Source organism: Chiroxiphia lanceolata, chromosome 1 (genome assembly GCF_009829145.1).
Source record: "Chiroxiphia lanceolata isolate bChiLan1 chromosome 1, bChiLan1.pri, whole genome shotgun sequence".
In the NCBI taxonomy this organism is placed as follows: domain Eukaryota; kingdom Metazoa; phylum Chordata; class Aves; order Passeriformes; family Pipridae; genus Chiroxiphia; species Chiroxiphia lanceolata.
The window spans coordinates 36,130,691-36,274,869 of record NC_045637.1 but is presented as its reverse complement, the minus strand read 5'-3'; the positions used below and the strand labels follow the sequence as shown (position 1 = coordinate 36,274,869).

Genomic DNA, 144,179 nt, shown 5'->3' with positions numbered 1-144,179 from the left:
ACACCATTTCTTAACCAAGTGCAGTCTACATTCCTCTATTCTCTGCAGGCAGGGCTGCAATGGGTCATCACTGCATTAGACCACAGCTTTTTCTGCTAGTCTTCCCAGCTAGCCTAAACAGCAGTCAGTGGTACTTATTAGCTTTTTATATATATATATATATATATATATCAGTCAGTCACACTCATCATTACAAATATGTTCTAGTTTATTTACTGTACAATGTATGTATACATATTTGTGTTTATTCAATCCCTTTTTTCTTATCTTAAGCACTCCAACAGTTAAGGGCAGGCTGGGAAAAAATTCAGTATACATAAAAGGGTTATACATTTCAAGTCTGTAGTGATTCTAGTTTAATAGCAAGAGGGGAACATCGTGCTCACACTGTGCACATGGTTGGCAAAAATAAAGGCAAAAAAAGTGGCAGACTGTATTTTTCTCTGGAGTCAAAATCTAGAAAATTAAACAAAATAATGTTAATCCAAAGGGATGCAGAAACGAAGAGGGCATTTTATTTAATGTACAACTAGAGCTATTAAGAATTTTCTTTCACAGAGGCCCTGAGACTTGAGTTGAATGGATTCTCCCTACCATGTGTTTCATGTGAAGTCAAACTTAAAGCTCTATACGTATAGCATAAACATTTGGTATATAACAGTGGACCCATTTTTAAAAAGTGATGCAATAAAATCTACATGAAAAACAAATGGAAGAACAACTTGATTGGAGGCCTCTGTCCTTTGACCCCTGCCCTATCAGGCTAAACGTCCAATAAAATGTAAAATGCAGCATACATTTACTTAATCTAAAATTTTCGTGATGATTTATTGCAAATTGCACTTGGCAGTTCACCACACCAATGGAAAACTGGCCCCCCTGTTGTTCATTCACACAGTCTTTTAACACCAAATACAAGTCACCAGTAGAAAGATCTTGATAGAAAGTTTGCTGCTGTGCTGAGCCAGCTTGCTGCACCTTCTGGGTGTGACCCAACACGAGACACTGCTTTGTCCTGTTCCTTAGTAGGGCTTTCATCTTCTGGTAAATATTCAGGTAGATCTGTGTTCTGCTCTACTTCCACTGGAGTATCTTGGAACGGAACCAGCATCTGATAAAACACAACACAGATTAAAATTATGTCAGATGTTGTAACTTAAAAGAATGAATCGAAGTTATAACAGATACATGCTCAGGATGACAGACATGCACATTGTGACACTCCTCCCCATTGCCCTATACATCAAGAATATAAACAGAACCTAATATGCTTAGAAGATACACAAGAAAAGCTTTGGCTTAATAGGGAGGAAAAAGTATCAAATAAATAAAGACATAGCCCTTTTACTGTAGCTGTGAATCACATCAGCAACTCCAACCAAAAAAACCCAGGTTCATTGTGACCCTTTTCATACCATTAAGGAAAGGAACAATTACAGTATTTTTGTCCTTCTTCTGAACAATACGTTCCGTAAAACTGTTCTACTGATTCACGCCCTGACATAGGATACCCTTTATTCTCTTTGGACTGTATGTGTTGCACTACCACTAGATGTTACAGGCACAGAGGTGCTGACACTAAAGACACAGCCAAGCTATAACAGTTGGTATTTAGAAAGATACATGGCCTACCTCCTCACCACTTTCACTTTTCACAACTTGCTGTGCCTTCATAACTTTGGTTGATGCTATGGCCGTTGCCAATGCCTACAAGTATACAGAAAAAAACCAAGAGCTCAGTGCGACAGAATGCAATAATGTGAGGATCTGGAGGATTACCAAGCACTCACCTCTGCTTTTAAGTCTGAGCGAATTCGGACCACGCACCTTTGAACAGCCATTTGAAAGGTAAAACTAATAACACCTTTAATTTTCAACAAGGCTTCTTCACAAAGATTCCGTCGAGACTGAAAAACAAATAACAATCCCACAACTAAAGTCCTTTTGTAATACACCAAGTGAAAATGCTCCCAATTATTTGTTAAGGTATTCCTGTATGTCTCAAGGCACATGGTTACAGAACCACATTTTTGTAACAGAAAAACTAAGACTTACATTTTAGTGCACAAATATTAGACTCTCCTGCCACCCAAAAAAAAAAATTGCTTACACTTTAGAAGTCAAAGAAGGATGGAATCAACTGTAAATAATCAGAGAAAAGTGCTGAAAAGCAAAGAATGTTTTTCTCTGTATGATCAGCTAAACAGTCCCCTCTGGTTAAGTTCTGACTGACTGAAGTGCTCATTGATGAGTAGTTAGTGTTTAAGTTGTTATTTATCAGGCACCTTGGCTCCATACTGACTGAATGCATCAAAGCAGCTGTTGTATTTTTCAGCTGCTTCATCTGTGGCAGCTCACAGACATCATGGCACAGCATTAGCTTAATTCTTATTTCAAAGGGAAAATATTTGGTTGATAACTCACAGAATGTTATGTTTAAAGCAAGTAACATTGCCTGCGCTGTAACATTACACTGACCTGTACTAGTTGCAACTGTTACAATACCTTAGAACGTTCTATTTTTTCCTTTTAATATTTGCACAAGATGGTTGTAACAAAAATAATTAAAATACTGGAGAGACTGCTAGTACATAAGGGGATAAAAAAGATACACTGTACCAGAAATAAACTGACAACCTTTACACAGGTTTAAAATAATCATGCATTTAACTTTCACTGCAAGTTTCTGTAAAGTTTTATATAATTTTTTATTTCAAAGTATATTTGCATTAATTATGAAATAATCACTGGTCAGCATTTAGGAAGGCTCCATGAATAAGAAGCAAATTAAATTCTTTTAATCTCTGGGAGAACCTACTGAAGCGGTTTGGGTTTTTTTAGCAGTTTAGCATGCATATTGAAATAATTCATTTGTGAAAGTTTATGTAGTGAAATAATTAACATTTTTCTGTTTTACAAAAACTCACTTTGTCAGGTAGGCTACCTTTTCTATACAAAGAAAATATTAGATGCAAAGATGTCAGGCTGCCTTACACGAGTGAAAGTTGAAACTACTTCTGGACACAAGAAGACAAACATTCATAGCTTCCTTAGCCTAAACAAATAATTTATGCTTACTTGAGTGTATAGCAATTCTGTGACAGAATCTGGCTTTTTACTTTAAGATCCCAGGTAAGTCATAGGCACCTCAGTTTAATTTCAAATGAGGCTTTCAGTGACCAGATAACTGGTGAACCACTTTGTGATAACCAAACAGAGTGATTCATTAATTAAAAAGAAAACAGTGTAAGGTCAGTATAACCTAGAGAAAGAAAAACAAATCGTAAAAATTAACTGGGCCCCTATAAAGACATAAAACAAGTTACCTCCCTTTTACCTTGTATGAAATTTATAGTGAGGAGACTCTGTTTAGTTAACTAGATGATAACACCTTTCTTAAGAATTTATAACTTTGTCTAAGAAAAACATCTGTTGAATGTCTGACTTAACAATATATAATATTTATGCCTGTGTGTAGATAACAACCTTGCCTAAGAAAAACATCTGTTGAATTCCTGACATAACAATGTATAATGTTTATGTCTATGTATAATGAATATGCATGAATTAGCTGAGAATAAATACAGAATACTGTGCCTGCTTTGAGTGTGACAGGCCTCCTGAGTCACATAGACTCAGCTTGGACACCACAGCACTGTTTGCTCCCATCATATAATAAATTCTAAATTGGAAATTACTCGAATCTGAGATTTTATTTCTCACACACTTCTTAAAGACAAAGTTACTAAGCTTCATATGAACTCCTTAAAAAGATGGCAGCTGTCAAGCCTTGCTGCACAGACATACTTTGCAAAAGACATTTAACTATGGTAGGTACCTACAAACCCCAGCAATACACAGGTAGACATCTTTCTGCATGGTATTCCTGAAGCATGGGCACAAGGTAGGACAGGCAAAATGTAGGTTATTTTCTTGCACACCAAAGCCTGATTATCATACCCTAACAAACACTACTAAGATGCACAGACTAGAAAACTGACTGAAGGCCATGCCACAAACTGCTGAATTATTGCCTTGGTTTTTTTCCTTTTTTTAACATTTTTAGTAATTATCACCGAATTTGATAATTAGATCTTAAAATAAAAACATCTGACTCCACGCTAAATGACCTTTCCTCTATCTTCCTAAAACAATCAATATCTACTATTTGACGTTTTGAAATCCACAAGCACTTGTAGGATCTGCAATCACTCCTAACAGCAGTTTCTTGTTACAAATGTAAATGACTGAGAACACCATGTCTACAGCCCTGTGTTTGCTCACTATGCCTTTTAATGCTCATACATGCCACATAATATTCTTTGCTAGTTAAGTTAAGAACAACCTATTCAATGAAAGTAAGCTGCTTTTGTTGCTCATGTTGTTCACCATCCTCCTCGTCCTACCTTATTGTGACATTTAAAGTAGCATTAAAGGGAAGTTTAACTGCTGGGTGAGCACCTGGAGCATCACTAACATTTGTACACTAGCCGTCTCAGCCAGTGCACAGCCAGATTTTTCTTTAATAACAAGCTAGAAAACATGCTGGTCTACCTGCAGTGCTTTTCTCTGTAGATGAATATCTAAATACCCTATGCTTTTTCTCAATACCTTTGCATCAGTATTGAAGAGAGAAAACTCCACAAATCTCGCTAAGCTGCACTTGTCAAAGAACACAAAGAAACACTTTTAAGATATAATCAGACTACAGGCAAAATATCTAAACTCACAAAGTAGAAATGGTTGAAATTTCTTGCTTGGAGATACCTGTGAACAAACAAACCAACTACAAGCTTTAAAACAACAATTGATGGAACTGAATTAAAAAAACTTCACAGAGCACAAAAGCCAATGATGTTGACAAAGCACTGCCTTTCTAGATAGAGCAAGTGCTGGAAGGACAAAACTGTAAAAAATATTTACTTTGTATAAAGTGAGCTAGAGCAGCATGTTATTTCTAAAGGAATTAGCTGTGGTCTTATGAAAACAGTACAGTGGGGATGCTGTTGATAAACTGGGCCTGTGGACACGCTTACTTGGCAAAATGTAAAGCAACAAAGCAAAGGATCAGGTTTGATCATTTAAAATGGGTACAAAACTGAAAGATACAGAGTCCGGAGGGCACTTGTGGATAACATGCTTAAGCAGTCTACATGCTGTTTGGCAGCCGTAAAAAGGCAAACATGGCCCTGGGGTGTTATCTACAGGGGTATGGTAGATAAATCCGTAGAAGTTATTCTGACATTACATAAAGACTCAGTGAGACCTCATTAACTCAAATGCCATTCTGGTCACTACGGTAGAAAAGATCTCACGGACAATGAAAAGATGTATCAAAACCAACTCAAAAAAAATACAGCATTTCTAAATTAAGAGCAACAAAAAATCCCACACAGTGTCTGAAATCTCTGGTAACTAAAAGGAAACTTTTTTTAGATTAACTCACTGAAACAACCACAAGATACCTGTGTGTGAAAACGCTGAAGGCACCTTGTTTATTCCATTCTTTCTTGAAAAAGGAAAGAAAATTAGGAGATATAGAAACAGAATAGATTTTTTAGAGTAATTAAAAAAATCAAGAAAATTGCCTTATAACATCTTTAGATATTCTGAGTAAGCTCAATTTATGCAAGATTTTATATGTATCTCGTGATCCAAAATACGATCCACAGAAATTGCTGGCAACTGATGACGCCACACAAGCAGCCCAAGTACCTTATCTCTGTGGGCAAAACACATCTCAGGACAGCATGCCTTATTCACATGACCTCTGCAAGGTTTCCTTACCGAGTCATCAAGGCCGTCTATATGCAAAACCACTGTCTTGGCACGCTTATTTGTGCTGCCAAGGAAAAACTGTGCTTTCCGTCGACGATAATTCATCTCATTCACATTGTCCATGTCTGACATGTTGGAAGACTGAAGGATATCATAGACTTCAGAAGCTAAAAGTTTAGTCTCTCCTGGTGTAGTGGTCCTTAAAAAAAAAAAGGAAAAGGGTTAAGATTTGTAAGTATTTTTACATTAGAACTCCAGACAGCTGTTGATTACATCCTTGTAACTGGAATACACCCTATGCTACGGTCAAGATTGGCAAAAATGTTGAGAGAGGAGGGCAGAAATTAAGGTAAAACTATTTTCTTTCCCATACTCCAACTTTTATGTCGATCTGTTAATTCCAAGACCATTATAAACAACTCTGTTCTCAACATGAATACAGTTTACATCAGTTTGACAACTAGAAACCAAACGTGGCAGTAGATGGTCAGTGCATTGCGGTTACTTTGTGTTGAGCTTTATTTTATTTTTTTAAAACAAAAATTTTCCAATTGCTTTCTGACACGTTTTGTTTCCTACTTTCCTTGTTACATTATAAAAATAATTTCTCTGTAGAACTGTACTCTTTCCAAAAGTTTTCTTCTCCAAATTTACCAGGCATCAACACAGCAGAAACACAAATTTTCTTGAAGAATCCAAAGGTTATTTCTGATTAGATTAAAATTTATGGTATGAACTATAGGATAGCATTTTTTTAGGTAGAAAAAAATGTAGATAATAGGCTGAACATATATTAAATTCTTATGATTAATTAAAACTAATTTTAATAAGGTACTAATATAAATCTGTTGTCCAAATTCAGCCCTGTTTTAATTATGCCAGTGATTTAAAGCTTTGGGCAGAAACGAAATTATTACCACATCAAGTTGCAATTAATCTTAAAATGATGAATGACAGCTTTGCTGCTTTGTTTAGCAAACACTAAGTAAGTAACAAGTACCTTTAGATTTATTTTTTTCCATTTGACTTCCTTAATTACCAGACATTAAACACATTTTCCATCCTACCATATGGACAAGAGAGAACACTGAAGTAATCATGTTAGGAGTTCTTGGCTTGTGGGGGTCTCAGCTAGCCTTTTTTTTTTTTTTTCCCTCTGCACCTTGTTTTGAACAGCACCCATTTGGAGAGGAAAATATAAGTTCTTGTGATAATTCAGTGCATTACTAGCATTCCAAGGGAAAAAAAAAAGAAAAAAGAAAGAAAAAAGTGGTAATAAGTAAAACAACCAAGACCTAAAAAAAGGAAAGAATTTCAGCATATGTTCAAATTTAAAGACGTGCTTATGTTCTGCTTTCCTACACAGAAAAAAATGCTTATGTTACTTCACAGAAACAAGTGTTGAGAACTCACAAATATTTCAACTTCATCCTTCCATAATTCATTAGACAAAGTAATAGAACAGATGATAAAGCCATGCAAGCTGATGTCTTGAAGTAGTAATAAATTAGCTTCTGCAAAAAATGACATCTTATCAAGATACTAAGAAATTAACCCACCTGCTAGTTTTGGCAAATTCTTTCAACAACAATCCTGTCCATATCAAGTGATTTACAATAGAGTACTTTTATTTTTTGGTAAGTTTAAATTCAGCTCACTAAGCACACTGTTGAAAAAGTCATTACCCCATCTATTGCACCCACTATGCTGTTGCTAAGGGGTTTTTGCCTGAATACAATTGCACTGTTGCATCACAGAGTTTAAAAAAAAGCAGAAAGACAAATGAGAAATAAAGTATACTTGATATTTGCCATTGTATATATATAAACACACATATATACACATACCTACACAAAAGAGAGTTTAAAGCTGCCAATATGTCAGCAAATATAAGATATTTAAATGCCTAAAAGTAAAAAATCAACAGTGATTTTCATACATGTTTTGTTCTCCTGACATTACTTGGCACAGTTCTTGGAAAACTAATGACCTTACATTAATTGTACTGTTGAAACAACCCGTTCATTTGCAAACTCAAATGTAAATTTGTTCTTATTTGATACAGTTATTCTAAAATCTTCCTAAAACAAGTCTATACAGGTCAATGTTCTGTGTACACACACTCCCTCTTAAACAAGCTACTCACTTCCTGTAGTTTTCCAAACACAGGATTACTGTTACCTCCCACTAAGTTACAGATGATAACTCTAGTTACCACTATACATTAAAAACAAAGCCCAAATGCAAGGTTTTAATCTTTTTATATAAAGAGAATCTGTAATAAGGAACTGACTGTGTAATAAAATGCAGCAAGAAACTCAGACACTACACTACAAGGGTAAGAACAATGGATGTCCTGTAAGAATATCAGATTGTAAAACAATCCCCAATAAAGGTATACACCAGTTTTATTCCGCAGAAATAAAATACTACACTTTCGGCAACTCACTTGAAAACAAAGACCCTCAAAATTCCTGACAAAGCCTTCAACAATTTTTAGTGCACTGGTGAAATGAGTGAATACAAGTTTTGCATCAACCTCTTATTCTTTTCATTAAAGCAATTTGTACGATAGGTATAAAAAGAATAGAAAGTTTAACATCAGACTAGACAAAAGGAATTTTTTTATGATGGCAGTGAAACACTGGAACAGGTTGCCCATAGAGGTGGTTGTTGCTTCATCCCTGGAAATGTTCAAGGACATTGGACAGAGCTCTGATTGACTTGAAGATATCCCTGCTCATTGCAGAGGGGCTGGACTAGACAACCCTTACAGGTCCTATAGACGTTCATACTCCATGATAACTCTATCACCTTTAAGGGAAAAAAAAAAAAATCTATCTGGAAGTAAGTATCTATTGCAAAACCACGGTGACATTCAATGCTGACTCTGCTTCTTTATACACTATATTGGTAATAAAAAGATAAACGCAGTGAAACTACATGTGAAATTAAACCACAGAACAGTGGAAGTTTTTTAAAAAAACACAAGGAGAACACATAGGCTGTGGCTTTGTTGCCCAAAATGAGAAAAAAAAGTAACTTTAAAAGAAGAGGGCACGGACTGGGCCATCCCAGCACCTGTTCATCAGGAGTTTCAGATACCACTGCCCAGAGCTGTCTGAGCCAGCCTCCTGCCATCATCAGAGCAGCACAAGGGAACTCTTGCACATCTTTCTCCCACTCTCTTTCTCGCTCCAGTATAGCACTTTATTCACCCCTGAAGGTGCAGGTATGTACTATAAAGTCAATATGCACTTAGAGATTGTTTGAGAAAAATCAGTCACTGGAATAAGCTCATCAGGGACATGGTAGAGTTTCCACCACTGGAGGTTTTCAGGATACAACTGGACAGGGCATGAGAGAGTCTCACCTAGGTTCCCCTTCCCAGGAAAGGTTGAAGTAGATGATCTTTTGAGGTCCTTTCCAACCTGGGCTGTTCTGTGATTCTGTGACTAGTGTTCTCCTGCCCTACTAGGGAAATGGCAGTATCTAGTTAGAGCAAAGTTGGCAAGAGTTGGTTACCATCTCTTTCAGAGGCGGTAACATCTTACATTACTTCAGCAACATTCAGAAGATGCCTGTCAGAGACCCAACCCTTTAGTTTTCACTGTCTTCTTGAATTCCTGTCATCCTAGATTGCTGCCTGTCCTTCCATCATGTTCACCCAAGGCTGGCTGCAAAAGTAATATGAACACAGAATCCAAGTGACATGTGCTGTATCTGTCAGAAGAGGATACAAGAAACAGTTCTCATTTGCTTCACAATTAAAAATAACTTTGTAAACATGGTCCAAGTGCTGCAGGGGTTTTATTAACATAACAAGACATTTTTTAAAGTTTTAGCTAAACTTAAAGGACCCAAAACCCTACTGATTACAACTCCAAACACGTATGTGATGTAGGTTGAATATGGATACTTGGAAAGAATGTGTAAGCAGCATGTAGCATTATAGCTGTACAACCAGTATGTGACTTAAGTATACACAGAGCATCATACATGATAATATTGAAGGGCCCAACAATCCTCCTAGCATTGCTGCATCCAATGCAAATGTAACACAGAAACTTAGTTTCTCCCTTTAGAAGAAGCACAAAGTCTGAGAAGGACTAATATAGTGGATTCTCCCCTTTTAGAGAAGGACAAGACAAATATATTTATAAATATACATATATGGGGGGGTGTAAAAGATTACCTTATCCTTTCTAAAGCAACTATGCATCCTTTTTAAAATAAACATATGCACATACATGTATATTACAGACACACGCCTGTATCAGAGGAAACAGATGCAACCATAACCCTGCTCAAAGTACAGCAGATCCTGTGCACAAGCACAGAAACTATTACAAATGCATTTCCTTAGTGGTACACATTGCACTCTAAAGACACATTAGCCAAACAGTAACAAACATACTGTAACAGCTTTCATTAGAGTGTTTCTACTGACTTTATAACCTTGAGACAGGAGGTTTTCAAATAAAAAAGGGAATTTTTCTTTACCCAAGACTCAATTACATCCCAGATTCTATCAAAAGAAGATTTGCATCATTTAATTCCAGAAGTCTCAGTTCCACAGTGATTCTGCTTTTGGATGTACTTGCTCAATTTGTCCAGTACCCACAATAAGATGACAAAGTAATTACCTATCCATGAAATTTCAAGGCTCTTGATAATCTTTGCACCTCTAGGAAGCTGATGAAACAAATCTGGAAACCATTTCTTCCAACTACATAAAGGACAAGAAGGCAAGCAGGAAGGGTGAGCCTGGATTCACAAAGAGGAAGTCATGTGTGACCACCCTGAGAGCCTTCACAATGAAGTGACTGGCTTCATGGGGATGGGACAGCAAATGGATATTGTCTTTTGACATAGTGTCCTACACAATCCTCACAGAACAGCTGATGAAGAATTGCAGATTGCAAAGTGGACTGAAAACTGCCTAGATAGCCAGACCCAGACGGTGGTAATCAAGGCCATGAAATCCAGCTGGAGGCCAATATCTAGCAATGTACATCATGGGTCAACACCAGGTCCAATTCTGTTCAATCTCTTCATTAACAATCTCAACGATAGGGCAGAATGGACCTTTAGCAAGTCTGCAGATGAAACAAAACAGGAAGGAGGGGCTGATATGCTAGATAGTTGTGCCAGAGGGACTGCAACAGGCTGGAAAAACGGCCTGACAGGAACCTCATAAAGTCCAGCAAGGGAAAGTGCAAAGTCCTGCATCTGAGAAGGAACAGCCCCAGGCACCAGCTCAAGTCAGGCACAATCTCAGGATGACCATGTGGAAAGCAGCTTTGCAAAGAACCTGGGGGCCCTGGTGGACATGAAGTCCACCATTAGCCAGCAATATGCCCTTGCAGCAAAGAAGGCTACTGGTATCCTGGGCTGCACTAGGAAGAGTGCTGCCAGCAGGTGGAGGGAGGTGATCCCGCCCCTTTTAGGACTGGTGAGGCCTCATCTGGAGTGCTGTGTCCAGGTCTGGGCTCCCCAGTACACAAGATATATGAATGTGCTGCGGAGTCCAACAAAGGGTCAAGAATATGATTAAGGGGCTGACAAGAGAGGGGTGAGAGCTGGGCTGGGATTGTTCAGCCTAGAGAAGACTCAGGGGGGATCTTATCAATGTATATAACTACCTGAAGAGAAGGTGAGAAGAGGAAAGAGCCAGGCTCTTTTCAGTGGTGCCCAGTGCCAGGATAAGAGGCAGTGGCACAAACTGAAAAATCAGAAAACGCTTTTTCCACTGAAAAGTGAAGGTGACTAAGCACTGACAGAAGCTGTCCAGACAGGTTGTAGAGTCTCCACTCTCGGAGATATTCAAAAGCTGCCTGGACATGGTTTTGGGCAATGGGGTTTAGGTGACTATCTGAGTAGAGGAGTTGGACCAGATGATCTGAAGAGGTCCTTTCCAACTTCAACACCTCTGTGAGTCTGTGAACACATAACAAGAAGTCATTCAGTAAATTCATAGAGCAAGGTACAGGGAGCACATCCATTTTTACCTACTGATGGATATCTGATTTTTCAGATTAAGAGTATTTTAGGAGATAGGCTTTTATGTAAAGCACAAATTTATTTAATTTTCCTGGCAACTATTTTCCTTATACATTGTCTTCCAAAGAGTTCTGCATGACAGCTTACATAACTCTTAACCCATCTGACAATTAGACAGACTGATTTCAGAAATTTCCTGCTCCCGTATTTAGACTTACAGTTCACTGATCAGTCCTAAATTGTTTTATCTTAAGGCAACATGAACTAAAGGCAAGACTAGATGCAAAAAGGGAGGCTTTGTTCTCAAAGTCATTAAAATTTGTCAATTGCATTCCAAATGTTTTCACCTTCACAGAATCATTACAGAATGGTTTGGGTTGAAAGGAGACCTTGAAGATCATCTCGTTACAACCCCACTGCTGTGGGCAGGGACCAGGTAGTTCAGAGCCCCATCCAACCTGGCCTTGAACACATTCAGGGATGGGGCAACCTGTTCCACCTCAGCTTATAGCATGAAGGAAAAGCTATTTGAGATTATTACACCTTATAATAACAATTTAGAAACTTTTAATACAAAACTCAAAACCCCAATAATTCACTAGTTCAAACATGACATTTGATTTTAGGAAAACACTGCTCCCACAGTTTTCTCTCTCAAAATATATGATTTCTTGGTTGTCCTACTTAGCACAATAATTGTATTGAGTAAATTTAGTATAAATTTAATATAAAGCCAAAAATGAGATCACACAGGCATACCAAAGAAATACTTTAATCTCAAGTAATTTCACAACATAGATCAAAATCTCAATGTATACAAGCTTACTCAGGAGTTTACATTTTTACTCTCAACCAAATCTGATGTAGTTCAAGAGTTTAATTTGTAATCTAGGGACCAATCTCAGCCTTGTGCCAAAGGATCTTTTCCCCAGGGTTGCTCAGGAATAAGAGATCCAAAGACAGACCATTCTCAACTTCTAGCTCCAGAATGGGGCATCGCTTACAACTCAATGTTGACCTGTCAGTCTGTCCTGTGCAGGGCCAAGAGCTGGACTCAATGATCTTTGTGGGTCCCTTCCAACTCAGGATATTCTGTGATTCTCAAAATACATGGAGAAGTGCTACAGCTTATCCCCTGCAAAAGGCTGAGAAATCTCTGTGAGAAGAGGGCAACCAGAGGTAGACTCTTTCTGTCACAAAACTCACTCCCAGAACTCTGTTAAGATCCAAGCAAGAAAAATTATATACAGGAATAGTACATTTACAGTACACCACTTATGTAATAGACACTTTCACATACAAAGAGTCTGTACTATATATATTTTCAGCAGGCATGGCCCTGTAAGTGAGGGGGCATGACACACAGCCTTATAATTCATGGAGAATGCCTGTGGTAGAGATCTCAACCTTTTAAAGTCAATTCAGGTAAAATTTCTTCTATTGATAGCTTCAGGATTTTACAAAGTAATGGAAAGTTAAAGTACAGGTCTTCAAAAAGATTCCACTACACAATACAGTCTAACAAATATGAAGAGTTTGAAGAAGAAAAATGTCTTCATTATCTAAGTTAAGGCTCCAATAATTGGCAAGACCTCAGCTGAACCCCATCCTAATTAACCTACTCATAAATTAAAAGTAAAAACAACACTCAGATTTAACTTAGTCTTTCACAGAAAAATCCTAAATCAATGAATGTAACAAAGGATCAAATGCATCATTTTTCCTTAAAATACTAGTTTGAGAGACTCCATTTATAGAATGATCTAAGTGCCTTTCCAAAAAGTTTGAGAAAACTTATGATCACATAGAAGCAGATATTTTCACTTGATCCCAATCCTTCTCATACATGTGAATACTGCCCTATATGGCAGAGCAGTCTGCAACTTTCTCCTGAGGGGAAGAGGAGGGACAGGCTCTTATTTGTTCTCGGTGGTGACCGGTTATAAGACCCAAGGGAATGGCCTGATGTTGTGTCAGAGGAGGTTTAGGTTGGATATTAAAACAAAAGTTCTTCCCCCAGAGGGTGGTTGGGTACTGGAACAGGTTCTCCAGGGAAGTGGTCACAGTACCAGGTCTGACAGAGTTTAAGAAGCATTTGGATGATACTCTCAGGCACATGGTGTGACCCTTGGGGATGGTCCTGTGCAGGGACAGGAGCTGCACTCGATGATCCTTGTGGGTTCCTTCCAACTCAGCATATTCTGTGATTCTGTAATATTTTTCCCTAGGATCCTAAGTAGTGATATTTTCAACCATCATTTTATTTCCGTAATGAACTTCATTCGCTGCAATAAATGTAGTATCCCATATGACACAAAAAGCATAAGTAAGAATTTCATGGATCGGCATCAATTCTATCTAAATAAATTGTTGGGCAAATGCATGTGAATTAGAATACTTGAAGCATATACATGGTAGAGAGTTATCATTTAATTATGGTTGTAAATGGCTAACAAACGGATATTAAATCTATCCAGATGTATTTGTTTCCAGGTGACTAATTTCTTCTGGAGCCCATTCTTCCTCTACTTAAAGACAGGAATTGTCTCCAGCAACAACTAAAGGGAGCAGTAAGCTGCAAAGAGTTGCTACATTCTGTAAGGGGTAGGAAACCACTGATCCTTCATTTTAGAAGTAAGACACAGTGATTGACATGGTTTTGATAAAAGTGTTGAGCATGAATGACAAGCCTAAAGAAAGAGCATGGTATTAGAGAAAAAGCAATCTGTTTCAAGACAGTTATCCGATCTAGCTGTTTTTCTGGCTGTTCTGCTCCAGTGCCAGGTCAAAATTCTTTCTTACCTCCAAGAATGCTGCTCTTTCTTGTGAGCTTTTAGTGCATCCCATCATACAGTGGGATCACTCACAAGCATGGCTGCTTCCCTGACTCATTCCAGGCAATGGGCACATCATTTGAAAACAACTTGAAGAGCCCCATTACTTCAGCGCACACCTTCTCAGAGTCCTGTTATGGTGCTATTACCATGCCACACTTCACAGTACACATCAGTTCCCCTCCAGCCCCAAAACACAAAGACCAGATAATATTATAGAGCAGCTGACAAAAATGATCATCACCTGCTTTCTTCAAAAAGAAAGAAGTCAAAATCCTAAAGCATACAGGCAGTAGGATTCTTCTGTTGGCCAACAACAACATATCAAGCATTATCAAAGCATAGTAGCAGGTTAATAACAGGAAAAACAATTCATACGTGTAAAACAGGAGAAACAAGAGAACCTGTAGGACTGGGTAAGTTTTAAGAGACAGAATAAGCAGCAGCATATGGAACTAAAAATCCCAAGACCAAGCAGGTGGACTGCTCAATGGACCTATGTGGTATCAACTATGTGCTCCAAGGCTGTCACACCACAGTAACAAGGCAAGGTCAGGCACATTTTCCTAGAATGCTCTCTAGAACTGCAAGATGCTTGCCCCTGGGCCAGTCTTCCAGACTCTACTCACACTATTGGTTGTGACAATTTGACCAGGAGACACTAAACTAAAAAGCTCGTAATGGCACAAAGAAACCTGATGTTGTAAGCTTGATTTTATACTAAACGAGATACACCTCACTGAAATTAGGAGTGAGGATTGGATTCCCAGTGCCACTTACGGCTCAATTCCCATCATATGGCTACTGACCCTGAAAATGTACAGAAACCCCATGTAAATGCTGGGATGTTCTGAAGACTGCTGAAAATGAAAAAAGCAAGCCTAAATATTAAATATGAATTCATCATCATGGCTGGGCTTCGCTAACGAAGATTTGGGAAGGCTCTATCCACATTTGTTACAGGCACGCTGGTGGCTTATGAGGCCAATACGAGACAGACATATCCGATTGCAAAAGGCACAGCAGAAAGACTCCTTAGATGGTATATTCTGCAAGAATATGAATTGTAAATATGAGTAAAATCACAGTACAGTCCCATTGACTGCTGTAAAATCAGTGACTGTGATACAATCAAACATTTGGCAAATGGAGTAATTATCATACTTAGAACATTTTCCTGATTCATTCTATTGTCCTCTGATCATGAGAAGAGAAGGAACTTTCAAGAACAGGATAACAAATTTGAACATATGCCATATGCTTAAGCCAGCTATTCATCCAATTTTGTTTAATTCTTGCTATTTATACACTAAATGGAAAATCAACTTTTAATCTTCCACAGCTTGGTATCTACCATATGGACATACTCTCCATCTACAAAAATTAAAAAAAAAAAAATAAAAATCAGGGCCTGTTACTCAACTAAACTCAAAAGGCTTCACAGTAGCATTTGCTAGACAAGAGTCTGCATAACAGACACAAACTCCATACTGCATTTCACAGTAGCTAATTCTAACATCTTGCCTGCTAATGAACAGTAATAATTTCATGGATTTATATGGCAGAAATCATGTTTATTATATGGCTTCAACAAATCGCATCAGGGTTAAAAAAATAAAAATTCTTAAGGGTAACAACTGCCTCTGGTCCTTTACAGTGAAAGACTCAAGATGCTGCCATTAAAAAGCCAATCCTTCCCAGGAATAATGCTGTAGCAACCAGGTAGAAGTATCAGTAGTGCTGACATTAGGTTTGGTACTGAAGGATTTTACAAACATCCTGAAGGAAGCTAAATATCACTTGCTTGTGTTATCAACATGCTAACAGCATTAAGTACATAATATAACAATACATGATTATACTATATAATTATCTGGAAAATCCATTTATATTTTAAAAAAATCCCCACCATTTATTTTAATTTTGAGAAGTATCGTACACCTGATTATTTCCCTGAAATTTACTGGAGAAAGTTAAAAAAACAAACAAACAAAAAGTTTCCAAACTTACAGAAAAGGGCTTCCCTAAACACAACCTGTATGAATAATAAGAATCAAGCTACAGCACCAACCTGTCCCAGAGAAAAAAAATGCAGGTTTAATCTATGTAGGCATATCTATAGGTAAGCTTTGTATTTGACTAATTTGCTAATATAGTTAATATCTACTCAGCAGAGACTTAAAGTAGGTAACTATTTCAACATCTTGTTTTCCTACTCTTCAGCTACTTATTTATTAGCAAAGGACTTGGTTATTTTATTTTTTAAGCAAGCCAGTATTAGTGGCTTCACTTCTAGCTAAAGGGACTGCCTCATGCAAAATAGTTCAAAGCATATACCAAGGTTTAAAACAAACATTGTGGGAACTTGATGATGTACTGTATAAATAGAGAATGTGCTAACAATTTTAACTTGTTCCAAGTTACTAGATAGGACTTTCTACATGTAAAATTCAATGGATATCTTGCTGAAAGATATTGTAGCAGGTACTGCAAAACAAAATATCAAAACACATTCCCGGATAAAAATACATGTATTCAGAATAACATATTCACTTTGCACTAGTTGTTCCAGAGTAAAAGTGAATTCAGTTGTGTTCTTCTGAAATAACAACTCCATTCAGAAACTGTTAATGAAGACTGTTTCATCATTAATTTTTTTAGGCATTTCCCTTTGTAGCATTTACTGCCTCTAATACCCATGTAAAACTACGTAGCTTCTAATCATACATCAGCACCTTACTATGTTTATCGATCGAGCAGCACTCAGAAAATAAAAAATAAAAATAGAAGGTTAATCCAGACACTTATGGTTTATTAGAAAAAGAATCTGCAATTTCGTTGGGATTCTTACCATGAAGGTCAAAAAAACAGGAACAAATATTATCTGCGGATAAACTCACTGTAAGCCAAATATAGACACAATGACACTGGCAAGGAAAAATGAGGAACTTCACAATGTTATTTATCAACTTCCCTTTCATAAATAAATGGCTCCAGCCTACAATACAGTCAATCCACATCTGCACTAATATTAAATATTCACAACAGAACTTGCTACTTTTACTTCAATGCTTCTTAATCCTTAATTTTTGTAAACTGTCAGCAAAAGTCAGCATATGGAAGAACCTACCTAAGCACTGTTCTTGCAAATTCAATAGTAACCAGTGAAGGTCACTGTATTCGTAAAATGTGTTTGACACCAGCTGATGATGAGGTTTATTGAGTGTTAAAGGCATCCTGCATTGCCATTACTAATCTTGACTCTTCGGCCAATCCACTTAAATCTCTCCCCTTCCACCTCAGTACAGAATCCCACCATAAAAAGAAAAGACAGTTGCTTTTTGGCACACCATGTCACGCGCATCTTGAATCACTAAGTTCAGCATTATAGGATTTTTTTCCTACCCTACAGTCAGCAGTTATTTAAATACTAATTTAGATTCCATTATTTTTAACATATCATAACATTGTGTCTCACTCTGTAAACCACTTCATTTTTTATAATCATTCCTCAGAGCTCCCTATGTGTTTTAATATAAGGTCTGCAGAAAAAATAGGAAGTAAAAACACCTTAAACTTATACTGCTTTCTAAAATACTTAACTCCCTACTCCAGTCAATTTCTAAATAAAGAAGAAAGTGGCTAAGACATTGAGCACAAAACACTTTCAAACAGATGTATTTTTATTGAATTTATTTTATATTTAACACACTTTTTTCAACGTTTCAAAGTTCGTCACTTTTTTTATTCTACAATACTCATCGCAATGTTTCTTGCCTACAATAAAAAGCAATTAGTTCATTTTTAACTTCTCAACTGATTATTTTTCCCCCATTTAAATAAAAAGTACTCTCTAAATCTTACACTGTATAAAAACATTGCATTAATGACTACTTACTTTGTTATCTCAGTATTTGTCAACTTTACCCGAAATTTTTGAAATGCCAAGAAAATGAAATATATACCAAATAAAGGGACCAGAGAAACTGTTGAAATGCAGGCATTGCAGTGTCAGAGAAAGCTCTGCATTAACTGCAAGGGCTGCACAGAAACCAGTAACAGAAGTTCTGCTGTTCCATGGAGCGTGCAAATGCATTGAAGTAGCATACTTAAGGCTGAACTAATTGAACTAGCATTGTACTGAACTGGTACATTAAAAGGTCTATGGATGCATAGTACCCAGATTAAATTGATACAGACGTCAGATGATGAAAAGCCACACAACCAACAGTCCTGATACAGATGCCAGACAAGTGGGAAGTTTTAAGGTAAAAGTAGTAGCTTGGAAAGCAAAAAGTAGAACTAAACTGCATTTCTGACTGCAGTGAAAAACATTGTAATAGGAATTACACACATGACATTAAGAGAAAAATAATAATATAAACACACAAAATCCAAAACTAGAGGTTAACAAACACCTAATTGTTGAGTACAGGAACAGTACTGATCATATAGAGCTCACTAAGCAAGTAAGTCGCATGCAAGTAGAAATGACGATTGTGGAATGTCTCTGACCACAGAGAGGTCCCGAGATAAACAAGCAAAAAAAACCCCAATAACTCCTTCCCACCCCTGCCCCTAAAACAAAAGTACATCTTGGAAGGTGTCTGTGCCCTACATTTTATCATGCTTTCTTATTTTTCTCAGTGACCAATTCTACACGCACAAACAAAACCAGTAAGCACATCCTAAATTGTACCTCTCGTAATAAATTTTTTAGAACAGTTATTTACAAGACTGCTAATTTCTATTAACACCTGCAAAATATAAACCCACGGCAGTATTTCAACATGTAAATTACTAGCTACATTTGAATTGCAGACAATCCAGTCTTGGACTACTCTTAAAAATGACATCCATCTTTCCAAGCCTTTAAGCCCTATTTACTTACCTCACAACAACCATAAGATTCTCCTAGAAAGCCTATTAGACCACGACTGAAGTCTAGGTTAACACCAATACTGTAACACTAGGATTTTACACCATTTCATTAGGTAAATGTTTTTTATGTTTTATTTATTGTTTCCATTTGTACCCGTGTCTGCACCTCTGTGTTGAGATCGTGACTTCCTATATTGTTCATAACACTAAAAAATACACTACAGGATATAGACAAAATACAACTAATACACAAAAAAAAAGTCTTGGAACACATTAAAACCAACTGCTGAACCATGATTAAGTCTGAACTCTTGTGAGATTGCCATGATGCACAAACAAAAAGAGCACGAAATTTTACATGCCTAACTGAGCAAAGTAGCCCACAACATTGAACCCTCTCTCCTGTCCCTCCACTCCTTCCTAGAGAGAACCTCTTCAAACACCAGGAAGCTGTCTGACAGACAAAAGAAGCTTTCAGTCACTTGGAACAAATAACATGGTATATTTAAAGAGGACATACTGATGTCTCCTACATTTCCTAATATTGCTTTGGGGTTTTTGTTTGTTTGTGTTTTTTCTTTTGGTGGGAGGAAAGAAGATGCTTTCTCAAAAATAACTTCAAGAAACAATCTACGTCCAAAACTTGTAAGATTTAGAAAATTACAGTAAAAATTTTCTTCAAAGAAACTAGGGGTATCAAAGGGACAGGGGGACATTAAGCTACTTTGCCTAACAATGCTGAATAAAACAGCCTGCAGGTGTCCTCCTGCCATGACCATCTATTATTAACAAGCACATTGCTACAACACAATACAAATAAATACAAGGGAGCCCCACAGCCTGAGGAGATGCACCAGCAACCAGCAGTGTCATTTTCTAGATGACTTACCTTATAACAGACAAAATGTAAAAAAGTGCATAAAACAAGGAGGCTTAGCAAAGTAACAGGAAAGGAAAGGTCTGCCAGGAAAGCTAACTTGAAATATACAGAGATGTGTGTATTACTATTGTTCCAGATGATACTGCAATTTGTAAATAATTTCTAAACCCAAAGTTCTTGGAACCTCTTGCTGACATGAGTACTTAAGACCTAGGATAACCATATTTTTCTCCAAAAACACAACTTCTCAGTGCAGAATCACAAGTATGGTAGAGTCCAAAAATAATCATGCAACCAAATCACACTTCCCATTACCCAATCTCAACTATTTCTCAATTTTGATGTGTTAAAATGAACCCACGTACCACGGACGACAAAACTAAGATGACTAAGTGATTCAGGTATAGAAAAATAAAATCTCTACAGTCTACAAAAAGCTATTTCCTTCTCTTTTGCAGATCAGAATTTAGGTATTCCAATTAATAGCATAAATGCATTAAATGTGAAAAGTTCACAGAATTTTTTTTAGTTGTAGTTTCTCATAAAATATTATCTTGAAGCTAGTTATATGGCAACATCCCTTTCATCATCAGATACCCCTTTAAATACATAGTTTGCCTACTTGCTAATTAATATATGGCCTTTGCCCTGTTTTTCCCCAACCATTCCTCCTTTCTCACAAAAGAGAAAAAGTAGTACGTCACACAATCAAAAAAATGCTAAAATTATTATGATGCTATATCCCTACTATTTAGATTTCAGCAAACACTACCTGAAACACTAGGCTTTTGTTTTGTTTTTTTTTGTTAGACATCATAAATTTAAACTTTGCTGGTTTCAACGAATAATTAAATTTTCAAAAAGTGCAGGTAATTAAGACTACCAAAATTAAAACTGAGTAAGAAGTCAGTAATTACAGACTGCATGTATTTTACCAGATCTGCAAGGGACTCTAATTAAACACATATTAATTGCCCTAATCTTCTTAGGCAAGTAATAAATTGGAAGAGCTGATTAATGCACTGGATTTAGTTCAGCTTGTTAAATCTGACACCCTGGCAAAGGAAGACTATCTTGAAAAGCTCTTTTAGCTAAGTAATTGGAATTTTACTCTCAGTAATTTGCCGTTCCATAATAAGAGCTATTTAGTATATTGACTCTTCATCAGTGTTTCTTTTAAATACATACCAGTTATATTTAAACAGTACCATTATGTTGCTCATAAAGATTATGAAAAATTATGAACTTTGACCTTTACTGTCCATCAAAAGTCACTTTCACTCTGAACACAAATGAGTATATTTCCTTGTATGCTATAAATCCTAATTAATTTTAATTCTAGAAGCTGCTAATAACATTTTAGAAAGTCCATACGGACACATTAAGTCCTCTATACAATTCATAAAGCCAGCAACTAAACCAGTTTTCAATATTAAATAACTGCTGATGACTGCTGGAATGCAATGAATGGAATTGGATAATGGAGGTCATTATCCAATGAGCTTCAATTTTTCCTCTCCTTTTTACCTATTTACATAAACATTTCTGCACATACACTTACTGGTACTCAGTCACCTGACAAGGCAGCAAAACATTTTTGAAATAGTCATAAAGCAGTATCAGCCAGTAAAAAAACCAAATAAAAAAGTTTGGAATTTTAAAGGTCTGATTTCTCTCCAACATCGTTGCTTACTTCTAGATTGTAACATGGAAAGATGTATGAAGTTTTACTTAAAAATAAGCAGATGTAGACTAACAGAAGAAAAAATCTCTCATGTTAAGGAAAAAAGCAGCAAGTATAGAACAGGACATCAGAAACCTTCACTTTCGAAAAATGTTTTGAAATATTCCACGAAACTTGAACAGCTTTTCATACGTCCTAGATAAATGTGGAAGTATATGAAGCCTTTTGTATGAAGTATCTCAGAAAGTCATATGTGTTCTAAATCAAGTTTCAGTTTGAAAAAAAAAGTCCTAAACATAAAAATATCTCGCTGCCTTCAAATTTTTATTTTGTACTCCTCAGAGCTGACATTTCATATTTCTCCTCTAGAACCTATAACCTCCAGTATCTGCATTTAAGATCTGTTACTCTTCTGTAAGCAAAAAATAATGTTCATACATCTCAAAAATCAGTCACAGTGAACCTAAAACCTGTCCTTTGTTCCTTAAGGAGTCAGCCAGACATGCATTTTAAGCAGCAACAAGATTTTCACAACTGAGCTATAATACTTATTATAAGTAAATACAAAAAAAGTTGATCAGACAATGCTAGAGGATGGGTAAGTCATGAAAGAAGATATTAAGGTACCTCAAAGAACTACTGTTAAACTTGGATTTCTCAGGTACTTCCTACCCATTCTTCATGATGCAGTATGATTTACTGCTTATCACTGAGGTTCCCAGTACAGGAAGGACATTGATCTGTTAGAGCAGGTTGAGAGGAAAGCACCAAGATAATTAGAGGGATGGAGCACCTCTCCTACAGGGAAAGATTGAGAGAATTGGGTTTGTTCAGCCTGGAGAAGAGGCGGCTTTGGGGTGACCTAATTGCATCCTTCCAGTACCTTAAAGGAAGCCTCCAAGGAAGATGGAGAGAGACTATTTACAAGAGCATGTAGTGACAGGACAAGGGGGAATGGTTTCAAATTGAAAGAGAGTAGATTTAGATTAGATATTAGGAAAAAATTCTTTACTGTGAGGGTGGTGAGGCATTGGAACAGGTTGCCCAGAGGAACTGTGGATCACCCATCCCTGGAAGTGTTCAAGGCAGGTTGGATGGGGCTCTCAGCAACTTGGTCTAGTGGAAGGTGCCCCTGCCCATGGCATGGAACTAGACTATCTTTAAGGTCCCTTCCAACCCAGGTCATTCCATGACTGGATAAACAGTTGGCACTCAATTTCAACTCTCATCCTCAGCAGTCTTACGAAGGAAACAGTACTTTACCTTCATGATTATGAGTTTAGTAAGTGCTATATTCTTTTTCCATTGGCTGTCTATTACTTACAACAAAAAGGTTTGGGCCTGTGCCTGAGGCTCCCATGTACTATTACAAGAAGTCATCAATAGCAAATCAATTCCAACTACTTTCCAGTTGATGGCATTGACTATTTAAAGATCTGTTAGACTCATTAGCTGTAGGTAGGTTATGACAAGAAATTCCACACCTGAACTTGAGGTCTCTAATACAAAGACCTTCAAGGCTTATGAAGAGATATATGATGAGAAAAGCCCTCAAATTTCAGGATTTGCATCACTGAAAGCAAAGGAGAACTGGAATTCTAGACAAACTCAACTTCCTAACACAGTGTCAGTTTAGCACTGCCAAGCATCAACTTAAGCCTGAACTATGACAAATACTCAGTTTGTGACTTGCCTTTTGGTCCAAAAGATGCTGAGTTCAGTCTCGCTTGAGAGAACCAAGCAATAACCAGAAAAGTAGGATTCTGTCAGAACTCTGTATCTTTTTTGTACAATTTGTTTGCATTTTTCTAACACATCACCAAAAAAAAAAAAAATCTAAATCCCAAATTAAACTCTGGAAATAATAAAAATATTTTAGATAGAGTGATGAGCTAAATACACAGATTCTAGAAGTAAAAGGGAACACACACCATGACCAGTCAGTCATTAAGACCATTAATTAAGACTTATTAATGTTTAGTTTCAGTTCATACAATATAATCTTCTGGTAAACTGAAATCATGTTAAATGCTAAAACCTACATTTTGTAAAACAAATTAAAGATTGTAGAAACCTTGTTTTCTCCCCTACAGACTTTCTAACAAAACAAACCATAACCCCAAACCATTGGTTTTTTGTGACAAAAATCATTTTACATCTATCTTCTAGGCACTTCTCAACCATCTTTCTTCATATTTATGCAGGCAATACAAAACTTAACTTCAGCATTTCCTGTCAACATTAAAACCTAGAATCCTGACAAGCACATGACAAAGTCTTATATTTGAAGATGCTATGTATTTAAATTTTCATGATATCACACTTTCCAAATGTTACAAGCATACAAATCAAACGAATGTTCTTACTCTTGCCAAAGAGCTTTCTAGAAAAAAAAAACCACCTACAAGATTTCCAGTTTTTATTGACTTATCTCTCCTTTCCGACACATTTCTGAACTTCACATTCTTTTGACCCTTGAAATTGAAACCTAGAAAAAAATGCTGAAGAGATTTTCATGAAATTCTTCAATGTTTCCCACGTAATATCTGTAAGCTGTAGAGACTGATAATGAACTACCATTCCCCTCTCAACAACTTCTTCAGGATGTCTCTGCACTCTAAATAGACATGTAATCTATACTAAAAGTTCTTCTGAAATACATGCTTCTGTTATTACCTAAACATTTCAGGTCTTATTGTTATTATAACAGTAGAAAGAAAAGACTTCTCTATATTTTACCTTAATTATGCTTGTTCTTAAAAGAAGGTGAAAATTGTAAGACTTAAATTTCATTTTTCCTCGCATATATCACATTCAAGACTCCTATCATTTTAAAAAGGTATAATTATTACATTATTCAAAAAAATTTGGCAAATCTTCTGAATTTTAGTCACTTCCGTCATTGTTCTTCTTAAGACATTCTTTTTAAGTCTTTGTGTTTCGGGTAACTGGTGAATAACAAGATGATACTTCGACATAACTCAGAATTCCATGCCAATACATAATCTTCTTAGTTTCAGCAGATTTAATGAAGTAAAGCAAGGTAAACAGTTGTAATATTTCCTAGATCACGTATCACACAAGACTTGTGTACAGACCAGAATCTTCCCTCCAGTTTTTCAGGTTCACACATACAGACAGGTAAGTAGTGTCAGACAGAGATACAACAATAATCCTGCAATACCTAATAACAAGAGTACTGAATCCTGGGCTGCATCAAAAGGAGTGTAGCCAGCAGGTCAAAGGAGATGATTCTCCCCCTCTATTCTGCTCTTGTGAGACCCCACCTGGAGTACAGCAAACAGGTCTGGCGTCCCCAACATAAGAAGCACACAGAACTGTTGGAGCAAGTCCAGAGGAGGGCCATGAAGTTGATAAGAGGACTGGAGCATCTCCCCTACAAAGACAGCTGAGAAAGTTGGGGCTGTTCAGTCTGGGGAAGAGAAGGTTGCGTGGAGACCTCTCAGCAACCTTCCAGTATCTGAAGGGGGCCTACAGGGAAGCAGGAGAGGGACTCTTCATCAGGAACTGTAGTGACAGCACAATAAGAAAGAGGTATAAATTGAAAAAGGGAAAATTTAGGTTAGATTAGGAAGAAATTCTTTATTGTGAGGGTGGTTAGACACTGGAACAGCTTGCCCAAGGAGGTTGTGGATGCTCACCCCCTACCCTGACAGTGTTCGAGCCCAGATGACACACTGTATAAAGACATCAGAGACTACAAACCATATTAGCTTCTACTCCACCTGCAAGATGTTTCCTCAACAGAGAGCTGCAGATACATTATCTTCAAAAATACATGGAAAAAAATTCCCTTCCCAAAGGTGGGATTCAAAGAATAAATGTGGCAGATACCAAACAATTTCAGTAAATGCACTACTGCAAGACACCCTTTTACAATGATGAGAAGGATTATAAGAGAAACTAAAGGGAAGGGACAAAATTAGTTATCAGTAACAAGGCAAAGAAAACTGTTCTTTGTCAAATGACTTGCAAATTAAGATTTCTTGTAGACTGTGGTCTGACTACTTTGAAATACTGTAAAATGAAAACAATTAATTGCTTGCAGCCACATAATTTGAACAGGGAAGAATGAAATACTAGAAACACAGTCTACAAATTCATAGTAAAACTTTCACTTTGCGTCAGAATGTTACATTTACACTGTTTGGACCCAACAACCCATTGTAAACTTACTTTTGTATTACATTCTGTAAGCTGAGCATCATACCCAATTCACTCTTCATCTTTTCTCTGTTGACACGGCACTCAGCCAAATAGCGGAGAGCCTAAAAAAAGAGGATCACAGCAAATCAGTAATACCTCCAGTACATTATAAGTCATTTCTACTAGTGCATAACTGCAAAACATTCACAATGGCAGTTCTAGTAAGAAGAGAAAAAATTTTATCTACTGTGAACATTAAAAAATTATTTTATTCTTATAAATACATAGAAAGCATAGAATATCTCTAATCTAAGAGAAAAGGCTGAGGGACTGGGTTTGCTTATACTGGTTGAGAGTCTAAGGGACAAACTAACAGCTATCTACAGCTACACAAGAAGCCTTTACGAAGATGATCAAGCCCAACTTTCCTCTACAGCAGCAGACAATGCAACAAGGGGGAGCAGCCACAAATTGTAGCTTGAGAAGTTTAAATCAGATATTACAAAAACCCTCTGAAGGTACTACAACACTGGAACACATGACCTAGTGGAACTGCAGAATCAACGAGACAAAGCTACAACTGACCTGACTGAGTGCTGGTGACAGTCCTGATTCAAGCAGGAAGTTGAAGTCAGTGACTTCCAGAAGTCCCTTCCAACAAACATTTTTGTGACCTGAGACCTAAAGTAATTTTTATACATGATGCTTCTAATATAATTTCCATCAATTCTATCGGCTTCCCCAGTACTAGAAAACTCAGCACCACCAAGTCTCTACTGTCCACAGAAAGAGGGCTACCACATGTGTAAGCTTTTGAAGATTAACTGCAATATTCATCATACCATGAATAATCCATCACTCCAGGAACAGAATGCAAACAGCAGCAAGCTGCTTATCTTACCATTACCTAAACTGGATATTTACACTTATTTGTTGCCCAAAATTTTGTTTATTTGACTTTGAAGGTAGATTCTTTGCACAGTTTCACATTGCTGACCCCAGCTGGCACCTGTATATCTGTATGATACTCCTAACATAACACTCCCTTCCAGTTACAGTGTCAGTCCTTCTTTGCATGAGATATCTCTCTATAGTTTGTGCTGAAAAAGTTTTCTTAGAAGGAACTTCCAAAGGTGTTTTATTGATGCAGGTACAAGAACCGCACTTGCAAAAGCCTGCAACACACAAATACAATGATTTATAAAAAGGGTTTTGTGATAGGTTTAGAAGTGCACCGATTCTTTAAATATAGTCATATAACAGCTATGCTGCTCAGTAACTGCTTTAAAAATAACATGCTCCTTAATCCCTTCAGAAATAGAGAACTAATCACTTGAGGTGTTTTTTTTATCAAGTCATCTTCAGCACATATTAGGTAAAATTCACAAGACTATTTTACTGCCTTTTGAGAAACTCTGGCTGCTGTCTGGCATGATAAAAACTTTAGAAGTAATTTTTGTTATTTCCTGATGTGGATCAGTATCAATAGTTGCAGTCTATAAATGTTGTATATGCATTTATTATCTTACTTTTCAACTATGGGAACATACCTAAATAATAGCTCTGAACTAACTTGCATGCTATGAAATGGTGGAATAAGTTTCTCATTTTTTAGTCTATGGCAATGTAGTAAGGGTACAATCTAGCTGGACAAAGAAAAACCTATTCCCTTAACAGCTGATTTTTTGAGTCAAAAACACAGGCAGCCTCTTTTCCATCTGTTACATACTCTTAGCTCACAAATGTAACTTCCATTAAAATAACACCAAATACAAAGTCATGACACCAACTTAAGTGACCCAACTTTTCAATGTAAGGAAGTTCCTATTCCCCCTGCCCCCCATGGGAGAAACAAAGGTCTGAACCTTCCAAGAAGTAAGATCATTTATACTTATTAAATTCAGTATACTGAAAGTACAGGGAAGGTTACTGAACTTTGGCTCAACCTTTGTTCAGCTAAACACATACCTATGTTACCTTTAAGGCTCACAAGTAAGTTCATCATAGTCAACAGGAATATCTCCATACTTCAATACAGAACATACTGTTCTCAATTTTAATAACAAAAGGCATCTTGATGGTTTTAAGTGAAATTTTAAGGCAGTTTCTTAACTTCAGAGTCCTATTTTTTAACATTTTAGTCCAAATTTAAGAGGAAAAGAAAGCAGTATTGCCCAGGTTACTTCTGATCTTTTTAAATTAAATCATTAAAAACTCTTAGCATTTGAAGTGTATCATAAAGAATTCCTGAAATCAAGATTAGAGAAAACTATAGAAAATATATATCACTTCTTGATCAGACAGAAGAAAAGACTGAGTTGTAACTGCACAGGGGGAGGAAAACACCTTCCCTGAAAGATTCTATAACATATCAAAAAAGTTAAATAGGCAATTATTATGATTCATAGAGACTATTATAATTTCACAGTTAGAGAAATCCCAGAACAGCATAATAAGAAACTGAAAATCAGTGCTGTATATCCTTTTATAAGATATAAACATGATGAAAGATCATTACATTTAATGATTCCCATCCAAATGGAAGCACCTTTTGACTAATGGGATGACTAGAAAAACAAAACCAAAAGACTTTTCAGAATAGAAAAATACAAAACATGAAATCTAAAAAGTTATCAGTGAAGATATTAAAAGCTACAGAACCTAAGCAGTTCAAGAACTCATGAACACAAGGAGTCTGGGTAGCAGACCAAAGCATGTTTTCACAGTAAAGTGATCCATTTCTCATTGCAGCCAGGGTCCTGGGATCTAGCATGGTCTCCTCTAAATCCCAATTTTTAATACACTCTAACCGTACGTTATTCCCAAATGGAGCAACCCAGCTGTCTCCCATTCTCACCCAACGAGATGTCCTTACAACACAACCTGAGTACTGTCTGGGGCTGTGGAACCACACTGCAAACTGCATTAGTCCTCATCACTCTGACAAAGCCAGTCTTTTTTGTGTAGAGTTAGTTTTTGTAACATGAGCACAGACTGACTTCTGAATCTCGTGCAGGCTGTGAGAATACACAGCCCAATGGAACAAAGGAAGGAAAAAGACATCCAAACAAGATTTTCTTTTAAGAACAGAACCTAAGGAAACCACACCGGGAAGAAAACCAATGCAACATATTCCCAAGTACAGCAAACTCAAAGTTCTCTTGCTGAAGAACGTTAAAATCTGACAAGTGCTACAACAAGGTTAATATAAAAAACACTTAGCAGGATATAGGTTTTCTGAATTATGGGACCTTATTCCCAAAACCCGGAAGAATATCAGAGCCACTAAGGTAATTCCAAGAAGTCTACTAATATCTACTATGACAGCAACCTAAAAGAAGAATAAAAAATCATGGTACAGAGATGTCTCAGTGACATAAAGAATAATGTTTACTTGCATGTAAAAGTCAGAGCTCTTTGTTCTTTCACATTATTTACAATTCAATAAGGACATAAAAATCAAAAAAAAAAAAGAGCACCACATAAATTTCAGTAACTTAAAATCTTAAAAGTCTAATTCAATTCTTCAAATAACTCAATTTTGACTTTCATTTGTCTCACTTCTAAGCAATAAATGCACTTTAAATTAGTATTCAGATTCAGGATAAGAAACTGAGACTTCAGTGTTCATGACTTAGAACGAGAAGAAACAGATGAAAGCTGGAACAAGTTTTATTAGATACCGATAGATTTTGGGTCGGCTGGTTCTTTGGGTTTTGAGAGGGTTTTCTTTGTTTTTAATAACATGAGGGTGGTCAAATGATAGAACAGGGTGCCAGAGAGGTTACTTAATCTCCATCCGTCAAGGTGTTCAAAATCAAACAGGCACAGCATTGAGCTGTGATTTTAGTGCACTTAATTTGGGCATGGGATTGTACAAACAATTGAAAGAACCTCTGGAGGTTGTTTCTAACTCAAATTACCCTATGATATGGGGGTTTCTTTGTTTTTTTTACATCATGAATGTCAAATCACTGTGTGTATTTACCAAGCTCCATGACTACATCTTTAGAAAGAGATTTAAGGGTCCTTACCTCCCTCCATACAAAAAGTGAAATAGCTGTATTAGGGAAAAAATGCAAAGTGAATTAACATATTGAAAAAGTCAACCCTGGAATAATGTGTCATTGCTAAAAATTTTCTGAAATACATGTTTTTTAAAAAAACACATACGACGAATATCAACATTAAAACCAGGTGGTTTTTTTGACTTGTTTAACCAAACTGTTAAAACAGTTTTGTTTATAAACTGTTTGCTTAAACAACTCGTTTAATGAAGTTTGAAAATGCCCTACCAACATACAAATTTATTCCCAGAGTACTTACTAGTAAAGCTGAATGAACAACTGGAGGGTTCGGATGGTCCAAAAACAGAATAAGACCTGGCAGGCATCCTTGATCCTGGACAATGGCCCGTCTGTTCAAGGGATCAGCTGCTAGATCTCGGAGTTGGTTAACTACAGAGAGTGCATCAGGCTCCTCACTCATAGCGGAATTCATTTTTTCTGCACCATGCATACAAAATATACCTGCTGGTAAAAAAAAAAAACAACTGTATTACCGCTACCACAATACTTACCCTCAACTAAAACACAGGTAAGAAAAAGAACAAAGGCATTGATTAGTTCGAAGCAAAAAAAGTATATAAGAAACAAGGACTAGAACTCATAAAACATGGATAGAATTGATCTTGGATGGATCTTGAAACTTGTAAACTAGAAATCTAAACTTCCTATGCAAAGAACAGGTATATTTGGTTAATAAGATTTTTATTTGTTTCTTATATGTTATTTCAGACCTGTCAGCCTCTATGAGAGCACATTTGTGTTTTTTACACTATTGACAAATGTTTCCGGGAAATCCATCGTTTTTTCACAAGGCACCCTAGAAGTCTGCAAACATACTTCTGTGTAAACACATGTAAATTCAGAATACGTATTTTCAGAGTAGCTTTGGCAATCCACAAATTTTACACTAAAATCAAACGGAAAAGTCAGCAAAATACTAACATTTCATCAAGAACAGTGAACGTAAAACGTTACTCTGCACTTACATATATATATATATATATAAAATAACTACTGTAATGCCATACTCAAAGGCAAAAAGGGTTTTAGAGGCTGGGTTTGGGGTGGTTTTTTCCCTTTTCACTGTCAATACAAGAAGAGCAAGCAGGTCACGCCTTGATGCAGCTGAAGTCCAGGCCACCAGATCAATTTCAAAGGAGACACGTGTTAGCTTGAGAGTATTGGATTTCGCAGTTGTTTAATAATAACTACTTAACAAGCAACAAAAGCATAAGCTTACTCAGAGAAAATACTGCATCTTTGTGCAAAAAACTAGTTTGTTTCCTCAGATTGATTATGTGTCTCTGAAACTACTAAACACTAACTGTGGTTCTGGTTGTTCCAAACTACCAGCTCATTCAAGTAACTTATTTTAAGGCATAAAAGTGCAAGTAAATAAATATGTCTTGGTAATTTGTTAAATATCTCGTTTTCCCCGAATAAAAATAAAACAAATTAAATTTGTAACATCATTTTAACATCTCTTAGCATCATCTGTCAACCAACTACTACTGTACAAACATTATATACAGTGTTTTCTCACCGAAGGTTGGCCTTTCAGCAACACAAATTAATCACACTCATCAAAAAAAAAAATGAGCCATAAACATGCATTTGGATTGTGATAATTTCTGACATTTTCACATAGAAAAAATACTGTTAATCTCCAAGTCACTGCTTCTTCCTTCAGGAAAGACAGTGCTAAAGTGAAAAGTACATGCCAGTGATTAGTTTCCAGGGTATTTTTCTTGACTATCACAAGTCCAAGAGAGATTAACTGGGAGATACAGCAGCACAATCAAAAAAAAAGTTTGTATTTCCAAAGAAAACAATTCTAAATTAAAAAAAACAAACAAAACCATCAAGAAAACAAAACCAAAGCAACTCTCTTTAATGTTATTACTTTACATTGTTCACAAAGGAGTTTATTCAAAACTTAAAAATCAAGTCAGTTGGGGAGACGATGCCAACCAAAGTCTCTGAGTTCAAATTCTGCATCCCAAGCACCAGATCATCCCCACAACTCCTTCTATCCTGATTATCTTTTACCTTTTGCTTTCTAATCTTCTAAGAAAAAAAACCACAAAGAAAACAAATTTTACCCCCTCCTATCCCATTAGGTCACACTCATCTGAAGGGAACCTACAAGACAGCTGGAGATGAACTTTTTACAAGAGCATATAGTGATATGACAAGAAGGAATGACTTCAAACTGAAAGAGAGTAGGTTTAGATCAGATATGGGAAAGAAATCCTTTGCTGTGAGGATGGTGAGGCACTGAAACAGGTTGCCTAGAAAAGTTGTGGATGCCCCATAAGTGTTCAAGGCCAGGCTGGATGAAGCTCTGAGTCTAGTGGAAGGTGTCCCTGCTCACAGCAGGGGGGTTGAAACCAGAGGACCTTTAAGGTCCCTTCCAATCCAAACCGTTCTGTGGTTTTATGTTCTCCCAGACCCTTCTCCATCCCCCCTCAGCCACAACTGCGGGGATATCTTAAGTTCTCACCATGACCTGCAACAACGAATTTTATGAAAACTCACCTCCTCCACCCCCGCCGGCGTTTTTTTAATAAAAACATTAAGCTGTTTTATAAGTTCTAAGAAGTTACTTAGAATTCAGGAGCCTGGCAGAGCAGTGAGCCAGGTGCTGGCTCATCTCCCCTCCTCGTAGCTCTGAGATCAAACCCCAGCACAAGCACCGCAGCTCTCTCTCTCTGCTGCTCTGTGCCCCCGTCCGAGCGGCCCCAGGGAGGCACCTTCGCAGCCCGCACCCGCTGCCAGCGCCCCCTGAGCGCCCGAGCCCACGGCCCGGCGGCGAACAGGCTCCACAGCTCAGCTCCCGGGCCCCGCGCCCGGTGGAGGCTCAGCCCCGCGGCCCCCGGGCACCGCGAGCTCTGGGAGCGCAGAGGGAGCCTCGGCTAGACCCGCCGCGCCCCGGCGGCCCTTGCCCGGCGCGGCCTGTTCCCCTCCCCGGCAGGGCCCTACCGTCGCAGAAGCAGTCCCCGGGCGGCAGAACAGCTCAGCCCCGCGCCCCCATGTCCCGCGGAGCGGCGTGGCCTGTGGAGAGCGGCGGTGAAGCCCGGGAAGAGCAGCGGAATCAGCAACGGGAAGAGCGGCGGGACCAGACTCACCGCACCGCCCGCCGGGCCCGCTCTGACCCGGCACCGCGCAACACCGCGCGGCGCGATTGGCCCAGAACCGGTAGCGGCTCTCTCCCAATCACTGCGCGCTTTGCTCCTGGCGGGGCGCGATGCACGACGGGACTTGTAGTCCCGAAGTAGCAGTCCTGACCACCCCATCCGACCGGCAGTAAGGGAACGGCGGCCCCGCAGCTCCGTTTGGGATTTTTTTCCATAGGCAGTCACCTCCAGAAGCTGATTTTACTGCTCAAGTAAAGCGTAGCGTGTACCGTAAAACAATATAGTATGCACCACACCCGATGCTGCATGGGAGACGCAGTGCCGACTCCCCGCTTGGAAATCCGAAGCGGGTAGTCCCTACTCTATGAGACCCCGACAATTAAATTTGTTTTAAGATAGAATCAAGGAATCGTTACGGCTGGAAAAACCCTCTAACAGCATCGGGTCCAACATCTGGATCCTTTATTGAAGGTTTCGGTCCCCGTGCCCTCCAAGTTTCAAAGGTTTTCCATTTCCGTATTCCTCCACTCCTCAGCTTTGCACCTTATTTTGAAATGGTTGAACAAAGTTCTCAGTAAAGTTTGTAAAGCTGGAAACACCACCAAAGTAATCCTTAATTCAATTCAGCACGAGGAAACACCCCGAGCTCCCCTCTGCCCCGCAACCCACCCAACCCCCTCCGACTCCCAGCGGTCCTGGCGGTGCTTCCCACCGGGGTTTACTGGGACACAGCCGACACCACCCACGGAGCCCCGGGCGATGCTGCAGCCCACACCCGTCAGGCAGCGCCCTCGGCCCCCGCTGGGGAGCCGGGAACAGCCCTCAAACACGCACCGCAGCGCCGGCTCGGTGGAGACACGGGAGGGCGGCTGCCCTTCCCCACCGCCTCAGAAACACAGAACGAATTAGCTTGGAAAAGGCCTCTGAGATCACCGAGTCCAACCTACGACCGAACACCACCGTGTCACTCGACCATGGCACTGAGTGCCACATCCCGTCTTTTCTTAAACACCTCCAGGGACGGTGACTCTTTCCACCTCCTCAGGTAGCCCATTCCAAAGTTTAATCATCCTCTCTGTGAAGAAATTCCTCCTAGTGTCCAAACTAAACCTCTCCTGGCACAGCTTGAGGCCCCGTCCTCTCATCCTGTTATTAGTTGCCTGGCAAAAGAGACCGACCCCCAAGCGGCCATAACCTCCTCCCAGGTAGGTGTGGAGAGCAGTAAGGTCAGCCCCGACCCTCCATGGGAGGACCAGGACCGCCCTCCCTCCAGTGACGCGCCCCGAACCCCGCCCCTATCGGGTGGGTCCCGGTCACGTGACCTCGCGCGCTCCCCCGCCCCTGCCGAGTATTTCGTCTCACGGCGCAGCGCGCGCCAAGTCCCACCTCCCGCGGGCACGGGCGCGGCCACGATTGGCCAGGGCGGCGCCGAGCCGGCCGCGGATTGGCTGGCGGGGGCGGCTCGCGGCCGGCCGCGCGAGCAGCGGTGAGGCGGTGCGGCGGCGGTGGCGGGTGAGGCGCGCCGGGGGGGCCTGGGGCTCCCCTTCCCATGGGAATTCTCCTTGGCGCGGCCGGTCCCGGGCTGGGGCGGGGGGTGCGGAGAGGGGAAGAGGGGAGCTGCGGCAGTGGTGCCGCTCGGCTGGCGGTAGGTACAGGCCGCTGTCCTCAGGCAGGGCCATACTGCCTCCCGCCGGGAGCGTGGCGGCGCCCGGGACTCGTCCCGGCAGGGCAGGGCAGGTGCCAGGCCGTGGGAGCGGCTCGGGGTGCCGGGGTCGAAGCGGTCGTGCCTGCAGGCGAACTGCTGCGATAGGGGTGACAGGTCACAAGGAATAGTGTAAATAAAAGATAATCTTCGGAAGTTTGAGGGAGGATTTTTAAGGAGGCTGTAAAATACAGAGTTGATGTATAAAGAGAAAATGAGGGAGTCTGGTGCTTTTATTTCCCTTTTCTGTAAACTTACGCTGCTTGCTTTGTACACCTTTAGTGATGCTGCTGCTGGGCTCAGGTTCTTCTGCAGTGGTCATAAATAAGTAACTTGCTGGATGCTTGTTTTCATTTTGTTTAACAAGCTGTTGAAATTCCAAATATTGAGTGTGAGTAGATTTTGAACGCTGAAATCAACCGTAGTGCATTGACCTGTGCCTGACAGCGTCAGCAGGACTTCATTAACGTTATTTACATGCTGTCCTCAGGCAGCTGTAGGGCTCTGCAGCTCTTGTGAAGGCAAGACTTACAAAGACTAAATGAAAGGGAATTGCGTCTTCTGATCCCCACTGCTTTTTAGCTAGTTGATAAGGAAAAAAGAAGGCAGCTGAGTTATCTGCACATCATCTCTAGAAGTTCCGGTTAGTTGTTGCTGAATCCAAATAACTTGCTTCCCAGGGGTCACTAGCTAAAATATGATTACTGTGTGTAGGAATTTAACATTGTTATAAAGAGAGATTTACAGGGGGAAAATTGGGCGTTTAAAATGCTTTTTTCAGACAAACACACCCTTTTGTTAATAAGATTTGCATAGTTGTGTTTCTCAAAGCTGTGGCAGAAAGAATGGTGTTCACAGCGATTACCAGGGAGGTCTGTCTGTCTTGGCAGGGAAGTGTAGGTGTGTGGTTGTGTCTGTGTCATGTAATGTCCCGTGGTTCGTGGTGAAGGGTTTCAGTTACCTCTCAGTGGTATCACAGTGCACTGTGCAGGTATGATCTCTGCTGAGCAAAGGCTTTTGATTAAACTGGTGCTGAAACATGGATTATTTTTTTTTTCCTCTGTCCTTAGTTGACAAGATAGGTTAACATGAGTGAGATGTGATGAATACAGTTTTGCACTCTCAGGTATATATGATGGGGTTATATTTTCAGGAAACCTTTAGCAAGTTCTGTTGCAAGTATGTATCATTTTCAATTCCTGCTTTAGATTTCACGCTGGTACTAGTTTAGATAAGCCCTTGATTGTCTCTGCAGTATTCACTGACTTTTGTCTGTCTCTGCATATCTTTCCAAACAGGTGTTTCTGGAAGTACTTGGGTGCTTCATTATTTGTGGCTTCCACACCAAAAATTAGACCTCTGTTTTTGACTATGTGACCTCTGACAAACACATACTTAAATAACTTGTAGCTGGTCTGTGTCAGTTTGGGAAAGGATCTGGTCCTTTATCAGAGGATTGCTCCTGCCCCTTTGGCTATTGCTGTGATAATGTTTTGTTGGCTTTATCTTTCTTTGTTACTTTTTTAATATGTTTCCTTATGGTTATGATTTCATTAGATGAGCTTGGTTCATGTGTTAGTCTAAAAGACTGGGGAGATATGCTTGCCCTAGTTCTTGCTGAAATAATGAGGAGCCTGATCTTTTTGTGTTTGATTTTTTTTTTGTTGGTGGTATTCCTTTGAACCCATGCTTCTTTGAAAATTTGGTACTTATTTATGTTATACCCTTTCAATTTAGAGACTAGACCTTTAATTTTTCAGATTTCATGCCTGTGTTTATTTTTTTTAAAGCTGATCTGCTCCATCAAGCCCATTAAGTCATTCTCTTTTATTTTTGTGTGGATATTAAGTGAATGAGAGAAACTTCCTTCAGTAGGAAAAATATGAATATCATATTTCTTTTTAAGAGTGAGAACTTATGCTTTGAAAGGGACTTGGACAAATATGGAAAATATACGTAGAAGAGTTTCAATTTGAAAGCAGTTGCATTTGATTTCTCTTTCTTTTCATCTTTCATGTGTAGAATTCACTAGAAAGTTCTTATGTACTGAATGTTCTTATTTACTGAATGTATGTGTACAGACTCCAAAGCCTTTATATTTATTTAATGAACATTTTGTAATTTAAAAGTGGTATTATCTCTCAGCTTTGTAGACTTGATATTTGATATGACAGTATTGAATGAAACCTGCAAAAGTGATTGGGAAGAGTCGGGGCAAAAGAGAGCTCAAGGAGGCTAAAATGAGAATCCCTACACTTGGAAATGTAGACCTCCTAATTTCTAAACGAGGGAATTCCTGCATGTTTCCATATCAGAAAGAAAGTTCTTCAGCATTGCTAATTTTTGGGGTTTATTTAAATGAACCCGTGAAATTCCAATCCCTTTGTGCTTCCTGCAGTGAAATGTAATTCTTTGTGCTGTTGTTCTTTGAATCTCTTGGTAATCTTGTCTGTGACTGCTGCTTATGCTTGTAATAATTTTGCTGAGGCAGAGCAGAAGGACCAATTTTTATAGCAATATTATTGTTACTCAGGACTCTTTATTGTAGTAATTGAGTTGTGGAAATTTGGGGGGAATTCAACTTCTACTGTTTTTTAGTGTAGGTAGCACCAAGAAAACAGATGATAAATACCACAAAGATCATATTTTAGAAGAGGTATTATTACTAAAAGCATTAACATTTAACTCCTGCTTCTGAAATTGGCATGTATACAGAGCAGGAGAGAAAAATTTGCTAACAGTTTCATTCTTGCTGTCCAGCAGTTTCTTTTGGAATGAACTCTGTCTGTTCTTGGCACATAAACCAATTATGAAATATCTAAGTTTGGTGAAGAAAGGTGTCTGAATATAGTCTGAAAGAAATGAGTAGGAAGCTTGCCCCGGGGATAATTCTGTAGAACTAATAATTTTATAAAAATATCAAGCTGATTTACTTAGAAGCCTTTTCCTTTTAGATAACAGATTAGCTGGAGGTTGTTCAAACATGGTGGTTTTCCTTAGTACCATAAACTAAGGAAACTAATTCAGGAACTGAGTGGTACTCTGCACTCTTACAGACTGATTTCAGTCACTTTCTGCTGCAAAAGCAGGCAGGTCATTCACATCAGCAAGGCATTGATGACCCCAGTCTTAGGTACTTGCAGTATTTAGGCTACAGAGTTAAAAATTACTTATAAAGTGAACTATAAATATTCATTTTACTGAACTAATTCTTTTGTTCAATGCATGCTCTTTTGTGCTCGGTCATCGAAGTCTTGGAACCTGGGATTATCAAAGGTCACCTTAATGTTTTAGGGCAGGATAGGTGTTTTGGACTATTTCCAATGCTTTGTGTCATCATGCTCCTTTTATTCCTGGATCTTTTGGATTTTGTTGAACATGTTTCTAAAATTCGTCAGTAATATTTCAGAAATCGTTTTGCTGGTTTCTGTACTTTGCAAGGTAAAATTCTCTAAATACTGGATGTTTATAACTTTTCAGAGCTATCTATAAACGATTCCACTATCTGTCTGTCTTTTCTACCATCCTCAAGTTAAAACACTGAATATACTCCCTATCCATATCTCTCATTGCTTTCTTTCCTCACTTGTTACGTTGTGGCTGTATCTCTTGTTTCTTACTGCCAATACATGTGTAGGACTTCTTTTATGTCTGTAAGCTGGAACTCATTTTGTACCTTGGCCTTTTTTAGCTTGCTACTTCCTATTTATACTATTCTGTCATCCTCATATTATGCTACCTTTTTTCTATATCTGGTTTATCCCTTTAATGGGTTGTTTTGTCAGTTTTTGTGTTGGTCCTTTACCTCTTTGCCTTTAAATTTCTTAAATTCATGGAAACTTTCTAAACCTCCTCTGATTTTCTCAGAGGAAGTTCTAACACTCTCTTTTTACTTCTGTCCGAATTGCTTCTGTTATTAAAGACTGGGGTTTCTCAGTTGATCACAAACAAAATAATACCTTTTCTTCACTTCCTGAAACAACACCTGCCTCTGACTTTGTCTGGGGATTTTTAAACTGATAACCTGGCTCTCTGTTGAAAGAGCAATGTATCAGGATACAGTCATTCCTTTTAGTCCTTTCACTTGCCTTTCTCAGCCAGCCCTGCCTTGCAGTTGCTCAGGAGTACTCTACCTTTTCTTCTCTTTTGTTTGAGTGTCTTGACACAGCTTCCGTTTTTCTTCTCTTTGATTTCCACACTGCCTGTTCAACAAGTCTAGACTTTGAAGTGAGGTGGAGTGTATCACATGTATCATGCTTTTGGATCAGGTTTCCCCTTTTAAAGGAGCATTCCTGTCTCTTCTATGTCACTGCCTGTCTACAGTGCCAGATATGATGCCATATCTAATGTGGGGCACATAGAAAGAGTTGTGTTCTTCCTGTTTTAAGAACACAGCAGGTGCAATGTGATCAAAGATCCACACAGTCCATATGGTAGATTGTCTAAGGGAAGAATAACAGATGCCTAAAGGAATAATAGATCCAGTAGATGGTCATGCTTCCCTAACAGACTTCTCCAGAGTTCCATAAAGAAGTCCCTGTCTTATTTATTTATGATGAATGACTGTAGCTTGTATTCATGGCTGTTTGGTAGGTAGCCCATTATTCTTCCCTATTGTTTTTCTTATAACAATTGCAATTTCCATTCTAATCTCGTGGTGTAGATTAGTAGTTTCTTCCTAGTTTATTCAGAAACAAAAGAAAATTCTGTTGGGAAATGTATTTTGTTATCTGTGGAGACGAGACACTTAATATCAACTCTTTTTTTAAGCCTGTCTAAAAAAAGATAACTGTAGAATTGCATTGTTTCTGCCAAGTTTCCACGAGAAGTAGGTTATTACTAAGGAACCACAAACTGTTGAAAAAAAATTTGTGATGGAAATGGAAACAGTGATGGTTTTAACTGTAGGGCTTGTGGGCAGTTTCAAACAGCATAGGTTTTCCATCTCCTGGCTTTCAAACTTCCCGAGTACCGGTTCCTTGCTGTTACACTGCTTTAGTCATCACTGTCTGGGTTCAGAGTGGCTTCAGCAATGCTGTTGTTCATACTACAAATATGTTGCTCAGGGTGTTCAACAGAGTGTTGTTTCCAGCCTGATACACAAAACAAGTGTAAACCTAAATCTATGGCTTCCTTTTCTGGTTTTGGTGGATACACTTTTCAGTGACATCCAAGTTATGACTGGTGTTGAACACAGTTAAAGAAAAATTATACTATTTTCACTAAAGGAGCAATAAAACCATCTTGATTTAAGTGAATGGGAGTGTATATAAATAGACAAAATTTGAAATCTGTCCAGCTTTATAAACTGCTTGAATATTTTCAATTCCCACACTACAGTATTTCCTGTCATTTTCTTGCATTAGTCATTTTTCCATGTTTCCTTTCTCTCTTTAGTTGTAGGAAAAAAGGAATAAACAACAACACTGTCAGAGAATGTGAATCAAGAGAGGTGGTCAGCTTTCTGCAGTCAGTTCCTGCATAGAAATGAGTTATAGATAGGGTATGGGGCTTGAATTGTAGTGCTGATCTGCACCTGCAGATGTTCCATAGGGCTTGATGCTCACTTGGAGTTGTTGAACAGCATCATCTGTTCAATCTCAAGTGAGCAATCATTTCCCCAACTTTTTAAATGTTAACTTTACAATGGTTTGATTTCTTTCCAGTACCCAAAGGGGGCTATAAGAGAGCTGGAGAGGGACTTTTACAAGGGCATGTAGTGATAGGACAAGGGGCTTTAAACTGAAAGAGATCAGGTTTGGATTAGATACGTACCACTGCGAGGGTGGTGAGGCACTGGAACAGGTTGCCCACAGAAGCTGTGGATGCCCCATTCCTGGAAGTGTTCAAGGCCAGGTTGGATAGGGCCCTGAGCCATCTGGTCTAGTGGAGGTTGTCCCTGCCCACTGCAGGAGTGTTGGAAAAAGATGATTTTTAAGGTCCCTTCCAACACAGACCATTGTAGGATTCCATAAAAATGACCCTACTGAAAAGTCTTTGTTACCTGTATTGAGTAAATAAATGCCTTCTGAATGCCTTTGCTTTCCAGTACGAGGAATTGGTGTCATCTAATATGTCTTGTTTTCACTGTTTCTAAAGCTTGATTTTTTAGGAATACATGTAGCAGTTTACTTCTGTGTATGTTCCACAACATGCATCTAAAATTCTTGTGTCTCATTTCAGAACTACTATGGAACCTCGGCAGCCCTGTAGATTTGGAAGGCTTAAATCCAAGTTTGGAAAGGCCTTTTCCATTCCAGATGATTTGCTGGCTTAAGCGCTTAATTAGGATGGCATTTGAACAAGTTGGATTGAAGATGGAATCAGTAAGTATTTCAAACTTCCTTTATGTTTTCAGAAAATCAGGTGTAGAAAGCACTTCATGTATTTTAGTTTGTGCTTGTCAGTTGTAGCAGAACACTCAGTACTGATTCTGCATTGCTGAAAAATCATGAAGTTTACAACTTGGACACTGAAGTATTGAGTAATGTATGTGTTAAAAGAACTATGCAGTTCCTCCTAGCTCTAATAACAAACTGTTTACTTTGTAAACACTGCTTTTCATGCTGGACTTCCATGTGTGTTTTGAAGCTGAAGGAGAACTTTCAGTGATAAAAAAAATGTTTCTCGCTCTTACCTTGGAGATATGAAAAGCCCCATGAAACTGAGATGATTATAATTGTGCTATATTTACCTATTTCTGAAAGTGTTAAAATACATGAGAGCAAGACAGCTGTGTTCTGCACTGGCTGAACAAAGGAATGTGCATGCATAGCTCTCCTCTTGGAGGAAAGTGTGTATGTAGTTTTCTTTGAATGCTCAGCAGAGAGAGAGAGAGAGAGCTGCTATACATGAAGTGCTTTGTCACTGGGACCTTTAGGAAACTATTTTGAGTACAAGTGTTAACCTCAGTGCAGTAATCTCTGTAAGTTGTTAAAATATTTTAATGTTTTAACAATGGGGAAATCCTTAACAGCTGTGTGCAGTACTCACTCTGTATTATTGTGCTAGAACCTTTTATCAGTCTTGGGAATCTGTGGATAGCAAAATGTTTATGCATACCAAATTAAAATTGCCAACAAGAATCTGTATTTTGGGATTTTATTTGAACTTTGATCTGAGATTTTTATATAACTTTGAAAATTCAAAGTATAAGAATATGTAGCATTACCATGGGTGTTGCTGCATAATTCAGCAATTTCAGCCTAAATAAGGAGAGGAGCGAGTTTTTAGTCTGTTTCTCCTCATTCTCTACTTATATCAAGCTTGTGATAATACAGTTACATTTCCAAATGTCAGCTGTTCTGGACAGCAGCAAAACACTGATGCAATAAGAGTGTATGACTAAGTAATATTTTGCAGACTTGCTCTGCCAGTGCTTCAAGTCAACAAGAAGCTGTGTGAACTTGGTTAGAGCAGTGCTGAGACTGTGTAGGTGAGCTGAGCAGTGCACTGACTTTACTTGCATACCTTGTGGCACAGTTTGCATGAAAATATTGTCCTGGCACATCTTGAATTACCAAAACTGGGTCATTCAAAGTTTTGGTGCACCAGGCCATTGTGGTTGAAGAGCCCTGAGGGCATTTGGGCACCAAATATTTTTAAATATCTGGGTGCTAGTCAGCATCTTGTCTGTGGTCTGAGCAATCTCTGAACAAGTTTTGCCACTTGTTTAAAATGCACTGCATTTATGTTGGTAAGACAGCATGTAGTCTGGGCTCTCTTGCTGTTGTGGAAATACTTCTGTAATTAATTAAGCCTTCCCTTGACTGGTATTATTTTTTCCAATGCCACATCACTTTGAGTCTATCTCCAGCACTTCTGCTTCAAACACCAGGATCAGTTGTATTACTGTGGTACTGTTTGTCAGTGACTTTTTCTTGAAGGCTACTGATCTACCTGCTGTTTGCTCAGACACAAACAAACAATCACGTGGTAGTCAAAAACGTGAGGTCTTTGTTGGGGCAACCAAAGTACAGAATCAATACTCTGCATTGAAACATTTGTGTTCAAACTTAGCAGAGTATTAAGCAACACAATATATGTTTCATAGACTGAAAAAAAATAGATCTGAGTGGATTCATGGCAAAGTTGTAGCCCTGATGTGAGGATATAGCATAGCATATGTGCAGTACACATTTATTTGTCAACATTTTTACATTCTCTTAAAGCCAGAGGAAGGAAAGATACTTGTTTAGAAATAGGTAAAATGTTTGTGTAAAGTTTCTGAGATAATCTGGGGATAAATACCAGGAAGCATAAAGTTTTCTTTTCAATAGAACCTTCAACATCTAAGACTAGTGATCCTTGCTTAGCATATCTGCTGTGTGTAGTTTAGCTGTGTGTTGAATAACTCCCACAGCTGTACTACAGTGATTGCAATATTGCTGTACCAGATGAGGGTTGTTTCAGTATTAATAGCCTGGACTTTATCTGAGTGTTTGTTGTCAGGCAACCTTCTCACAGGATGTTGAGTTTGCTTGAAGCTATGAGCCTTTAAAGTGTCTCAGTGGTATATTCATATTTACAGCCATAAGTAAACACTAGCCAATTTTTTAAATTATCATACAGTGTTCTAATTGTTTACTAACAATGTACCCTGTGTTAGAGTCTTCTCATTATTCTTTTTCTTCTTTGCATTGTTTTGGTTGCCTTTCCCTGTGCTGAAATCTTTCATACTTGGTGCTTTTTGCTTTTATTCTGGTTCATTTTGTAGTATTCTCCTAGGATTAAAGTCCCATTTTATTTCATTGTGTGCAATTATGGTAAATAATAGAGCAAACATTAAATACAACAAAAGAAAGCAAATTTAATCTCCGTTGAAACAATGTGGAGGAAATCTAAACTGCAGTAGAAACAGTTCTGATGAAGTAAGGTGTGTTGAGGTAGTTTTCTATAGATGAATGTTTGGGTGGGGTTTTTTAGGACAAAGTTTCTTTCTTACAAAATTTCATTTTATTTTCCCCTTTTTACTTTCCTTTACTTTTTAGTTTCACAGTTACACTTTCATGTTTCTTACAGTTTAGTTATTTCTATTAAGACTGGTAGACACTATTCTTGTTTCAGAACAGCTCTTAATTAAAAAAGAAAAGAGATATTTTGGGACATGTAGAATTACATAACTTTATGGAGTTTTCGATGATTATCTTTTCTTGAAATCCCATAAAAAGAGCTGTCTGACCTGATGTAGGTTCTTTGTTGTCTTGAAAATCAACAAATTATGTTTATGAAGATGCTTCCAACTCTTGAATTCTTCTGTGTTACCTGATTTATTGCTTTGAGTATAAACTTAATGCAAAGGCTGTCTTGACCTTAAGTAGCCATAGCTATATTGTAATGACAGGAAGAAATCTTGTATCAATTCAGGTATAGGACGTAAGGAGTTCACAGATACAGATTTCAGTGTGTATACATTGTATTCCATTCTAGCATGAAAGGAATAGCTAAATACAGTTAGCACAAGCATAGTATTGAAGGATAAGGGAGAACTATTACAATATGATATAAAAATCCATTCCCTAACAGCTGGCTTCTTTTTTCTTCCCCATCCAGGTGCTTTGGTCAAGCAAGCCTTATGGTTCATCTCGAAGTATTGTAAGAAAAATTGGTACTAACCTCTCTCTTATCCAGTGTCCAAGAGTTCAGTTTCAGGTAGGTGTTCTCAGCAGTTTAGAATATGTGTTTCACTATACTGATAAAGGTATTTGCTCCTGACTAGAAGGTTTGTAAAAGCAGAATAAGATAAACTAGACATAGGAGAATTAGCCTACTTCAGTTCTTCCTGCTTCCAGTTCAAATGAATTGAAAAAAAAAATTCATAAAAGAGAAAATTTTTTGAAACTTATTTCTATAAACAGTACTTACAAGCTAGGCTTAAGAGGCATGTAAAGATGAACAGTGTTAACAATATTTGGGAAAATGAACAACTTTATCAGAAAATAAGACATTAGTAACCAGATAACATGAGTACTCTGTTTGCTTTTGTTTAAAATACAAGGCTGTGTAGGTGAAAGGGGAGGGTAAAGAGCAAGGGTAAAAAACTTAAGGAAGAGAAAACCCATGCTTTTTATAATGAGTCTTTCAGGAACAGATGGGAAAGTGGAAGCTGTTACACATGATCTCTTCAACTCTGTGTGTGTGTTAGGGGGGTAGGGGGTGGGTATAGAACTGGAAAAATTTAGTACTTGAAACTCAAGTTGGGAGGAATGTTTCATGGGCTGAGCAAGGGCAGGAAGCATAAAGATGAATGGAGGGAATCATCTACCACACTAAGATGAAGTAATTTCCACACAGCTAATTTTTCAGTGTTTAAATTAATTTCTTTATCCTAAATGAAATGTAAGAGCAATATTTAGGCTTGAAATTGCAGTAGCAAAACTAGATAGTTAAGATTACCATAGAAACCTTGTTGGTGTCATAGTAAAAGCCATGCTAACATTTTGGCTCTCTTAAATAAGTACATTGAGAAACAGGGGGTAGGAGGGGCAGCTTTCTCACATTTATAGTGGTTTGGTGAAACTTAAAAAATAAAGGGGGGGATGGGAATTCGTGCAAGTGAGAAGGAGAACAAATGATGTGCTGCATTTAAACTTTTGAAGTAGCAGTAGTAGTAGTTTTGCCAGCAATGGGGCTGCCTGTGCCTCGGATTTGAAAGGAAGTGAAGTCCTCCTATAATGTGTCTGATTTGCTGTGCTGTAAAGGCTGTACAAGGGAAGATGATGCTCATTTGCAGACAGTTTGCCAAATACTACCTTCTCTTAGTATGGTACACAAAAGAAGACATTTCTGGTTAATGTCCTTGCAAAGAACAGTAAGATATATCTGGTGAAGCTGTTCCTGACTATTTTTAGTGTTTAAACAAACAAATAAATAAATACATATACATATTTTGGTCTGAATTCTGTTAAATATAACATTTGCCTTTTTTACCTCTTAAAGAGACATTCAGTCAGCTTTGCATGCACACTAAGTATAAGCATTCACCTTCTTTTTGATGAAAGGAAAGGATCCTAAAAATATAAGTACAGTTGTCAGAGTTGATTTAGTTAGAAAAAGGAATTTCAAAATTTGAGCCTTAAAGCACATTAAAACTTATATGGTTTGTGGAGACATTAAATTATTTTAATATATAAACTGTTGAACATGTAACTGTGATGCTAACATCTGTTTTTTGTGTCTTTATCTCAGCATTAAGATTCTGTAGTGAAGTTCAATCCTGATCTTGATCGTTTTCATGCTGTTGCAACTGATGCTTTCCTATAGCTGTCTCTTCCTCTTTCTTTCTTGCCAGCTTTAGCTATTTTATGAAAGGACCATGCACTGAACCTTGCTGTAAGTCACTTTATTTGAAAAAACAAATCAAATCTTACTTGCCTCATCTCAGGGTGCATGTATGTAATCACTGTTTCTAACCCCAGAGCAGCAAAGTGTCCTCAAGTCTTCATTCTCTTTATGATAAATGGATGAAAGATACTGAATTAATATCTCTGTAATGTTCATACTTATCTTCTCGTGTGCATTTGTTCAGCTGGTTTGGAAAAAAAAAGAGTGGTAGCTTAACATTTTGATGTTTGGGGTCTGCTGACTGTTCTGTCTGTCTCTATGGATCTTACCACAGTAAACATTTAAATTAATTGCTAAATGCTGCTTAAGTATTCAGTAAGAGGCTGCAGAGCTTACCTTACTACTCTAAATGGTTGATACAGTTCTTTTGTATGTCATATTTTTTAGGTTTATCTGTAGTCTTTAGGAAAAATAAACTTACCAGTATAGCCTAGGTAGATTCAACCAAACCTACAGGAGCGTCTCTGAAGATAGTATCCTTCAGCTACAGTATCTGTGTTTTAGTCCCACACTTCTCCTGTCTGTCTGATGGATACCTGATAACTCAGTAAAGTCTCCTAAGGAATTGGTGTGCATGCAGCAAACATCTGAATTTACTGGGCTAATTTGAAAAATCATAGCAAGTTCATCTTACTTGAAGAAGTATTTCCAAATGTCTAATACATAACTGTATTATTAATTTGAAACTAGAGGGTTTTATTCTGTCCTTAAAAGCATAAAAGTATTCGTTCTACTTTGCACTTTCTGGAGCAAACAAAGAGTGGGGATCCTGCCCTGACACCTCCCCAAGCAGCGTTTCCGTAGTGTAGTGGTTATCACGTTCGCCTAACACGCGAAAGGTCCCCGGTTCGAAACCGGGCGGAAACACTGGCGAGGCCGACTCTTTCTCTGGGAGTTGGGCTAAATGATTCTTTATGCATCCGTTTCAACTCAAGATATATTCTGTGATTCCGTGACAGTCAAAACAGCTCAGTGTGTGTAGTGTTCAGACATTCGTGCTGGGTCTGAAACCCCCAGGCGCGTGTGTTTGTGTGTCTGCGTGTGCAGCGTACGAGCACACTACAATCGGCAAAAAAAGCCTGTGCAGGACGAAGTGGGGGAAGCAAGTATGTAGATTGCAGAGAAAGAAAAGCAGCCTGCTTCACTGATTCTTTCAGTTCCTGCCATCCAGTAGAGCTGGGACTCTGTTTTCAGCGCTCTGTTCTCCGTATCAGGTGCTGGCAGAGCAGTTGTCAGAGTTTTCTTCAGCTGGAATTGACTGGAGGAATAGGATAGTCACAGAGTTGTTTACAGGCAGGTGATGGTTTTTAAGAGATGCATGTTGGCTTTTAACCTTTAAATTAAAGTAAAAATCTTGCATTAACTTAAATTCAAAATCTACTGCTGTGGAAGGCTTTGTTGGTTTTAGGGATAGAGGAAAGAAACATCTGTATATGGGGTAACAAGCATATTCTGCTTACATATAAATATGAAGAAAAAAGTAAGAAGAAACTTGTATCATAGTATAACAGAAGGGTTGCTCCTAAATGTTGAATTAGAAGTTATTTATCTCACAATTCAGGAAATCTGGCAGTGATAAATGTATTTCCTTACTGTTGAATTATAAAATTATATTTGATTCAAGTATGTGTAGTGCCTTTATTTAAATTTGGCTTCAGTCTTCGAATGGTAATAGTTCCTCATGTGGCCATTACTGTCAGGAAAATCTGTATCACCTGCAAGAAGTGGCTGATGTATTACAGATTTTTTAAGTTGCCATTAACATTAATACAAATGCTGCAGTCATGAAAATTTCAATTTATTTTTAAAAAGAAAAAAGCCAAGGACACCTCAAACAGCAAAAATCCTAACATGCAATATAGTATTCTCTAGACTGTTTCAAAGAGAGGCAGACTGTAATGGTATTAGGCACAACTGTTAATGTGATAAACATATTACCATCTGTGCTGATGCTACCTGGAAAAAACCCTGTTGTTTCCAAATGATCTGATGGTGCCAATACACACTCCTGGGAGCTGTGATAAAGGCTCACATACAAGTTGTGAGAGTGTGAGGTGAAGATGACTAATCTCAATTTCTAAAGCTGTTTGTAACAACTCCTGGGGAAAAAACAGCCCCAGTTCCACAAGTTCTTTCTTCCTGGGACTTGTGTCTTTAGGCTACAACTAAAGTATGTGTGGATGTTCTTGAGAAATGGTTTTACCGCATCCAGACTGCAGTCCTACTGTGATGGGTCTGCTACAAATTCAGATTAATGCCAACCAACATTTTATAGTTGCTTCTACATAGTAGTTTGCCCTTACAGAGAGGATTTGCCTTGAAAATTGACCTAAGTGCTAATGGGCTGGATCCAAGCTGCCTTCACAGACTGATACCTACTACCACCGCCTCTGTCAGTATTCCCAGCTCTTGGCCACTGTTAGCCATAGGCAGCACTTTGAACAGCTGCAACAACTGGTGCAGATTTGGCTGTGGATTTGTGTGTAGTGTTGAGTTAACAGTTGGGCTTGATGATCTTAGAGAGCTTTTCCAACCCTAACAATTCTGTGATTCTATATAATACAAGAAAAGAGGGGATGTGGTTGTGTTAGAGATAGGTAACTCAAGGTGACAGACTGAGCAGAAGAAATTACTGAAAATTGGTTCAGTAGCTTTTATCAGCTGAGATACTGAGCCCAGGCTGCTCAGGAGTCCAGTGACTGTGTACACATGCCCTCATCTAACCCGGGGAAGCAGAATTTCAAAATAGATTTGAAACCATTTTGTTGAGTTGTGGCTATGGAGCAGGTACTGATGGTCTGAGCAATTTTTCAAATCTCAGTTTATGTCACTTAGCTGGAAGTCTAAGAAAGATTCCACTCTCTGGAGCCTTGCTCGCCTTTGGCCTCAAACAGCTGTAAAGCTAATGGCCAGAACCATGCTGGAAAATGGTCAGTTTGTTTGGCATGTTGTAAATAGGATTGTTAGCAAATAGTGTATAATGTTATGATTGCATCCTACCTCTCACTCAGTCTTTGTGATTACTGAGCTAATAGAAATGGCTTTTTTGCCTGGTTTTGATGTTTGTTCATTTGCTTGCTTTTCCTGTGCAATGTACATACTTCTTGTACAGAAATTCTGGAAGTTGTAGGGAAAGGGAAGCTTCAACAAAATTTTACTTTCAAAATAATACTAAATCAGAGCAAAAGACTTAAGAAGTACTGGTCATGACTGGTCATGACTGGTCATGAATGTAATTTTAAAACATACTACTTGAGTTAATATAGCAAACTATGTGAGAATGTTGATGTTTGTTTGTCTTTAAGGTAACAATTTGCCTTGGATTTTTAGTGTTCAGTAGTTCATGTGATAGTACCTGAACCTCTGTAAGGCGTTCAGCAGACTAGATTGAATAGTTTGAAGTCAGTGAAATGGTTCTGGACCAAGGCCAGGACAGAAATAAGTGTGCTAAGGCTACAGATGTGTTTGTGCATGTGTGTGTTAATAGTGACATGTAGCCTCAGTAGAAGTATGGGATAAAATAGCTGTGGCATGGGCTGGGAATGACTCTAAAGCCTTCAATCTTGTCTTTAAAATTTAGCTTATTTCTCCTGTCACGGAAGGAAACCGTCCTGCTCAACTTAGAGAAGATGCAGTGGCCTCCTTTGCAGATGTGGGCTGGGTTGCTGAAGAAGAAGGAGAAGTCTTTACAAGGCTCAGGTATGTTTCTCAGATCTTCTCTCTGAAAGCCCGAACTGAGAGGAAGAAACCTCACTTATCTCCGATGAGAAGCTGTTGTGCATTGCAATTAACTGAGGGCACTTGAATGCTGGGAGAAGAGAGAGGGAAGGGCCAGAGGTAGGGTTTTGAAAAGAAATAGTAGAAATTAGACTAACAGGATTGTGAAAGAAGGACTGGTTTGAAAAGATACGGGACATTGGCTTTATACAAGGAAGACTGTGGGTTTTATTCATTTTATGTATTGCAAAGAGTTTCATGCAGTAGCTTCAAGCATCCTTCTCCCCACAAAGATGTCTGCTGTGGTATGACAATTGCTAACACTGTTTTTCCTGTTCTGAGATCCAGGGCAGTACTGTACAGCTTCCTCATTACTAGCAATGGTCATTTTGACAATCCAGTAATTAGCACATTGTTTTTCACCTTTCTAGTTAAGTCTCTGCAGTCTGTTAAGTACAATGGAAAAATTGTGGTTGGTGTGTCATCTCTAATCTTCATAACGAAAACTGGCAGGGAAGCATGTGAGCACATGTGTCCAGAATGGTGGGATAGGTACTGTTGTGTTGGACCAAGGGTTCTACACAGCACTGTCACTGCATGAAACAGGTTGGCTGAAGGGATGAAGTTCTCTATTCCATCCTACTCAAATTGCTGCTCAGATTAGCCTGGAACAGAGGTACAGTTCTGTAGTGCAGAGGAGCTTTTTGTTTTAAATAAACTAACCTTCCAGAGAAGGGCAGAGATTGTTGGCTTCAGAGATTACTGGAGGATACTGTTCTTAATTTGAAGGCATGATATAGGTAAGTAATGACTTAGATGCCCTCCAACATGACTTGTTACATGAAGCTTTGCATAACAAACATTCTGGCACTGCCCACATTAATTTTACAAACTCAGAGGGGAGTCACAGAAATCAACACTTGTTTGGGAAACACTATTTGTGAAGTCTATTTGATACAAAGGAAATTAACTGCCCAATACTGCTTTTGTTTGCACAGAAACATTTTGTTTAAGGATTGAACTATAAAGTTATTATGTTTAATGGAGACAACAGGGAGAATAGCTCTTTGGTGCTTCAAAGAACCTATTACAAAAGATGTAGGACTTGCATATTTGCTGAAACGTCGCCCTGGGAAGCGGGGAAGGGGGACAGATGGATGTGGGATGGGACTAAAATAATCCTGCAGATATATAGTGACCTTAAGGCAAACAGCTTATAATGGAGCATGTAAGTGAATTACTTAGCAAATAGGAGTATTTCAATGTGCCCTGTTTATTATGTCTGTGCACAGTATCACTAGTGGAGCTTGTATGCATTAGGTGTTTTCCAGGCTTTTGAAATTCTGTTTCGACAAGATCACATAGATGTTATTGTTAAATATTTATTCATGGTATAATTCAGTAAACAGTCTTGCAGACATCGTTTTTCTTCTGTGAATGCAGTTTTATAGAGGAAGCAACTCAATGACGAATCATTTTTCCCTTACTCCCAGTCAGAGCCGTAATGACAACTCAGGCATAATATTTTTCCACAGCATTAGGTTCCAATCAAGACATTTCCTGAAAACACTTAAACCTGCCTTCTAGAAACTTTAAAGGAGCAGAATAGCTTAAAAAGAAAGGATATTTTCTGCTCAGAGCAGTAATAAAGAGCGAAGTGACCACTGGCTCCCTCCACCTTAGGGAGAGCAGGGAGGTGGCTGCTGTAGGAAGTATCCTGTTCTCAGCTTTAGTTGCTCTCTATTCCCATCTAGGTAACAACACCTAAATTTTATCATCCTTGATAACATTCAGTTTTCCTTGAACAAATTTCTGCAAGTTGTGCTGATGTTTTCTGTCAGTGTCATGGAAGACTCAAATCTGTATCTACTCCTGGTTTGAGGTGGGAGTTCATTCTAGCCTTAAATCTTGGCTCTTGCTTTAGGTGTAGCACAACTGCAGATTTAACGTGATGAGCATCCACAGCAGCTTAATCCATGCGTCCAGAGTGATGGGGCACTTGGGCTGTATTAATCTGGAGCCTCTCTACACATTTCAAAAAGTCCTATCAGCAGCCCCTGTTCTTACTCTGATGTTTGAAGAAACAATGGAATCCTGACACGCCTGAGAAGTTTTGGGATTGAAGTTAAGGAGGATTGAGGTATGACCACCAAGTAATGTGGTCATATTTTGCAGTTTTAATGTTTATGATAATTTGTTGTCATCAATCCCTATCAGTTCTACTTATAGTACCATTAATAGTTTGTATTGGGAGGTACCTTTAAAAGCCATCTAGTCCAAGCCCCCTGCAATGAGCAGGGACATCTTCAACTCAGTCAGGTTACTCAGATGTTGAGATAAACCATTTAATAATGTTGGTGTCTTTGTAAGGGCTTATGCAACTTACCTGAGCAGTTTTTCCGCAATACCTCAGTGTTTAACATGGCTTGAGCTTGGGTGGGTAATAAAGGAAGGCAGCAGCGTTGCATTTTCTTGTGAGAAGAGGAAGGAAGGTCATGGACTCTTTAAAAGTGTAAGACTTTTTTTTCTCTGTAGTTCTAATTATTACATTAGGAAACTGGATACATGACCCTTGCCCATCTACTGATAAGCAGCCTCTGCATCACTAAGCTGTTTCACATACTCCGTATTTCCAACATTGCTAGACTTGGGGATTGTCCCCTCAGAAGTAAAAAAGTACAAAAAATACTCTGTGAAACTAATAAACTTCCTACTTCAAGTGAATCAACAAGTGACTGTTTGCAGCCCATGGGGGAAAATGGTGGCATTTGAGGGCAAAAAAGGGATCTTAATTCCAATAAAATATACAATAGGTACAAAATAGAGAAATAGATTGGGGTGAGGGGGAATGTATTCCTTTTTTCTTCTGAAATGAAGGATTCTACAAAAAGCTGGCCTGGGGAAGAGAAGAAATACAGGTAGTGATGCAAAGAGAAAGGATGAGAAGCTCTTATTTACCTTAAACTACATAAGGTGTTGGTGGAAGTGATTTACGTAAAGAGGTTTTTGAAGTCGGGTCTTCAGTTTGTATTCCTGGTTTGTAGGTAACGTTGCTTTAGCTTTTATCTATTACAAAGCCTTTAAAATAGCTTGTGATATTTTTGTTACAGATCAGAAGTTTGGTCACAAACAGCCCAGCCTCCCTCAGGGGAACTACATCATTCCAGGAGGTCTCCATGTAGACAAGTGTCCTTACAAAACCCACAGGAAGAAGAACCAGTGCCCAGGAGCGCAGTGATGGCAAATGAAGAAGCACTGCAGAAGATCAGTGCTCTAGAAAATGAACTGGCCACTTTAAGAGCACAAATAGCCAAAATTGTAACCTTGCAAGAACAGCAGAACTTGACAGCAGGTATTAAATTTGCTGTACTTTTAGCAAAAATTAGTTAATGGATTTATCCCTTTTATAATTAATACTGTGCTAATTCATTTTTGTGAGATACTGCAACACTGAGCACTTCTCCATATTGTTTTTGTTAGTTTGGTAGACAGATATGGCACACTAACCAAAGGATACAAAACAGGTCTTGAAGACAAGTGACCTGACAGATTTTCTGTATTTTCCAGTATTCCAAAAGTCGTCATGTCTGTGTGTAAGTCTGCCAGAGTTCAGAATCTGTGAATGAGAGAAGAAGTATTAAACAGCTTTCAGAGCAAAGCTCATGATAAACATGATGGCTTAAACCAAACTAAAAGAATGTAACTTAATTACTGGCACTGAAGTCTTTCCATTCAGTCATGAAATAAGCTCTCTGATATCATTAAGTATTCATACAAGATACTAATTATACTTTTGGAATATGTAATATATGTAACAAGGAACAGAAAAGGCAATTAAGTGTTTACTGGAATCATCTCTGGGATCAGACACATTATCCATATGGAACCAGAAGTAGTGCACCATTTCTGGCAGTAAACAGAATAATTCTTTTCCTGAATCTCTTCCTCCTCTTTCCCTCACCTCTGACTGCTTTCCAGTTTTAAGTCTTCAAAGATGAGTGGGAGATGGCCCTTGTCAACTGCAGATGACAGGCATTTCGTTTTAACTCCTTCCTAAAGTCACTTAGCAAGTACAGTTTTGCCTGTATTTGTGTATAAAATCATATTCTGATTCTTCAGATGCTCTTATTTAGCTTTTGTCTGTGAACTGATAGTAGTTTATTTTTCTTGATCTGCTCATATTCAAAACTATGAAATAGTTTTAAGGATCACATAGTTTCACTCTTGGATTTTAATTGCGGGGGGGAACAGGGGTGTGTGAAATAACTAATAATTTATTTTTATTTTTTTCCCTTCTGTTTATTAGGGAAGGTAAATTTTTATTTCATTTTATCATCTTTACCTCCCTCTTCTGGTAGAACGTGGTAATGACGTGTCTTTGCCAGCATGTAAACAGAATAGACTCCTCTGTATTATCTGTATACATACCTTTACACACTTTATAACCCAAGCTTCAAACTCTGATTTGATATGCTTTTCTTGATTTGTTTAAACGTGCATTTGAGCAGAGGTTCCTTCAATTATTACCTAAACTGTACAGGAAACTTGAAATCAAGATTATTGTGAGAATCTCAATCTTCAACCAGATGAGATGATTAGGTAAAAATCCTTAACCTCAGAGAGCTGGTATGAGGTTCAACTTGGGCACTGTTTGAGCTCTGAAATTTATGTTTAAAAATCTTTTATGGTAATTTCATATTCGTGATGATAAGTAGGAAGAAACATTGCTCATATTTGGCAGATTGTGACTTCCAGCTCAGTACCTGCCTCTTACAAGAACATGACCCTGAGATAAGCTCAGTTGGTTAGAGCACAGGCTAATAATGCCAAGGTTTGATGCCCTTAACTTAAGAGTGGGACTCGATGATCCTTGTGTGCCCCTTCCCAGAATATTCTGTGATTCTGTGATAACTAAAAGATGTCGTGACATCCATCCCACTGCAGTAGACATGAATGCCCCTAGAATTTGAGCTGGAAATTTAAAGGGCGTTTCTCACTCTTCCAGAAGGATTTTTACGTGGCTTTTCAGCTTAGGTGGTTTAAGAATTAAGAAGTTATGTGACAATGTAAAGGTGGCAGAGGGGAGGCAATTGAAGTTATTACAGTGATGTTCTTACCTGGGCATTTGTGACATGTAAAGAGGAGTTCCAGGTAAACTGACGTGTAACACTCGTTTCATTTGTAGTTGGGTCAAGTCCACTTGCTCCAGCTGCTGTCCCTGTTGCACCTCCACCGCCACCACCTCCTCCTCTGCCACCACCCCCTCCCTCGGGTCTGCAGCAGAGCAAGTCTGCCATTGATCTCATTAAAGAAAGGAAAAACAAAAACACGAACTCTGGCCAGAGCGTGATGGAAAACGGGCCAAAGAAGTCTGAAGTACCAAACATGCTAGAAATCCTCAAAGACATGAACAGTGTGAAACTACGCTCGGTGAAAAGGTAATAAATGTAAATAAGTATCAATATACTAACATTTGCATGAATGATTTATGACTGTCTACCTCAAGGTGAGACAGTTGCTGATGGAACATCTGACAAACAGAATGCAAAAGCATTCACAAGTGGTTAAGTTTTGGACTGTGTTAACGCTTCTCATTTTCTTCTCTAGATCCTCAGAAGGTACAAAACCTAAAGTGGCTGACCCTGCAGATCCTGCAGCATTAATAGCAGAAGCTCTCAAAAAGAAATTTGCTCATCGATACCGAAATGACAGCCAAAGTGAAATAGAAAAAGTGATTCCAAAGACTGAAACAAAGACACAGACTGAGGTAGTGCTGGTGAGTACTGTGATTCTGAACACATGCTTGGTTTAAATTATAGTTGTGAAAACAAAAGTATGTCTTCCTGCCAGCATATGCAGTTACCAACAAGTTAGCATCCCAATCCACAAAACCCTGTGAAGTACTGCTGATATGCCAGGAGTTGTGGCAGTCCTGTGTTTTTAGTTTCAAATCTTAGGACTGTGTGCTGTCTTGGCCCTAGGTTTAAAAGTCCTGTTACAGTTTTGTAATTTTTATTTTTTAAACAAAAGTGTTTTCTGCTGCCACAAGCATGTGATATTCTGAAAACTCCATTGCTAAGGGCTCATACTGGATTCAAATATGAACTGTGTTTGCCTGTTACTACCAACCTTAAGTATTCAGACAGTGGAGGTGAAACTTTAAAGCAAGATCCTGAACCATGTCACCATTCCTAGGAATGCAGAAAGAAAATTGTTCATAATGCCTGCAGGTTCTTGGTATGGGGAGTTTCTTCTAATAATTGGAAACGCTGAGTAAATAAGAGCAGTTTCTTAATAGTGTGAGAATGTTAAAGTGAAACTGTATTTAAAATCCACATTATGGCACCAATTAATGACTTCTATTTCAGATGGATTTGAAACTGAAGAGGTTTTTAAGCAGTGAACGTTCAAGATACAAGTTTATAGCAATGTACACTTACTTAAAAAACAAGCTGGTATAGATCAGTTTTGTTTGTAAGCAATACTTGAAGCCTTGTGCTATGGAACCCTTTATACATTTGAAAAAATGCAGATAAAACTCCAAAAGCTGGATCACCTCTGAATTGAGTTTTAAGGAAAATAACATTCCCAAGCCACAAATCTCAGGACTTTTGAGTACTTCTGCTAATTGATGTTGACTTACTTGCCTTCTGGTTTTGGCCTTTAAAGGTGTATTTCTGTAATGTTCAGGCTGTTCTTCACAACTAAAAGGCCAGATATTCCCTAGAATTAATCATTTCTTTCCTCAGCATCTCTGGGGCTTTAAAGAAAAGAAGTTTGCAATGTTTATTTAGACAGAGGTTTTTCATTACTTTCTAGTTTCAAAATTTGCAGTCCACATTTTGAGATTAAGGGTCAAGTCCTCAAGAGCTAAGGAAATTGCAGGGTTTTGTTAGATGATAGAGTATTTATTACCTTTAATGAGGTAATAAAATCTGTCCATCGGTTACTTACCATTATGTACCTTCTTTCTTAGATCAAACTTGTATGATATCTTTGTGTGGTCATTCTGAAAAGGACTTGCACAAAAAGGCAAAGTAGAGTAAGAACAGAAATACTGTAAAACTGGTGCTAGAGCAGTTGGTTGTCAACTTGTAAAGATAACTGCATCTGTCTTCTTTTCTTGCTGTGGCGGAGTGAGCTGTCGCTAGTCAGAGCTGCTCCAGCAGGTCATTAGCTGCCTCATCTGAGCAATTTCAGTCAACTGCTGACACAAGTTTTCCTTTACTTTGTGAAATCCACGGGCAGAGGAGCAGGATGATAGAGGAAATTATCTCTGCCCAAGTTCTGCTTTTACTTACAACTTGGACGGGCAGTAGTTCAGCAAGGTTTCTGTTGAAAGCAATCTGAACGTGTGTCTGGTTTCCTTTTCAGTTTGGGCCGCACATGCTGAAGTCCACAGGAAAAATGAAGACTTTAATTGAAAAATCCTAGTGAATTCAGATCACTACACGAAAGACTGTTGAGCTCCTTTCTCCGAAATATTTTATATTGCAAATAGCACTAGTACTGAGTGGTCTCTTTCTTACAGCACAGACTCAATGTGAAGTAGAAGTGAGGCACTAAACGTGGTTGTATGTGATTTGTCAAGGGGAATAAATTGGACCATTATACTCAGGTATTAATTTTGCAGTCAAGCCTGGCTTTCCACTCAGACTTACATGGTGGATTTAGTTTATTAACACTAAGTTATATATACAGCATTCTTTATGCATAACTGACCATCTTAAAAATCTGTGTACATGTTAATGATGATGGTGATACACCCTTAAGTTAATATCAGTTATTTGAGCTCTACCTGTAACTTGCACTACAATGTGTAATTTGATATTGAAATTTTCATGTTGAAGTCTTTCTTTTAAATTTAACTTAAGCAAAATTTTAGCCCAAAGAAAACCTGGAGGCACTTTGCTTCTTAGTGAAACAAAGGAAAAACTTGAATCTGCTGCAGAGTTCAGATAAATTTTAAGTAATAGCACACTTTTGCGCAGGGTTGTTTGTTTCAAATGAGCTTGCAAGGCTAAGAGAGTAAAACCTGCTTACATCGTCCTGTGGCCATTATAAAGAGTGCAGGACAAGGGAGTAAATCCTGCTGTGGGAGCCTCTGTGAACAGGTAGTCCAGTGAATTTGAAATAGCCAGTAGAGAGCAGCAGAGTTAAATAGTAAGAGAATATGTGTTAATTAGAGTAGAAACAGTGTAGGTAAGAAAATAAAGGTACAAAGTACTGTGGGGTACAAGTACATTGTTCACCTCTGCTGCTCTAAGGGATGTTTGTGGACACCTTTCTCCCCAGCTGTTTTGGGTCCCTGAATAAATTTCTGGCAGCTGGGACCTGCACACCCTCATGGTCCTGTTTGCTGGGAAGACATGGGATAATTGCACATAACCTGCTTGCCAAGGAAAGCCCTTCTGAGGCTTCCCCACAGCAATTATTTGCTGCCAGACCTGCACCAACCACCTCAGCTCATGGCTCCAGCCACAGATGTAGAAAAGGCTCAAGCTAAACATACAAAAAAGCTGTTCAGGAGCTCAGAGCTACAGCTTAGCTACGCTGTGAAATGAAGCCAAGCTTTGCTCTGACCATAGATGGGAGTAGAAAAGGCTGAGCCTGCTCTAAGTTGATCCTGGCTCCTGGGACAAGTACAACTGTCTCTAGAAGCTTCTGTTTTCTAGGAGAAGACAAAAGCAGCACTACTTAATAAAGAGAACTGAATGACGAGGTTACTGGAGATGAAGCTTTGCTGCTTGTAACTGGAATGTAGGCTGTACAATGGAGGAGGGGGTTTTCTGGGGTGGAACTTGAAATGGTGTTAATATGTACACAACGTAACTTCCTTCTAAAATGCTCTGCCATCAGTCTTACTGACAGGCCATTCAATCCTTGAGTTCATTTAAATGACTTAAAACCAAAATTAACTTTCAAAAAGGTGTTTTAAACTTTTGTATTTTATGCTCTTATTGCCACTATATAAAATTAAAAGCAGTTAAAATAAACATGGTATATTTGATTTGTGGTACTCTACAAATGATAGCAGCCACAGTAAAGTATAGTTTACATTCTGTTACAATGACTGTAAATCACTGTAGTGACAACCAACTTCCATCTCCTCCAGGACTGGTCTGCTTACCTTGCTGTGCACCAGGAGTGACAGAGTTAGTCTAGAAAAGCCCCCCACACTGTTAACTTAGTTACATTCAGGTTAAACGACAACAACAAAAAAAAGGGTATGAGGAACCAGTGAGAAGTTTATGCCTCACCACAAACATAGCAGGAAGGTACTTGTGTACCATCCCCTGGTACACTGGGTTCCCCTGGCAGTCCAATTAACATGTAAAATTCAGGATATCACGTGACCTATTAAACTAGGCTAGAACATGAGAAAAGCCCATACCAGGCATTGCCTGTTTGAACTGAGGTATCCAGTGCCCAGAAATGGGGTGAGCCTTATCACTGATGTAAAATTACTGTAAAAGAAATGCAGTCTGCACAAGAAAATAAAACCACAAAGCCGACATCAAATAACTTACTTTATACTGTACCCTAATTTGTATCTTTCTACTTGAAATCTTTTACATGCACGATGCCACTGCCCACAGTAAAAGTGCTCAAACTAAGGCCGTCCACTCATGCTGGGCAGAGGCCGTAGACATAACCTGAAGCCTCTTTGTATCTGTCTGTGAACAGTTGCTGGGAGTAGATCTGTGAATTAAGACAGTCTGTGGTGGGGACCTGGTCCACATCCCCTCGCACATTTCTGGGCTCCCGTGGGCTGTGAGTGGCCACGGTGCTTTAGGGACCCTGCTCTTGACACACTCAGCTCTCACATGAAATGTTCAGGCTGCAGGAATGTTGAAGTTCAATGCAGATTTGTAGAAAGCATTTCTAGACAAGTCAAAAAAAAAAGGCTTTTTTTTTTTTTTTTTGCTTTTTTAATTCAATCTAATGTCAGAACCTTCCATGTACACTAAGAGGTGGGATTAGAACCAGTCTTTTTAAATCCAGTCTGGTAGGAAAAGACAGAGGCCCCTTTCCAGGAAAGGTGGCTTAGAACAAAACTACTCATGTTTCACTCTACGCACCTTGACAAACTGTGCTGGTTCCTGTCAGAGCAGAGGACAGCAAGATGGTACAATGTGAACGAATCACAGGCTCTTTATAAATACTGTATGATAAATACCGTATGTTGAAATACTGCTGTATACCTATTTGTAAATCCATTAAGCTTAATTTGCATTAGATATTAAAATGTGCTTATAAACAGCCTGCAATGAGTACTAAAAATTAATGAGTACTAAAATTTAAAATGCAGTTGAGACTCTTTAAACCAAGTCACATGCATCACAGAAGACATCATCAGGTAATGATTTCAGTGGTCGTTTTGAAAATAGCTGCAGTCTTGTCACATGTTTTTATTCAAAACAGTGCAAGAGGAATCAGTACTTTCCCACATTTAACCCTACAAACCTGCCCAGGCTGCAGGGAAGCTTAGCTGCAGCTTCTCTGTAGTAAGTTACTCACACGCAGTCATTACCTCTGTGTTCTCACAGCTTCAAACACCACTGGAAAGTGTTGCCCTTTCAAAGACTAGCTGTTAAAAAGTGCTTTTCTGTTCCTTCAAGTTACAACCAAAGCTCATTGTCCCATCTGATCCTTCTCTGCTGGAGTCAGACAACAGCAAGAACTTGCACTGACAGCGAAGGAAGGAAGTTCACGCAGGTTCAACAGAATGGTTTCACTAGAAATTTATTTCTTTAAACATGGCCACTTTGAGATTAATGATACTACTTCAGGGAACATGAAAGAATAAACAATTTTAGAAGGGAAACAATCAGGTAAGTCAGGATTTGCTTTTCAAACAGTAAAAGGCCAAGCTTCAAGAGGCAATAAATTTTGGCATATGAGGACTAGTATTTTCAAATCCAAAAGTTGGCTTAGTTTTACAGTGGAAGCTGACTGCAACCTTAGGTACCTTTCCACAACGCTGGACTCAGTCGTAACTTAAATGTACAGGAGCATAATGTGAAAAGATTTTGTTTTATTAATTAAAAGTTAACAGCAACAGGCACGTATTAAAATGAATATGGCAAAGCCTTTACAAATGGCTTTACGCTGAAGCTCTCTCCCAAAAATGGCTGTTGCAACAAACTGTAAACAGAATTAATAAACAGTCTTTTACAATAATAACAGGGAAATACAAATGAACTAAAAGAAAGCACCAGTTTCTCAAACTAGATTACAGTTGTGCTTACTGTACTTAAAACAATGTAAAACAAATTACAAAAATGGAATGTTTTAAGTTTAAAATTAGTCCTTTAATTTTGTCCTAAAAAACATTTTCTCCTTTTCCCATCAAAAACCCATCAGTGGGTAATGTTTCAGTAGAGGGAGGAATACGTAAACAATGCACTTTTTTTTTATTATTTTTTTTTCAAATCAAAAACAAATTTGGTCACTTAGCTTTGTGCATAGTTTAAGGCATCTGTAGCAATTTGTTACAGTTTCCTCCCCAGTGTGGCTGTTCATGAAATTGTCACATTCTAAAAGAATAAATTAAAAAAAAATAAAAGAAAACAATGTTGCCGTTCAAACCCTTCCCCGAGCCCTCCCGCCCTCCCCGTCCCAAACGTACTCACACACCCACACATACACACACGCTGCAGCGAAAGGGGCATTTGTACCCTTGTTCTGAAGGACACGCTTCCCATCCCACTTTATTTCAGATTGGCAAATACCCTGAGCTGATTATGGTGTTTAGACATTCCACCTTTTTCTTGCATGTGCAGTTCAAGTGTACAATAGTGAGAACAACATGCGATGTTCCCACTGCAGAATCGCAATGCAGTTCAGACGCTTCCCCCCACCCCCACCCCGCCCTTCCCAGATTCAGAAGTGTTTTGTTGCTGTTAAAAAATTGCATTCCCATATAGCACTGGAGTAAAGCTTGGCTGTGCTCTATGATGAATGCTCAGCTCCCAGTGCACAAACAAAATTATGGCAAATGGGAGGCTTTTCTGGCATCCAAAGAAAAGAGAGCTGCAGTCTCAGATTTGATCTTTTTCTTTTAAAAAAGCAAAAAACTGAAGTTAGTGGTTCCTTCACAGCCATGCGCAAAGGTTAAGTCTAGAACCGACAGTTTCAGAGTACATTTGTAAACATCAAGTCTTGCCAGAGGCAGCAGAGGATGGGCACTTCACATTTCCGTATTAAAACAGGGACTGAGTGGAAGGTATGCTTTGAACACATTTATGCAAGTCTTGCTAAATTCCAAGGGAGTGGAACAATCCATCTCAAGTTTTAGATTTGAAGACCGTATTCCAAATTTCACCAAAAAACCCAAGCCACGTGTGGCACAATGAAGCTTTCGTCCTGTTGCTCCAAGGCTCAGTCACTGCTGTGCTTTGCATATTCAAGGTTCCGAACGAAAACCAGCTGAGGTGGGTGCATATTGCTCTATGTTCAAATCTTGCGGCTTAAAAAAATTCTGGTTCAAATGGTCTGTGTCAAAGGAAAACTTGGAAATAAATAATGCTGGCATCATTTTACCATTTTACCAAAACCTTGGGCTGGCACGTATCTCCTTTAATCCAACCGTGCAGATACCAATAGAAGAGGCAGTTTTGTCATGAGGACTGAGGTCAGGACAATCGAGGTTCCTGAGGTAATATGTCTGAGTCCATTTCCTCAAAAGTAGGGTCAACATCGTCACCACTGCCAGACTGTTCCCTCTGCACTCCCTTCCAGCTTGCCTTGTTCAGTCCCAGGTGGCCAAGCATTGTCTGGGACAGCCTGGTGTTGGAAAACCGGGCCCATTCCCCAAACAGAGGTTCCACTAAGTAGGTCATAAAACCTTCAAAAACAAGCAAACAGAGACAAATGAAAACCAGAAAACGAACCCAGAGAAAAATGAAAATCCTCAACCTAAATATTTGAAATAGAATTTAATAGCAAAATGTAAATCTGTCAAACTACTGTTCTCCAATGTGCATTTAAAAATTCATTTCAATATTTAGGGCATCTTTACAAAATAATCTCTCAAAATATAAAAGATTTTACTAATCAGTCAGAACAGCAGCAGTACACTGGATTACAAATTAACCCTCTTTCTTTCACAGCAATGACCAAATAAAGGAAAATATTGAGGAACATGGGGGAATTTTATAATGAATTACCTCACAGACAGTCTGAACTATACTAAACAGGGGGGAAAAAAAGAATATAACATTCACAATATTAAGCCAGCTAAAAGTATTTTAAAATATAAATTCTAGAAATTTTTTAAACAAGGCCACAAAACATTAACACACATTTATATACTTGTTTGTGTGTTTATATACAACTTTGTGCATATGCACATGTTCTCTTATGTGCACTGTCTACTTCCATGAACCAAAAACTCAAGGGTAAGATGACCAAAATTGAATCTGTCAATTATGGAAATGTATGTTTTCCTAATATTCTAAATTAAACCAGTGCATCTTATTGAACACATCAGCTTTTGTGTCAATTTAAAGCATAATTAATACTGCGTTTGTGGTCAAATTTATTCTTTTCTTTACTGTGCTTTTAACTGAGTCCTTTTCAACCTACATAAGCAACTTTTATTAAAATAAGAGGACATTATACTATTTTAAATCCAACTGAATTTAGCAAAAACTATTAATATAATGGCTATTCACCATTCTCCATCAAATCTCTGTCCACCACCCTCCTTAAAGGCTGCATTTAAAGGAAATGCTGACATTCCAGAAAGCTAAACCCAGAGAGCTACAGCCCTATGGTGGCAATCTCGCTGCAAAAGGCACCCAAGACCACATGGCAAGGGGAAGGAACTCTCCTCTTCCCAAAATAGCCACTTCAGACCAGGAAAGTTCCAGGCAGCAGCAGTTCAGGGAGAAGTCAGACAGCTGACTCCCATGCTGTACCTGTTCTGTAAGGAAACAGAGAGGCCCAGGTCTCCAGGGCTGTCAGTGCAGTACCTCTTGTAAACAGTTCAATCCAGAAGTGTTATACAGCAAATTGAAATAAAAGTGCTCTTCGTTATGAAGTGCTGCCACACACACACAGAGCAGGTACAGCCTCTAGCAAATGTACCCAAAAAGTCCTTCTTTCAAATTGCATCCTAAAGAAATCTACTGAAATAAACTGAGCTGTAGTTACCAATCTGGATGTTGGCAATAGTTTCTGTCTGTCGGTCACAAAGTGGACTCACACCCAAGTGATATTTTTTTTCAATATCACCTAAAGAAACAAAAGTATAATACAACTGTTAAGTCATATGGTCCAGACTCAAATCAAACACCAAAAGAGGTGAGCTGTGCCAGGATGGTGTCTTGCAGATGGTAGAATGCATTTACTTCTCTCCCCATCTCCAAAAAAATCCAAGTAGATCTGTCAGTGAGACTAACAGTATTTATAAATACTGTATTTAAATACTATTTTTCATCAAACACTAACTAAACAAAAAACATAGAACCACTAGTCTACTGAAGGATTAACATCCTCTTCCTCACAAAGCTTCCTAGACTGTCATAGAAATGACAAATTAAAATCCCCCCTTAGTAATACAGAAGAGAATAGCTCAGCATTCAGAAATTTCTGGCTAAAGACAATCTGTGGTTCTGCCTCCCCATCACCTTTACCAAAGATTAAGCCTCATGTGGATAACAGCAAATAAAGCAGTCTGTTCCCCATTTATCATATCCATGTGCATATTAGCAGGTCTCAAGTCAGCTAAACTAGCCTTAGTTTTATTATTAAAATTTAATAATAATGGAGGAAATTCACTCCATTACATTAAGTTAATTACAAGCTTTATTAACTGCTTATATAAGTAGTCATAACTGCACGGTAACTACAAATCTCCCTGGCTCTCACCTGCTTACCAACAGGCCTCACAGCTCAAGTTTAAATATTGAAGACATGTGATGAACATATTTCATAATTTACTGAAGCCACTAGGTAAATTTAAAGCAGCCATAATTACTTATCTGAAGCACCTTTCAGGTTGCACCAGCCATTCTAGGTTCAGATTCTAAGCAGATTCTTCAATGAGTTTTAGTAATTCCGACCTTTTGCAAGAAGCACAACCCATGAAAGGAAAAAAATCCCATACTGCACTGTACATCTCTGTTAGTCCTAAATATAAATGGACTAGGACTCATGATGCTCTTTCCATGCTATAAATATATGGTATACTAACAGATAATTCTACTCTTACCTTGATGGAAGAACTCCTCTGTTACTTTTTCACTCCACTGCTTGCTCAGCTCCCACGTCCGACAGGGGTTACAAATATCCGCACACTTCAAAGCCATCTAACAAGTTAACACACAGTGTTAGACCATCTTTCCCTTCAACAGAAGCACCTGTAATTATTTATTTCCTTACAGCAGATTATTTTAACTTTTCTGAATAACAAACCTACCTAACATCTGTGCTCCAAACTTATCTTCCGCAATATTTAAAAAACATTCAGGGAACTATCAAATCTCATGATCATCCCTGAGTAATATGGAAATTCAGGCAAGTCAAAGTATTTCAGGGGCACTATATTTAGTATATTCACTGGTAAAGGAGCCAAAAAAAAATTCAGAAAAAAGAAACATCAAAGTAAGCAAACAGTATTTTCCATTTCTGGCTCTGAAGCTCATATTTTTAGCAATGGTTTGCACAAGACAGAACTTCTCATTTGTTTGTTAAAGTTTTTTTATAGTCCACAATATGAACCTAATAAGAAAATGTCTACAAATCTAAAAATAATTTCAAGGGTTTTGTTTTTAAAGTTTTTTAAAGCTCACTAGCACAGCTGCAAACTGATTCACGACAGTAGTGCTTTCCTTTCCCAAAAAATGTTCTGACAAAGCATTTCCCAATTCTGAGGTTGCAATGGAGTTGTTAGAAAAGCTAAACCCTCTCTTGGAAAAACAACTCTCCTTGCTTTAGTAGCTTTAAGTTACGAGACTTAGCAACACTCACCATCACTCGGGAGAAGTGCTGGGGAAGGGAATTGAATGACTAGAAGATAATTCTGCTTTTGAAAGGAGGAGAAAGCCTGGTAGAAGTAGTATTTAGCATTTTTAAGTAAATTATTTTTACGCTAAAATGATGTTTTCAAAAATATTCCCAAAAAGATCACCTGTAAAATGAAGTGCCGATGGTTTGCATTCTCTAAACATAGGTCTCCTCTATCCAAATGGGATCGAAACATGGACAGATACTCGTTTTGCTGACTGATGTCTGTGGCAAGAATGAGATCGCCTATCTGGCTTTCCATCAGCTGCCTGAAATTAGTGATACCAAACATTCAAAGCATAACAATTAAGAACAATAGTCATCACAAGACTGAGATGTCCTTTTATCATATTTATTATTATACAAATACAAGCTTTATAATCAGTATTTTCACTGAACTATTTCATTTGTTTGTTTGTTTTCTTTTGCTGAAAAAGTCTTACAACATCCACAGAAACACCAGGACATTTCACTGGCAGCTTTCAAGAAGATTTCAAAACAGCTTTTACCTTCTTTTCTCCCCACCTCTCCCTTTTTTTTGTTCTTAAAAATGCACAAACTAATTATTTCAGGATTATTTCTTGTTAGAGTAGGTGAAGAGGGTCTATTTTAAACTACAGTTGTGGTGGCAGAACAAGAAAAGGCTGCCAAGTTTAATCTGAACAGGTGCTTGTCTACATGAATACACTTCTTCAATGTGCTCACAGTAAATGTTATTTTCCGGATATCACGTTGCACCACGAACTGCTCTACTCCACCAGCACAGTATCCAGGAATTCTTAAAATAGATCATCATCTACATTTTGTATTCAAAACTGCCATGCAGTAATTCATCTTGTTTTGCAAGGCTGTCTTACTTAAGTGACAGCTTGCTTGCGTCTTAAACTAATCTATACTCTTCGGTATAAACATACCTGTTTTCTAATGACATATGTGCAAATAAACCAGACTCTCTCAGCAACCCCACTGCCGATCTCCAGTGATGGTTCTCTAATACTGAGGTATTCTGCGAATGAAAAGGGAATAACACCTATCAGTCAATGCCTTTTTCTTAAACTGCAGAGCTGTATACCAAGAGCAGACCAGAAAGTTTTGCTGTGTTTTGGAGTTGGTGTTTTTATTTCTTCCTTCTTTTTTTTTTTCCCAAAGAGGTTAAAACTCACAAACCCCAAATATGCTGTTAATTTGCACATTTTTTTATCACAGTGGCATGAAAACGATGTCTGGATTCAAACGTACCACTAGCTAAACACATCACAATTTATACTCTTTTTCTGTACTACTCAAGCATTCTCCAAACCAGGCTTTAACAAAACAACTGATTTTGTTCTTACCTTATATAAAGTCGCTAAATAATGGTTTGTTTTAATTAGGAAAGGTTGGTTAACGCCTGGGTGATCCAAGTCATGTGTGGCAGCTGCTATTAAACTGAGCAGAACATCCCACGGAGTTAAAGATTTGGAAAGCTGCAAGGCAAAACCAATAAATGTTAGTAATGCAAGTATGCCCTTAGAGAAAGTGCACGAGTGTTGCATTTTTTTGTTTTTTAGTAATTAACAGCCAACAGAAATTCAGAGAAAATTTTGAAGATGTAAAACTAATATTCCACTGACTTTGCACAGTATTGCCCCACTCAAAGCTAAAAAATTTCAACAATGGTTTAAGCATTATTCTTTCTGAATGAGAAGGTTCAGTCTTGAAATCAACACTGGCACACAAAATCCTACTTTCTGTCTGGTAATGAAGTACTATTCCTAAGCAGATCCCATAAAAGCAGCAAATTCTTAAAATTAACTCTACCTGTCATTTACTGAGTCCATCTGTATGTGTCAATTCTGCTTTAAATATATACTATATTTTAGAAAGCATAAAAAACCCTTCCTCTTAAAGGGAAGAAATTAATACTCTGGAAGACTTTAGAACTGTTCAGAATGGATTTCTACTCTTACGTGAAATTATATTTAAAAGTCTAGCAGGGCCAGAAACAACGAGGAAACTGTGTCACAAGTAAATATTTTCAATATATGTCAATTAACTCAGCATTCACCTGCACAGGCTTACTTTCACTGCTCATAGCTGTTACGACTTACAATTGGGAGGTTTGTGAGTTAGACTTAGTCAGAAAGTCTAGCTTGCACTAAAACAGAGAGGATAATTCTGCCCATACAAAGGTGAAATGCAGTAAACACCCTGCGTGGACAGAAGTTTATATTCCCTGTTGCATTTGCCATCTATCATGCCTCACATGTTTATAAAGCACTCTGGTGCAACAGAATCTGTAGCTGTATATGTTACTAAAAATACAAAGTCTATACTTGTATCTAAAGCATCACAAAACTTCCATCATGAGTATTAAATAAAAAATGCTCAGAGCTTCCAAACTGCATGCCATAAAAAAGCTCATCATGTATCAGCTCTGATTTGGCTCACTGCACCAACTGATCTGAGAGCAGCACTGAGAAACTGAGTGGGAGGAGTGGGCAAAGAGCCTCTGAAAAATATCAAGGGAGCCAGAACTTACTTGGTTTTACTTCAGAAGCAGAATAAGGAGCTATACTATTCAAGGGAATACCAGACTGGTGATAACCTGCATCAAGGTAGATAACGTGTCTGTCTCACCTGGCTATAAAGCACTGCAGTTTTCAATTTAATACAGAAGAATAGGATTTAGTCCTAAAATTGTCCAATCACTCAGAGCAGCCTGACAGCAGTCCAAGTAGGGAGGAACAAACACTCAACCAGCTCAGCTCCTTAGTGTCTATAACTCTGCCGTTTCTTAAAAAGAAAGGCCAAAGAGAAGTCCTAATGTAATGCTACCAACTGCCTCTAGCAGAAGCATCCTATTCAGTGACATCAAAGATGAGCAAAGCAAGGGTAACAGTAGTTTCTGGGGGAAAAACCCCACCCCAAATGATAAATACACAAGTTTATTATTGCTAGCTCTGACTCAGGCTACAATTCTATGCAAATGTCTTGGGGCACAGCACTATGTTAAACAGCTGCAACCTTAATTCCCTACTCTGGTCCAATGTGAAATCACACAAGAAACAGTGTCAGCTCAGAAGAGGGGAAAAAAGAAAAGCACATTGCTAAGTGTGAACCCACAACCTCAGCAACAGAGAGAGCAATAGAAAGTTGAAAACTGTGTCTTGTTGGGTTCTTAGGTTTCTATATATATACATATACACATATGTATGCATGTATGTATTCGTATATATAGATACACAAGCTTATCACTCTCTACAGCTACCTGTAAGGATGTTGTAGCCAAGTGAGGGTCAGCCTCTTCTGCCAGGCAACTAGTGATGAGAGGACACAGCTTCAAGCTGCATCAGAGGAGGTTCAGGTTGGACATTAGGACACTGGACAATTTCATCACAGAAAGGGTTGTTAAGCATTGGAATGGGCTGCCCAGGGAGGTGGTGGAGCCAGCTGGAGGTGTTCAAGAGAAGACTGGATGTGGCACTTTGTGCCATGGTCTAGTTGGCATGGTGCTGTTGGGTCATAGGTTGGACTCAATCTCAGAGGCCTTTTCCAACCTAAATGATTCTGTGATATGCACACACAATACATTCATATGCACACACACAAATGCACATATTTCTGTACATACACGTGATATGCAAGTGAGAACACTCCCTTACCTTGGGCTCTTTTAAGTAACAGTGCATGGCCTGAGTCACATCAGCAGCATGAACTGCATTATGATAAGGGTTTTGACTGTGATAATCTTCTTGAACCATAACTGCAGGAAAATAACATATATCCAAATTTAAATAAAATAACAGGTTTTTTAAGCAATATTTTATATTCCATTACTAGGCACAGAAATAAGCAATATCCCAAATCACATACACATGAAAACATCACAGTCAGTAAATCATCAGCTGAACCACAACACAGGTATACCATTTCTGTGTGAAGAAATAGTATTTTCTAAAGGAAATCAACCACATGTGAAAGTCATCTCAGAGCAAAATTAAACAACTTTAAATCAGTATATAATCTGAGAGACTCTGAGACCTTCCCAGAGAAGACTCCCTTTGATAATCTAGACTGTCCAAACCATGAGGTAACCCTGAATACAAAATGATGATGCTGTTTACCAAAGCATCAGGAGGATCCCATATCAGGCCTTGAAAACAGACAGAATCAGAGGAATTAGGCACTGCATTTCTGTCATATGAAGTGCTTTTCTTTCCCATTCAGGAAAGTGGTCATGGAAAGCCACCTCTATGCTTTTTTAGGCATCTTATACCTCACTCAGGACAATTTAAGCCTACATGCAATTTAGAAAAGAATCTTGTTAGATGATGGTCTGACTACCTACTCCTAAATTCAATATTCCCTATTTAACTTCTTCCTTGGTTTCTCCTCTTTCATTCATCTTCCTGGATGTCTTTGAACAGTATAGGTAGAATTCTTTAAACGGCATCAACATTAGGTCAAGTACATGGAATGAAAAAACTATAATGTTAAAAAGGATGGAGGGGAAAAAGATCTGAAATAGAATGCAGTTTGATTGTTGTAAGGTTTGGCCTGATACAACACACTAGTTCTTTCAAGCAAACCTAAAAGAATATTTTCCTGGCTGACTACAATCAGTCAGTCCCATCAAACAAACATGCCTACAACCTCTTTTTCTACTCAGCTGACAAGCCAAAATGGTCCATGTAATTGTGATTGCAATGTTACAGCATTACTGACGTGGTATTTGTGAAGAGCTGTGGTTCATGAAAAGTCAAAATACTGTAACCATCACATAATCTCTAAACTACTCAATGCATAGCTGACAGCTCATATAAAAAATGATGAAAATAAATGTCTTTGAGCTCTATCAACCTGCAGTAGAACTCTCTCCCACCTGTTCCTCACATCAAGTGCACGAATGCAGATGTCCTTAATTTTTTTGTGGTTTCACAGGCTGGTCAAGCTACCTGAAGTTTACAATTTTTCTGACTTATTTAATAAAGCAGACCTAGGTCAAAATTTTGATCGTGGTTTGTCTGAACCGGAATAGCACAATCACCCTATGTTTTCAGGAATAGAGTACGTTGTATTTTCTCTCCCCCTGTTCAGGTTTGGAATAAGAACTTGAAAACACATAGTAGGAGGATGCAGATCTCCAAGTAACCTTTGGTAATCACTGAAAGACTATGTATATGTATAAACATATATATATGTATATATATACAAAAATAAAATGTTGAGATCTTACTGAGAACTAAAACCAGATTTTTCTACTTAAAAAGATTCCAGTAAATTCCCAAATAAAGTGAATTTTACATGGTACTATGGACCACTTGTTCTGTCCTAGTCTTCCAGAATCTGATCTTCAGATTATTGTGGACTGGAGTACAAGAGGTAGCAAAAGAAAAGAATGAACTGCATTCATGATGAGCTGCATTTGGAAGAAAGGTTCCTTGATTTGACAGATGTACTAGGACAGACATAAGAAATGTTCTTCTCAGTGACATTAAGTAGAAGGCATTAACAAAAGGGAAAGGTGGTGACTTTCAAAATTAGAATAAAAATTTGCCTTCTTCCAAGTCTAATCTCATTTTAGTGACTTATGACTTTGAGTAATCATATGTAGTTAAAACTATTAGTTATCTTTTGATAACCAGCTAACTAATTCCTAACTAGTCTTTCATTTCAAGTATTATGATTTGCTAAATCTCAACTAACCAGAAGATAAGCAAGATGAGAAAGACAAACCACACTCAGTTACAACTCAAGCAGTCTAAGACTGGATTTCTATAATAATTTTCTTCCCATTTCAATATATCAGTCATTAAGATTGGCCAATTTACACTTCTGAAACTGGAAGGAATTGAGTCCACTTTGAAGCAACGTGAAATGCAAGACAGAACTAATCTTTTTTTTTTTTAAGCTGAAAGAGAACAAAAACATCCCCTTATTTGAAAGGGGAGAAAAGCCTTCCAAATGTGATTTCTCCTCTGTTAAATGACAAACTTTGTAACCACAGAATTGTTTTCTCTGGAACTGTGAAAGCCTGCTAAAAAGGACCAGAAACTCGTTTCTCCTGCTCAGTTAAAAAAATCATTCCCACTTCACAAAATTAAAGGTACTGACTGTCACAGAAAAACCAATGGAAAGACGCTGCACACCAGTGCCTGCCTATGGCATTGGGATGCAGAAAGACAGCTCATTCAGCTGTTGAGTGAATGTACTTCTTGGTTTGAATATTCCACGTTGTATTTACAGTTCCTTCCATCAAAGTATTTCAGTGCTGCAGGCCCAAATGTTCAAGTAAAATTGTCCTGCACTCTGCTTAGGGAGAAACTATACCCACAGAACAGTGCTTACTTGTATAAGAGTTTGAGCAAGCCCGAGACAGCATCAAACTGGCACCAGTAAATCCAGCCAAGCTTACATATTCCATACAGTTAGGAAACTATATCACTGGGAAGCAAAGATCAATGCAGAACTGAATATTAAAAGAAAGGAGCTGTCCAGCCTTTCTCAATACAAATGTCACACAATGTCACATATATTTCTGATTATTTAGATTTAATAAATGGAATACAACATCAGCTATGGAACTACTACACTTGTTAATACTTGTTTGGATTTAACACAGAAAGTTCTGTACTCATAGAAACTTTGAGAGATCGTCTCAATCAACATAATTTAAATCACTGCACGATCTGGACTGCATTAATACCCTTCAAACCTTACTGCTAAACTACAACCAGCACTTCAGTTAAGGTATAACAAAGCAGCAATATTCATCATAATAAAAAGCTGTATTTACCCAAAAATCTACGAAGTTTCATCGTATCTAATTGGAAGTGTTCAATTAGTCCATGAAGATTAAACAGATGAAAGGTTAAGCTGACTAGACTGTTTCCTAAAAATAAGATGAAAATACTAATTCATTGGAAGCCATGAAATCAGTGACTCTTTCATAAGAAATGTATTATTTCAAACAAATTGGTCACAAAAATTATACAAGCAAATTTTTCTACACCAATTTATGATAAGTTTTTAAATCTTACTGCATGACAAGATTCCATTAGCTGTTTCTAGTAATAACCACGGGTTTTGATTAAGGATAATAAATTCACCAACTCTCCACTGTCAACTGATAGGAGGAAAATGTTACTGAACACTAAGAAAATCAACAGGTTTCAACATGCAAACCCATTACAATGACATTCAACTTTGTAAGTAACTTTATGCAACATATCACAGACAACTGAAAGCCAAAGACAAAAATGATCAGGCAAAGAGAAAAGTCAACACTATTGATTAGCTCACATTGTAAATATGCTCTCATTTTTGTCATGTATTTTGCTGAACTTCTCCTTATTTTACCCAGAACTCTACGAAAAAGTTTTTGCAGGAAACGCATACTATTACACGCTTACAATATCCTTCACCTACCCATAGCTATATTATAATCGTTTGCAATGGTAAAATAGGTAAAACTGCAAGAGACAGGGAATAGCCCAAAATGTTTATTTGAAATAGCTTGCCCATTATTTGCTCTGCAAACAATGTCATGGCTGACAATCTTCATTTAGCATTAAAGAACCTAGCACAGACAGAAATTGAGGTACAAAAGGACAAAACTTTCTGCTAAACCTTGCTTATTACTGGGCTTAATGTATTCTCATGTGCATGCCACTTCCTCACAATGAATTATGCAATTCTTGGAACATCTACTGGGTAATTTGTTTCTTAGAGGTTCACCCAGGGCAGCTCATCCAGCAGAGTTTTGTATACAGCATTCTGCCATTAAAAACTTTCAAGAACAAGGCTGCCTGATCAAAATGTCCTCCTAAAATTACTTAATTAGGATGCAAAACTTTAAACACTCTAATTGCAATTCTGCTACCTACTCCATATGATGTAAGACCTGCAAGAGCTGCCCTTCATTCTCTTCCCACACTGTCACAAATGTCGTTGTGACGCTGGACTTGCTGATCTCCTCCTTCCATTTTATTCAAAATTCAGCTTCCATCACTGTGATTATGATATAAATATTCACCCTACCCACTGCAGCAGCCCTCCCTCCTCCTTTTCAGCACTTTTACAGATCTCTTTTCTGTGTGTCCATAAATTAAACAATACTTTGGTGTTTTTTTAACCAAATACTTCTGTAGCTCCTACTGCTACTTGTAATGGGCACACAAAACTAACCACGATGCTCTCTTCCTTTTTCTATTTTGTGCAAGCTGTGCATACAGCAGCTTCTCTCTCCTCAACTCCTAATTCTCCAGGTATTCTATTACATGTCCAAATTATAATGCATTCACACCAGTGTGCCTTCTTATTGCACTATAAAGCAATAGAACTATCAAACTTTAAATTTATCAGAAAAATACTTGTTCAATATAAATGACCTTTTGGATACAAGCATATAAATTACCAGCAAACCCATAATTGAAAAAAAATCTAAGACAGTAAAATGATTTGTTAATTTATATCAAATTACTACTACAAATTACTGAAAGAGAACAGAAAGTACAAAGTACATGAAGGGGTTCTTCTACAAATCAATGTTTATCATCAGCACTGACAGCATCATTATTTTAATGGAGTGACCAGGCAAACTAGGACTTAGATTAAACACTATTAAACCAAAAAGTACTACCTGATGAAATTTGTGCTTTTTAGTGAATCATATACTGCAATACAAGTGCCACAGTTAAGTTATGCTAGGAGATAAAACACAAATGAAACAGCAAAAGCAAACTCACCATTTGTCAGTCTATCAAACAGAAAAATATCAAAATTCCAATTTCCAACCTTCTCCAGCATACACTGAAAGAAAACACAAAAGCTGTCATCTTTTAATCAGCGTATGTCTATCTTCCTGTAACCTGGAGGAGTATTTAAGATTTAAGAGACAGATCAAGTCTTAGGATTTCTACATACAAAAAAAATAGTAGTAAAAGAATAATTAAATTTGTCTGATAACTGAAAAACTTAAAAATACATCTTACAAATTAAAAAACCGAAAAAAAATGAGAAGTGCCTTGACAGAACTGGTTGGAGATTTTCCTTTCATCCTTTAGTCAACTTCTCAAAAGAAGTAAGACACAATTTAAAACAATTAGGTTAAACCCAGAAATAATATGACAGAAAGACACTGCATTCAGACTTCAGTTTTTCAATGAACTAGAAAAGAAATCTGTGGTCTTTGACCTCATTTTCTGTCTTTCCCCTGCTTATAGAAGAGAAATAGTATCTAGATGATTTACTAGATATATGAGCCATTTGCATTTGACCCATTATATGAGCCATAATGCATTTTAAATTCTTTACAGACCTAGCTTTTGACTTTCCACCTCACTGAACTAGCATGTCTTCTCAGCAGCTTCACATGAACTGTCCTTCCAGCAAAAGGGATCAGCAAGAACACCAAACATCACACGAGGCCTCACCAGAGTTCAGTAATCCCAATCTCTGCCTCCCCTACCTGTATGAGAAATACCTCATTTTACGACACACTCCAGCACATTTTACGACAGACTCCTGCCTTCTCCTATTCTCATTAGATTGGTAGAGCTGTTTTATAATCCAATTATGCAAAAAAGCATTTTAGCTTTTCTCTACCAGCCATTAAAACTCTGCTACCTGAGAAAACAAGAGCATCAACAAGTTCTCTTTACTATTAAATTACATGTACATTTTTAAGATCCATCCTCCAGGTTATCAGATTTTTTTTCTACACCACAGCCTGGTCATGTTCAGGATATGTCCATTGTGTAAGTATATTCCTTTTTTTGTGTCAATATGACAAATAAAAAAGCATTAAATGCAGTGACACACAGCCTTTGGGATCTTGAATAATCGGAATCATCTTTGCCTGTTCAGTCTCCTTCAGCACTATCCATACTTTGTCCCCAACACACTACTCTTTTATCCAGGTAGCTGCTCTCTTTAACACTACCTCTCTTCCCAGCACCTGTTTTCCTCATACATAGCTATCACAGTTTTATTTTCTAGAAGAACTGCCTACCAAAGAAAAAGTCCGTTTGGCATAAACATGTCCCAAGAAAACAATTTACTGCATTTTACTGAGTTTGCAGTAGTAGGTAGTCACTCTTTCAGATGTTCTTTAGTCATGTTAGACTAAAAATGAAAGAAAAAAGTTGGCCAAATTGCTCCACTACATTTCTTATATACAGATATATTTTCCTTTCTTCATTTTTTTAGAGCGCACCCTTCATTCACCAGTTACTAGGAAAAAAAAAAGAAAGAAAGAAAAACACTAGCCACAAAAATCATCCCAGTACACTAGTAGGCATTAAAGGAGTTTGTTGCAATCTATTAAGATATATCTATATTAACACACAAAAAATACATACACATACATATATAAAAAAACATGCTTAAAACTTGTATTTGGTTGTACTTTCAACATGTGATACAGTTATATATACTAGCAAGCATTTTAAAAAACATACTTAAAAAAATAAAGATCAGGCAACCAACCTTTGCTTGTCCATTATAATCATCATCTAAAATGTTTGAAGAATTTGGAACAGTGATACCACGGAAAAAACGGGAAGATCTCAGGTATCGCTGGAAACTAAGCAACCGTCTCACATTTCTCGCAGACACAGAGACTTCGATTTCAGAATTTGCTACAAAAAACAAGAAAATAAACACTCTCGCTAAAAAACCTTTATCAAAAAGATGAGTGTTCAGGGAAGTCTGGTATAAAGCCAATGCTTTTTTTTTTGGTATCAAACGTTTCAGCCACAAATACAGATATTTTTATTAGTAATAAATACAGAGCCAGGGTTTAGAAAAAAGTGTTCCGTGTAAGCATCCTGTGAAGAAAAACAAATATTTAAATCACAGCTGCAACATATCTTTTTAAGGAACTCTGTTATTGAAAGGACAGAAATATTATGGAAATTGTCTAAAAACACATAGTTACTGCAAACAAATTATTTTTTGAAAACTGCTCTCGTGTATCCGTTTCTCTAACAAATCACATAAAATATGTAGACCAGCAAGAGAATATCAGAAACTGCATGTTGATACAGGAGATACAAGTAGGCTTTGAGCACATACGAGTAACTTCTACACAGATTTTAAAGCTCAGAAAATCTCTTAGTTCTACTACTGGCAAAATTTTAAACACATTCAAGTACTTTTGGTGCTTTTGCAGATAGTTACGTTCTTCTGGCAAACAAGTACCACATTTATTTTCACAGCATATGCAAATCCCTTTCCCGGTACAGTGAAAACACAACAGAAAATTATTTTAACCTGTTTTCAAATATTAATCCAAATATTTTGCTTTATACTTATTAGGTTAACTGTTTATTCAAATGACTGACGCTAGCTTAGGTCCAATTCCACTTGATATACTTGAAGTGTTTGAGAAACCTGAAGACCAAACTATGCATAGCTACAATTTCTTTGTAACAAGTCAGATACTCTGATTTTGAAATACTGAAGGCCAAAATTGGCCTTTACTTTCTTTTCAGCAGCACCCTAATGGTAGTTTTCTATAATCAAGAGTCAATAATCTTGATATTCACTCATTCTGCCTGAAATGACTTATGCTAAAAAAAAAAAATAAAAATAAAAAATAAGGTATTAAGGAAGTCAATGCAAACAGGCTCTTTTCCAAAAATGCAGATCCTCAAAACCAGCATGAGCTCAACTCTATAGTACAGATCTCTTCTTCTTCCAAGAATAAGGCAATTACAAGTTGGTGAAGTAAGGAGTGACAACTTTTGTTCTTAAAAGTCAGTCTAAAATGCTGTACAGGAGAAGTTGTAGTCTTATTGACAACTTCAATTAAAAGCCATAGCAATTTCTAGTGAAAGTAGCTTAATCCTATGTAAAATAAATCTTATCCATTTAAATTCTTCTCCCTGCAGAAGTTCCAACTTACTTTCTGTTCTATGTTAGCTCATTAATATACCAATTACCAAACCACAGTAATAAAGCACCTCTAAACAGAACTGACAGTGGGATGAACACACAGTATCTAATCAAACGCAGCAGCGTTCCACATGAACAGTCTTTGCTAACAGAGATTAAACTGAGAAAATTGGAATATTCTTTCAGACATGCCTGAAACACTTTATCAAGACACTGAAATTCAGGGCTAATTCAGACAACTTCACGTGAAATATCCTTCTTCAAGTTACCATACTCAAGGACAAGGGCACTTCCTCTGAAGACACTGATACATATATATATATGTATGTACATATATATATGTACTACATATGATAAAGGTAGCTTATAAAGCAACGTTCACATGTACAGCAGGCAAATAAACAGACTCTGTCAGGCTGCATTACTCTACCAATATTTCTAAGCACATTTGCTAACATGAGGTTACAATCTGAGCCTTGCCAGGCTGCAGAACAGAGAATCAGGGAGCAATACATCTGCTGCTATTAAAGGGGCATAGTTCTTCCCCCTCAACCTTGATCCAATCCCTTAAAATCCAAATTTGAAAACAGAAGCTGCTAGGTTGAAAAATGAAACAATATAAAACTGTTGTAACTTGGGTTATAAAATGATCTAAAATATCCACAAAGTCACATACAAAAGTCTGAAACTTGACTAAATGTCAAAAAACCAAAATATTTAAAGTAGGAGAAATAGTGCAGATACTTTTCTTGATCTCAAGTACTCTTCCACATATATAGAGTTAACAAAAACCTATTCTTGTTGTCATACTACAAAGTTTCACTGTCACAGATGATACATGTTAATCTTTGACAGAACAGTATGATGTAGGTAATACAAGTAAAACAGCAGCTCCTGGCAGCAAAGAACAAAATAGAACACAGAAATGCAATAATCTGGCAGCAAAGACATTCCACTTGTATTTGTAAGCCATTGTGGGGGGTTGCACATGGTCTTGCTTCAGTATTTTTTCTGATAATGATCTGGGTACAGAGGCAAATGAATTGCTTGGTTTTCTGTGAAGCTTCATTATTCTGTAAACCATTATTACTCTTTACTTCACAATATGCTATTGAGACATTTAGCATGTTTAAACTCTCTAAATTATCACCTATTTGTATAGCTCATAAACTACTTTTACACATTAATCCTACTTTTTCTACCCTTTTTTAAGAAAAAGGAAGAAAAAAAAGAGCAATGCTTCAGCTGCTGCAATTCAAACAAACAGCAAAGCCTACATCATTCCAGCTTTCCCAGCAGCAATGCTGCTTATTACAAAACTTTCAGGGTTCATCTGGTCAAAATGCTCTTCTCAAGCAGGGTCACTCAGACCACATTGTCCAGGACAGTGTTCCAGAGGCTTTTGAGTATCTCCCAGGATGGAGACTCCACAGTCTCCTTGGGCAACCTGTACCAGCACTTGGTACCCCTCACAGTGGAAAAGTGTTTCCTGATGTTCAGAGGGAACCTCCTGGGTTTCAGTTTGTGCCATTGCCTCTGGTCCTGGCACTGGGCACCACTGAAAAGAGCCTGGCTCCATCATCTTTGCACCCTCCCTTCAGATATTCATATACACGGGTGAGTTCCCCCACTGAGCCTTCTCTAGCCTGAACAGTCCAAGCTCAGCCTTTTCTCATCAGCCCTCTAATCTTCCTGACCCTTTGTGGGACTCTCTCTGGTATGTCATGTCTTTCTTTTACGGGGGAGACCAGACCTGGACACGGGACTCCAGGTGAGGCCTCACCAGTGCTGAATAAAGGAGCAGGATCACTTCCCTCTATCTGCTGGCACCATTCCTCTTAATGTAGCCCAGGATACCATTTGCTTTCTTTCCAACAAGGCCACATGGCTGGTTCATGTTCAATTTAGTGCCCACCAGAAGCCTCAGGTGCTTTTCAGCCAAGCTGCTTTCCAGCTGGGGCTGTTTCTTCCCAGAGGTCAGGCTTTGCACTTCCCTTTGAACTACTAGTTATTGTACACGTATAGCCCAAGCTAAACAAACCTTGACTAAAAGTCTTTATGATTTCGATCTGCAATGATTAGAATAACTTCCAATTGAGAAAAGAGATCTTGAGTCTTGCCATCCCCCTGCAGTTCCAGAACACCTCATGCGGGGGGACAACACCAACCCCAAAAGTAAATTTCTCTCCCTTTAACAGCTAAACTTTTTCCACAAGACAATTCAGAATAGGCGAGTCAGTCGCGGAGGTTTGACAGGTTATTAATTTAAAAGGGAGGCTGAAACAGAAAATAGCTGACTTTCAAGGAACGGGGTGGGAGGAAGACAGGTTCTTCAGCTGCAGGAACACTGATAGCAACCGTGCCTGCTGTTTCCTTTTCTTCACAGATAAATTATTATTAAGGATACACAAACCAACTGCTTTGTGGTTCCAGCAGACCAGCTAAGACCAGTTCATAGGAAGGACTGGTAAAATACAGTTGTGCAATGGAAACTTGGTATTTCCCTCCTGGCACATTAGTTCTCTTTATATGCATGATTAATATGAGAATGTCAGCCTACCTTCTTCTATCATGAGTCATGAAATGAGATGCTAATTTCGAAGACCCAACCAAATCAAGGTTCAATAATGTATTTATTATGGAAAGAAGGTGGTGAAGAATGAAGAGTGCTCATGAATAAGCATGCTGCAAAGACGTCCCTCCTCCCAGCCTAAACATCTTTCATTTGGAGCCTTCAGTGTGCTAAATGTCTTTCTAATATCCAATACTGACCATATGCTCTTAAGGACAGCTTAGAGACAAATTAGAATAAGAAAATAAGTATGCCATTTACTGCCCTGAGAACTGAAAGAGAACGAAAGCAAAGTTGGGATGGCAGGCATGTTAAGAAGCATGCTGCAGGATTTGGAAGTGCTTTTGATGCAAGGAATCAGAACACAACCTGTAAGGTCTTTGTGCCTAGTCAACAGCAGCCATCCTATGTTCTTCTTCTCGTTCCTTTCTAAGTTAGAGATATCATCCAAAATATTTTCCAATTTTTGGGGGGTTTTCTTTTTGTTTGTTTGATCAAAATTATTATATTCTTGTTTCTAAGCACCTTAACTGAGATGCTGGTAAAATAAAATATTTCTTTCTCTAAAAAAAAAAAAGCAATTCTGTTTACTAATATCAATTATTTTGCTAATGTTATGCATATACAGCAATAAAATAGTGCATATTGCCTTCATGCAACAGATTTCATCTGTATTTCAAGACACTAATTTTAATCTCTCTTCCCACTCCCAATCTTTCAAGCATGTCACTCTTCACGAAAATCTAAAAAAAAGTTTTATCACATTTCACAGGGATATTAAATATTTATTTTTCTCATGCTGATATAAAAATACAAAGTGAAAACTAGTGATAATCACAGAATCATAATCATATCACTAAATCATACACTGATAGATTTGCTCTCTGAATTTTTGCATCTTGCATATAGTAAAGACAGTCAACAAAAGGCAGAATGACGGCTTAATTATGATTTGGTTTAATTTTTTATTAATGGAAAACCTAAATCCTAACAATATGTTTCAACTTTATTTTAATGCAAAGATAAAGACTCATACCCTCTGATGGGATCCTGGCTGAAACAAGGCTACCCAGTGTAAGAACTCTACCTCCATTTCTTCCCTGCTACAGCACAAAAGGCAAATAGGAAATTATCCACAATAAAAATCACTGGGTTTTGCTACAATAAATAGAAAGAGCATAACTGAGGATCTCAGGTATCACTGCCACTAACAGAAAAAAGAAATTTAAAAACAATATTTGAGAGGATGGACCTTATGTTTAATGTAAAACCTGAAGTTTGAGGTGCACAGGCCCACCAGGAGATTTTTTCCTAAGAAGCATCACAGAAATATCTTCTTTTAGCAGAAGTAATCTCTCACGATTTTTCCATATTAAGCCCAACTATCCATTTATCATTTTTACACAGCAGATAATGTCACTAAACATGACATGATATCTGAAAGTTTCTACTACCTGTAAATATATACACTTGAAAGCAATATTCAATTTAATATGTCACTTATAACCATCTTTCTAAGGTCTTAGAGGATATAAATAATTTCTATTTATGAATAATTTGAAAGCCTTATCTAGCATTTCACACCACTAGAGGGACCCATAAGCATTCTAATTTCCCATCTATCCCCCTCAAACCATTAAGAAATATTTTATTTTAGATCCATGAACATTTTCTAAAAAATTAAGTCCTGTTATTTAACTCTTCTGTAAGTTTTCCACTCATGATTTGCAGTTTCAAGTAGTTTTTAAGACATTCAGTACTAAAGCATTATATAAAACTATGATTTCATTTGGAAGATACAATTTCAGCAAGGATTTTGAAGTTACCTAGAAAGACTATTGGGGTCTAAATTACCTTATTATACTTCTTGTTTTCCTTATAAGCACTATGAACCCCTGCTCAGCATCACTGTAAGGCACTACATCCTATCTTCTTGCTTAAATGAAAAAAATTAAGCCAGACTGTTTTGGTTTTAGTATATATCTACTTATACAAACATTCATACATTTCTTTTCCAAATAGTAATGACCAATGGAAAATATGCTAAATCCTTATGCAGGTTAAGGACCAATGAAACAAACATGGCTTTGCAAGTGTCTTCTGACTCAGGGGATTCAGAAAAAATTGCTAAGTCTCAAGAAACTCTGGTAATACCAAAATTATATTAAAAACTACAGTGGCTTTCAACAAATCTTCCCCGATGGAGGCAGAAAGAACTGCTAAACATCACCACTACCAAAGATAACATCTTTCCTGAAGGACCTTACAGAATGAAATACTTTTTGCTTTAGCAAAATATAGAGCCACAGAACCGTAGAATAATTTAGGTGGGAAGGGCCAGAAGAGACCAAAGTCCTTTAGTCCAATTCTCTGCTCAAAGCAGAGCTAATTTGAGAGAAATTATTCAGAGTGCAGAGACTAGACTACTTCAGTATGAAATAAGTGCCAATTCTCCAATGGCACTGTAAGCCAATGCACAGCAGAAAAAGTGTAAAGAAAACACTGTGAAAAGATATCTACAGGATTTTACTAATTTATCTCTCTTGAATTTTGGCTGATCTTAATATTTCTGTAAACACCTCAGGAAAGATACAAAATTAAGTAAATTATACAATGCCATTCCTCTGCTGGAATGAGTAATATTATGCAATAATCTCAGGACTAGGAAACTATATACAAGGCATAATCTTTCCATACCAATCTACTGAATCATAACCCCAGCAATCCTGCAATTGTGTACTTTTTTTTAAACCTGAACCCACCCACTGGGCAAGGCAAATCTGCAGCTCACAACAGCATAGTGCAAACCAATGAACTTCACTGAAGCAAAACATTTAGAGGAATGTCATCAGAACACAAATAAAGCCCTTACAAAATGGGTTATGCTGTGTTAATCGAGATACTGATGCTCCTGAAGGACAAGTATATGACACAATAATGGTTCCACTACTTTCCCAAAAGGATAATATATTCCAAACCATCACCAAATAATTTTCTTGATGTCTTATAAAAAAACCCACCTATCTTCAGTGTCCTAGAAATCTTCAGTTCTACAATAATGGACAGTCAGAATCCCCAAGTAATACTTTTTAGCTATTTTCCACCACCAGAAATGAAAGAATAATTTGAAAGTAACACATCATGGTTAACAGAAAAAGAATTTCCTTTACCAGTCTGTATGACTGCGAATACAAAAGTCAAATTGGGAGCAGACATGAAAACAAAAGAATTCTCACATACTTTCCGTCAAATTATCCAGCATTAAAAAAAAAAAAAAAAAGAAACCAGAATGTGTCTCTGTCTTCTTCTAAGGTCAAACTTACTTCAGCAATAAAACACAGAGTGGTCTGTATCTGTGCAAGACTCCAGGGCACAAACGATGTTTTACAGAAACTTGCAAAGAAGAAACTGTAGGTGAAACAACAGTCTAGGACAGCAAAGAAAAAAAATAAACCTGTCCTGTATTCTCAGTTGGGAGCTTTTATCCCAAAATCTTCCTTAACTAAGCTCACTTCAAGCTCACTTTTCACTTCAAGTTTATCTTCACTGTTTTCGTTTGGCTAAGGTTGTATTTAGAGCATTGTCTGTGATTTCCCCTTGTGGGACTGCATTCTCCACACTAAACTCAAGTCAAAATTTTGCTCATATTGAGGAAAACAATATATTTGAATAATCTGGATTGTGAATAATTAGAAGACCATTTCAGAATCCCATCCTTCACAGAAAGGCAGCTTTTGAAGAAATCTCTTGAGTACAAGCTTTTTACTTCTCAGTGCTGGTTTTTTCATAGGGAAACAAATTCATTCAACCTATTACCACACAGAAATCTTCTCGCATGACTTTACTGATTGTGAAACTCACCCTTCTTCACAGCAGACTGTTGAACAAGACAATTACTTCTAACCACATTCAGCTTGGTAATTCCTCTGTTTTCTTAAAACTAAAAAGGGCATTCAAATTCACCTGGACCAGGCTCATTCTATCTCAATCTCTAGATGATATCATCAAAAGCAGGACCCGCTGCTGTTACACAAGGATTTTACAAATTGTTTAAAGCAATCAATCTGGATTTGCACTCCTCTCTCTTCTTTGACTTCTGGCCTCTCAGCCAAGGGGAATCTAAATTCACTGCATAAGATAAACCTTTTCCAACAATTTGTGAGCAAAAAACTGAAAAGTTAAAAACACCATGGCAAACAGTAGATGCTGACATCTTTGTCAGATCTCAGAGTAGCATATAATATGTTACATGAACTATGATTTCCAAGTAAACCGTCTGAAGGTTGTATAATAAACTCATGAATTTCAAGTGTTTGCCTTCTCAAGAAAGAAAACTAGATTTATCCATTACCTATAACAGTCTCCCTTTCTTTTCCCACTAAAAAGGCTTCATATACAACTGAAGAGAACTGTCTAAGTCTCAATGAAGTCTTAAGTTCAAATCATGTTATTTTCTCTCCTATGTGAAGCACTATACCATATGCTAACATCTATCTGCTTCAAAATTGAGCCATACAGACACATACTGAATAACTCAAAAACCCCTTTCTTCTTTCCAAGATATTTTAACTCACATATGTGTCATATTCCCTTTTCTAGAAAACACAAAATAGATCCCCATGTGTTGGCAACATCACTATCTCCCCACAGAAGGATGCTCAGATGAGAGTGGCCCAAGAGAATTCTAAAAACCTTTTGACAAGGTCTTACTTATTTAGGGTCAGGCAAAACAGGAAAAGCACAAAGAAAAAAATGTTTTCTCTCCACAAACCCAAAAATATTTGGGTTTTTATCTATTTCTTCTGACTATATCCAACAACCCTTTCCTAAAAAGGAAGCTTAAAAGCATTAATTTAGGTTGTATCTGCATAAGGCACTTCCCAATATTTTTTCTGTTATCTTAATTATTCACTTGAGCTTTATTCCTTTTGGCTTCACTTCCTCAGTATAACATACTGTATACACAAATGAGCACTGGTTGGTATTTTTTTTCAGGTGAAATAGTGAGTGATTGGGGCACATTATATACTCCTGTTTGTGCACGCTAGAAACTCCTCACAAACATATTCAAAGTTACTTAAGTGTATTTGTAAGTGTGTGTATATATATACACAGACACACGTATATAAAAAAAATAGACATTACTGACAACCTCTCAATAGCAAGAAAACAAAACCTAAAAATTTATTGCTGGTTTACTATTTTTGAAAAAGGGAATATTTTTATACTGTCACTTATCAATTCTTCTACCAAAGATTCTGTTTTGCATTAGCTTTTATCAACATATTCTGCCAACGCTGCAGATTGAATTATTGTCTGTGATGTCTCAAGTAATGTGAAAAAAAAATTTTAAGTAATCATGTTAACTGTAGCCTATCTGTAAACCAGCAGACAGCAAGAGTGGTTAACACTACTGAAATCACTTTTTCAATAACTTCCCTGAAAACCAAACAGTACATGCTGCATTGTCACAGTGAATTGCAAAACTTCCTCCCTGTTACACATGAAGTGAAAAGTTCCATAGTCAAGTCAATAAAACATTACAGTGCAGGCATTTTAATGTGTGACTGTGATTTATATACATCCATTCAACAACCATTATATTTAAGGTCAAAACTTACTTCAGAGGAAGAAAGTTGTGTGCCTGCTCTCCTTTCCAGAAACAGTGGCTTTTAGTTGCTTTCTGAGTTTATGCCCATGGTCCTACACAGGCATAATCAACAGACCACAGTAACAGAAAAGCTACTAATTGATGAATCAACATTCAACAATTGCAAACCAACCAAGGAATACAGTCCTATCTTTCCCCACTCATCAGGAAGCAGTCTCATTCAAACAAAAATTTGTTAATTAAGCTACTCCTCCTGGCTAGTTCCTGCAATTACCTATAAAAAGGTGACTTCTTGAACAACATGTAATACAGAAGGAAAATTACCACCCAACAAACTTAGGTTGATCACCAGTCAAATCCTGAATTTAAGAATTCTCAGATGATTCCCATACCACCATCTCTAACAATAACAATAAAGATATTTTTTCAACAATCTTTCCTTAAATTGAATTTCCTAGAAAAAGGTTACCGTTGAGAATACTTCTAGTCAAGTTAAAAACTTGCATATTCATGTGCCAATTACAGAGCTATGGGATGAGGATACAGAGGCTGAGCTTATAATGCTTAAGAAGATACAGAAGTGGTCTTAATAAGTAAGTGCTAAAAATTTTCCTTAAGCAACACTAGATGAAGTTGCAAGTTAAAATAGTGTAATGAAACAGAAGTGACTATTTAAAACAAATGCACACAACAGTAGCTTCCTGAAAATAAAATAAAGCATTTAAAATTCAGTAGTCTTCAAACCTACCAATAAAATATGGGGTTAAGAGCCTACTAATAAAATATAGGAAAAGAGAACTGGCCAGCAGATTATTAGCTAGACCTCCTGAAAGATGTTCAACTTCTTCTAAAAACATCATTGACACAAAAAAAAAAATGCTGAACAACAAAAATTAGCTAAGAAAAATACAAAACAGCAATAATGCTTCCACACTGTGACTGACAGCCAGTATATACAACATCTGCAAAACAGGTAAGCCATGATCTTTGCAAAATATTTAGTACCACACAATAAAGTTACTGGATGGTAGAAGAAAGTTACACTGAAACTATACAAACATGATGAAGGAAGCGTATCCATGCATTACTGATGTTTGGATACAGCTGTGGTGGGGAGGGAAAAAAAAAAGGCGAGCATTCAGATGGTTTAGTTTGCTTTGGCTCCAGAAGAGACCCTTTTCAGTTCAGTCTTTGCCTCAAGGAAAGAAGAGCTGGCTGGCTCCTCTCACATGCTATTGCTCGTAAGGGTGAACATTTTTCAGTCATGTAGCTCAATGTGGCAAAATCAAATCCTTCTGGAGTTACCGGGAGAGGGCAGGGACAATACCCTAAAAATTAGGTCAAGTCTGATTCCCAGAACTTCTCTCTACTTGCAGTCTCATAGTATCATACTAAATTTCTTTTGCTTAAAACAATTAAGGAAACATTGATCAGGACTCAATTAGCATTGCAGAGAAAAAAAAATATTTTACTGATTAATAAAATCCCACATTTACATTAATTGATAACCTAGTGATACGGTGAGAGATGGCTCTGAATTCCTTACTGACTTTGAAAGAAACTCCACAATACAGCAGGAGCCTGAAGTCGAAGAGCAACCCTGCAACAGGCTACAGTCCTGAAGTGCAAAAAGTATGACTACAATACGGCAATTCTGAAAACTGCCACAGCAGTTGACGAGAGGGAAGCTATAGCCAAAGAATTTTTTGGGCCTCCTAGCAACATTCTTTGCTGTCATCAGACACCACAGGTGATGTTGCTAAAAGCTGGTGCCTATGCCTGAACAAGTAGGGGCAAGAAGAAAGGGTGTGAAAATCCTCTTCCTGATTAGTCATGATCTGCCTGATGCACAATCATCAGGATGAAAAGAAAAGTGTGATGAGGACCACAGAAAATAGTTAATTTGACAACAGCAATAATATCATACATTGACTGCCTTTTAACTGGTAGTTCTTTTACTACTCTGTTAGTATTTTCCCCTATCAGCATGAAATGCCACATATATATACATACACAAAAAGACATAGTTATGAACTTCATAAATTGCATGCTATTTCTAGAGAATTTATTATACTCAATCAGGACTTGAGATGAAATTCTTATCCTCTTTGTTGGAAAAAATCAATATAGCACACTCTTCAAACTTTGTTTTCTCACCTATTGTTATGAAACTTTTGAATGAAACTAAGAGTTTAAGAGTTTTAAATGTGATCTACTTTTTTAAAAGAGTAACTTCAGTTACGATCAGAGCGTAAGACCAGTTTCTGCCACTCATTTCTATTAACAAGGTAATTACAACAACCACACTTGTTCTCATGAAATCACCTTTTCTAAATCTCTCCATTGTATTCAGAATGCTTGGAACTGTGCTGATTCAGTGTTGGTATAGATACTTTATGACACTTAATACATTCAATATTGACATAATTTAAGACTTAAATCCTCTGCACTTTCCCTGCATATTGGTTTGGTGGTTATTGAAACTTCATGTTACAACAACTACTGACAAATTTAGTTATAACAACACAGATAGATAATTTAACTTTTTTCTCTACAAAAATATTATTCTTGCAACACTTCTGAGAAAAAATGATTCCTAAAACACATAATCAAAAAAATTTAGTCTGCTGTTTTCCTGTAACACTTAAAGATTTGTATTTGTCCAAAAATTTAAGTCCTAGCCACCTGTTTGAGTAGATGTAATGTTAATTGATTATGATGAGGTCAAAGCACATTGGTATCTACTGTAAGTCTATTCAAGCACCATCCTAGAAAGTGCCTTTCTGCTGCTGCATAAAAGCAGGAAATTATTCTCCTCAACTGATTGTGTCTGTCAAGTGAGCACACACACCAGTAGCTGGATATAAGACAGTCTTCATTTCCATAGGGATTCAGGTTTAAATTCAATGAGTTTAAACTAAATTTTTAGAAACAAAAATTTAGCAGTGAGGATTGTCCTCTTCTATTTTTGGTAATGAGCTAGCATGAAGGATTTTCCTAAGTATAAAAAATGGTCTTGCTATAAATGCTGCTATCTTTTAGAGGCTCAGTAGTTAAAATTGATGGAAGCCTTTGTGTATTTGTAATTTATCTGCTTTTAAATACTTACAGTGAAAAATACGGAAATCAATGTATGGATGAGAACCTCTTCTCTCTGTTTCAAATCCTGCCCGACTTCTTACTCGCACATCTCCTAGAAACAGGGTCAAGAGTGAAATAAAAGTGTGGAAGAGTGGCAGAGATAAAATGCAAATGAACATAGCCTGGAGGGGTAAAGATTCATGTACTTAATGGAGGAGAGTAATTCAAACAATAGGCCTACTTCAATGCTTTTTGTTTTAAAGGTGGAATTCAAAACAAAGTTTGAAGACTTGTTAAACATGCAATCACATGCTTTCTCGTCAAAATCTCTCCTGCCTAAGCATACGTTGCCAGAAGCATGTGATAAGCATTCAGATGAAATTAGGAAGAGCTTGCTACACCAGTATGGTAAAAATGCACCTTAATATGACAGAAAACACAAACATTTAAAAGTTGATTTGTTCCTCAGTAACACACATAAAACGATAACATTTTATAAAATACAAAAAAGATTCAACTTCTAGAAATGGTAGCTTTTAGCAAATAAGCTAGTTAAAATATGGTTTTATTTTACATAATAGAATATTGTCCCACTAGCATTTACTTACTTGTGCTCAGCTGTTTGAATATTACACAAGAGCCTATTAAAATACCAAAACTCAGTATTAAAATTTTATCAAACTATTTTGCACTGTAATTAGCTTCAACCTGAATCTTTTAGCATGCTAGTTGATTTCTACTTATCCATTTTACCAACTGAAAGCTGATCAGTATTCTTTCATTAGGTACTTGTATCCATTAATATAAGTAGTTCACTTAGATTAAAAGCTTCCACTTAAAATCCTTTTGCAATTACCAATTTGGACAAATCTTTGAGGATCAAATGCAATAGTGTTTCCCTCCTCAAATCCTAACAAAAAGTTAAATTGAAGATGTGCAAATGTTCTGGTTTCTAATTATGAAAATCCTTCAAGTGTAGTATTCTCCTCACCTCAAACACAGCGCTTTTTATATGAATCCAAAGTAAGTAATTAACAAAAGCAACTATGACTGAGTTTATAAAAACAAAATAAAAATCTAGCTATTTAATTTCCAGCAAGTAATAGACGCCTTGAAAGTATTTTTCCCTTCTTTTCTTTTCCAACCAGCTAATCTGTAATGCTGAAGCAGGCAACTTGTCAGAAAACAGCTAAAGATACTGACTTAAGCTTTTAATGCTCAACAGGCATCTTTGTAGAGATACATATCTATAAACACTGACATACCTATAGTGATACACTTGACATGAATGTTATCTTGTGAACCATGCTGGAAGGATCACAAAAAGGTAAGTAGGTCCAGGGCTCCCCAAATACTGGGTGTAAAATTTGTATAACAGTAAAAACATACTAAATACATGTGCCTTTCAGTAATTAGCCCTTTTATTTTTTGAAACTGAAAACCTTAAATGAGCTGCAAGGGAAAGTAACCTGACAATATATTACTTAAAAATGCTTCAAGCATTCATTTGAACAGAGTGCAAGAGACTTGTCTCCTTCCCGGCAATACAGAGGCAGCAGATTGTAGAAGTCTTCTGTTAGGCAAAAGCATCTGGTGAATTTTATTTACAAAATAAATTAAAGAATAGGAAAAAGAGAGGAAACTTTGGAAGAGAGGAGGCGAATGCATTAGTAGCTGTGTATGAAAATATCAGTTTACATGGAGGCAAATTCAACTTTCATTACCTTTCACTCATATTTATCTGGGTAATCAGGCATAGCTACAGCTGCGTGAATGAGTTCACCAGCTGAATTAAAAGAAAAAAGACTTTTTTAGTTGAGCTATTTTTTTACAGAAAATGTGATATAGATTTTGTGAATTATATTTAGTTTTCAAGGCAGTTCTTTACTTTCAAAATTTACAAACCACAACATAAATCAACAAATAGTTTCAGTCAATGTACAACTAGGTTTTGGCAAACAATTTACTTGTTTTAAGTATCAAGAATAGGAAAAGTTCACAGAAAAATACCTGAAGACCAACATGGAATTCTGCAAACAAAAAAACAAGCAGATTCACCTGATAAATGATGTCCAGAAAATTTCTCTCTGCTTTGTTCTTTTTTATTTACTAGTACCTTGCCTAACAGTATGGACAGAATAAGTATCCCTGTTACCCTTGAAATGCCTGCAGTGTTGAGGATTTCGACTAGGAAAACATGAAAAACTGTCTACAAGTGAAATGCAGAAGTGCAACTAACTACATTGCTTTTAACAGGAATTACCAGAACATCTATTTACAGGAATATTTAGCCAAAAGAAGAAATTATATATTATAAATGCACATCACAAAGTAACAAAAAGGCAACTGTAATAAGATACAGCTAAAATGAGTGTATTTAGTTGCCTACATAAGAAATGAGAAATTCCCAGCAAGGAAAGCAAAATATTTTCATTAAATAGTTGTTAAACAAAATTCTCTCTCCTTAATCATGGTAGAAGAGGATATTTTTTTTTAAATGAAGATTTCAACAATGGATTAATTATTTAAAACACAATTGTATTAATTCTGGAAAAATATATCACTTCTACAGGACTGGAATGTATTACAGCAAGCAAAGTAGAAAATTCTATCGCACCAAAGCAAAGGCAGAAAAGCAGTCTCCATTACCATTGTACAGGACTGCTGCATTTTTGAAGATTTCAGACAACAAATGTGCTTGAAAAATACTGGTACAAGCAGATTTTGATGATAGCATTTTTCCATCTGAAGTTTCTAAGTATATGGAAGCAGAAGAAGGAATAGCATCTAACTGGCTACATGTCATGAAATTATGTGCCATTAGCACAGTGAAACTGATTTCTACTGCATAGGTATAGTTAGTCCCAAAACATCCAGGAACACTGGACCATCATTATACATTCACTGTTCAGTTACTGTAAACTGCAAAGATTAATAGACCCCAAATTCTTGTGCTTTCACACAACATAATGTATTTGCATCGATTTGCTTGGGAAATTCCGTGCAAGTGTTTTGTAACCCTGTCACTCAAATTATGCAGAATTTAATTTTAAGGAAGAGACATGTTTATCTTCATAGGTAACTTTAACAAAAGGCACAAGACATCTCGAATTTAAGATCACTTTTATCAGACAAAAGGACACTGTTACATAACTCCTACAAACAGCAACAGATGTCCAGCCTCAGAGCCAATCATTGGTACGGTAGTTGAAAGACAATTTGAATTCAACACCTAAACCAAAAGAATTTTTGAATAATTTTCATTTATTTAGACCTTTACAAGTATACCAAAACAGTTACAAAATCTTTTTAAACAATGAGATAACACAGTCTGCTCACAGGTATATTTCCTTGGGGGGAGTACAGAAGTGATAGCAACCTGACAGACTGCTTTTATCTTAAGTGTCCCTTCTTTGGCCACTTTTAGCCACTCTGAAAAGACTCCTCTGTTACCTTAAGGGAACACATTCAAGTCCAGCACCTTAATGACAGCGGACTTCCAGGAACAATTTTTTTCCCCTCTTTGAGAGTTTCTGTGATTCCAAAGAATCAAGAAGATTTAAAAGTGTGAAGCCTTCCTTTCAAAACCTGATTTTGTGTACAAAAATGACAAAATATCTGATGGCCGAGTATTCAGCTACATTTTTTTCCAGAACAGTTCTACATGATCAGGATTGCTTGCATTTTTAAGACAAAGGTCATACAGGCAGAAACTCAATTGAAGACTAAATAAATCATGGAAGAATGAATCTAAGTGGGAGGTTTGCAGCTACAACTGAAAACAGAAAAGGAATCAGGGCTGTAACAAGACTTACCTTGAAAGAGATTGCTTAGTTCCTGCCCCTCTCTCAGATTCCTGCTTACAGGGCAAGGACAGCTCTGATACTTACGAGGCAGCTGAAATGCCACAGCTGACACCCCTGTGCGTTAGGGTTACACAGCACATACTTCGTTCTACCCTAACGCTCCAGCGTGGCACAGTAACAATGCAGCAGCTGCTCGGGGAGCTGAGGCCTTTGGAGCAGGGGCAGAAACCTCAGAGATCACGGAGGACAGCTGGGAGCAGAAATTACGACAGCCACCTCAAGGTAAAGCACCCAAGTCAAAGCCATGAAGTTCTGAAGAGCAGGATTTCCAGACAGAATTACTAGCTTCACAGAATAAAGTTCCTATTAAATTTGTTGAAGAAACAGATGATAGGTCAGCTGAATATGCCAGAATTAAAGCAAACTGAATACGACATAACTGCTACAGGAGAAGAGCGTGCATCACACAGTAGCTTTCCTCCAACGTCTCTAAAGGAGAGTAAAACCCCTCTAAAGGAGCATAAAATGCTCCAGTTTTAGTTGAGAGGTGCACACTCACCAATATAAGCAGTCAGTGCCCCACACTTTCTACTCCAAGCACAGCAGCAAAACTTTCAGGCAATAGAAAACAGCAAGAAAAAGAAACCAGAAAAGCGAATAAGAGAAAAAAAATCAAGGAAGTATCAAGATTACACAGAAGCACTTAAAAGATATTTTGAGAATTCCTCATAGTTGCTGAGAAAAGTAGCTGAGGGGTATAGTAGCTGAGGTGATGCAGATGTATTAGCCTTTCCAAGGTCTTAGAAGAAAAATTCTACAATGCTGCATCTGTATCTATATTTTAAATTAGTAAATAAGCCACTCGGGAGTGGCTTAGTGTATATTTTGGGAATGGGGTATGACAGATGAGTCATTACAGTCAACCCTGTTTGTTTATACTGACACACTGATGAAGACAGTTAGCAGTTATTTGTTCATTTTGTGTAGCCCTAAAATTTGATCTTTTAAGTGGAACCTGGCAACACTGCTATAGCACAGGAATTCCAATTTACTTGGTGTAAATTAATTTCCATTGGATTCCCATTGGAACAGCTTAAAAACATCAAATGAAGCAACTTTACAGCCAGCACACCTAAACAGAGGAAGAGAGAGGTATCCTAGATCCTCTTGGCTTTATATTTTTGGTCTGCTAAAATAAACATCTTATCAAGGTACATTTTACTAGTAGGTATACCCTATATGGAATAAAACCCAAGAAAGTAAAAGGCAAAACCTCTCATGACTGTACCTAACTTCCCATTAAGTTACAGCTGAGGATTCCTTACAGCTCACTCCACTAAAATGTACTATGATAAATAAAACAAAAACAAAACTTCATCACAATGCTGTAGGAAATGCAATGCTTCACATTTCTTGCAAAAAATTCTAATGGAATATATTAACTCTTGAATCTACTCTGATATGAATGTTTCTACATACTGATGCAACCAACTGTTCAGCTTTCAGGCTGGTCTTTTTTACAGTCCATTTACACTTATAAAAGTACTATACATGTAAATAGTTGCTACCTTGTACAGTACAGTGTACATAACATTTGGGAGAACCAAGTGATCCCTAATAAGGGAGAAAATACTACAAATTTATCATACTGATTAAAACATCCAGCGAGCAATTTTTTCTTTGCTTTTTGGTACCCTCCTCCCCCCACCCAAGTTAGAACAGCGCGAATGAGTTATGCCAGCAAGCAAGACTTATGCTATTCATAACAAGCACCAATCACATAGTGTAATAATTAATTCCAATGAGAGAACAAGTGAAAATTTAATTTTCTCAGCACCATATTCTGATTATTTTCCAGTTCTGCCTATGAGAATAATTAAAGATTTTCCAGACAAATGAGATTTTTCCCTCAGTTCAGGAAAATATACCAAGAACTACAGGAAGTCATGCTTTGCTTTCCTCTAAAATTACTTGAGCATTATCACATATCCTTCTGCAGAAATGATGGGCCTAACTACTTCATTTTAAGTTTTGAAAGCAAAATAAAACTACTTACAACAACAACAACAAAAAAAACCCCAGCAGCTGTTTCAGTAAACATTTAGAAGTCAGCTTCTTCTGTCCTCCTCTTAACAGATCTCCAAAGTAATTAAATTCTCTGATCAAAAATCCTTCAGTAGACAGTCACTGCTGTAGTATTAACAACCTCACAAATATAAAAAAACCAAAATAATTGAAAAACAAAAATGTGAAGACGCTAAGTCAAAATTGGATTTTTATGTAAATATGCAGGTATATGCCCACATATGTAAGTTAAGACTATGAATTAATATACACACATGTGTACACATGTATATAGCTTACAACTCTAAATTCATAGACAATGCAGTTATGAATTTCTGGGGTCTTTAACACATACAATATACAACCAAACTGAAAAGAATCAGGGCATAAAAAGACACGTTATGGCTGACTGAGCTGGAGATGGTTAAGAATTAGTAATCACTAGCTGTTGTTCATTGAGCTGCGAGAGACATCATGCAAACACATTCATAGTCCATTTCAACACAAAATCATAGCTCAAGATGGCTTTAAATTAAGTGGCATCATTTTGCAGTGAAACAGACTTAGAGCACATACACAGTCCCCAGACCATCTGCACCACCAGCAGCCTCCAGAAGAGGTGCGGGAAGTACCGAATCTGGCAGCCAGAACTGCGAGAGCTTTGCATCTTTCTCCTCTCAACAAGTGACCTCAACTCCTTCTGTGCACTCAGTATCACAGAGGGTCTCCCCTTGGGTGTCTTCCCCTCCCAGTAGTATGCTTTCATTTGAATTCAGCTTTAGTCTTTCTCTAGTTCCTACTCTGAAAACATTCATAGGTTGACTGAACTCCTGGCCCTGTCATGTATCCTCTCCTTCTCAAGTCACCTCCTAGGATTAATGAGAAAAATATTGCTTAAAATCATATCATTATTTTAAGAACACCTTGAGCACTTCATATTCTCCATACTGAAGTTTTTAAGAGTGCGTGGTAACTCTCACACAAATGTTCCCTAAGCTACAGTTTTAACCAGAAGGATACCATGCAGAGGTGGTAAATTCATCACAGAAATAAAGGTCATTCATGAGTCACTTAGAAAACTTAACTTCTACCAAGCACTTTAGGTTAATTACAAGAACTTTTCTTTGGTTTTGTTTGTTTTGTGGTTGTTTTTGTTTTTGTTTTTTTTTTAATATAGGAGTAAGACATCCAACACAATAATTAACTCAGGAAAAAAGAAAAACAAAAAAATCCAACAACCAAAAAACCCAAGTCAACACAAAAGAACCCAAACTCTTCTAAAGAATCTAACCAAAATGTTATCCAGGAGAAAGAGAATGATAAGTTTATAAATTCAACACAAATATTTAAAAGTTATTATTTAAATCAATTATAAATATTAGAACTTTGCAATACAGAAACTGGTATGCTTACCTAGCATACGAATGTACAACGCAGTCTGATCCGAGCTGTCATAGGAAATTGCTCCACGTCTCTGCAAAAGGAGAAAGCATATTTTATGTAAGTTAGAAATCAATAATTTTCAAATTGAAGTGAAAATATTAGTTGACCATTTCCAATTTAACTCTCAAAATTAATTTTAGAAATCTTGCATCTTTCATGAAAAACGCATCTTTCAAATACATATATGTCTACTAATTTTGATTTAAGTAGGGACAAAGGAAGGACAAGAACTGGTAGTGAAAAGATTATGAAAAACAGGACCAAAGTGTTGGAAAAAAAATACCCTCACAAATTTCTTTTCAGATGTTCCTCAATCATTCCTCACAATAAAAAAAAAAGACACAGAACAAGATTACACAGACACAAAAAAATGCTTCTCACAGCCTTCTAGAGCGTCATACTTGAAAAAAATACTTGCAGCTCCTGGTTTATCTATTTACTTTTGCCTATGGGCTATTTTCATCTTTCAAATGTAAAAGTAGTTTTAAAAGAAGTAAAAGAAATCAAATGACACCATAACTGCAGTCCTAGGCTGCCACACTGCTTTCTGTAGGCAAATCAAGGTACCACTGAAGCAAGAATACATAAAGATATTTCAGAGAAAACAAGCAAGTATTATTTCATATTTCATGATAAAAGTCTAAAAGAGTCATCAAGTTATCCATGCACAACATCGAGATACTCCCACATAAGCTGTATTTCTTACCTACACAAGACATGTGTTTCATACCTATTCAGCTAATGGGATAGTTATAATCTGGGCAGTCTCACAGGTGGTGGTGAAGTGGTCCTCTCACAGCTAAAAACTGGAGAAATTTTCTCATTGCTACACAACAGTGGCACCACATAGTCTTCAAAGCTTGGCTTGACCTAGCACCCAGCCTTTACTTAATCCAGCATCCTGCCTTTACTGTGCTTCAACCATCTTCTGCCACTTCCTAGGGCCTTCATTAATGTTACTTCTTAACCCTGGGATTAGAGGATCACTTTCACAATCAGGTTGTTATTTAAAGAAATAAGATTTTGGGGGGAGAGGCGGGGGAGTGGTGCACATTAGAAACTCCTATGACCTTCCCCTGTCCACTACACTTCTTTCTTACACTGAGGACAATGAAGTCCTCAGTGCTGTGAAGAGTCATCAAACCCCTCTGAGAACTTCACATAAAAGCCAGCCTGGCGGTGAACACAACCACCCATTTTTTCATCACTGCAGCAGGAGCAATGCTATACCAGGGACACACAACAGCCTGAAAATGTGCAAGCTCAAAAGACAAGAAACCAAATCATGTTACGAAACAGGAGAGGAAAAACCAGATATTGGTTATTGAAAATAATTGTAAAAGAAAGAAGATGAAATAAAGAAAAATTTCTTGGAAGGGGGAAAAGATAGAACTACTTAGGTGCATTTATCTATCAGAACAAACTGAATGATCACAAAGAAAGACTAGAGATAAATAACCTCTGTCACAGTGATTTGTACAAATGATGTGCTAAGACTCCAAACTCCTTAGTTACACAAGACCTAACTCCAAATGGGGTCCAATGATAATAGCTGTTGTAAAGACTACAACAAAGAACTACACAGTACTTTTTTGTTGTCTCAGCTTTTGTTCTGTATTTCCTTGGAGGATCACAAACTATGCAAATAATTTTTCAAAGTATGTTTGTACAGCATTTCTCAAAGCAGTGTGCCTGTCCTAATAGGAAAGGCAGAAATGCAACTCATCAGCCAGAAAATTGTGCAGATTTCCCACTAACATTTTCAAATTTCTTCATATAACCTACCTTTGAGTTTTAGCAAATCTCAGTTGAATACATTTTCAGCAGCCTGGAACATTTCATATCACTGACTAGGCACAATCAGTGATGTAATTTAGTGCTAACTTGCAATTTGCACCTGTCTATCACAGATTTCTAGACATGTTCAGTATAGTTCTGTAACCTAATACAGGAGAAAGCTAAGCACACATGCAGCTTCAAGACCCATGCCCAACTGGAGCATTAGTCTCCAAGAAGGAAAACAATATGCAAAAATTTACTGAAAAATCAACACTTTTCATACGTTGATTCTAAAATATTACTTGTTGTCTAAAATCTAAAATATTTTGCTAGATAAAGCAGTATAAAATAGTACATCCATGCATGATATCAAACACAAAGTACATTTTTAAGAACATAAAGTAGTTGCTTATATAGACAAGTGATTTTGTTTGGCAAGGACCTTGAAAGATCTCACAGAAATCTTTGAACAATCAAATCTTTTAAAATTACCTTTCAAAGTTTGATTTCCTAAGGAAAAAAGAGACTATTTATTGTGTAAACTTTGCTAGTAATACTTCCCAAATAGTAGGACATTTTCAGGTAGTTTTGTAAAACTATAGAGGTCCTAAAGATATTTCATTCACTGAAATTTGTTAAATAAAATATATAAGAGGAAAAAACTTATTAGCAAGTTTTACCAACAGAAAAAGGGTGGGTGGTGAATGGTCAGACCTCTTATCTTTAGACCAGGCAATTAAGTGAGTTAGGAGCACTACGGGGGGCAGTCAAAGACAAAGGATGGAACTAATGGTAGAGAGGTTTTTTAGCTACTTGTGATAGGTAAGTAAATTAAATAATACTGCACTCACCCAGAAATGGATTGCTTTATGTCAGCTTATGCTGCAAACAGGTAACAGACTATCTACCGCAGGTTGAAGTGTATCACCTATTTTTCCACTTCAAATAAAACTGCCCATATATTTGTTATATTGCACCCTACACTACTCTAGAAAAATGCAAGGAAAAAGGACCAAAAAGAGAGAAGTAATTTAATCTATCCTGTGTGTTGTTCTTTAAGATGCATTGCCCAGATGCCACTATTTAAATCCAGCAAACAGAAAGACCAGATTTAAAGCATCAGCTTCTACTGAGATGTGAACTGACATGAGGCAAATTCATAAGCAAGAAGGCAAATGTGTCTTCAAGAACTGAAGTTACTGTAAAGCAGTCTACGGTTCAAACAATATAATTACCAGGATTTTACCCTTGTTGATGACCAAAAATGCCACCCTCCTCATTGCTAATCACAGGCCCACTTTCTGTAGCCTACATCCAGACTATACTTAACCTTAAACTTACAAGGAGACTATACCTAAGCTAAAAATGTACCTTACTGACACAGCTGAGATGACCATAGTAAACGTTGTATTACCCTAGGGAAATATTGGCTAAAATCTTCATGGACTAAGACTGACTTCTGGCACTTCAAAATATCATGTTATTGTTAATATTTTTAACTGATTTAGCATAAAATTTTATTTCTGAATCTCTGCTACCTCTTTGGTCTACCTGAAGCTTTGTACCTGTTAATAACAATATTGATCCTCTGTACAAACATCAAACAAATAAGCATCATTCCAACAGGCAGACAGACTTACTAGTGTTCAAAGTTAAGACAATCCTAATGTGGTTAGGCAGGTTCCCTTTTCAAGCACAAGGACAACTTTGGTTGGTTGGAATGTTTTCTGGACTCCAAATGATTCAACAAATTCCCCAAATGATTAGGTGAGGTTCTGAACTGCTCCCCTCCTTACAGACATGAGCACAGCCATCTGAACTGGGCAGGCTGTTTGGCTTCAGCAGTGAAGACGGATGTCAGAAAGATGACTGCAAAGAATTGTTTATACTGGACTTCCACTTTGAAAACCTCACCTTAAACTTCAGTTTCATATTAGAGTGTCACTTATTCTTCCAAAAGGCAATACAGTAAAAAAGCTTTCACTTTTCTTCTCTTTTGTGACATATTTGTGGAAAGTGAATGAAAGAAGTTCAAACTAAAGTGGGAGATTCACTAATCTTTAAGAATAATAATGATACAAGGACTCTGCAAAAATATGCAAAGCAAGTACCTACCAGAATTTAGATTTAAGTCAGATCTTTCTGAACATCTTTTCATAGAGTGTAGGAAGTTATTAAAGGCCATGCAATGGGAACTACGTGCCAAAATAGCACACAGATACATCTTCAAAGGGAAACCGCTTCAGTGATGCTAGGGAGTACAGCATATACATGTATCACTTGGAAACGGAGCACCTGCTGCTGTTTGTGCCAAACAGAAACGTTTCCATTGATGTATCAGTTTTATCACATGGACTTCCCAAACTTGTTCAGAACAGTCAGGCTCTTCATTTTGGCAAGTGTCAGCTAGCCAGCTTTTGGACTGTCAAGTGAAACAACTGCTGGTCTCATTCTGCAACAAAACCTGGTAGAGCTGCTGGCCTTCAAAATTCAGTACTACCCATGAGAAAGAACCATCTGAGCTTTCTGATAGTGAACACGACCCCCATTTTGTGACACTGTTGTTTACTCAGAAGGTGGGAAAGAAAAGACAGAGGACAGAGGGTAACACAGCCAGGCAGGGGTTTTTACCTACTTGGCTTTTCTGTCCAAGTTCTTTGCCCAGCTATCAGAGAATTGTTCTCAACCGCTCTATCAGTTTGGAGAAGAGGAACTTACCAGTTCTCCAAACTGAACAAGTTTGGAGAAGTTGTTATATCATGGTGATTGCGATTTACTGGTGACGCTGCCTCAAACATTCACACTTAAAAATTATTTAAGATCATAAGAAAGTTTATCAACTAGAAGTTCCTAGAATTACAAACTAACTAGACCTTATTTCTCCAACTAGCATTGGATTTCAAAAGCAAGACTGTCATGTATGATAATTCTTAGAATTATTTCAAGTAATTAAAAGTTACATGCTAACATAAAGCCATAGTTTTCCACATGGCACCAACAAGTTTTTACTCACTGAAGCATTGGAAAATGTTCAATTAAAGCCCTTAAACTGCCACTGAACTCAGGTAAGTCACTGCAAAATGGTCCTACTACTGGTACCTAAATATTTCACTGGAGTTCAAAGAAGTACTTTTAAAGTTTATCAAACCAGTGATAAGAAAATATAGCTGAATTTCAGGAAGGCAATATTAACAAGCAATAAGAAACACATACTCCCTCCAAATATCTGAATGTGATAATTTTCTTCCATATAAAGCTATTTCACATGATCACCTCCCAAGACAGACAGTAAACATTTTTAAATCTAGCTATCATTTGATTATAGTTATCAAAAAGTTAATGATACATACATCCAGCATGCACCTGTAAGATATTTTCTCTTATATAATGTAGATGTCTATCATGTGGCATCATAAGATTCACCCAAAGATTTATCAACATAAAAAATTCAAGACTTAACAAAAATATACAAAAGCTTGACAATTGATCAGAAAGTATAGTCAAAAAAAAAGCATAAGTGATTGACTTAGGTGACGACAGAAACACACAGGGGTATTGCCTTTAAAAACTAAATCAGAATAGCAGGAGGACACAAAGGCGACAGCAAAATAGGGTAATTGGATGAATACAAAAATACTAATTCATTAAAAAAACCCAACCATTAGCACATGTAAAAACACAACCACAAAAAGCAGAGGTTTTTATGACTAACTGTATTGTGTCAGCTAACTGGAATTCCTATTTTTCCCCACTTTAAAGCAATCTTTGATCAAACTGAATTAGACATAATCCTTGAGCAGGCTTTTTATGTCAAGTTCCAGAAAACCAGCAGTTCGACAATACCTCAGTAATACGTGGATGTACAAGGCTAGCACATGGGTTGTAACACTCTGGCATTTAGAATCTGCCCTCAGTCACAAGTGAACATCCATTGGGTATCCTGGTCCTTTTCTTGATGTGACAAAAGTTGTCAAAAGTGCCAGGAACGAAGCCTGACCGTTTTTGCTTTTAGTAAACTTAGAAACATGTTCTAGGCAAGGACTGACAAGCACAGGCATGGATGCCTGGCAAAGCCTGTTTTTACAACAAATTCAAATTCGTGCTCGTTCAGATTCTCCTGTTAATTGTACAAAAATTTTAGAAGTGTGTAGCAATAAAAAAAAAAAATCTACATATAAATGCATGAACTCTGATTTTTTTATTTTTTTTTCAGTTTTTTCCTCATTCTCTCCAATGATTCTAGCTCTTCTTCACAATCCTTAACTTAAATTTATTCCCCCTTTGGAATTAATTCCAGATTAGACAGTGAGCTATGCTAAGAAGAACCTGGTGTCATCTCCAGGAACCAATCTCACCTATGTTTACTAGGACAATATGCATTATGGGGATACTTATGTTCTTTAGAATGAGAGAGTAGGAACTCCTAATCCTGTCTAACATTAGCACATATTTTTCAAAACACAAGGATCTAAAATGGAAAGGCTACAAAGTAAGCCAAGTAGTCCATATTTCATGTAATCAAACAAAACTGGTATTTCCACTCCCACAACTCTAAAATCAACAATACAAAAAGGATATCCTGCCCAGGAAGCAAAATACTTTAATTTGTATTATTCTCACTATGTTTAAAATTGTTTTTCCTTATTTTCACAAAGCCTTTAAAGGGCTATAAAACTGAAGATACTTTAGTATCAGAGGTAAGCAAACCCCTGCCATTCAGAAGCCATTTCAGATCCTTTTCCCCCTGTCTCCCAACTGGCACTGCTACAAACACACTCTCCCCACTTCAAGGCAAAGTCAAGAGCTACAAAATCAGGTATGATCACTCAGGAAACACAGTCTTAAATGACGAATTATGTGTTTCCAAAACAGATTAGATTTAAAGAAGAAAAATAAGCACTTGTGAAGTTCCTAATGACTTGTTTTCTCTCAGGCCACTTATAAACCCAGTTAGTCAAAACAGAATAATAAAAAGGCCTACCTTAGAAGTAATCCATTTGATAAGGATCAGAGCTAAACACCAGATCAATGCAATTCCCATTGGATTACCCCGGATTCCTGAAGCATAATCTCCTCCCGATGGCGGCCAGTGCTCAAATCTGTGCGAGGTTTGGGAGCCCGAGCAGCAGGACAGGGCAGGGAGGCACAAGGCAGGCGGCAGCTGTCACCTGACAGCCCCAGCAATGTGCTCGGCGACAGCAGCACTGCCCCGCTCCCCTCGCTGCCAATGCTGGGCTCCACAAGAAAGTTTCACAATCAGACGGCATGGCAAAGAGTAAAACCTTAATAAACCCCACAGAAACGCTAAAGGAAATATATAACCACAATTACACCCTTTTATCACATTTTAATACAGCAAAGTGTGCCAGACAACAGGATCAAACTCCCGTAGTCAAAACATCTGAGTTAATTTAGGATACTGTCTTGCCTTCAAGTGCTATCGAGAGCCTGTTTCCAGCAGATTCCACCACAGCCGATATTCTCAAACTCCTATTATCTCTGCCACCTGGAGAACTATTATGAACTGCACTTCAAAAAAATATTTCAAAACTGCTTTTACAGCCCCTTACTATAAATAATGTTAATGAAAGAAAGTTAATGCACTGAATATGTGCAATCATTCAAACCAATCATCATTCTCCAATCTCTTCTTTTGTCCACTAAACAGGCCATCCTTCATACTGTCTTTCTTGCCACTCACACTCATGCCTGAACTGGTATGTGGCTTTGGTTTATTGCTCCAAGGGTTGAACTTCACTGCAGCCTTCCCAGAACTTCCCAGGGTTGGAAAACAGACCAACTTCCTCCAAGATCACTGATTAGGCAGCCAAGTGGTCCTACATGCTTGGGGCAGCTTTGAGATTTATTTTAATTTTTGTCATTGTAAGCTGATAAAAATGTTTCATTTCAGAAATACAAAGGAATTCCAAATAGTTTGGAAAAAAAGGAGCTACAGAGGTGGAAAAAAACAGTGTGGAACACTGAGGCATTTAAAAGGATGAAGCTGAATAACTGAAAGGAAAATTATATGAAGATTGTGCTCTTCATATAACTTTTTTTGCAAAAAGATCAATTGCAAATTCCAATATGCACAGAAAACACAAAAGTTAGCACAGATCACTAACTTCAGCACTGAGAAATTAATCTCCTCTCATCCACAGGAAAAGGGGACACATACCACAGTGGATGATTACTGAAGGCAGGAGAAGATTCGGTAACTGGGATAAGGCTCTGTTATTTTACCTGATGATTCCCAATATTTATGCTGACTTTCAAGCTATAATCATGGTCTCAGCACCAGTTGTTCCTACAGCACTATTACACTCCAAACACGTATCTTCTGCTCTGTCCCCACCCCATGCCCCTGAAAACCAGTCAGAGCAAAATCATAGGCCATAACACTCAGAATGGACCTTTTGGTACCTCTCTTAATGAATGCAGCACTTATCTAAAGGTCTGTCAAGTTCCACCCAAAACACAAACTGTCACAGAGACAGATTTAAAAACATTACCACCTCCAAACAGTTGACAAGGTTAAAACACCCTGACAATTAATCACCACCAGTCTGATGTTACTTTAAAAAAACAAACCCATAATAAATGGCATTAGGCTATATTTGCATTAGCAATTTGGCACAACTGGAGCAGATCAAAACACAGCGGCTGCTGAGATCTTTACACCTATACGATATGAAACCCAGGAGTTTTAAATTTTTTTGCAAGGCCATATTTACTCAAACTTCCTGAAACAGACCCTACCACAAGGGGTTCAAAGCTGCCAAAAAATGACCCAAAAACTGATCAAATCTCTATGACCATAGTATGGACTACAGTACGTTTGGTGCATGCAAGGAGTGGAATGATTTAGTTTCTTTTGGAAGCAGCCTGGTTAGCACATACCAAAAGCACTCTGGAAAACAAAAAAAAATGGGCACAATAAACAGGGACAATGAGGTGATTTGCTTCAAGACTGAACTCTCCTCCAAATAAGACTCTAACATAAATAGCCTCACACTCTGTGCAAGGTCAAGCACTTCTCTCCCTCACCACCACTTTCCATCCCTGACAAGTCTTCCGTTTTCCTCTCTCAAAACACATGAAGATGTTCTTGGAGTGTCTTATCCTAGGTGCATGGAGCAAGGTTTTCTTCCATCAATTTCAGAAACACAATATTACCTTAGAAAACACAGCTATACAAAGTAATCATCCTTTCCTCTTTTGTCTTCTAACAGTAAATGGTTTAATTAAGAAGCCTCCTCTTACTGGAAGTTTTCTTAAAACTATTGTCTCATACGTAAGCTTAATATCAGAACACTGAAATAAAAATATATGCCCATCTGTTAAGCACCACTACGGCATTATTTGTTTTAAGTATGGCTTGAAAATGGAAACACTGTTTTGGAAATAAGATTTTGAATTTGGAGACAGAGTAAGATCAGAAAGTGCGTCTGTATGAAAACTAAAAGGAATTGACACAGAAGCTAAAGTGCTGTTTTTGGGGAAAGTACTGCTTTGAATAATCCTATTCCCAATTCCAAGGTGAAGGTGAAAGGTGGCACTAAATTCCCTCTGTGTTAACAGAGTACCTGTTACGCTACCTCAGTTCTGGGAGTGCAATCAGTGACCCTTGAGCTCTGGACATGACTATCAGTCTCAGCTTCATCTTGAAACTAAGATGCACACCAGAAAGAACAGCTATCATACACCGCATTGTACTTTAAAAAATTATGGAAGTTCCTAAGGCTGTTTCATTTTTTTCTTCTTCTCTTTTTCTTCCCCGCTTTTTAGCATATTCCTTTTCAGTTTTCTAAAATTCATTTTCTTGATGCCTGCAGAGAGACCATGTTTCATCAGGCAAGATTTACAGTACTTAACATTCAACTATAGCATACAAGTCATTATCTAGTTCCTCTGTCCTCAGCTCAAATGTACAAGTGCAATTGCTGTCTCTTACAATTTCCAAACAAAGAAACAGAAATATCCCAATGACTTCAATGTAAATTTGATGACATGCAGCACTGTAGATGCATCTAAGCAAAGGCATGTTTTGCTACAGTTTTTGCATTTGCTGAGCTAATCTTTCTGTGCAACTCCTAATAAGACAAGCATTCATTACCAATACAGCAGAAAGTGCTTGGGGCCTTGCAACAGTTGTTGCAAAGATTCCAGTAATGAATTTACTAAAGATACCAGTTTGCTCTCATTGTGAAACCGGTATCACATGAGACCAGCTCCGATCGATTTGAAGTAGTTCTCCATTAATATGCCATGGTGATTTGCAAGGATCCAATTATTTCCATATACGCTCCTAGAGATCTGCAAGGCTCCATGTGGAAACCCATTATTTCCTATTATGTACTCTGTTGTTTGAAGTACCAAATACAGGATCCCAGTTTTACCTGTACATTTCTAAATATCCATCTGTCCCAATCCTTTTCTATTTTTTTTTTCATTTTACGGAAGTCCATCAGCCCTGAAGAATAACTCAAGGTTGCTTTACAAACCTCAGTAACTACTATGCACAGAAGTGTCTTTAAATGCTCCATCCCACAGAAAACCATTTCAATAACACCTACAGGAAATCAAGAGTTGAAGCAAGAACACCATATTTCACAGACACTACTGGGTCTCATATGACACTCCTGTTTAAATGCAGGAGGGCTTCACAGGCCTCCATCACCACATGAGTTTTTATGCTGAAGTCTGAGGCCTATTGCTAATCACTCCTACTTACACCAGAATGACCTGATTTCATGTGCATGCACTTGTACACCTGGCCCAGAAAAGAGATCTCCATGGAGTCTCTTTTGCCCTTCAAACACCCCCTTCCAGAGCAGGTACAGAACAGATGTTTATGCACACTGATTTCTAGGATACACTTCTGACTGGCCTATTACTTGCTACGGACCATATAACTGTATTTATATTAACAGTGTGTAATGACAGCAGAGAAATAAGCCTATCATTTACAAATTCATCAGCACGTAGTGAAGAAAACCACAGCTCTCAACTCATTTCCATCTTTTCTTTGCTTTTCTCCCTGTCTCATTATATATATCATGTGTGATCTCTCTCTCTCTCCAGCTGACTTCACTAACAAAGAATAATTAAATGGTAATCTATGAGTATTCTTGTAACAAGTGTGGGTAGCTATTGCTGCAGCCCAACCCAACCACTAAACACTGCACTCAAGGGAACAAAAAGAGAGGAAAATACACCATTATTTTTACAGATACTGAGAGAAGACCTTTTTGAATTTCACAATGTATACACAATGACCAACTTTTACAAATGATATTTCCGTTTATATCTTAATTTAAAGTGTTACCTAAATATTTTACTTTCAATTCAGCTTCTTATTTAAATGATTTGCCATATGAGCCTATGTTGCAACTAGGTACAAGATTCCAACAATTCTAGCTGCTTATTAACAAAATCATACAATCATTTAGTTGGAAAAGGCCTTTAAGATCGTCAAGTCAAACCATTAACCCAGCACTGCCAAGTTCACCATTAAACCACGTCCCTAAATGCCACATATAAACATCTTTTAAATACCTCCAGGGATAGTGATTCAGCCACATAAGGCTACATCTCAGCTAGCAAACAATACGCAAACACGAAAAATTTAAGGAAGTTAGTAAAATTCACCTTCATGACCACAAAAAAATCATCATTACAACTACCTAACTCATTGCAACTAAACTCAAAAGGCTGGTTGATCTTAAACCAAGGGCTTAGAACTCAGAACATGAACTTTGACAATCAAGGACAGCTACAGATCCAGAAGGCAGCATTTAGGCACAACCTTAAAGACCACTTTTCAGGTTTAGAAATCTTCCATTTCAGTCCTCAGTAAGACAGAAAAAGACAGAAACCCCTCTTAGAAAAGATATACAATCCCAATGAATGAAAGGAAGCCAACAACCTGCGTTTCTGTACCATCTCTCACTCTGAGTTTTCTACTGTTACTGTAATGTAGCAATAGAAAACTATCAGGAATATCCTGTGTACTGCATGTCCAAAAGGGGTAAGAGGTAATCTGTATTTTATACACAAATCACATAAATCTTTGCCAAAGAAAGCACAGTATTAAATACAGCACTTTTCTGATGGCTGTTTTAAATCTTTCAACTTATTTGCTCAACATCATGCTTTTGCAGGTTAACAGAAATGGATATGTAACTGAAAAATGTAAAACCATACATATCTAAGTTGACTGATGGATAAGAACACATTTTTAATTTCCTTAAATAGATTAAACATCTAGAAACAGACTACTTCTTTCTAAAATGCTTCTTTTGCAATACAAATTAGAACACTCTCACTGCCTCTGTCATACCATGAACTTCAGTTCTGTAGCTACATGCACTTCCATAGGAGAAAGTGTTATATGGTATAAACTGCCACAGTGAAAAACGAACCAATTTACATTATTTAAATGTATAATATGTTCTTTGTAGATACTCTGAAATTTACTAAGTTAGATAAAACAAATCACCAGAAGATTAAGTTCTACAACACAGTATTCTTTCTCTATTTTATTCAGACACCCATTTTTAAAGGATGTTTACTCACTATTTCATTCTAGGGCTTTGTTTAAATTCACCGAACCAAGATTTCTACTTCTCTTTAGAGAAGAGATTTTGGGAAAAAGTTCCACTCTACTTTTACCAAACCCTCTTTTAAGAAACAAACAAACAAACAAACAAAGTGTGAAAAAGTTAGGACTGCAGCCTACACACACGTTATGTGTCGTGTTATTTAGGAAGTATTTATTTTTTAACTGTTGGATGTAGTGAGACTTATCACCTCAGACAAAGAACCATGACGGCACAGTTGTAGAGATGCTCAACCAGGACTGGTCTACATCAGCCTATATCTGCCCACACTTGCTTGCAGACATTGTCATCTGCTCACTCACAAAAGGTGTGCTGCACAGCAAAAAACTGGGCCAGTTTTGGAATTCAATAAAAATGCCTTCATCTGTGATTTTGAAGAGTTAAAAAATTTCACTATTGTCACAGGACAAAGCTCCATCAGGGTCTCAAGACTCTGATTCATTCAGTAAAGACAGAATTCTGAAGATGAGATGCAAGAAGTTGAATTTTAGCTGCTTTGAGTTACTGTGTTCCACTACTAATACACCTTCAGCAAAGACTGAATGGTATAATGGAAACAGATAAACAGTAATTTCAATTCCCGCATACTTCACATATTGCAAGTAACCTGGCTATGTAAGCGAAAACAGATGAACAACAACATGTGACAAGAAAAGCTACCAATGTTTTAGATTCTGTAATAAAACATTTATGTTCTATTTCTAAAGCACATCCTTTGAACAGTGAAAGACCATCTTACTGTGCTATATTTAACTGGGAGCCTAAATAAAAAGCACTGAGTTTAGAATCTCACAGAAAGACAATATAAAACTGTCAACACGCCACAACACCAGAAAAGAACATCAGAGAACTTTAAGTCACGAAGTTGGATCCTAAATTTTTTCATAAATTATCTATAGAAGACACAAAGGACACAACAAGTGTGTCCTCTACATTCAAGGCTTAAGCTTTTTACCTTGGAGAGAAGTTTTCCCAGTAACTTTTATGCTTATCTGAACACTACTAGCTCACCTGTGCAGCTTCAGAGCTTCCAGGGGTGTGGAAAGGGGGAGCACAGCAAACAATCAAGGCCTCCCCAGACAGCAGCTCTAAGAATGAATTTCCAGAGATGTGTCTGTCTAGCTCACAAAACCAGAGAAGAGAGCAACCATGTGCAATGCATGAAAGCTAAAAAGCACAGGGGCAAGATACACTGTGAGCTGCTCCTTTTGACTTGTTCCCTAGGCTTCTCTCTCACTCACACTTGAAAAGGAAATAGAAATAAATAAAATTAATGAAAACAACTAAGCTTCTATTTGACTAAGTGATGGGTAATCTCCCACAGCTATGAGTGCTCACCTTCCTCTAATTGGAAAATCAGCAAGTTTTCCCTAATCCAGTACTGCTAAAAGCTACTTTTAACCCCTTTATACACACTTCAATTCACTTTGTAGGAAGCATCTGACACAAAATTAAGATAGACACCTATCAAGACTCCCCAGTCAACCAAGCTTCCATTTATTATAAGCAGATCTGATTTTAAAAAATTAATAATTCCCACAAGGAGAAAAAACCCCAAACACCCAAACATTTCAGCATTTCCCTAGGCACACTGTTATATGCTAAAGCTCCAAAAGTATGCTAAGCATTAAAAAGGCAGTAATAAAATCATCTTTGTTTCTGGTTCCTTGATAGCCACTACAAAAAATTATGTTGTCAAAAAAGATTACATTTCAAGGGGAAAACTGGAAGTTTCACATTTAAGCAGAGATAGCATCAGAACATCTGAAATAAATCAAGCCTGGCTTTCATTTTCCTATTCTGTGATTATTTTCATTAAAATAACTGAAGGATTACACAGGACAAACACTGAAATTGGTTACACAATTTGCTGTCAAATCAATATAAACAAAAACACACAAAAAAACCTCCAAAAGCATACACAAACCCAAACCATCAGAGGAGTTACAGTTTCTACTACAAAGTTCTTTCTAGAGAAAATTCATCTGGAGATTCATTTGTACTAAACACTTATTTCAGAACTTGCTTACCCACCATACTCAAAAATGCTTTTAGCCTTCTATGTGTTTTTCCAGGAACTAATTAAAACCTACACCCATTAAGGGTAAACTGACCAATTTCTACTGAACTGGTTAAGCAGACCAATTTCAGCTCAACTCCTTAAACTTGGAGAGGCTCTAATGAGAGAGGAAGCTGAAAACCCATCTTCCAAATGCCACAGCTCAACACACCTGCCACTTCAAGACTTTCCCTCACTTTCCAGACCGTAATATATTATGACAGCTTCCCACCTTTTATTTTATTAAGCTACCAATATAACCCTGTTTTACATACCTCTAAATTCTCGTTCTCTGACCTGCAGCAGCAGATGCAAATTTCTTAGAGCGAATGCTTTAAAAGCTTGCTAATGAAGTTTAATAAAGGTATTTTCATGCAAAATTTGTGTTTTGTAGACATTTACCTAGTTGCAAAACACAGTTATTGCCTTTCATTAATATTCTGTCAGCATGCGGCTGTCAGCAATCCATACGTCCAAACACTCTTCATCAAAAACCAAACCTACTTATTTCAGCATCTCACCCACTATAGATAAAGCTGACCCTGAAACAGAGAGAGCTTTTCAGTAGTGTTGTGCCTTATGTCTGCAGGTGTTGAACTGAAAAGGACTACTGTATTTGAGAGTGAAGTACACTGAAAAGGCTCAGCCTTCAATTACGGAGATGTCAGTGTAAGATATATTTTCCTGGATACAAAGAAAGAGGATTTGTTTTTATTTGGTTTGGTTGGGGTTTTTTTTCTAATACATCAGTACTGAGAAAGAGCTAGCTGACAAAGGAACAGAAAAATTACAAGCTCAAAACTAATATAAAAAATTTTGCAGGCAAAAAAAATCCCATATGATTGCAATCCCCCGTTAGGGGTAGGCATGGAAGGAAGTATGGGAACAGGCATATAGAGTTCTATTAATAGATTAATACATTTTTTATATGCTTCACAGCTGACACATTGACATAGAAAAAGGTGGAAAGTTAGAGGAAAAAAATCTAGGGACTTCTTCAACTGCAACTAATATCCTTCTACAGTCTTCTCAAAAGTACAATATCCTTGTACAGACTTCCGATTATTCACCTGAGTGTGAACTTCATCACAGCTACAACATTCCAAGATCTCCTGCAATTAAAAACTACTTTCAAGTAATTTTCTTACACAGATTTCACAGCAGTATACCTCCAAACCTAATATGCCATTTTTGAAGGTAACAAGATGCTACTTTCAATGTCAAGTCTTTAACATTAAACAGAATTTGAATTAAGAATGTAGCATAGGAAAAAAAATGTTATTTCAATAGGATTTGAAAGATTTACATTCATAAAATTATGTTCCATTTTCATTTCACTTAATTATCCTGCAGGGATGCTGAGAAAAAGCCATACAATTATTATATTGTTTCTTAAAGAAGCAAGAATTGTAGCAGTTACCAACAAGAATGTTTATCTCTGAAGCTCCTTGCCACCCACTAGACACCTGTCAGCCTTGGCACTGGCCTTTATGTGCCCATGTAAAGAAGATTTTGCATGGCATAGCCCTCTCTTGGCCAAATTAGGCTAACCTCATCTGCATTGACATCAGTGCCTACAATTTTGGAATCTCATCGACAGAAATAGCTTTATCACAGGGCCCAGCATACAAATTAAGCATCTGTATAGGGCATGTTGAACTTGTGGAAGTGATAAAAAGCTGTAGTGGAAAAATCTTAGCATATACTTTGAAGCTGTATCTAATTAAGGCAACAGTTAGCTACTTGGGGTGAATTTATTACTTTGAAGTCCTGGTGTTAGTCTGCTTGCTGTATTCTCTGTTTGCACACAAGCTGGTGTTAAAATCTTTCATTTTAACCTAGAACCTTGAACAGTAGTTCAGTATGTATTTCAGGTATATAGAAATTGCACATATTTTCGTTACCACACCCCAGTATTGTTTTCAAATTTGGCATCACTAATCATCCTGTTGTTCTGCAAGAAGCCATTTCAGCTTGCTACAGGATTATCTCCAGTACAAATTTTGTGCTGTCTGCATGACAAACTAAAAATACCAAGTCACAATTATTTTCATTAATGTTATATGACTTAGGTAGTACAGGGGAAATCTGGTGTATTGGATCATAATTTCCTTATGAATGTAGTGAACTAATTTTATAGAGGCACTTCTGGAACAAAGGAGAATGACAAAACAGTTGAGCTTAGGCAACAATAGGTAACCTCTGAAACACATTTGGAAGATGATGGAAGAGAAAGAGAGGAGTAACTTGTACTATTGTAGCATAATTCCAGGCTTCTCATCATTACGTCAGAGCTGGGAGTTCACAGATCAAAAGGTGTACAGCACCACTCGCCCCATTCTCCAGGTAAAAGGAGGATCTGCTGTCAGTTACTTCTCCAAATACGATGGAAGACAGACATGAGCCTCAATATAATTAAAGCCTTTCTCATTTTATGGAAATACAGAAAAAAAGAACAGTAGAAAACGTTAAAAACATTCTTTGCTTTACCTGAATATGGATGTCACTGCTCCTGAAAGGAACAGTACTGGAAGTGCAAAGACTATTCCCAAAGATGTAGCTAAGAAAATATAGAAGGAAATGCAACCCAGCCTGTAGTTCAAGATCCCTGGTCTTTTGGCTCCCATCTGGAGCCAGCCTGTGACATACACGGCAGAACCTTGTTTCCCATGCTATAAAACACCCTACCTCCACCAAAATTGCCCCAACTCCTTCCTTATTGCTTCCTACACAAAACTATGAACTGTCCTCTTGCCTTTACCCAAAATTTTGCACATGCAATCAAATAACTCACTCATTCTACTGTTCCCTCTTTTGCATCATATTCCACCAAAAAACAGTGTAGGAGAACAGGAAAAGAAGGGTAGCACATACTGTCCCATCAGCCTGGGCAAAGTCCTACTCTGTATCATGCCATAGAACTTATTGAAATCACCTTGGTCTTTCATTTCCTTTGCAAACTGTTAAGAGTTTTCAAATCCTCAACAAAATCAACTCATTTTCAACACTGAACTTTTTATTCTGCTTTGCGATACACAAGTATTTCTATTCAGTACTTTTTATTTATTTCAAGAAAGTTTCATATATGTCCTTCCAAACAAGCAACACAAACATTTTGGAAAATATCCTGCACTGAAAGGCATACATGGCAATAAACCATTAGACAAAATAGTCAGCTTATTATAATTCACATTTATAACATCCTTAATTTTAATCTCACCCTCAAAAATATCTTCCAAAACAAAACGAATTCTAGTGCATTTTAACTGAATTCTCCTACAGCATATACTCTCTGTTTTTTAACAAACCAAGAGCAAGATTCCTTTCTGTTTTCCCACAGAATTCCCAAGTCAATTTATGCACATGGGTTGCTGCTCCATGTCATAATTCTTTACTTAAAAAGTGAAAAGTCTGAAATGGCAATAGGCTTCACACACTGCAAAGGGCTCAAACTCCGACGGCAGAATTAATTTTCTCTAAAGCATTTATCAAAACTATCAGAGCACTTCACAAGTTGCTGCCCAGAGATGTTGCAGATGCCTGGAACTGTTCAAGACCAGGTTGGACAGGGCTTTGAGCAACCTGGTCTAGTGACCCTGCCCATGGCAGCGGGTTTGGAACGAGATGATCTTTAAGGTCCTCCTATCCCAAACTATTCTATGATTCTATGACAAGTATTCATCCTCAAACCCCAGCTCAGAACCAAGATCAGAGCCCAAACATCAGTCCTTCTGGGCACCCAGTTGAAGACTGCTAGAATTGTATTCTTCCGTTCTTTTAATCACATATGGCCCTCACATAAGCACAGCTCCCCGGCCTAAGCACCTTCCTCTTTTGGGAGTGGGTGGAGGAGAGGAAGAGTACAGGAAAGGCAAATCAGGCTGCAAGATCTCACATCAAACACTTAACAAATGAGAAGCATCCAATCATGATCTAGGAAAAGCTTGATTTACATGTCTGCACTAATAAGCAATCACAAGATGGAAGCACGAGAAATATCTTTTTCTCCAGAGTGGCATTTAACTGCCTTTTAAATACACACAATCCTCCATTCTTCTTAGACAAAACACACAAGGAATGGCTAAAATGCTTCTCTTAACAAAAGCAAGTACATTTTGTGCAATAAAAGAGGCAGAGATTTCCTGGAAAACATTAACAAAATCAAAACCCCACAGTGCATTGATGTAAGGATGTTAACATGAATTGCACAGGCAATCCAAATGTGTATTTCCCAAATATTGTACTTGTCTTTAGCGTTACATCCATAAGGGAAGAACACTTCAGTCACAGTTTTTTTGTTTTCTTTCAATTGAAAAAAACAAAAAACAAAAAGAACCAGAAAACAACAAACCAACAACCAAACTATGAAACTCTATAGGTCAGAACATACTCTACCCCCATAATTTACCAGAGAAGTTACAAACTCTATCTTTGTTTCAGAGACAACTTTTGCTGTTTTAAGATATAAACTACATACATAACTCATAATTTCTAATAATAGAAAACAAAAATCTATTTCAAAAATGAACACACTGAAAGTGTAGCTCGAGCAATAGAGCAATAATTCTTTTATACAGAGATAAATACACTCAGTATATAAGCTATATGTAGAAAAAATTGCACAAATTTAAAGCAATCATTCTCAACCAGCGAGTGCCAACTTTTTACAGAAAGTACTACAATGCAAAAAAAAAAAATCTAAAGTAGTTTTGTATACCCACTCATTTTTATCTTTCTACACCTGAGATACTTATACTATTCCCTGAACAACTGAACTTTCTACACTGGACTGGCTGCTTTAATTACCTACAAACCCAAAAGTTCAATAAAAATCTTTAAAACTTGTAGGTTTAAAAGTTGTCTGAAGTTGTTTCCTCCAGGCACACAATGCCTACTAGGGTTGTAAGTGGTGTAGTCATAAGGACTAGGCGTGGACAGGGCGTTAGCCATAAAGCAATCCGTCCTCAGAGATGAGAATAGGTTTCAGTTCACGCCAAAATGCCTTTGACCCTGAAAATTTAACACTGTACAAAGCTTTGAACAGGTTAGCCACAAGAGCACTGCAGCACGTTTGAGCCTCCTCCTTTACAATAATTACAATGAGACTAAACATTGCTTAATTAAGTTTCCTTGTTTAATAAAAATAATTACCTGATGTTTTAAAAAGCCACAGGTATAGGGCAGTTTATCTGAAACGCTGATGCCTCTTGTCATCAGGTTACAGCTTGTATTGGGTGGCACAAGACTAATATAAGTCCTTTGAGACCACCTTGAGCAAAAAGATCGCAATGCTGCCTGTTACAGCGTGTGTGCACAGGGTACAACACCCAGCTGACTCGGAACTCAATCTAAGTACACTGATAGATCTTTTTATTCCCTAATTTTGCAAAATAGGTTTCAATATAAAAGTCAACATCCAAGAAGTAGAAGAAAGTGACCAATAAGCTGAACTCCTTTCCTGGTTCCAGTCTCCCCCATACCACAGATGTGGTACAGGAGGCTTGCTGTCCTTCAGCTGTACACCTTTCAACCTTCCACTGAAGCATGGCTTGTCCTAAGGCAATATCTTCCTGAATCCAGACATGCTGTGAAGGAGTTGGATAAGCTCATACAAATCCAAGGTTCCTGAAGAGAGGAACTGGAGTAAAAAAAATTATTTTTTGCAAGTAAGTATCTATTATCATATGTAGGAACAGACCACAGAAACAGTTTTGATATCAAAACTGTAACTTCTTCAAGGCTTAGGAAGGCAAGTCTATTATTGTAATACTGAAAAATATAGTTATGTTTAAAAAACCAGCATATATCTGTGAAGTGCAGAGGATAAATTTCAATTTTCATCAAGCACTATGTTTTCATGTTAATGCTTTCCCCTTGTTTTTGTAGAAAAAAAATGTAGGTAACTAGAAACTAAATAATTACTTTGAATGCGAAGTTATGAAGGTCACAACAATATCCCCCCACAAAACCTGCTGAAGGGACAATAAGCTTCTTTCCAATGACAGATGAAATTAGCTGGATATTCTCATATTTTCATGGAAATCATTCCATATAAAATGGAATCTCATATGTGAAATTAAGCAAGTAGTTTAGCACCCCCCAACCTCTTCCGCCCTATAAATTAAATTACATCACAAACCCCTCGAAAGAGAAATTTAGCTTTTATTCTCTAACCAAATATCACAGCATACATGTTTATTTTACTTTCATTTTTCCTAGACATTTTGTACAATAAAACATGTTCTGACAAACTCCCCTGATGGATTACTTTTCTATTTTATTCCCTGAACGATTACGTATAAATCATGTGGCACAGTTTGAGAGTCTTCCTTTAAAATTGAAAGGATGGTGATTTCCATAACTGCCAGCATTTTTGTTATTTCAAATACAAAGGGTGAACTATAAGAAACCCAGTGAACAACTAAACAGAAAGCCCCCATGCTGCACTGCAGATAAGACTAAAAACAGGTGAGAAAGCTTAACATCAGCATTACTTATAATTTTTGTTTGCTCTTAAGACAGAAAAGAATGGGAGGTGGGGGAGGTCTGAAAAAATCTTTGAGAAAGAAATATAACTTCTGATGGATTTGGGTAGTCATTTTTTCCCCCATCCCACCCCACCTCGTTACATTATCTATTTGACAGAGGTTTGCTTACTCAGTTTCAACTTTATTGGGTTTCACTTCCTAATTTTTTCTTGCAGTAGCAGAAGTACAACCAACCCACCTGTTTCACAAGAATATACATGAGTGCATCTCAGGCCCTAAGATGATGACCTACTCAATTGTGCTACTTAGTTGCTCTTCCCTTTTATCTTGCCTTAGCAGTGAAACCTTAACAAGGTCTGCAAACCGCTCCAGCTCATTAACCAAGAATTTAGAAAATGGGAGGCTGGGAAAGCTCCAGCTTGTAGTGAGGCATAAGAGCTTCTCCTGAAATATGATGAGCAAGCATTTTGCAAAGCCAGAAGAGTAACCCAACTCTGGGAGCTGGGGGAAGTGACTGAATTCATGAATTTATAAATGTAAACAGCATGTGTACCATAAGGAAGGAGAAGACAACATTCACAGGCTTTTCTTTAGCTATCACTTCCAGATATCTGGAAATCCTTCAGAGAGCAACTTAATATCACATACAGCACATCAGCACACTCTGGGTACTGAGATAATTTGATACTACAAAGTCTAGAACTGACTCTGAGTTTATGAACATGGAAACTGCCTCCATGTATGTGCTAAATCCGTGCATGTCAAAGCCTGTTACATGTGTGCACAAGGGTGTTCCAGTTCCTAACCTCACTCTCCAGTTGAGAACATTAGGTGACTCATTTCCTTGATATGCATATGCATCATTTCAGTGTCAGTAAGACACCTTGCCTTTTCAAACTGCAGGTGTTGTCAAACTCCATCAGACCAAATCAACATCAGACCAGTGATGTCCCTTTAAGGGAAAACAGTTCTTGGTATATCTGATGTCAATCCATGTTCCTGAAAAAATTATGGGGGGTAGAGGGACACACGGACAGGCAGTTGGGAGGCAGGTAATTCTGCTTTCTAGAACATTTTTTTGTACCTATGGTCAAAACTGATAGGCAAGCTACCAAAAAGCATTCAGCATTAAAGCATCGAAGAATCATCGGATCACGAGAAAAAAAATTAATAACAAAAACCAATGCATAATGTCAAGTATTACACAGATTCATACCTTGAGCTTTGCAAATAGCCAAGAACTGTAATACCTCTAAAACAGCACATCAGTTGTGTAATTATTACCAGTGAAGTAACAGGTCCATTGTATCTGTTGATGTAAAAGGATAATTCAGCATCTATAAAGACAGTTTAATCTCCAACAAAATTGATAAAACTATCTTCACTGTCTTGATTCAGGTGCTCTTTAAATCTACAAAATCCTTCTCAAGTATGACATCAAATTTTTTTTCACCTTGCACTCATGTCTAGATTTCTGCAGAATATCAACAGCCCACAACTGAATTAATATGTCAAAATGAAGGCCTCCAAGACATCAAGGCTGCCAGATTTTGAAGGTGTGTGATGACTTTACATTAAGTTCTTTATTATGCTGGTAAAAGAACACCATGTCTGCTGATGGAACTGAAATCATTAATCCACACAAAAGGTTTTTCATTAACTAGTGAGGCTCCTTCCATTCCCCAGACAGCCCTGAAAGAGCAGATCCTCAAACTCTCCTAGAAATCTCCTATCAAGAAATTGTTTTCAGGAATAGTATTTTGGTGTGGGTTGGTGCTATCAGAGTAATACACTTGGTTATAATGTAATGGCTAAGATAAAACCCAATTTTAGAAAGCATAAACCATCTGAAAACATAATCACCCACCAGTTTTATGATGCAACAGCTATTAATGTTTGTAATTTAAAGGTACTAAAATAAGACTTTCACTTTTTTCACCCACAGAAAACACTAATCAAAGTTAATTGTTACAGAAGAACTGAGAATTTTATCTGAAATCTTAAGTTGCTAAAAACATGCCAACTTGCAATGAAAACTGAAAAAAGAGGGGTTGAATTAAAAAAATGTCCTCCACTAATATGAATAAAAATTTGGGCATAAAAAAACGTGTATTCCAAGAGCTGCAATTATGATCCTTCACCTATTGTACTTGAATGACAGCAATGGATACAAAAATACTTTTTATTTGCCATGATGTACAAGGCATTTTTTTAAATCCAGTTTTTTAAATCATTACTATCTGCAAATATAATGAATGCATCATATTGTATAACAGGCAAAATGGGTAATTTCTAAGAAAATAATTTAATCAGTTTATGTGAACTTGGAAACTCTTGAGACAGTAATAATCACTAAAGCTGCAACTGGAGTTGTTACATTTGTCAGTACAGATATAACTTCTGGAGCACTGCTCTGTAAACTTTCAATGCACAGCCTGCCTATATTCCAGGCAACCCCAAGACAGCCAGTACAACTCATAAAAAGTTATCTCACTTCTCCAAAAAATAAATAACACAGATCCATCAAAAAAACCCAGACTACAAGTTCACTTCAGAAGAAAACATTTTTTTTACTTATCTGCATACCCCGAAACCAGTTTTCTGAAAGAGACCCAATACTGCAAACATGCCGTAGGCCTCGTCTTCCAGAAGAGACCTTAATCCCCAGCTTCTTCAGTTTTTGTTCTCCTGTCGGTTTCTTACAACCACACTTTCCTTGCCAATGTGTGAGGTACCGCAAATTCTTAAGTAACTGACATCATTTCCAAAGACAAATCACCTAGATGGCCGGACAAAGCTGATTAAAAAGATACAGTACATCCATACCGGCTCCATTTGAATGCGTGGGAGGAACCGACTTGGTGCCAACACACTTATGTAATGTGGTCCCTGCAGATGTTCAAAGCTTTGAGTTGTCAGCTGGATTTGGAGATACACATCGCAAAGCAGACTGGTAATTTAAAGAAGAACCCTCCAGGTGGTGTTGTGCGGATTTTAACATGGTGAAACATCTCGAAAAACATGCTGGGATATCTACCATACAGAACAGCCAGTTTTAAAAACCTCAATGACACATTCCACCATGGGCTAATTAGAATTAATTCGTGCCCCATGGCCTCAAGAGCTGCTCTTAGAATTACTTATAATTCCTTAACCATCTTTAAGAAGGCACCCTTTTGCCATAATTTGGTCTATGGTTGTAGAACAATTTTAAATTCATAACTCCTAAACTTGTCCATCCACATATAACACTTTCAAATGCCTTTATTTCTTGTTAAGCTGTGTGCCTGTGAGTGTGCCTGACAGAGAGAACAAATGAATGACCCAGTCTGTCCCTTTACCACTTTCAACAGAAACCAGAGGGCTGCACTTGAGCCACCTTTTGTACCCTTACAATGAAACAAAGGACAAGAGCAAAGAATGCACAGTTCTTAAATACCACTATATAGGAAGTCCTACCTCAAATATCTGAAACATCTACCCATCAACATCCCCTTCCCTCCTCAGTATTTTTTCCCTCTTAAATTACAGGCTCAGCTATACCTTTTGCCTCTGTTTCCTACTAGTTTTACACATTCAAATAGTTTTTTTCTCCTTCACACTACTGTTGAAATATTTTACCTCTGTATATCAAAAAGCACAGCTCGCACTTCTAAATAACACATATTCGTTTGAAGAATTCTAGTTAAAGTTGCAAAGTTAAAAATAAACCAGCATTCTTAGACAAAAAAGTAGGAGATACAAACTTGAGGTGCTTCATTTTCTGAGTATGAAGGACCAATTATTGCAGTTTTCACATAGCGTGATGAAGAGCCAGCATTACCAAGCACAGCCCTTATGCATCTATCTACTAGCTAGCTTCATTCAAACACTGCCTGAGACCTTTAAAAACAAGCAGCTTGGCAGTCCTTTCCTTAGTAGTATGTCTACTAAAAAGTCAAACAGAATAATTTGATACTAAATACTTAAAATATACTCATGAAGGTGAACACTCATGAAAGATAAATGCAGTTGCTTATCACGCCAACAGCATTTTAATGCCTATGGAATACCAAGAAAACATTTTACTTTAAAGCCCACCAACCAGAGATGCTTTCTGTAGTCTAAAGAGCTTAAAGACATCATGTTTCTCTCTGTAGCAAAAAACATACCCAGTAATCAGAATAACCCACGGTTGCTGCTGGAGGCTTAAATAAGTGTTGTAGACACAGCACAAATGAGCTATTATCAAAGACATGTCCTTATCTAACAGAGCAATCTTTCACAAATAAGCCTAAACATTAATTTCATTCAGTAAAAAACCAATACACTACAAGAGTACACTGCAGTTAAAAGTGAAAGCAACACCAAGGAATCCAGCACTACTGCCTATTACAGAATCTGCACCAGTAATTCTGTATTACTAGTTCTGGGCGCCAGCTGGCAACATCAGACCCCAAAATATTTATCTTCATTCTCAACCTTTTTCTGTCTCAAACAGCAGCAGACTGACCAGATCCTTTTCCCCTAAGCGTAAGTCCCTCTTCCCCTCAAAAGTATAGGAGCAGAACTATCATATTCTATGGTAGACAAAGGAGCCTAAAGAAGAGTCTGCAAGGCTTCGAAAGAGAATTTATGACGGAGTAAAGATTCCAAAAACAGCTAAGTGAAGGGATACACTTCTGTGTATCTGCATAGCTGAGATGGGAACAGAGATGCTGAAGGAGACAGACACTTCAGCAGCACCCTTCAACCAGATCACACAGGACATGAGAGGTCACTGCTGTTAGGGCAGAGATGACAAGTCCCTTATCTCACCTACACTCCTTGCACAAGTTTTCAGCACTAGAGTAGAGGTTTAACAGTATTTTGACTTCTTATTGTAACATTGTTTGTCATAACAGCACTGAGAAAAATTTAAAACGCACATTTCAGGCAAGTAAGCGTAACTCACTAGCACATACACAACTAGTTCAGAATTGCCAACTAAAAAATAAGTATTTACATGGGGTAAAACTCACATAACATTTAGATCAGCACACTATAAAACTAAAGAATATAATCACTTCACTAAATATCTATTTTAACTACAAAGCCATCTGCCTTGAAAACTGCAGATCTCCCATCTTTGTTGAACCCAAACGCTACGTTGTTGAATGCACCAATGAATTTTCACTAATATGTTTCTTTCTCCTCTGAACTACAAAATGTAGAACCACGGACTGATAAAACAGAAAAAACCTGCAGGATACCTGGGATTGAATATAAAAAAAGAAGGTATTGAAAAAGTACTGCAATTATATGACATTAATTCTTTTTTCTGCACATAAGGGAGTTTCGCCAGGTCAGTTTATTCATGGGATGAAACCTGACTTTGAATTATTTCAGTTCATTATGCATCTAATTAAGTAGCTTTCTGGTTAAGTCCTCTGGATATCATTGCCCTGGTGCTTTTACCAAACCCCTACTAATCACTGAACTGAACCACTGAACTGTGCACTAAAGACAATAGCACATTTCACAGTCCCATTTTATAAGCTATTTCAGGCCTGTACTCTAGTGGTTGACTTGGGTGTTGAGAAGACTCGCAGCAGTCAACGGAAAAGTAAGATTTCAGACAAAAATCCAGAAAGTAGAAACTATAACCATACTCTCCATCTGAACACTCAGTAGAATGAGGCCCACTTCCAAAACCAGGACTGTCTCTCTTTTTCTGTATCCTTCTTTTTCCAACTCACTTTAACTAACGACTGCCTCAAATGCAGCCCCTTTATCCCAGTTGCATGCAGACAGCAGTCCTCAGTCTACTGGAATCACAGGCAAAGCAGCAGCACAGGGGACCAAACAGGGAGCACAGAAAATTATAGCACCTATGAGACAATATCACAGACCTGCTGGACATGAAGCAGAAAGACCACTGGAACAGAAGAGTGAGAGCCCTCACGCTGCTCTGACAGTGCTAGAGGCTACTATATCGTTACAACAAGAATGAGGAAATTGATACAGAGGCACAGCAAGCTCAATGCTGGAAATTTTAACTCAGCAACTATTGCCTCACTGGAGGCTTCTCTGTTTTGTGTAGGCGCTGCCATACTCTCTGCAGCCCAGTCTTTTTTCACTCCCTGCAGAGAATTAGTGGCACAGCCCATAGCCAGCAGAGAATGTTGCTTCACAAAAAGTAGGGATGAAAGCATACACCACGACTACGTGACAGCACATGCACACCTAGGTGTCCATGGAAGCCTTTAAAGTCCACAGCTTTCTCCTCCAAACAAGAGCTGCTTCCTTCTTTTTCTCAAAGCATAAATTAGTAGAATTCCTAAAGAGCAGAGACCTGCTTAAAAACTTATTAACATATTATTTTAATAAATATTCTATAGTTTTGCAAAAGATCCATCTCCTTTATTCTCCAAACTTATTTTCACTGGCACTTTCATAGTGAAGTGAAGCACTGGGCCTCATAAAGACACTCAAAACTTTCACGGACTGTTTTGAGAGGCTGTATCTGGGCCTAAGCCACCATGAAGGAACATGAAGAAAGCAATGCCACAAAGTGGGCAGCAGAGGTGAGAAAATGCAACAGATGAAACAGATGGGAATCAATGTGTGCTTTCAACAAAACCATACTGCTTTCACAACAATCTCATGAAACACAGAGGTAATATTCTGCCGTGCTGCTCATCACACAGATTATCTGATCTTTACCTTCTCCCAAGGGAAGCAAAAGGCACTGGTGGCACATCTCTCATACACTGCCTTTTGTCACTCCTTGTTCTTTGTTCTCACAAACATCAGAAAGGAAATTTCGGGTAAGACCTTTATGCAGTGTCTTCTACAGCACAGATGAAAACCTACTAAGAAAGGATGCCCATACACATCACCTTTTCTATCCTCAAGTTTTACTTCATCTGCAGACCCATCATCCGCTACTGATCAATTCTCTTCTCATACGCCAGCACGTGTGAAATGGAAGCCAATACATTTATTCCTGCAGCTTTTTCTCTTCTATAATGATCCAGTAAACATACCAGCAGTACAGCCTATTTTATCTCCTTGAATGCTGACAATTCCCAGGAATGTTCTCATGGTGCTCCTCTATGCAGACCGCATATGGCATCCTAATTCAAGGCACTATTCCTAAGTCAAGCGTTGGGCTCCACAGAGGCCCCCAATGAACCCACCAACAAATACCTCCAACAGAACTGAATGCACTTCAGGCTGGGATTCAAAATAATTCTGCCAATCAACATAATCAGCATACTGTGTGCTCTACTAAATTCAGCAGAAATGGATGGCTGAACAACTGTGCACACATGTACACGGTCAATCCAAGTTTGTTTGACTTGGCAACTCAGTAACACAGAGAATCAGCTATTACCATGAGACTGTCCTTGGCTTAAGACATGCTTCGGGGCAAGCTCTACAAAGTTTGAAGGAGGTATGTTACAAAAAGGAATCCGCAGAAAGGGAAAACAGAAAAAAAAAGCTAGAAAGAACAATCCTTCATCTATCTAGCAAGGGCAAAAGGACTCTAGCCTATAAGCTGGCAGGGCTGATAAGGAGGGCTTTAAACTAGGTTTGAAGGAGGAAAGGGTTGAAACCTGGCTCTCCAGTAAGGAGCCCAAGGGTGGACAGCCCAAGCTAAGAGTCAAATCAGCAGCCCAGCTGAAGTGCATGTACACCAACGCACACAGCATGGGTAACAAACAAGAGGAGCTGGAAGCCATCGTGCAGCAGGAAAGCTGTGATGTAGTCACCATCACAGAAACGTGGTGGGATGACTCGCATGACTGGAGTGCTACCATGGGTGACTATAACCTCTTCAGAAGGAACAGGCAGAGAGGTGGAGGGGTGGCTCTATATGTTAGAGAGTCTCTTGACTCCGTAGAAGTTGAAGTCAGTAACAATAAGGTTGAGTGCCTGTGGATCAGAATCAAGGGAAAGGCCAACAAGGCTGATATCCTGGTGGCAGTCTGCTACAGACCACCCAACCAGGATGATGAGGGTGATCAATTATTCTACAAGCAGCTGGTGGATGTCTCAAAATTGGCAGCCCTTGTTCTCATGGGTGACTTTAACCTGCCGGATGTCTGCTGGGAACTCCACACAGCGGAGAAGAGGCAGTCCAGGAGATTCCTAGAGTGTACAGAGGATAATTTCCTGCTCCAGCTGGTAAATGAGCCTACCGGGGTGGAGCCCCGCTAGACCTGCTGTTCACAGACAGAGAGGGGCTGGTGGGAGATGTGGTGGTCGGTGGACGTCTGGGACACAGTGATCATGAAATAATAAGAGTTTTCAATACTCAGGGATGCAAGGAGGGCTGTCAATAAAACCTCTATGTTGGACTTCCGGAGGGTAGATTTCGGACTATTCAGAAGACTAGTCCAGAGTGTACCCTGGGAAAAAACACTTGAAAACAAAGGGGTCCAGGAGGGATGGACGTATTTCAAGAAGCAAGTTTTTAAAAGCACAGGAGCAGGCTGTCCCAGTGTGCCGAAAGGTGAGCTGGCGGGGAAGATGACCGGTCTGGCTGAACAGGGAGATTCTGAAAGAAATTAGGGTAAAAAAGAGAGCTTACTGATTATGGAAGAAAGGGCTGACTACTCAGGAAGAATTTAGGAATACAGTTAGGTCACATAGAAAGAAAATTAGAGAGACAAAGGCACAACTTGAACTGAATCTCACCACCTCTGTGAAGGATAACAAAAAGTCCTTCTACAGATACATCAATAGCAAAAGGAGGGGCAAGGAAAACCTCCATTCTTTACTGGACACAGGTGGGAATATAGTTATCAAAGATGAGGAAAAGGCTGAAGTATTTAACACCTTCTTTGTCTCAGTCTTCAACAGTAAGACAGGTTGCCCTGAGGACAGCTGGCTTCTGGAGCTTGTAGAAAGATATAGGAATCTGAACAGCCCCCCTGTAATCCAGAAGGAAACAGTTAGGGACCTACTGAGCTGCTTGGATCCCCACAAGTCTATGGGACCAGATGGGATCCACCCAAGGGTGATGAAGGAGCTGGTGGAAGAGCTCACCAAGCCTCTCTCCATCATCTACCGACAGTCCTGGCTCACTGGGGAGGTCCCAGATGACTGGAATTTGGCAAATGTCACGTCAATCCACAAAAAGGGTAGTAAGGAGGACCCAGGAAACTACAGGCCCGTCAGCCTGACCTCAGTGCCTGGCAAGGTTATGGAGCAGATCATCCTCAGTGCAATCACACAGCACCTACAGGATAGACAAGGGATCAGATCCAGCCAGCACGGGTTTAGGAGGGGCAGGTCCTGTCTGACCAACCTGATCTCCTTTTATGATCAGATGACCCGCCTGGCAGATGAGAGGAAGGCTGTGAATGTGGTCTATCTGGACTTCAGCAAAGCCTTTGACACTGTGTCCCACAGCATACTCCTGAAAAAGCTGGCAGCCCATGGCTTGGACAGGGGCACTCTGTGCTGGGTTAGGAACTGGCTGGAGGGCCGGGCCCAGAGAGTGGTGGTGAACGGTGCTCAGTCCAGTTGGTGGCCGGTCACTAGTGGTGTCCCCCAGGGATCAGTGTTGGGTCCAGTTCTATTTAATATCTTTACTGATGATTTAGATGAGGGGATTGAGTCCATCATCAGCAAATTTGCAGATGACACTAAGTTGGGGGGGAGTGTCGATCAGCTGGAAGGCAGGAGGGCTCTGCAGAGGGACCTGGACAGGCTGGAGAGATGGGCTGATTCCAACGAGATGAGGTTCAACAAGGCCAAGTGCCAGGTCCTGCACTTTGGCCACAACAACCCCAGGCAGCGCTACAGGCTGGGGACAGAGTGGCAGGAGAGCAGTCAGACAGAGAGGGACCTGGGAGTTTGGATTGACAAGATGCTGAACACGAGCCAGCAGTGTGCCCAGGTGGTCAAGAAGGCCAATGGTATCCTGGCCTGGATCAGGAACAGGTCCAAGGAAGTGATTCTTCCCCTGTACTCAGAGCTGGTGAGGCCACACCTGGAGTACTGTGTCCAGTTCTGGGCCCTTCAGTTCAGGAAGGATGCTGAGGTGCTGGAGCAGGTCCAGAGGAGAGCAACTAGGCTGGTGAAGGGGCTCAAGCACAAGTCCTACAAGGAGAGGTTGAAGGAGCTGGGGCTGTTCAGCCTGGAGAAGAGAAGGCTCAGGGGAGACCTCATCACTCTCTACAACTGCCTGAAAGGAGGTTGTAGCCAGGTGGGGAATGGTCTCTTTTCCCAGGCAACTATCAGCAAGACAAGAGGGCATGGCCTTAAGCTGTGCCAGGGGAGGTTTAGGTTAGGTATTAGAAAGAATTTCTTTACAGAGAGGGTAATCAGACACTGGAATGGGCTGCCCAGGGAAGTGGTGGATTCTCCGTCCCTGGAGGTTTTTAAGAAGAGACTGGATGTGGCACTTAGTGCCATGGTCTAGTAACCGCAGCAGTAGTGGATCAAGGGTTGGACTTGATCACAGAGGTCCCTTCCAACCCAGCTGATTCTATGATTCTATGATTCTATGACAGTTATCTGACATCATCCTGAAGCACTTACAACTCTAAAACTAATGTGTCTTTATCTATTGTTCATTCTGACCAAAAGCTTCTAAAAACTTATGGTAAATTATAAAGTTGACCTAATAAGTACAATCTAATAAGTACAAACTTCTTGCTTAAAAAGATCAAGTGAAAGCAACAAATATTCCCAAAATTGTTATATTTAGGATATTATTTTGTCCTGTGATTTGATGGACACAGGGCAACATGGTAGCAAATGGTACAATAAAAATAGTTTTTTTCTCCTTTCGGAATCTATGCAGCACCCAGCATATCCTTATTCAGTTACCATCTTTTCATACATATATCTATATATTTATTTTCATATGTGTGTGTATATATATACATATACACTCACTCCCACATAAAAACACACACTAGCAAGCCTTTTAGGTATGCTAAACAATTCTCAAAGACAAATGACAGGACTGATCCTTATGTTCTCACACATTTCATTTATAAACTGTAACAAACATAGCTACATTTCATTAAAAAAATGCATAAAGATGCTTTCAGTTTTACATGAAAATAACCTTTCATTTGAACGTTATTTCTAAATGTACTACTCATATAGATGAGAAAAACAAAAGACTTCATATTTTGAAGTCTATTAACCCAAATTTTGAAATTGGATGTTTTACAGTTAAAAAATAAGAAGAAATACAGATTCTTTTGACTTAATGCACTTCATCAAGCATTTGTTCAAAAGTTAACAGCAGTCCTTTTAAAGTGTTCTTTCTACTGAGTCACATCTATACAATATCTGAAATACACTGAACCATGGATTCATCTAATAGAGATGAAATTACAGATTTTGAAGCTCTGTGAAGAAAAAGAATATATAAAAGATATGGGTGCACAATGCTTCTTTGGGAGTACTAAAAATCTGATACAGTGCATTAGTTAATTCAAATAACACCAGGGAATTATTCAGCCCCCTCCTGTTTGAGAAGAAAGTGAAATAATTCAACACAGTTGTCAGCGTTCTGGACATTCCTCCAACTGCAACGGAAACAACTTGAGTCAGTGTTGCCACACACTGTGCGGCCCCTGCCTGCACATTCCTGTTCCTTCCCTTGCACCAACACTCCTCAGATCCTGCAAGAAAGCCAAGGAGAGACAAAGCAGCAGAAAATTACTGCTACAAAAATTAAAGGGCTTTCTGCTACTCTAGCTCGGTAAACCAGCTTTCTGCAGGGTCAGAGGAGTGCAAATGTCAGCACTAGAGGAGTAAAGATTTACAGCTAAAAGCAATTCCTGCACAAGCTTACGCTACACCAAAAGCACTTTGCAACTATGACTGCAGACATTAAATAAAACTCTTACCTGAAAAAGAATTTCCATTTAAAATAGGAATAGTAATAAAAACTGTGGCTCCTGTCAACAGTAATCATCAACATCCAAGCAACAAGCACAGCATTACAAAGTGTCAAACAAGGCAGAATTAAAGAAATTAACCTCCTATTTTTCATGACACATTAAATACAAAAACCGCTGTACTTAACTTTAACAATCTTAATTTGAGGTGTGTCAAACAAAAAACTTCTGTAACATGTTTTATTACACTAAGAAACAAACTCAAGATGTATTCTTTAGTTTATCGACCTTCACCTCCTCCTACCCTAATCAGACTCTCTGCCATGTTTACCATAAGAAAAAAAATCTGATCTCCTGGTTCGCAAATGGCTTTCCATACAATCAGATTTTTCAGCATATAGCTCTTCCTACACTGTGTTCTCATAAAATACAACAATATTAAGAAGAAAAAAAATCTTAAACTTCATTAGTCATAATAGTCTTATTTATTCAGCCAATCATGAATAATAACTTCTTATCTAATGCTCTCAAATCATCTTTCCTACAAATCTCACGAAAATAGATTAGCCTTGTAGTGCACAGTTGATTATTTCATTTACAGTGTATTGTATCAAAAGGTGACAGGTGGAGAATTTTAAGCAAGGGCCTTTTATTAAGACAAAAAAACATCCCTTCAGGCCTCATCTTAAGCTGGAAGGGCAATGCCAATAATATAGTGCCATAGTATCACACAAAAAAACACAAGGTAACCATAGCTTCAACCATTCAAGAAGCCTTCCTCCTCCTTAAAAAGGCCTAAAGCTCAATACAGATCACAAAGTACAAGTCCAACACCTTCCCCACAAGCAAAAGTTCAGGAATTTAGTACCTGCAATTTGCTATGTTTAACTTCTAGTCTTCATTTATGGGGAGTTGCAAAATTCTCGCAATAACCTGAAGCGACAAAGATATAAGCAGGGGGACTGTATGGAGAAGAGAACTAATATCCTTTTTGAAAAGGGAAGGAAAAAAACATTGAGGGGACAACAATGTTTTTAAAGTATTTGTGACATTCTGAGTTTCTCAAGGTAAAGAAACTCAAGATGAATTGTTTTTTAACTCAGGTCATAAAGTTTTCCCATTTCCTCTGTCAAATTGTGAGCTATATACTAGATGTTTTATCTGGACAAAGATATAATCAGTTTATTTTGTCCAAACAAAAACAAGTTAGGAAAAGCTGACTAAATATACTGTATAAATTTAGTAAAAAATGCGGAAATTCCTATTATCACCACACTACAGAAAATGTAGCTCAGACTTTACAACAAAAGAAATGACTACAAAACTCCATAAAATTTACTCTCTGGATTTCTCATCATAAACAAGAACATCAAAGAAAACTCAACTTTACCTCCATACACAGATATTTGTTATTTAGCTGCTTCACACCATGCTTGCAGCTGGAAAAAAAACTACAGATTTTTCTTTGCCCAATACCAAAAAGAGCTCAATTATTGCAGTTGCTGAAATCTAAAGTCTAAAATTCCACAGATGACAATCAAGGAAATTTAAGTACTCCAGGCTCTTTGAAAACTGGTTACAGGACTCTACCATTCCAAAAGAGAAGATAAGGCACTACTGACAAGACACACACCCCTGCCACACATACACATTTCAGGAGATTACTGTGGTACATGAACTTTACTGGAAAGTTTAAGAAAATGGAAGTACAAGTTCATGCCTGACTAAATGTGAAACCTTCTCCTCAGCACACCATTAACTGTGACATCAATATATGGAACAAATTAGCTACCAACACAAAGCAAGAAGTAACACAGGCCAGTGTCAGTCCTGCCATGACAGCTACTGTTCCTCCACTACCAGACTATAGTGTTCCTCCACTACCAGACTATAGTATTCTATGTCTTTTTTGCAAGAATATTAACTTTTTGTGACCTAGATGTATAACTGAGTCCCTCATGAAATCACTTGCCACCATCCTAACACCACATGTAACTCCATTTTTAAGACAACTAAGAACCATCACATCAGACAGAAATCTCACACAAAGTTACTACACCTTTCCTGTTCCACCTACAGAAGTCTCAAGTTTCCCATTATAACTTTTCCCTCACAGCATTGGAATCGGTTCCTGTATCTTTTCCTTTGGTTTTTTTTACCCCTCGGGATAGAACTGACCCCTTGTCCTAAAGGGGGCAACAGGTTGTGTTTCACATGTATTAAATATCCAGTTTTACTAGTCAGAGTAGCCTCCAGCTATGTCTGTTATTGGGGGGCAGAGAGAGAGATAGGAAAAAAATCCCTAAAGGTAAAGGTAAAGGAAACAGTCTCTTTCCACATATCTCATCTGGCAGAAAGGAGTGGAAGAAATAGTAAAATATTCTGCTAATACAGAGCTTTCTTTATTACTCTCATTGCAGCATACTCTTTCTGATGCTCAGGCAGGCAGAGGAGGAGGGCCTGCTGCAAATCTTGGCTCCTTCACAAATTCAGCTAGGAGCGGAGAAAAGAATTCACCCTCTACCTTGCGATGAAAAGCAGACTCCAAGAATATCTTTAATTATAATTATTGTGGGAGTGTGGTCAGAAAGATAATAAACAGGATTGCCATATCAAAGGTGTACAAAAGAGGGGGAAGTGGGAGGAAAACAGGAGTCAGACTGCTGTAACAGAAGTAAAAATTCTCAGGATATGGAAGAGAGGAGGGCAGGGAAGGTGAGATCACAGCCACAAATTTATTTTCAACCAGAAAGAAAACAAAATATTTGGCTACAAATTCCTTTCAATACACCTAGGATGCAAACATACAAATAAACAATTCCTCAACTAAACTGTAAACGCAGTTTCCCAGAACTGCATTTTTCTAATAAAATATTTTGTCTTTGGCCAGCTGCCTTGCTGGATTACACAGGGTGCTTATTTACACTGCAGTTACTTGTTAATGACATAATCAGAACAAACTGAGGAAAACTTCACATCTAATGAAAGACAAACACTTCCAAGTTTTCCTATGAGGATTTCTGTGCATAACTCTGAACCGGAATTTGAGAGGTCTGGGTTCAATTCCTGGTCCCAGACACATGCTTCCTGTAAGACCCTACACGCATGTGCATGCCCACACCAAGTATTTCTATTTTCTTATACAAAAGAGTTTTCTTGAGGAGAATCGAACATTTCTTTTACCTGTGAATGCACACAAAAGACTATTTGCACTAAATGCATTATGTAGTATGATTACTGAGATTAAGATTCAAGTTTTTAGCACGCTCATCCTCAGACCCTGATTTACAAGGAACGCATATTCTGACAGAATACACTACGTTCCTTTAATTATATCATAAGATACATGAATTTGTATCTTACACACCCCACTGTACAAATTCACATGTGGAAAGTGCTGATGTACGTTAGCTAAGATTTACACAGTAAAGGACAAACAAGTTACTTTGGTTTCACACTTCTGGGAGGAAAAAAAAAGGCAAACCATCAAACTAATTTGAGCTGTCAAATTACTCACTATTTCCATGCAGGTTCAGTGAATTTGTAATAAAGGTAAATACAAATACAACATGTTTAGTCCAATCCAAAACGTGTTTCACATATCTGAGCCATAACCTAGCAGGACTTGGGAAATACAGCCATGAATCTGAGGTTCGCAATGCCAGAAAACTACTGAATACATTCAGAAATCTACAATGTTAGCAGAAAACCAGTGGAATCTTGTAGATACCAAGTGATGAGGGAAACACAAGAAAACAGTAAGCCAGTGGTCACTGACATGAGTAAGAATTGTTTTAACAAATCACCATTCTATTTTCATGGGTTTCTTCCACCGTAGGCTTTGCAGAAAATAAAAGAATGGAAGAAATAGATTAAAAATGCAGACGTCCTCAACATTGTTTTCCACAAGTCAAAATTGCAGAACAACAGATGTGTCAGAAAATTACATTATTTCTGTGATATTTTATTAACTCAAAATTGAGCATATTGCCATATTGACTCACAATTAACCTAGTTTGGATGCTGTTGCTTTTCTCAAACAACCTAAAAAAACGAGCCTTACTTAGCAAATAGAGAGTTGTTTTAAGAAAAGCTGCTGAAACAGACATCCCGTTCAAAACACTAATTCCAACAACCTGTATTTGCATCCTATTACTACACAATTAGTTCATATAGAATACTGAATATTCATATACTAATGCTGTCTTCTTGTAAAATTGTTTTATGGTTGAAATTCAATATTTCACAACTTAAAGGGCACAAAACTACAATCTCTTTTCAAACCCATTTCTCTTTAGAGATAGTACGAGAAAACTGAAGTTCATACAAAGCACAAAACATACTATTACACAATCTGGACAAAGAAGAATTGACTTCTGGGGATTTAAGACAATCTAATTAAAGGGGAGTTTAAGCTATTTTTCTGTTTAGATATTACATAGACGATTACAGGCCATGAAATAAGCTGCTATGATCTTTTGCAGAATGAAAGTACCAATGTTGCCTTGCATTACAATATATGAAAAAGTTAATTGGTAATAAAACTCAGAGCATTTTAAAAATGAACTGCCACATAAAATTACTGTAGTGCATGAAAGCCTCAATCAGAACTTGTCTGTGCTGTATGTAGAATCAGTCTCTGCCTCTCATATGAATAGATGTAATCTCAGCAACCAGACACAATAAATACAAGATGAAGGGAATGGCAAGCATAGCAGCAACACAGAAATAATTCCAGAGGCTAGGAATCACAACATGAAAATTATTTCATTATTTCAACTCGTTAATTATTCATGCAGCAGAGATACAGGAAATGGCAGGAGAAAGCTAATGAAAGAGCAAGCAATTGAGAAACACTGATGAAGAGGTTTAGAAGGGTATAGAAGAAAAGTTATGAAAAACAGTGGATAAGAAAAGAAAGGGGTTTAAGGGTAAGGTTTCACATTCAATAGTAGGGCCAACGTAAGGCATTCCTTCTGCTTCTCCACTGCTCATTATTCCTGGTCTAGCATTGTGGTGTACTGCTTCCTACTTACTAACAGTCACAATCATTTATGAAACTGTACTATGAGTCATCCAAGGCTGAAAAATAACCTGATTTAAAAAAAAAAAAGGAAAAAAAAGACGTTGACACAACTAAAAGGAAAACGCAGGAGTAGAAATGAGCAGCTGCAACGGAAAAATAGGTCATGCCAACATTTCTCCCAGCAAAAAGGTGCAACCATGGAATTAAAGACCAATGTCTATGTTCAGACCATATAAATACACCTCTCAACTCTGCCTTGTAACTTGTCATGCTACATGCAGAGTAAAACATGTTCGGATCACATCAGGTAACAAATAGTGAAAAGCTACACAGCAAAAGGTGGCCAAAACACTTGGTTAATGATGGGGAGCACATTTTTCAGAAGAAGTGTACACCTTTCACTGAAGAATCCACCAATGCAGGACATTTCCAGTTGCTCTTAGCAACTTTTTTCTCCACTTCATCCTCCAAGTCAAATCTAGGATTCCATGTGCACAATCTACAGTCTACTGTTCAGGCGTATAACATATGAGAAGTCACAAAGTATGACACTATATTGCTTAAATGCATGAAATGGAGAAGGAACAAAGAAGGATTATGAACTGGCTTATCAAACATGAGGAGCAGTACATGGCACACAGTAATACTTGGTGCTTCAGGTGGAGACAGTGTCTACCTTTCTGAGACTCAAACGGAGTCTTCTCTTATGTGCCCCATTCCCTCTTCATGCAATTTCATCAATAGGAGACATCTTTACCATCATCAATTTCAATCATTTAAGGACAAAACAAGAACTTTACTTCTGTTCAGACACTGCTATTAGATACTACTGATGTCATTTTTGGAGGAACTGAAGAAACTGCAGAACCAGTTACAAAGCAGAGGGAGAGAAATGAGTCAAAAATAGCAGGTTAGGCCAAAGTTTTCTTATTCATTTATGATATGTTTATGTCAACTCAGCTTGGAGGGTGGGAGGAGTGCAACGCAGGACAATTTAAAAGTGTTTGCAGCCATATTTGTGAAGTGGTTTTTATTATAAACCCTTATTCATAAAAATACAGACTAAAAATTTTCACACTAAGTACACTTCTAGAAATTCTTTTTTACTACTATTACTACAACACAAGTTAAAAACTAGATGAGGCAATAAATCAAAATTTGTTCTCTGAAAGCTCAGCTTTACTTTGAAAAACATAATTTTGTAACATTTGGAATGAATACCCTAACTGTATGATTCAAGGCACTACTTAACATCCACTTGATCTCACAGTGAACCTAAATTCAACCTCATTTGTATGAAATGTCCTGGTCATTTCACCAGTTACCCGTTTCAAGTGCCCTTAAAAACAGCTTTTACCACTAGCATTTAAAATTGTTTCACATTCAAAGAAAATTATTAACTCCAACAATTGGATAAACCCATACAATAGCAGCTTTTCACTTGACTGGACTTGAACAATAAACATCACAAGTAACCTTCAGGTAAGAGATGTCGCTTTCATTATTTCTGTTGTAAAGACTTTGAAATTAACAAAAATAAGACTACAGGGAAATAATTAATACATAAAACTACCAAGAAAAAGGAATAAGCTCTTATCTGCATTTACTGGGGATGGTGAAAGATATAAATCACCACAAGAAAGATTTAATTCAGTATTAAAAAAGAACTCTCATGACAAGAGCAGTTAAGCACTATTAAGAAAAACTGACTAGTGAGATTACATAATTTCTATTATTTGAGGGTTTTATGGATTTCAAAAGCCTAGTGGTACCATCTTTTTCTTTAAATCAGTTCTGACAAACTTCACTAAGCATATTTTATTCAAAGAGGTGGCAGGAAGCTATCCAGTTTGCTGCTTGTGTTAGTTTTCTGCTGTTATAGTGAACTGAATCAGCAAACACCTGCCAAGCATCAGAGATGGCACAGAGGGAGTAGTAACAACATGTGCCCAATGACAGGACTTTTAACCTTCAGCAATAATGAGTTGTGTCAACTCACCTCATCTCATAAGACTTTATCTTAAAAAACAGATTAAGCAAACAGATTAGACAAACATCTGATAATAACACTGTAAGTACAATTTATCCTTCCTGGGGCTGAGAGGAGCAGATCAGAATTCTCGAGGTCATTCGCTGCACCACTTTACTTAAGTTTTAAAAGGCAACATAGAGCCCATTTTGAATCCATTTAGTGAAGCTTTAACAAAACCAAAATTTCACTTAATATATACAGAGATAGATATTTGCCCACTTAGCACTGCCAAAATTAGATATGTCTAATGTAGCATGCATTTACCTCACACGTGTTTCCTACGTAAAATACCGTCTTGCTGAAAGGATAAGCCTAAAACATTTTATGACTCCATCATTTCAGTTTTAATCTCTTAAGTGGGAATTCAATTTTCAAGACCTTACATTTTTTAAGAAAACCTGCTAAATGCATATTAGCTGTAAAATGTTGGCTGCTTCTTGAGTACACATCTCCAGTTTTACTCCTATTGCCCAAAGTTGGCTGGAGCAGAAGACTGAAAACGACAGACTAGTATGGGTTCAGACCTCTCTGAACAGCAATGGAACTGGAATACTCTGAGTTTTACAGAAGACTTGCAAGGAGTTACATAGAATCATTAATGTCACTGGTAATGCTTTAGTCCATCATTTACACCAGCCTGTAATTGGAGGTCTGGTAGACATTCACATCATATTGTCTGCAGAAGACTTCAGGGAAAGGAAAAAACCACGTAAAGCCAGCAAAACATAGCTGTATTCTAATTAGAAGTCAAATAATAACAAAGGCTTCCTCACTTAAATATCCTAATTCCTTTTTGTTAATACATGAACCTAGTTCTTTGGTTTATACAAGCAAAACACTGCTTGGTCAAGCACACATATTGTTTTCCTTTTTTACAAGTTATTAAAGCACCTTTTCCTGTAACTCACTAATATACCTGCAGCATATTGGTCGGAAAACAAGGAATCCATTGAGAAGCTTGAAAGTTGGGGAAAAAAAAAACCCCTAATTCAAATGTCAATACCATATTTAATTTGATAAGCTTGTAGACACTTCATGCGTCACCTGCTCTGGAGACCATACAGGAAGGAATACAACATATCACCTTGTCCATTTTGACTATTCCTTTTCAGAAGACCATGAATGCTTCAAAGAAAAGAGACTCTTCTCTTATTTGCACAGAACAAAACGTGCTACATTAGGCTGGACTTTCAAGACAATTTATAAATATGGGAAATTCACCATCACCAACTACAACTCGGAACATGCACTACAAATGGAGAAGATCCCAACCAAGTTGCTAGATGGAAAATTAATCTGTCATAAAAGCAAAGTTTTTGTCAATTATTACATTTATATTCGGGGAAGAAAGCATTGTCAACGTACGTCCATCTTTGTTTGCCTGCTAATAATTATTCCCATATGCATTCCTGGTCATTAACACAGTATTTTGTTGATTCTTCCTGTCCAAAAATATATATGCCTAATACTCATACACACAGAGAGCTTCACTGCTACCAAACCAGGGACAAAGCCAAAAGTGACTGACAGGTCTGTAATTTCTACATATGCATACATGAAGAAGAGCAAGCCATGAAAAAAAAGTAGAATAATGTAATAAGATACACCAAAAATGTACGGGAAAAAAAATTATCATTACACGTGAAAAGAGCAAAGACAGCATCTTCTGTGAAGACAACATACTTCAGAACACTTAAGGAGACCTTTCAACCTCGATATAGGAAATCCTTAGAAGCCAAAATGGGCTGACTCCCCACCAAAACATGCTTTCCACCATAATTTTCTCCAGAGACTTCCGCTAGAATATAATTTTATCACTGGGTGCTGGGAAACCATACTAACGCACATTCAGAATTTAGGGCAGTGTTCGCAAGAAAAACCTGCCTTTTGTCCTCATAGTTATAATGACCCTTTTCGTAGTATTTCCAACACGATCAGATGAAACTAAATACAGTGCAGTTCATATTGTGACTGATGTAACGTGGGCAGGGAACAATACCATGGAAAAGAAAAAGCCAAGGATCTTTGTCTCCTTCTAGACGGATTGCCAAGTCTCAGTAGTTAGAGGGAGAAAAAGCACAGCATCCCAAATAAAACACTGCAGTGCATGTTCACCATTTCAGCAAAGTCGCTGCAGCTTTAGGCAATCCCGTAGGAAATTTGGACCCCTCAAAGAAAGCCCAAGATAAAAAAAAAAAGAAAAAAAAAAGAAAAAAAAAAAAAAGACAGAAAACAGCCCTAGCTTAAAAATTGTAGAAGAAACAAATAATCCACTGCCCGTGGAAATAAAGCCCAAGGAGCTCACCAATCGCATCGCAACCAATACTACAGAGATAAGCTCGGCAATAACCAGCCATAAATCTATTAAATGCTGTATCTTCTCGCCGCCGCCGCCGGTGTTCGGGCGCAGGCGGACAAGGGCTGCGGGCCCGGTAGTGGTGCCTACCTGCGAGAGCTGCCGGGGGTTGGGGCAGCCGAAGAGTGCGGAGCTGGAGCTGAAGCTGATGGCCCCTCTGCGGCTGAGGACGTGCTGCGGCACCGGCCTGTCCAGCGGCAGCACGGGCAGCTGGTAACATACTTCCATTGACGAAGCCTCGGTACGCCGGCCCGCCGCGGGGCAGCGGCCTCGCCCGCCGCACCTGCCCGCGCAGGGCTCCCCGCAGCGGGGAAGGGCCGGCGGCGAAGCCCCGCGGGGGCCCGGCGCCTCCTCGCCGCCCCCGCGCCCCCCGGGGGGCCGGGCCGGGCCGCGCCGGGCCCCGCGCCTTTGTGCTTCGCTGCCGCCAAAGCCCGGCGGGAGCCGCCGGCGGGAGCTGGGGGGAGGCGGCGGAGCGGGACGGCTCTGTCAGCGCCCGGGGCGGCGAGTCCCGGCCCGCAGCCCGCGGCCGCCGCCGCCGCTCCCTCCCTCCCTCCCGCCCGCCCTCGGGCGCGCTGCCGCCGGCGGGAGCCGCTGTCAGCGCCGCTGCCCCGCGCCGCGCATGGAGGGCCGGGGGCCGCGCCAAGGGACACGCGCCGCGCTCGCCCCTATTGTCCGGCACGGCCGGGAGCGGGAGGAGGAGGAGGAGGCGCCGCTCCGCTGAGGGGAAGGGGCCGGGCCGTCAGAGAGGGGACCCGGGCAGGAGGAGGAGGAGGAGGAGAAGGAGGAGGAGGAGAACGGAGAGGAGGAGGAGGAGGAGGAGGGAGAGAAAGAGGAGGAGGAGGAGGAGGAGATGGAGGAGGGATGGAGCCTCCGCCCCGCCCGCGCGCCGGCCCGGCTGGAGGAGCAGGCACGAGCCCGACGGACCGTGCGTGGGTCGCGCGGCTGGCGACACGCGCACAGCGGCGTCATCACGTCACCGCTGCCCACACTCGCGCTCCCCGTCCGCGCGCACCAGGCAGGGGCGGCTCGGCGGGCGCCGCACGCATGCGCCCTCCGCCCTCCCTTCGCGCCCTCGCAGACGCCCTCGTTCCCTCCTTCTCCTACCCCTACGGAATCACAGAATCACGGAATCATTTAGGTTGGAAAAGACCTCTGAGATCATCGAGTCCAACCTATGACCGAATACCACCGTGTCAACTAGACCATGGCATTAAGTGCCATGTCCAGTCTTTCCTTAGACACCTCCAGGGGTGGTGACTCCACCATCTGCCTGGACAGCCCATTCCAATGTCTAATCACCCTTTCTGTGAAGCAATTCTTCCTAATGTCCAACCTAAATCTCCCCTGGCACAGCCTGAGGCCATGTCCTCTTGTCCTGTCACTTGTACACCAACTCCCAGCTGGCTACACCCTCCTTTCAGGCAGTTGTAGACAGTGGTAAGGTCTTCCCTGAGCCTCCTCCAGGCTAAACAACCCCAGCTCTTCGAGCCTCTCCTCATAGGACTTGTGCTCCAGACCCCTCACCAGCCTCGTTGTTCTTCTTTGGACCTGCTCCAGCACCTCAATATCCTTCCTGAACTGAGGGGCTCAGAACTGGACACAGGACTCGAGGTGTGGCACTGCTCGTGTGAGGTGCAAAGGGCTCGTGGAAGCCCCAGGCTGGAAAGAAGGTAATGGGTATTTGTCTTGGTGCCCCCATGTTGTAACATGCCATACTCAAGGGAATGGCGTGAGGCTGTGTCATGGGAGGTTTACTTTGGATATTTGGGAAAAGGTTTCTCACCAGAGGGTGGTTGAACACTGGAACAGGCTCCCCAGGGAGCACCTTGGTCAGAGCACCAAGCCTGTCTGAGTTCAAGAAGGGTTTGAACAACGCTTTTGGGTACATGGTGGGATTCTTGGGGCTGTCCTGAGCAGGGCCAGGAGTTGGACTCTAATGATCCCTTCTAACTCAGGATATAATGATATCCCTTCCAACTCAGGATATTCTGTGACTTTGTCCATCAACCCTCAGTTCCCTCCCCTGCTATGTCCTGAGGGCTGGGGGAGCCACACTGAGGGAGCTGTGGCCTCACTGGGGCCAGATCCAGCTTCTCCTGCAGGAGGCTGGGCACCAGTCAGCATGGCCTGGCCTTGAATGCCCAGCTTGGGCAGCTGCTTGAAAATCAAACACGGAAAGACAGTTTTGTTTTAAAATGCACTATGTATCAACAGCAACGCACTGGGGAGTTTATATTTGCATTTGAACCCATGATGTTCATTTTTAGAGTGTGGAGGGGTGGGGTTTTTTGCAAGACAGAGCTAAAACTGTGTAATTTTTGTTAAGGTAAAAAAATGAGATTCCTGGAAAACCAAACAACTCCAGGAATTGGACTCTAAGGGAGAGAAGGAATAATTCATTATGTGATCTGGACCGTCACATCACGTTATGTACATCACATTAGCTGGAACACTTAGAAATAAACTTTGCATTGGTTTTTTTTTCTTTTTAGGACTAAACCTCTCTTTGTGTCTCTCTGCAGCTGCTTTTTTATCCCCATCCTTTCATCTCTTATTTCTCCATCATAAAAAAAAAAAAATCCTAAATATAGCATGATAGGTAAAGGAACATTTCTGTTCTTTGCATAATATATGAAGTGCCTGTACCCACTTAAAAATCATATTTTGCAAAATGATTCATATGATTTAATTTTGCATAATACATTATTCTTCTAAGTGCTTGCTTACTGGCAGAAAGGTTTAGATTTCACATGATAATAGTTATTTATAGGCAATGACACAGCTTTGGAGGAGCCTATTTGGAAAGAATAGGTGGTTTGTATGGAAGATTTTCATCTGCTTGAACTAGGTATAGAAGCAAGAAGTTTTATAGATGTGGACTGGTGGCTATTTCACCTGGAGCTGTGAAGTTAACAGATGCACCTTGTTCTTTTGCAGAACTGCAGTCCCACACTGTCTCACGGATAGTCACGAGGTCATACGGACACGTGAGAGAGGACAGTGGATCAAGTGCCATGTCTTAAAAGCTTCTTCAGCTGTTTTTCTCACCGTTTTTGAAATAAAAATCTCACAAGCATTCTCAGTATGTATTTATAATGTATACATGCAATAATTCAAGATATAATAAGCACATAGTAATTCAAAGTCAAATCACATACTCAGCCTTTTTTCTTTTCCAGTAATTAAGACATGTCAGGTTTTCTTCTGCATTTTTTGACAGTTTGCTCATGTTTGGCCTGTTAACATTAAATCTACAGTGCATTTAAGTTACTGATAGAACACAACCAGCTTCACTGGAATCAGGATTTCCCTCTCATTCATTTTTCAAAATTACTACTAATAATGAATTATTTTCCTGTACTCAGGTAGGATGGATTTTTACACTAGTCAATCTAAAATTCAATTCATAAACAATATGTCATGTCTTTTAGGGGAAAAAAGTGCATATTCTTACTTTCACTGAATATAAATAGTGCATATTTCAATCCTATAAGGTCAAACTGAGTAAAGATTATTGATAATGAGTTTTATGGTTCCTGACAGCTTTGTGTACTTTCCGCCTGATTAGTTGAAATTAGTTCTTTAAGGTCATTTTAGTTCTCAATCTGAGCCAGTATAGCCTTAAATAACATAACCAGTATTATCCCTCATATTATCTTTGATCTCTAATTAACATTACATAAACACCTTTAAGGAAACTGAAAATACATTATTATGAAGTAAGCATAGGTTTTCCAGGCAGTGTCTGTTTCTATAAGTGTGCTGCTTTCAGGACACAAATTACTATTTTTTAATAAATACAGAAGTTAATATTAGCCAGGTGTTGATTTCTTATATAAGCTTACAAGGAAGACTCTTATAGAATCATAGAATGGCTTGGGTTGGAAGGGACATTAAAGATCATCTATTCCAACCCCCAATCTTGCCTCTGAATAATAGACAAAGCCTTAAAATTACAATGTAAGTCACATATTTTCAGCCTAAATATGTTTGTTACAGAAAGAATGCATGTTCTCTGACTTATATCCTGCCGGTTCCATCTGCTGTCTTCACCTGCCTCAAGTTAAGAGCTTGTAGAAAAGGCAATAGGTTTTTATTGATTTTTGTCATAAAACTATAGCAACACCAAAGTGTTCATTCACAGCCTTTTGTTTGAATTAAGTTGTTCTCCTAGTGAACCGTGGAGTTCTTTGAGTACCACGGTGCTGCATGTCTTAAATGCATCATAGGACATAGTGAGGTGCCACAGTTCAGCTGTGTAAGCCCTGCATATTGTGAATTCTTTCTCATGGCAGATGCAGCCATTAATAGAGACTGATTAGAATATTCAAATTTAGGGGGTATTAATAACATTTCGATGTTTCTTTTCACATTTGCAGTTAATGTCTTTAACACATCATTATAATTTTCAGGGTGCTGTTAGCGAGGAAGAAGCGTTACTGATGGCCAGACTTGTCAGAAGGAACAGCACTCACACGAAACTGGAGAGATGGGAGATCACAAAATCAGAGTTAGTTTAGTTTTCTGGTTACTGTGAAAAGAGGATGAAATCACACGAGCACTCCAGCAAGACATTCTGCTGGGCTAACTGCATGGCACGGAGTGCCTCTCTGGGGCACAGCCAGCTAACACTGTCAGAACTGAACAGTCTGAACAGAAGAGGATGCTTTTCCCATGTTCTCATACAAAATGGAAAATAAGGATCCTCAAAGGCATAATGTGTTTGTACTTTGAAAACACCATGAGAACACAGAAAATATTTATTTGTACAGGTAAATGACCAAGACAAGCACAAGAGATTTTAACTTTTCTTCTTACCTGAAGAAGTTATGTGATATAAAAGGCAGGGTTATTTCTGTAGACAAGTAGAAAGTTGCTTTGTTTGTTATGTCCTTGGTAACTGCATTTTTAGACATTGTTTTTGGCATGTGCCATTTCTTTGGCACCTAACCAGATATATCCTTTTTTTTTTTCACCCAGACTTATTATCTGAGTGAATACTGTGTATTTCCATAGGAATTCCAGACCTCTGGCAGCTCATTTGAAATGTACTTATGTCCCTATTTGATGTGTCCCGTCCCTATTTGATGTGTCCCTTCCCTCTGCCTTGTCCTGGGTCTGTGTTGGGCTTGTTTAAATTTTTGTGGCAATACAACATTCTTGACTCCTACTTTGCTTGCCGTCCCCTGCACCCCAGATATTTTCTACAGAACTTTGCACCATCCCCTCAGTGTATTCGTTCTTCCTGAGTGGGATAATTTGCACTTGCCTTTGCCTGAGTGTGTTGTGATTTCCTCAACCCATTTTTTTGGTTGGTCA

At 38.2% G+C, this 144,179-nt stretch overlaps 3 protein-coding genes and 1 non-coding gene across 14 annotated transcripts in view; 2 read left to right on the top strand and 2 right to left on the bottom strand.

The window, feature by feature from the left end:
- ARMC1 (armadillo repeat containing 1) overlaps positions 1-33,525 on the bottom strand; it is a 34,675-nt gene extending 1,150 nt beyond the window's left edge. Inside the window, exons 1-7 of one of the 3 annotated variants that reach the window (XM_032692272.1) lie at positions 33,277-33,470; positions 30,554-30,756; positions 26,258-26,349; positions 5,788-5,977; positions 1,791-1,907; positions 1,633-1,707; positions 1-1,111 (exon numbers count right to left, since the gene is read on the bottom strand). The exon at positions 1-1,111 is cut by the window's left edge and continues 1,150 nt beyond it. In XM_032692272.1, the coding sequence (XP_032548163.1) occupies positions 920-1,111; positions 1,633-1,707; positions 1,791-1,907; positions 5,788-5,977; positions 26,258-26,349; positions 30,554-30,745 (858 nt within the window). In that variant the 5' untranslated portion in view covers positions 30,746-30,756; positions 33,277-33,470 and the 3' untranslated portion in view covers positions 1-919. Of the gene's footprint in view, positions 1,112-1,632; positions 1,708-1,790; positions 1,908-5,787; positions 5,978-26,257; positions 26,350-30,553; positions 30,760-33,276 lie in introns of all 3 variants that reach the window. The other 2 variants (XM_032692284.1, XM_032692276.1) reach the window with 2 other exon arrangements.
- Positions 33,526-34,888: 1,363 nt separating this feature from the next.
- Positions 34,889-59,454, top strand: MTFR1 (mitochondrial fission regulator 1). Of its 4 annotated transcripts, none has more exons than XM_032677401.1 (8): positions 34,889-34,943; positions 41,317-41,459; positions 44,686-44,784; positions 50,057-50,175; positions 53,304-53,545; positions 55,379-55,631; positions 55,801-55,969; positions 57,568-59,454. In XM_032677401.1, the coding sequence occupies exons 2-8, from the start codon at positions 41,394-41,396 to the stop codon at positions 57,625-57,627; spliced, it is 1,008 nt and encodes a 335-aa protein (XP_032533292.1). In that variant the 5' UTR covers positions 34,889-34,943; positions 41,317-41,393; the 3' UTR covers positions 57,628-59,454. The 4 variants fall into 4 exon arrangements, with proteins under 4 accessions (XP_032533292.1, XP_032533217.1, XP_032533079.1 ...); XM_032677326.1 differs by having other exon boundaries at positions 34,893-34,917; XM_032677188.1 differs by lacking the exon at positions 34,889-34,943 and adding an exon at positions 34,963-35,076.
- On the top strand, positions 47,271-47,343 carry TRNAV-AAC. The gene has a single exon. It is a non-coding gene; the product is annotated as a tRNA-Val (tRNA).
- Positions 59,455-60,923: 1,469 nt separating the features above from the next.
- On the bottom strand, positions 60,924-139,126 carry PDE7A (phosphodiesterase 7A). 6 transcript variants are annotated; one of them, XM_032676776.1, is made up of 13 exons: positions 138,951-139,126; positions 96,635-96,695; positions 89,380-89,463; positions 76,678-76,829; positions 74,937-75,000; positions 72,986-73,081; positions 69,852-69,952; positions 67,542-67,673; positions 67,122-67,213; positions 66,332-66,476; positions 65,414-65,510; positions 64,354-64,434; positions 60,924-63,043 (listed from the first exon to the last, which is right to left on the bottom strand). In XM_032676776.1, exons 1-13 carry the CDS (start codon positions 139,086-139,088, stop codon positions 62,832-62,834), a joined length of 1,455 nt encoding a protein of 484 aa, XP_032532667.1. In that variant the 5' UTR covers positions 139,089-139,126; the 3' UTR covers positions 60,924-62,831. The 6 variants fall into 6 exon arrangements, with proteins under 6 accessions (XP_032532667.1, XP_032532739.1, XP_032532936.1 ...); XM_032676848.1 differs by lacking the exon at positions 138,951-139,126 and adding an exon at positions 103,425-103,533; XM_032677045.1 differs by lacking the exons at positions 96,635-96,695; positions 138,951-139,126 and adding exons at positions 89,960-89,992; positions 96,022-96,079.
- Positions 139,127-144,179: the final 5,053 nt, after the last annotated feature.

Bases quoted from the DNA above. Each gene is read 5' to 3' on its own strand.
- PDE7A (XM_032676776.1), bottom strand. From the start codon at position 139,088: ATGGAAGTATGTTACCAGCTGCCCGTGCTGCCGCTGGACAGGCCGGTG. The intron at 89,464-96,634 runs GTAAGCATACCA...CCCTGTTTCTAG, and splicing joins GTTGTACATTCGTATGCTAG to GAGATGTGCGAGTAAGAAGT. The intron at 66,477-67,121 runs GTATGTTTATAC...CACTAATTTCAG, and splicing joins CATATGTCATTAGAAAACAG to GCAGCTGATGGAAAGCCAGA.
- MTFR1 (XM_032677401.1), top strand. From the start codon at position 41,394: ATGATTTGCTGGCTTAAGCGCTTAATTAGGATGGCATTTGAACAAGTT. The intron at 50,176-53,303 runs GTATGTTTCTCA...TTTTTGTTACAG, and splicing joins GAAGTCTTTACAAGGCTCAG to ATCAGAAGTTTGGTCACAAA. The intron at 55,970-57,567 runs GTGAGTACTGTG...TTTCCTTTTCAG, and splicing joins CACAGACTGAGGTAGTGCTG to TTTGGGCCGCACATGCTGAA.